This window comes from Microtus oregoni, unplaced genomic scaffold, assembly GCF_018167655.1.
Source record: "Microtus oregoni isolate MIOR12 unplaced genomic scaffold, Mior012 000021F_ref0000039, whole genome shotgun sequence".
Classification (NCBI taxonomy): Eukaryota; Metazoa; Chordata; class Mammalia; order Rodentia; family Cricetidae; genus Microtus; species Microtus oregoni.
Genome location: NW_024543080.1, coordinates 38495228 through 38639406, shown reverse-complemented (window position 1 = coordinate 38639406; position 144179 = coordinate 38495228). Strand labels below are relative to the sequence as shown.

General features: G+C 40.6%; 1 protein-coding gene across 3 annotated transcripts; it reads left to right on the top strand.

Moving 5' to 3' along the window:
- The first annotated feature begins 26962 nt into the window (after positions 1 to 26962).
- Tbc1d19 (TBC1 domain family member 19) lies at positions 26963 to 143895 on the top strand. Of its 3 annotated transcripts, XM_041671521.1 has the most exons (22): positions 26963 to 27164; positions 46194 to 46266; positions 47232 to 47277; positions 48563 to 48607; positions 50445 to 50520; positions 62140 to 62214; positions 63643 to 63706; positions 65516 to 65562; positions 65725 to 65835; positions 69562 to 69634; positions 71605 to 71643; positions 72756 to 72868; positions 82446 to 82520; positions 87088 to 87150; positions 96925 to 97009; positions 99888 to 99932; positions 112952 to 112984; positions 122386 to 122495; positions 124581 to 124672; positions 131439 to 131554; positions 136063 to 136133; positions 137925 to 143895. In XM_041671521.1, exons 1-22 carry the CDS (start codon positions 27066 to 27068, stop codon positions 137997 to 137999), a joined length of 1626 nt encoding a protein of 541 aa, XP_041527455.1. In that variant the 5' UTR covers positions 26963 to 27065; the 3' UTR covers positions 138000 to 143895. The 3 variants fall into 3 exon arrangements, with proteins under 3 accessions (XP_041527455.1, XP_041527456.1, XP_041527457.1); XM_041671522.1 differs by lacking the exon at positions 48563 to 48607; XM_041671523.1 differs by lacking the exon at positions 82446 to 82520.
- Positions 143896 to 144179: the final 284 nt, after the last annotated feature.

Below are 144179 nucleotides of genomic sequence, written 5' to 3'. Positions count from 1 at the left end.
AATCTCCCTTTGCCTCCCAAGTGTTGGGATTAAAGGTGTGTACTACCACACACAACAACTCTCTTTCTTTTTTTTTTTGTTTTTTACTTTAAGAACTTCAACTTTTAGTCTGCATATATTTTTAACACACTGAAAACCATTTAGAAATTTTCTTTGTCTTTGATTCTCTCTTTACTGTATATCTCTCTTTTTCTGACCACATGAGTCTTTCATTTTCCAAGCAATATCAGTAGGATTAAAGGCGTGGCTTTGATGGCTGGATCCAGCCCATTCCTTAGCTTTCCAGCCTCATGGCTGAGGTACTGGCTGTAGCCCTGTTTACTGCCACAACTCTATGGCATTTCAAGGTCCCTGCCAGCAAGCGAGCTTCAGCAGCCTGTGCTTGCAAACTGCACAGACTGCCTGCGTAAAAGAGTCAGAGTTTGCCCTGGCAGGACAGCCCAGAAAGCCAGCATTTTTAAACGGTGCAGCTTTTTTCCTGCTACGGCTGAAAACCGAAAAGCATGCGTTCAGCTTTTCGTCAACACCATTTAAAAGTTTCGTGGCAGGACCTCTTAATGAGCTGCAGGGTTTTGCAGCTAAAGCTGAGTCAGGAAGCTTCTCTTAGATGAGAGCGCTTGCTTGCCTCTAGCAAGCAGAGTGCCACAAATGCTTTAAAGCCAGAATTCATGCTGGCAGCACAGCCCCAAGAAGCTGTGCTTTAAAATAATACAGCGTTTTTTTCTGCTGCTGTTGCCGAATCAGGAAATCTCTCTACAGCATGCCACCAACAAACAGCACAAATCTGTGTTAAACTCTCTCTCCCTTATTTTTAAGCCTTCTCAGGTTTTTTAAGTGGGTTTAGTCCATCACGTCGGGCGCCATTTGTAGTAATAAGAGTGGCGGGGCTGCGTCCCCAGCACCCCGGCTGCCTGGCTAGCTTATGCCCGAAATAACAACACACAAACTGTATTCATTTAATCACTGCTTGACCCATTTCTATCTAGCCTCTTCTAGGCTAATTCTCACATATTAATTTAGCCCATTTCTAATCATCTGTGTAGCGCCCCTAGGTGCGCTTACTGGGAAGATTCTAGCCTATGTCCATCCTGGGTCGGAGCTTCATCGCTTGCGTCTGCCTGGGCGCTGGGAGCATGGCGTCTCTCTGAGGCGTCTGCTCCCGAGAGGAGAGCTGTGGAGTCTGAGCTCACTTCCTCTTCCTCCCAGCATTCTGTTCTGTTTACTCCTCCCACCTATCTTCTAACCAATGAGGGCCAAGCAGTTTCTTTTTTATTTAACCAATGACCTCCCTCCATCAAATAACAAAAGCTTAACTACTTCCTTTCCAATACGAAATCCCTTGATCCCCTTATGTTGTCTTATTGCTATTGCTAGAACTTCAAGTACTATATTGAAGAGGTGGGAATGCAAACTTGTGCAACTACTTTGGAAAGCAGTGTGGCTGTTTCTCAGGCAATTCGGGATCAATCTACCCCTGGATCCAGCAATACCACTCTTGGGAATATACCCAAGAGATGCCCTATCATACAACAAAAGTATATGCTCACCTATGTTCATAGCAGTATTGTTTGTAATAGCCAGAACCTGAAAACAACCTAGATGCCCTTCAATGGAAGAATGGATGAAGAAAGTATGGAATATATACATGTTAGAGTACTACTCAGCAGTAAAAACAATGACTTTTTGAATTTTGCATATAAATGAACGGAAATAGAAAACACTATCCTAAGTGAGGTAAGCCAGACACAAAAAGAGGAACATGGGATGTACTCACTCATATTTGGTTTCTAGCCATAAATAAAGGACATTGAGCCTATAATTCGTGATCCTAGAGAAGCTAAATAAGAAGGTGAACCCAAAGAAAAACATATAGGCATCCTCCTGAATATTAACCTTCTTCAGGCGATGAAAGGAGACAGAGACAGAGACCCACATTGGAGCACCAGACTGAAATCTCAAGGTCCAAATCAGGAGCAGAAGGAGAGAGAACACGAGCAAGGAACTCAGGACCGTGAGGGGTGCACCCACACACTGAGACAATGGGGATGTTCTATCGGGAACTCACCAAGGCCAGCTGGCCTGGGTCTGAAAAAACATGGGATAAAACCGGACTTGCTGAACATAGCGGACAATGAGGACTGCTGAGAACTTAAGAACAATGGCAATGGGTTTTTGATCCTATTGCACGTACTGGCTTTGTGGGAGCCGAGGCAGTTTGGATGCTCACCTTACTAGACCTGGATGGAGGTGGGTGGTCCTTGAACTTCCCACAGGGCAGGAAACCCTGATTGTTCTTTGGGCTGATGAGGGAGGGGGACTTGATCGGGGGAGGGAGAGGGAAATGGGAGGCGGTGGGTGGGAGGAGGCAGAAATCTTTAATAAATAAATAAAAATAAATAAAAATTCAAAAAATGGAAATAATCAGGAAAATGGTTTATTTTCTGCTCACAGCCTTGTAAGTTTCAGGCTATGGCCAGTTGGTTCCATCACTATAGATCCTGCAAAGCCAGGCCTTGTGGCAAGAAGCACATGGTGGAGCCAGCTGGTAAGTTCCTGGTGGCCAAAGAGTGAAAGACAAGAAGAGATCAGCATCCCCAGTACCAGAAGGACACAGCCCCAATCAACAACACCTCTTAATAAACCACATCTCTCAATAATTTCTATAACTGATGTACAGGAGGTTCAGTCTACTGTGGGCAATGCCATCCTCTGGGCAAACGGTCCTGGGTTATATTAGAAAGCTAGCTAGCTGATCTTGAGTATTCGATGAAGCCATCAAGCAGAGTTCTTCTGTGGTTTCTGCCATGCTTCTTTCTCTGTGAGTTAAAGCAGGACTGCCTTCAGATTTCTGTGTTCTGGTTTATGCCTTTAGGTTTCTGCCTTGACTTCCCTCAATGATGAACTATGACCTGGAATTATAAGACAAAATAAGCCCTTTCAACTGCTAGTTGCTTTCCATCAGAGTGGTTTTGCTTTGTTTTGTTTTGTTTTTGTTTTAATCACAGTAACAGAAATGAAAGTGGTCCCCAACAAGCATCTGTCATTCAAGAATCTTAAGCCACACCTGGCTGGTAGCTGGATTTCCTGCCACAATGCAGAAAGTAGCTGGAAGGAAGGATCATTTTGCTTGGTGACAAGAAGAGCAAGGACCAAGGAAGACTTTGGGATTTGTCATTAAGGTTTGTGAGGGAGGCATGAAGTCACACTGTGTGGGTTTTAGGATCAGGGCCTGAGCACACACGTGTGTGCTGGGGATGGTATTGGGAATGAAACCCACACGTGCAGTTCTTCAAGCCATACATCACCCAGCAGTGACTATGTCATCCATAAACCTGGCGACAAAGGGGAGAGAAATGGAATCACAGTGAGAGGCTGCAGGAAAAAGTGTGAACGCTGGTGTGTGCATATGGGTTTCAGGAGGTATCTAGGGGAACCAAAGGTGTTGGAGAGGGAGTAATGGGCATGAGCTTATGAATGTAAGAAAATACACATTTTCAATGCGTGTAAATTTTATGATCATTTTGTTCCTATCAGTAAAATATTTTTAAGAATTCACTCTCCACAGTGTGTTATATGTAAATAATTCACATGCATCATTCTAATACGCAATTTAAGATTGTGCAGAATAGATATTTTGAAAGGAAGATATGAAAAGAAAACCTTTAACATCGTTTTTGTATTTTGAATATCAATTTAACAGTTCACATTGTAGCGATGAGAAGGCAGGCTCTAACTTCAGCCCAGTTGGCATTTGATTTTATGTCACAGCTGTAGAAAATGCTTCTCCAGGATACAAAGGTCCAGCTGGAGGGAAAGCACCATTTGTTTTGCTCACCAAGTAATGATGCTCGTTTTTCATTCCCACCCATCAGTATTGCAAACTTGGGTGAATTCATCTAGGAAATTTCTACCTTCCCAATGTCAATCCCTCATTCCTACAAACAAACCAAAAAGTGTACTCCATTACATCCAACCGGAGGTGTGAGAACCACAGAAATTCTTGGCTAGGGACTTTTTCTTCCTAAGTGATAACTTTCATAACAACATCCACTTATCTCATGATCAATGAAGATTTTCTAAGCCCTACAAAGTTCAACTGCCTAGTTTTACCAGTGTATCAATATGGCCATTTTTCTAAGTAAAAGCATACATTGTTTGGGGAAGCATCATGAAATTGTGGAAAATTTCCAATATCAGTTTTAAAAATGATATCTCTGTAGCATAAATATAACTCAGAGCACAATAAGTGCTTGAAGGGGCTCTGCATGATACCAGAAGAGAAAAGTAACCACCAGTGGTATCAGCCGTGAACCTTGCTATGCATAGCAAAGACAAGCTCAGAAAATATGCAAGCCGGTGCAATGGTGTTACCAATGTAATGGCAGTAACCACTAATACTTAACTGGATTTAAGGCATGCTCCACATGACAGCACCCGTGCCTAGAGCCATCACCAGAACCAGAAGCCTTTGCCTAGACAGGCCATAGCCGTTAGAGGAGAATTAACACTATTTTACTAAATGAGCATGTTAGTAAGCTAACTCCAAATGACTTAGCAGTATCCTCATATGTGATGGTGTGAATGAGAATGACTCCCCTGGGCTCATATGTTTGAACACTTGGTTCCCTTCTGGTAGAACTGTTTGGGAAGGATCAGGAGGTGTAGCGTGGTTGGAGAAGGTTGTCACTGGGTTTGAGCTTTATGGTTTCAAGACTTCACACCGTTTCCAGTTAGTTCTCTCTGCCTAGCTGTTGTGTCTCAAGATTTTAGCTCATAGTTACTGCTTTAGTTTCCATGCCTGTCGCAGGCTGCCATGCTCCCTGTCATTTCCTGTGTATATGTGAGTACCTGCAAGCTTATCTGGTGTGGCTTGTGTCTGGAACCTGTGGAGGCCAGAAGGCATCAGATAACCTGGAAATGGAGTTCCAGATAGTTGTGAGCTCCCATGAAGGTGCTGGGAATTGAACCCAGATCCTCTGGAAGAGTAGCCAGTGCTCTTAACCACTGAGCCATATCTCCAGCCGCCCTCCCCCCATGCTCCCTATCATGATGGTCATCAACTCTTAACCTCTGAAACTGAAACCCTAAGTCAAATGCTTTCTATTATAAGCTGCTTTGGTCATCTCAGCCGTGGCGTCTTATCACAGCAATAGAAAAATAACCAAGACAACACACACACACACACACACACACACACACTAATTCTCAAATCTCATCAGAGAAGCCTCCTCCCAAGTAAATGTTGATTAAAGCAGAGACCCACAATTGGTCAATGTGCAGAAGAAACTGGCATACTTAGCCCTAAATGGAACACACAGACACACACACACACAGAGACACATACACGCATACACAATATTTCTTCTTCCAAAGGCTTTGGGATCATTGCAGAAGAAGGGGTGGGAAGACTGTCAGAGCCAGAGGAGGAAGATGACCCTAAGGAAGCGGAATTTTCAGGACACATCACTGCAGATGCACATATGAACTGGCAGCGATTGTGACAGCAGGCACAAGTCCTCTGAGCCGTGAAGCCAGACAAAATCTCAGCATGGGGTGCGGAGGTGGTGATGAAGTCTCACCTCTTGCTTAGGAGCGCTTGGCAACTGATAACTACTTGGAGAAGGAGGGTCAGTTGGTTTCCTTTTTAAGACTGTGGCCATTAAGTTGAAAATGGACTCCTGAAAGTTGCCCTGTAACCTGCACATCTTGACGCTTTCATCTCTGCCGAACACTTGTGTCATTCAGAAATGGACCGTGACTCAGCTGATTGTCCCAGAATAGTCTGTTGGCTTCCAATCAGCTCTGGCAATGTGAAGTCATTTCCCCCTTCCTGCGCCTAATAGATACCGATTTATGCAAAGATAAAGAATCTTTGCACTTCCAGGAAAGAGGGAAGATCAGGAGACTGAGAAGAGGGACCAGATGGTTTTATGGCTAGCAGGATTTCATGCCACTCAGGAAATAAAGCAACGCAAGCAAGGGAAAAGCAAACTGCGAATGGATTTCTTTGTAATAACATGTCCAAAAGAGTAAGACAAGGAACATTAGGCCCCCTACGGGGAATGAGGACAGATTGGACTTGGTGCCATGGTAGTCTCTGAATCACTGGCAAGTGTGCAAGGTTTCTCTCTGGCTACCCAGCCTCCCTTGTTGTTAGCAGGATAGCTAATATTCTTAGAGCCTTTTGCTCTTTACAGAGAGCTTTCCTTGTTGGTGGCACCTTCCTTCTATGAGTCCCCGGGGCTTTGATCAGATCTCATCTCACGAATGTATTTGCTTAACTCATTCCCAGTAAACAATGTCAAATCCTTCATGGAAGACAGGGTCAAACCGAAAAAGAAATTATTCAAACAAAGGCAAAAATTACTGACAGTGTTGAATGTGTGACCTTTCCAGAGGCATTTGTAATTTTTCTAGAAATAAGGTCCTAAGTTAAATAGATGAATCTCAAATCCTCTGTGTCAGGCAGCAGGAGAGGGTTGCCTGGGTATGGGACTTGAAAATGTCCTTTTGTGATGTTCTCAAAATCACTTTTGTGTACAGGAAGTCCTTTTGCTAGTTGGCAAGGTATTCCTTTCTCTCTCTAGGTTTGTAGCAGACACTTCTTAGGTTGGCTGAAATGAATTCATTAGTCTGCGTTTTGAAATTATCCAAAAATTCAGATTCTCAGGATGTCAGCAGTTGGGGGAATTGCATACATTTATGTGGTTGAGCCCTTTAGAGATAAAGAACTAAGCCACAAGGAATGTTGGACCATTCTAAAGTTAAAGCCACAAGACTCACATGTTTTAGGAATCAAAGAAGTTGACAATACAACAAAGCATCAAGTTGACTGAGAAAGTCTACTTAAAGGTATTATAATTGAGACATATACCAAGGGTCCTGTGTGGCTTTGCGGCAATAATGTAACTGAATCGTATAGGCGCCGTTGTAGACAGTACCGTATCTATCAGTGCCTGTCAAGATGCTTGTCTGCCATAATGTGATCGTTACCCTTTGTTCCTACATCAATCATTAAATCTTGACATTAATTTTTTATATCCAGTATAAATATAGTATATTCATATTCAGTACATCAAGAAATTAGTATATAGCTGAATTCTGGAAAACTCATCAGATTTTATTTTTTACAGATTTTTACTGTATTATAAAATATTTCTCTCCTTCCACCACAGCATTGTAGAGCTATTGGTCCCTGTATTAGTTTGCCATCATAGATTTCTTTCTTTTCTTTCTTTTTTCTTTTCCTTCCTTCATTCCTTTCTTTCTTTCTTTTTGATACAGACCTGCACGTTGCAGTTCAAGCCTCAAACTTGCTATGTAGCTCATGCTAGCTTTGAACTCACCACCTTCCTGCTGGAGCTTCCCAATAATCAGGGTTACAGGTAGTGCCACCAGGCCAGATTCTTGAGATTATCCTTTGAATTCTTTCTGTCTAGCCATAGTGTGCCATCTGATGACACAAACATAATGATGTGTACTAGCAATTTCTCAGCAAGACAATAGTGCGAACCATGTGTTCTGAGTGGTATCTAGGTCTCTGTCAGCAATAGCACAGAGTACCACTTGACAAGTCCAGAAGTCCTTGGTGTTCCAAACCAACACTTGTCCCCTATCCTTCAAACCCAGGGACCATTGGATGGCATGACTTCTTTGGAACAAACCTAATTGCCCAGGAGGAGAGAACTGGTCATTCTTTCAACGCTTTCCCCAGGTCTCATGAGATCACCGGATGTGCTATCAGGTAATGGGTTGGTCTCTAAGAGTTAGATTTTCCACTCAGCTCCACAGTTTCCTTTGCTTGGCCTTACAAGGAAGGAAAATTCCAAGCAAATGATAAAGTCATTGAAATCTTGATTATCTATTTGTTTTATGCTTTCTTCAGTATTTCCATTTTTTTATTTAAAACTCAGGAGTTTGTTTTAAAGGGTAAAGGTTACAACCAAGGTTAAAATCCAAAACCAGATTTAGAAAGAAGGTTCCTACACCTCAGAGAGAATGTTCTTTCTAAGACAGGCAGCACCTGTCTTGATGATGGACATCTGAAGCTAGAACATTTAAAATTCAAACAATTTCTTGCTTTCGTCTATGCTGAGTCATCTGGGAAAAGCTGAAAAAAATGCAACAAAATAAAACAAGAAAGCAATACAAAACAAAACCCAGTCAATTGTTTGGGTAACTTAGACACATCATAACAAATGTAATTGTTTGTAACTGTTTGTAAATAACCTATGATAGTCCAACAGTTTTTTTTTTAAAGCCAGCCATCTTTAGAGTCATCTACTCTGAAATTCAAACTTGTATTATCATCAAGGAACAATTTGTTTCCGCAGGAATCTAATTGGAAATTTCAGCTATGAGCTTTGATGATTGCTATCTTAATGAATGACCTGAGTTTAGTGGGATGTGAGATCGCACAGCTAAAATAAGCAAAAATTAGTTGAAAGAAAAATATCATGTGAAGGAAAGGAGGTAGCAATCCAGATGTGAGTCGCAATCAGAAGCCAGCATCCTGAAAGCATAATGAGGTGCGTTTTACATGGAAATGCTCACCGAGACCATCATTTTAAAGTTTTCAGTATGATGCCAGAGTTTCGGCAATGACAAACCCAGAGTTCTACTGATTACTGACAGGAAGAAATACATTCATGGAACTTACAGTTGCAAGGATTCATATTTTTTTCTGGGTAGGAATCTGCAAAGAAATCTCTAGGGCCCAAGAAACCTAGTGGAGCAGGGGCCACGCCACATGCGATTGGTCTGTTTGCACCACTGCTCTCAGGAATCCTCTCCCATCTGCAACGTGGCCTTCATTTCCTTTGCTTTTTACGTGTTTGCACAAGCATTAACCACGTCTATGAGTTTAGTAATTGTCTGAGTGGTGAATATAATTTGATGCTTGTCTTAGGCTTAATTGTCATCTTGACATTAGCTTAGAGTCGTCTGAGGAGGAAAAGCCGTAATTACGGAGTTGCCTAGATTAGGTTGGTCTGAGGGCGTGTCTGTGAGGAGTTGCCTTGAGTATTGATCGATGTAGGAGGGCCCAGGTCACTGTGGGCAGCATTGTTCCTAGGTTGTCTTAGGCTACACGCAGAGGCTAGCTAAGCACGGGCCAAGGTGTGAGGCAGAGAGCGAGCCACTTATCTCCATGGAGGAAAGCCAGCGGCGTTCCTCCATTACTCTGCTTTCAAACTCTGCCTTGAGTTCCTGCCCTGACTTCCCTTGCCAACAGATTGTCACCATGTGACCTCGGTGACGACATGTTGTATGAAATGCAGCATGAACGCAACCCTTTCTTCTCCTAAGTTATGGTCGGTTATGGCATCTAGCACGGTAACAGAAAGCAAGGAGGTCAATGCTAGTGACTACAGCAGCCTGGGCCAGCCTCATTGAAGTTCATTACTGTCCCTGACCACCCAGTGATCCTACCAGATACCTCCGTCTTGTCTCTATGTTTCCTTTCACCAAAACTACCACGATCATTTAAACCATCCCAGTTTTGAAGAGTTTGTCTGTTTGCAGTTCATTCCTTCGTAGAGGGCAAACACGGTAAGATTTGTGCCTTGACTGCCCAGGTTGCGGCTGCGTCCTTTGTCTAGGACAGTCCAGCGTATGCAAGGCACCTCATAAATGTGTCAGTGAAATATCTGAAACTTGAAGGCACGTAGGCTTAATCAGAGCTCTTTTTTTCTTCTGAACTAGAACTCAGTTTGGAGTCGCCACACAAGGCAGGCCCAGGTAGAAAAATCATAGAGACAAACAGAGAGACTGGATACAAGCAGTCAAAAGCAAAATACAGGACTGAATCAAACCTGCAGAGCCAGAGAGTGGAAAGGAAGAGGAACAAAGCTCAAATGATTTTACAGGTAAATGCTCAAGAGCGAAACAAAAGGTGTTAAAGGCAGAGATAAACTGGAGGGAAGCCGAAAGAGGCAGACGCAGGTTCAATCGCTTTACGCTGTGGGCTCAATAGAGGTCGAGGAGGGCAGAGAACTGGACTTTCTGGCCCCACAAACCAGCCGAGGCACTGGAAACATTTAGCTCAGACTAAAATCCAGGTTTTTCCATTTTCTCCCACGTGACCTCAGTGAGGCACACAGTCCAAGCTTCACTTTCCTCGGTCGATGTCTCAGACCAGGCCACTGTCACCAGATACATTAGACCAGGCTGTTCATAATCAACAGAGACTTGTCACTTCTGGGTCTGGAGACTAGCGAGTACAAGACCAAGGTGCTGGTAGTTCTGTTGTCTGGTGCGAGCCCCGTTCTGCCCCATAGATGGGGCGCTGCAGCTGTACTTTCACATGGGGTATCTCTAAGGCCTCTTTCTGAAGGACACTAATTCCGTTCTTGGCAGCAGAACTCCAGTGATTTGTTCATGGCCCAGAGATCATCTCTTAATAGTATCAAAAAAAAAAAGGGATTACTTTAAACTTAAAAAGAAACTATTGTTTTTGTTTATTTATTCTGTATGTTTGTGTACATGCGTGCCACAGTGTGAGCAAGGAGAGGAGAGCCTATGCTGGTTGGTCCTTTCCTTCTACCCTGCAGTTTTTGGGGATGCAACTCAGACCACCATGCCTAGCACCGCCCACTTTTTCCTGCGTAAGGATTAGATTTCAGCATGCATCTGAGGGGCACGGTCAGGCCACAGGGCTGAAAGTATAGATAATTCTCTTCTAGGGTGTCAAGCTGATTGACATGTAAAGATCCTACACCAGTTCTGATTCTTACTAAGACTTCAAAATAGCTGCTCCTGTTATTACTGCATGTTGAGTTCATAAACAGAGGCCTCGTGAGCAAAGGTAACCTCGTAGGCGATGTGCGGGGATCAGGAGGGAAAGGAACCATTTCCAGATGCTGCCAGTGCTGTTGAAATGAGCAGAGTCAGGGGTCGGGGTGCCTTCAGAACACTGTCGTATCCAGGTCCCAAAGGCTCTGAGCCAGTGGTCAAGATGAACTTCGCTTGATTAAATGGTACCTAAGCATCCTCAGACTCAGCCACTCCTGATGGTGGTCACGCCCCCCTACTTTAGAACTTGCCGAGCTTGTCCAGCTGTTTTGTTTTAAGTGTTTAAACAGCCTTTCCCGGATGCTTTTCTGTTGAAGACAGCTGAGGTGCTCTCTGTTCTTTGCAGATGAACTGTAACAGATCCATCCTTATCTGCACTTGGTACAATATTTGACACAAGCCAAAGGATAACAGATCTTTATTCTTGGTGTTTTCCTATCAATGTGCACTATTATCGGATAGAAAGTTAATAGTGAACACAAAATGTAGGGGCCCCTAATGTAGACTAAAATCCATCCTCCTAGTGATTAAATACCCACCCAAATTTGAAAATTTCAGGTTCAAACCTTCGCTGAGGTCTCCGAAGAATGAGCTATACTAGAAAGTGCTTAAGGCCAGTGTCTCAGAAAATTTTCCTAATAACCCCAAAAGGTTTGAAGTGTTATGTCTCCATTTTATAGATGAGACAACTGAGGCATACAGACCTTAGAAAAATACCCAGGATCACACAGCTAGTGAGCAGGAGATCTTGCTATCTGTCTTTATCTACAGGAACACAAACCACAGGCTCATGACTCATGAACTCTTCTATTTGGGATGGCTTCCCTTTTGTAGTCCCCAAGGGGAATCATATTCAAGTTTAAACTTAATTCCTCTATTTTTCACTTAATAACATCCCAATCTTCCTGGCCAAGTCGTTAATTTACTAAAGGAAGGAAATGCACTCCTAGCTCCTGTCTGTCCAGGGAAGTGATAGCTTCTTGGGTAAACACAGCCATACTCCACCGCCTATGAAGATAGTTTCAAGCCAAGGAACGGACTGAGGACATAATCGCTCTCGCACACGAAATCGCCATGCCGAGTTTTATTATTATCTTTGAAATGGGGAGTGCCAGCAGTGACCCCTAGGTCTATCCATTTATGGGAGAAAGCATTATGAATTTTCAAGAATAGGTAGAAATACTATCACTTAGCTCAGAATCCAACATTCTTTTTTTCGTACTAATCATGCTTCTAACATTTTCAAGATTGAATCTCTAAGTTTAATAAAATCCCATTATCTTCTAATATTTAGAAATGAATAATGTGGAGCTTCACCCCCAGCTCTGCAGCTGGAGACCTGCTGTGGTCTCCCTTTTCTCCCTGACCCCATCCCTAAGGGATCACAAAGACCTTCTTCTCCAACCTTCTATTCCCCGCGTCACACCAGTATCCCAGCCTCCAACACCAGCAGCATTCATTCCCTGGGAACACAGCACCAGAGCAGAACAGGGAAGCAGGTGAGCTAACTGAAGACCATCACCGTCCCCTCCGCTCCGAATTCAATCCTACCGTCTCTTCCCCAGGGCTACAACAGAACACAAGCTGCCGTCTTCCTTCGCCCCTGCCCATCGTCTGTGGGCTCCACAGTCCATCTCCCCTAATGCCCCCCGACTTGTTTGTTTTACCAAAACTGCTTTGCTTTGAGATTCCATCTTACACCTGTCAGTATGGCTAAGATCAATAACACACATGACAATACATGCTAGAGAGGATATGGAGCAAGGGAACACTCCTCCTCTGCTGGAAGGAGTGAAAACTTGTTCAGTCACCTTACAAATCAATGTGGTGGTTACTCAGAAAGTTGGGAATTGATCTACTTAAGATCCAGCTATCCACTTTAGGGTATATACCCAAAGCATCCTACCACAAGGACACTTGCTCAACCATGCAGCTTTGTTCAAAATGGCGAGAACTTGGAAACAACCTAGATGTCCCCCAGTAGAAGAATGGATAAAGAAAATGCGGTACATTTACATAGTGGAATATGTCTAGTTAGGGTTTCTATTGCTGTAAAGAGACACTATGACTATGGTAACTCTTATAAATAAAAAATATTTAATTGGGGTGGATTACTTTTTCAGAGGTTTAGCCCATTATTATCATGGTGCAACAAAGTGGCATGGAGGTAGACCTGGTGCTGAAGAAGTAGCCGAGTGTCCGACATTTTGGCTTGCAGGCAATAGGAAGTGGTCTGTCTCACTGGGAGTAGCATGAACATAGGAGACCCCAAAGCCCACACCCATAGTGACACACTTCCTCCAACAAGGCCACACCTACTTCAGCAAAGTCACACCTAATTGGGTTACTCCCTTTGGAGGCCAGTTTCTTTCAAACCACCATATTCCAATCACTGGCCCCCAAAGGCTTATAGCCATATCATAATGCAAAAATACATTCAGTCAAACTTCAAAAGTCCCCATAGTCTGTCACAGTCTCAACAATGTTTAAAAGTTCAAAGTTAAAACTCTCGTCTGATAATCATGTAATCTCTTAACTGTAATCCCGTATAAAATAAAAATCACAAACATGTGATGGCACAGGATGTACATTACCATTCCAAAATGTAGGGAAGAAAACATAGTGAGGAAATAGTGAACCAAAGCAAAACCTAACACCAGCTGGATGAACTCCAGACTCTGTATCTCCATCTCTGATGTCAAAGCACCCTTCTGATCTCCAACTCCTTTCAACTCTGTTGACTGCAATGCACTTCTTTCCCTTGTACTGGCTCCACTCCCTGTTAGCAACTTTCCTTGGCAGGTACCTCATGACTCAGGCATCTCCAACATCTTGAGGTATCCAAGGCAATCCAATCTTCAACTTTGCAACTTCTTGCAATAGCCTCTTTTGTCCTCCATTCAGGGACACCCCTGATACATGTTTAGCCCCAGCAGCTTTCCTTAGTCATGAGGGCAAATTCTATAACACTTTTCTCCTATCCTTAACTCCAGAAGCACATGACCGAAGCCACCCAGTTCTTCTGCTTGCTGGAACATGACACCGTTTCTCAATTATATCTTCACCAGCTTTTTGTCTTTCACTGTCTGTGCTTGGCATTCTGAAACTTGGTCTGTAGACCAGACTGGCCGCAAACCCAAAGATCTGGCAGTCTTTACCTTCTGAGTGCTGGGATTGAAGGCATACACTACCACACCTGGCTCTGAAATATTCTTCAATTCTTTTTCAGAAGTTGGAAACTTAGCTGGGTGGGATCTTGCAATGGAAGGTTAATGGCAGAACTGACAATAGTAGAGAACATCTTAACATATTTTAAATGAGGGTTGGATTAAATATTAAGTATTTTTGTAAAAGACTTAAAAGTACATACCAGTTTAAAACATGGGACTTATTGTTTTTGTAGTCTGAAATGAGATGCAATGAACAGACAATTATAACATTTTACAGTAAACATAGGTGCATTTAAGTTACATGTCTGAACACACACAGAGTGAACACAAGTTGGGTAAAGTGGATGCTCTTGGTGGGCCCTACTAAAGGCATGCCACTGCACAAAACAGACATGCAACAGAGTTAGCAAGAAAAATTTAGAGACATAAACATAAGTAAATTGGGGAAACAGGCAAGGTATACTTCAGTAAAGATGGCAGGACTTGGTCACCTAACCTGGTTCTCAGTTAAGATGGTGGTCAGATCACCCATGTAACAGAGTTAACACTGGGAACCAGGCAGGGAATACCTCAGTAAAGGTGGAACTTGGTCACCTGACCTGGCTCTCAGCCAAGATGGCGGTAAGGTCACCTGACCTCGGTCAAAATGGCAGCAGTCACATGCTACATGGAACAACCACTCAGTTAAGATGGCGATGAAGTCACCTGACCTCAGTTAAGATGGTGATAAGGTCGCCTGACCTCAGTCAAAATGGCAGTGGTCATATGCTGTATGGAAAAACCACAATTTTTGAGCTGCGTGGATTTTAAGCTTAACAATAAGAGAGATCTAGAGGCATGATCCATCCTGTCGCTGAGCCACCATGCCATAAGCTGCAGTGGGGAGCAAAAGGCTGGATTGAAAACAGCTGCCTCTTGGATCAGAACAGTTTTGTTGGCAGCAGTAGCAGTGGCAGGGACAGTTTGAGGAAACTCCTTCCATTTGCCTGTGCACTGACAGTTAGAAAGCTCCCATAAAAATGGAGCCAGGGGGACACTGGCAGAGTGAGGGCAGGAGCTGAAGAAGTAGGGCATTATGTACATAGAGAGTTTAAATGGGATGTCTCCTTCAAATCCCTCCCCACGGAGCTCATGGATTCCTGAAGAAGAGGAGGCATAAAGATTAAGAGCCAGAGCAGATGAAGGGCACCAGGAGAATAAGCCTCACAGAATCAACTAAGCAAGGTGCATATGTGCTCACAGAGACTGAAACAGCAAGAAGGGGCCTCCCAGGATTTCTATCAGGTCCTCTGCCTATATATTATAACTATTAGCTAAGTATCTCTATGGGACTCCTGACTGTGATAACAAATGGGCCTCTGACTCTTGTGTCTACTCTTGGGACTCTTTGTCTCCTGTTGGGTTGCTGTGTCCAACTTCGATATGATAGTTTTTGCTTCATCTTATTATGTTTTATTGTCATGTTTGGTTATTAACTGTTAGAAGCCCGTTTTGAAGTGTTTGGTTAATTGCTGTCAACTGTTATCCTCTCTGTGTGGCGTTGGAGGCTCCAATCTGAGGACAACACTTCCACACTAACCATCCTCTGTCCATTCCCAGGACAGAAAATTGTTGAGGCAAAAATGATTTGTCAACGGGAAAAATGTGAAGAAGTTGGGTCCTGCTGCCGGCAGGTCTGCCATTTGGAACGTTATTGTACCGTTAGAAAACTTATCTAATTTCAAACACTGGCATCTTAATTCATCAAAATATTAGAGACAATAGCTCTCAACTCGTGAGGGGTGCCAAGGGTTAAATGAAACAGTATTAGATCATTTTCCTTTGCGTTCCTCCCCCCAAAAGCCTGGCAAAGAAATAAGTCAGCATCTAGGCACATGCTGCAAGATGCACATTCCAGAGTAGTGAAAAATTGCTGTACAGATTTTCAGCAAACTTGGTTGTGAACCTGGAACTGCACCTACATCACATGGTGTAGCTTGTATGATTCTGAATTCCATTCTTGGAAAGAATATATTTCACTGTGGTTGAACGAAAATGAAAATTTTAGCCTGCCAAATTTGCTATGACAGCTAACATTTCAGGAATGCAGGACTGAATCTTAACATTGATCAACAATTTTATACCTTTACTCATATCCTGAATGACATGGAAAGTATTTTTGACTGTCCTCATTTCCTGTCCTTGCTTTTTTCATATTGCCCTGTGAAGTGGTTCCAGCAAGTGAATCTTTGAGATGGAATCATTTATTTATATAATGTAGTGTTCTAAGCATGCTGTTTTAAAGTGTTGCCAGCGTACTTGGACATCAAGTAATGTCATCGAACAAATAAAAATGCTTTGACTGAATGACTCCTGGTGAATCATTCCCTCCCTCTTCCTTCCCCTAGGGAATGCCATTTCATTTTTTGACACATTCCATTTCTCTTAACAACTGTTTAGTTCCATGAATTAATTTTGTTTGTGGAAATCTGGAGAGTCTTATATCTTGACTGAGGTACAATGGACCACCAGATGCAGACTTGCATTTTGAATGGATCCTGTACCCAGCTCAAGTGCTTAGGATTGAACTATGGAGTCCTGGTAATCAGAGAAACAACTGATGAAGCAATAGAGCCAGGACCCAAAGAACACCTTCAAACAGAATCAGACTGGAAGTGTTGTAGAGTTATCAGATGAGGTTGAGGGAATTGTGACCAGGACTAAAGGGTCCTATCAAGAGCGTGACAATGTGAGACCTGTGGCAATAGTTACTACTATGTACCTCTGTGTCGTGGCGATGGCACCCAGTTGTTTAAACACCAATTCAGATGTTTGTTGGAGCCCACAAGACTATACAGCGAATGCACAGCTGACAGACCACGATCTACGGATCCACGAGAGTAGGCAGATCCACGAGAAGTGTATGCACACACGTCCACATGGAACAACCCATTTTGCAAAGCTGCGGAAACACTTGTCTTTTGGAAAAGTCACTGTCATATCTGTAAAAACCTTGTGAAGCCAAATTTCCTTCAAAGTGGGATTCATTCCCAGAACAGCTCAGCAGTGTAACCTCTGCAGGGCAGTGGAATGATCTTGCTCCAGTCCCCAACACCAAGAGGTTTTGGAGTATTCACTCTTTGTTCTAGCAGTCAAATTTACATAGAATCAAGCCCACAACATTACCTGCTAACAGACCACATCGAAATTTCTATAGAAGACAGGCACTGAGCAGGAAGGCAGCGTGCCCCACCTTTGTTAACAAACAAATCTGGTCATCCTCAAAGCTGGTTATCACCAAAGAGATTAAATGAGGAGAATGGTGAAACCAGAATTCAGGGATGCTTAGTAACTTTATCTAATGGTTTGTGACATCAGGTACTTCCCTTTGAATGCTGGTTCTTTCCTGGGTCAGGTCACCTGTTCCAGAGTGCTGCTTTGTCAGGTTCTGCCTGCCCCTTTTTGTCATTTTGATGTGCATATTATCATTGTCCTTGCCTGTGGAATTTTCCAACTACATCTGTAAAAACTAGAAACCTTGTGGAGATTAGTCCTTACTCTTCTTCTCCTCGTTACTTCTATTTATTTCCCTTACTCCCCTTTCTTCTCCTTAATTCTTCCCCTTACTCTTCGTCTTACTCCCTCTCCTCCATTCCCACTTCACTTCATTTTCCCCTTGCATGAAAAATAAAGAAGATACAGAAGTAATATATTTGAGTTAATGTTTTTACCCTCGGATCTTCACCTGCCATACACATCCAATTCTGAGCTCTGAGTGGGGTACTGAGGCTAGTACTCAAAGGTCCCTTGATAGATGTTGCTGTGAGATTATCTGGTAGATGTGGTTAGCTCTTGTGATCATCTGTTTCTAGGTGAACCTCATCCATCATGTGAGGGTCTCCACAGAGCAGTAAAGAAGAAAGAGTCTGTGTCAGGACTATAATGCAGAAATTCTTCCTGAGTTCCATGTCTAGCTTGCAGGGGTTGCTGGATAGATTTGAGTTATGCCACTCCCGGCTGTGTGAACCAAATTCTCAACATCTCTGCTTTCTTCTCTCCTCTTTTTATTCTTTCCCCCTTTTTATCCATACTCTTTATTGGCTCTTGATAATATGGACCGATTCGTCTCTCTTAGCACTTTTCCTTCTCCATTGCAGGGTTTGGAAGACCCTTTGAGATGGAAAGTCATAGTTAAATCTCGGAGAACCCACCAACCCTGAAAGAAAATGGAAATGGTTGTGTTTTCTTTTCTTCAACCCACAATCCTTAAGTAGATTCTACCTTGCAGGTACCCTATTAGACTTTTGATGGGATTAGGTTTCTAGGAAGTAAAAAGTGAGGTAAGAACTAACAGTGGAGATGACTCCAGGGAACACTGATAGAGGTGCGTGGATGGGAGAGAAGAAAAGGAAAGATGGCCACCAATTGGCTAATTAGCAGAGTCTAGATGTGGACCACTGAGATAAATGAGACTGGGATGTCTCAGAGACTGTGCAGTGGGTGCATGTATTGACTGGGTGCCAAGGGGCATGCTAAAATCCAACAGTTGCAATAGTGCATTGATCTTAAGGATATCTAATTATTCACAGGCTTTTCACATCAAAGTAATGAACATATACACTAGGGCACATGGTTTTGTGAATCTTTAACAAAAAAACAAGATGACTCATAGAAGGTTTGTACTAAAAAGCATGGTTTTATCACAGTCTTTGTCCTTATATTTCCTCTTTCTCTTTGTAATAAACAATTTGATTTCTTGATCAAATGATTCTCTTTGCTCACAATCATTGTCCCAAGCTTTATGGCCTTGCTCCATACCCCATACCAAAGTTGTCTCAGGGTCAAGTCCTGGTAATAGATGCTTGCCCTTGCTCTGGGGCTCTCCTGCTAAGGAATCTGCAGTGAGTCCATGTCTTCTCACTGGAGTTCTATCCTCTGTCTACACAAGGGTCTTACTCCTGACCTGTTGCTCTGAGGTTTCTAGTTCTAAAAGCTGATCCTAATTTCTCATCTGCAACCATGTGAACAGCTCGTGGACTTCCATGATGGATTTGAAGTACAGCCAACTGTACTCTTCAACTTGCCCTCACAGGCTAGTACTTTAATCACTGTATTCTTTACATATGTACTTGTCTTATACACATTGTTACACATTTAAGAAAACTGGAAATGTATGCACATGCAAAGACAGCAGCTGGTATGTAAGTGTCCAAGGAGACAGTACAGAGAAGCACATCCCCAGACATTTGGGTTTGGGGGGGCACAGTCAAGGAGGAGCCACTGACCCCAGCTGGGCCTGAATCAGCAGTAGACACAGATGACACCCCCTCCACAGGACTTTTGGGTCTGTAGGGGCCACAATCAACCAATCAGGAGCCCACCTGGTGCCTCTGTCACTGGGCGATCACGTAGCATCATACCAAGTACCACCCAAGGTCTCTAGGTCTGGGCACTGGAGAGAGGAAAAGCAACAGCTCCACATCATTCCTTGTGCTTGGGTCAGGCAGTATTCAACCAAGCACCACCTGTGTCCTAATCAAGAGCCCTGGCAGTGAGTGGTCAGGCGCCATTGTGGTGAGAGAGTTCAGGGTGGGGAGGTGGAAGAGAGGAAGAGGCAGATCTGGAGAGGTGGGGGTGATGAGGAACAGGCAGATGTGAATGGCCTGCTAGCCACCTGGGACCAGGGATCTGTCTGGGCCTGGGCTATGTCCAAGGGCCATGTCTTGATCTAGGGCCCTAGTGCACCTGGCAGGACCTGTGTTGATGTCCGTAGATCCTGCTGTCACTGTGGACTGTGCAGGAGCTAATGGTCTGGGCCACCACTTGGGACCACATTGGTGTCTGACAGCCTCACTGCCATGGAGATATACCAATCTGAGTGGCCTGCACAGCCACTTGGGGGCCATGGTGACACCTGGCCCAGGCTGCTGCCAAGGACCATGTCTGGGTCTGTTGTCCTACCACAACTAGGGTCTCTGTTGATGACCCTGGCCCATGTTGCATGGGGATGCATGGGGTCTGGGCTCAACCTGTGATGACTTTGTTGTCTGGGAGCTATGTTACTCCTGGGACCAGACTGATTTGGGTGGCCAGGGCTATCAATGGAGCCATGGTATAATTCCAACCAGGGCTATGACTGAGGGCCATGTCTGGGACTGTGACCCTTCAGCATCCAGGGTCTGTGTTGATTTCTGTGACTCCTGAGACCGTTGAAGACTGTACAGATTCTGGGGCATCTAGGCTGCTACCTGGGGTCATGTTGGTGTCTGAGGGCCACACTGCCATGGGGCTCATGCCGGTCCAGGTGGTCTGCACGACACCTGGGACCGTGATGATATCACGACTCAGGCTACTACCTAGGAGCTTGTCTGGGTCTGTGGTCCTACTACAGCCAGAGTCTGTATCGATACCCATGGCCAGGCCAGCGTCTGAGTTGATATCTGGGCCTCCTATTGTCACTGAGGGCCATGTGACTGGGGTCTTACTGGCCACCTTGGACCATGTCAGTGTCCAAGGACCATGGTGCACTCAGGGCTATGCTGATCTGGGTAGCAGGTGTTGCCACCTTGAGTCCTGGAGATGTCCTGGCAACGGTCGCTGCCTAGGGCCATGTCTGGATCCGTGGTCCTGAAGAAGCTGGGTTCTGGGGTGTTGTCCGTGGTTACAATTACCACCAAGGGCTCTACAGATGCCGGGATTTGGTCAGCGATCAGCGACCATGTTGTCATCTGGGGCCATGCTGCCGCGGGGTGGGGGGTAGGGAAGGCTATACTGATCTGAGTGACTGAGGCTGTGGTAGCCTCCAAGCCTGAGCTGCTGCTGAGCAGCTGAGGGCGCTGTCTTGGTCGGTTGTTCTGCTACACCTGGGGTCTGTAGTGATGTCTATGACCTGCATTAGCGGGGGTGGGGGGGCATTGGAACCATGCTGTGCGGGGCCAGCACCTCCTTTCACTGTCCCTGGGATGGCTGGTCTGCCCCCTCACTAGGTATTGCAGTAGGCAGGCTGGCCCTACTTCTGGGGGGGGGGAGGGGTGTGATCTTGCGTCCCCCGCCCCGCACGCAAGAAAAATGTGGTCAGGACACAGGTGAGCAACTCAGAGGGCGGGAGAGCAGGAGAGCTAGCTGACCCCGCCTCCACTTGTCTGCCATGAGGTGGCAGGGGTGAGGGAAAGATGCCCTCCTCCTCCTCCTCCCCATTACTCCCTGTGGCAGATGAGAGAGCTGGCCCTGGGGTCGCAAGAGTAGGAGAGCTAGCCCTGACCCTCACTGGCTGCAGTGCATTAAAAAGCAGTCCCTGCTTTCTGTCAGAGCAGTACACCAGAACTGACCTTGTTGTTGGGGTTGCTGGGTAAACCAGCAAGCCCTGAGGGCATGAGAGAGAGCAGGATTGCTAATCCCCACTCCCTCTTATACCCACTACAACAATCAGGAGAGAGGGCCCGGCACCTTTCCTGGGCGGACAGCAGGAGAACGGACCCATCTCCTTGCTATAGGCTGCATTTGGTGAGCTAGCTGAGGCAGTGCTGGAGAGCGAGTCCCTGTAGTGATAGTGAAGGCAGGCTGGCCAGCTGACCAACCCATCTATCACCCAGACCCAGAACCAGGGCTATGAGAGGCCAACCCCAGCACTCACAGAATCTATGGACTGTTGGAACATGTGAAGGGGACAAACCTATATATCCAAAACAGCAGCATCTCCATGACACAGGAACACAACAGGAGATCCATGAGGGGCCCCAGGGAGAACCCATTGTAGGTGATTTAACAAAGCCAGATGCCTCAAGCCAGACCAAAGAATGACTCCTGGCAACAAACACTTGCAAGTAAAGATGAACAAACCAAAGGGTGCAGTGTGTGACTAAATGAGCCACACTACAGCCTCCATGACAAAATTCTTCTTCTTTTGTTTTGTTTGGATTTTTTTTTTAAATTTGATTTTGATTTGTGGGGGAGGTTGCAAGGGCAGAGGTCAGGAGATGGGGAGATAAGTGGGATCGGAATGCATGATGTGAAGTCTACAAAGAATCAATAAAAGGAGAGAGAGAGAGAGAGAGAGAGAGAGAGAGAGAGAGAGAGAATATGAATATAAAATAAGAAAAAACACCCTGGAAAGATAAATACCTAGAATGACTGTGAAGTTTGGCAAGCCAAGTAAACAGAGTTGTGCCTAGAGAACTGAGGAGGCGACATGCTAGGGGACTCCTGCTCTGCTATGATCCTACCAGCGAAAGGTTCCTGGAGAAACTGGGGAGTCACCTTCCCTTCCCTTTCTTTTCCTTTTCTTAAAAATTAACCAGTAAACCTCACTTGCTCCAAATAGTGCAAACTGTATTTCCAAAGTCCATCCCCCTTTTGTCCAGCCAGAGGCAATTACTAGAATCCTGGAAGAGTGGCTTCCAAATATAGGGAGGAATTAGATGAAAGTAATTTACAAAGAAGCTACTTCCTTCTCCAGTCATCAGTGTTAAAAATCTATTTTTAAAATACCATTTGCAGACATTCTCTTCTTGACATATACTCTCAGACCATATTTTCAAAGGGCCATGTTAGGAATATTTCTGAGGACTAGCCTCTCCGTCGACGCAAATAATTCCAATTAGACCAAATTAGACCTAATGAAAGAGGCCCATTAAATGGCACTGGGAAAGCATGGCGAGGAGAAGAGAGAGAAGGAGAGACCACGGGAAACCTGGAGATCACGTGTTCATTCTCTGGGCAGCAGCCTAAAGAGTCTGTGGGAGTGGCCCTGACCATCCCTGGGGAGGGGTCACGGCTTGGAGTTCTTTCTTGACCCTCCCTGGGGAGAGGTCACTGCTTGGTGGGCTTTCCCAGAGGTGGGGTCCAGACTAAGGAAATTCCCAGGGGAGGAGGCTTGAAATGGATGCCAGGGGCTGGGGTGAGGCTTCCACCCAAACATCCCAGACTTCTTGTATATAGGGGTGTCAGGGGGCTGGGGTCTTACTTTCAGCCAAACAGGCCACCCTTCTTCCTTCCTTTTGTTTTGCTTTTAAAATATCATCATGATACTGAGAAACATGTCACATAAATAAATAATGTAGATTTTTTAATGTAAATTCTAAGTGAGCTATGTGTAAGCGGGTTTGAACCTGTATAGTATCTACCTCTTAAGTATAGTCTGTATAGGACTGATTAGTACAAGACTCACCCAGGGATGCTTGTTTATGAACATTCCCATCACAAAGCCGCCTTTATCTGACATCATTTGAACCACATATCAAACCTCTGTAGCAGAATCAACCCATTGATAGGTAATGGATATTATTGAAGGGTCCAAGAATAAGAATATAAAAATGTAGATTCCAGAAGTAAGAATGTAGAAATAAATACAAAGTTGTAAGTCTAGGAGAATGCGAACAGACTGTCAGCAGCTTTCTTAGTAGCTTAAGGATTAACTGTTAACAGTGGGTTACTCCACTTTACAACCCCTAACTCTATTTACAAGGTGAAAGCATCTCTTTGAAAACTGAGAGCTAGTGTAGGATATGAGCTGAATCAACTTTTAGGATATATGACCTCTGGGTTACGCATTATCCCTGCTATGTGAAACTGACATTACCAAAGGGGAGAGCAGAGGGCTTCAGCAAACACTATCTGGAAGTACCAAGAAAGACAATGGATTAAGTACAAACACTAGTTTAACTGAAAAACTCTGTTAACAGAGATTGTAAAGTAAGACAGTCTGTATCTGAGTTTTACCTTGAGATTGTAAAAATTCCTTTGTTCAGACCTAATGCTTGGTGCCCCTACTGTAAAAAGGTGGGTTTAGAAACTGGCCTTTGCCATCTCTGGCTGTGGTTTCAGCTAGATGATAAGCTTTTTGTGACCAATGGAGATTTTTTATTATTTTTTCCTGGATTCTGGTTTCTAGAATAACGTTTACTTCTGGTTTATTAGACTTTGGTGGTCTGTACGACCCCCCTGGACCCAACAATTATCATAAACTTATTTGTTCCCAAAGTCAGTGAGGTGTGTGGCATTTGTGATAACATGAAATACCTGTGCTTGGATTTTTTTTTATCTTTTAAGTCAATTCCTGGCAGCCTATAGTTCAATTTATTCTGTAATACAACAAGCTAAAATTAGCATCTTCTTTTAAAGCAAGTGGAAATAATTCCCAGTGTAGACAGTAGAGTGTATGGAAACCACACTCACGTGAATAAAGAAAGGTGCTTCCCAATACCCCTGGGGTGTGTGCCTCAATGACTTCTCAGCAAAGTACAACAAAGCTGAGCATGTCTGAGAGAGATGGGCGGGGCCCAAAGACCCAAATCTGCTGATTCAGGAGCACCATTCCTCAGAGTCCAAGAGCATTTCAGGAGCTGTCTCTGTGACTATTTTATTTCTGACTCTGTTTGGATAGCTGTAGGCACTCAGGTGAGGTTGGACTGTTATTCACTTATTAGACTGAGTCAGGGTCTGGTCTCAACTGTAAAAGCAGAGCATTTTCTCAGTCTCTGCTCATTGTGGGTACAACAAGGATTTTGAGTTCAAATCCTCTACTGAAAACTGGAGATGAGACTTTTCCTCTTAACTGTTGAGCAGGGACCCGAATACAATAAAATGTGCATGCACACAGCGTCTATCTTCATTTGAGCTTTTTGCATTCCGACTACATCATCCCCAGGGACTGAGAATTCCTTGAGAGAAGAGACAGTTTTATTTATCTTTGTATTTCTTGCCATTCCTAGCCCGAAGCAGGTGCTTTGAAAGGTCTTGCCAAATTGAATTGGAAAAAGAGAGCAGAGGGCAGTGTAGAATTGAATCACACTCCAACACACCTGCTTCTGTGTCAGTAAGAAACAATTTTTAGTGTTATGATTAAGGGTTTATTTTCCCTGTGTAGGATTAGAAAATCAAATGTAAACTTCTTGATTGTTGCTTTAAGCCTGAAAATTGTTCTCTCAGAAGCAGCAGAAAGCCGATATCTGCACAAACACTTGCTGGACACGTGCACATTTCTTGTATGTTTAGCTACTTTCAATATTTACCTGTCAATATTATGGGATATTATTTTACCCAATTATTTCATTTCTAATATCTTATTCATTAAAATAGGCGCTCTTTCTCTCAGAATATTCACCAGGGTGGTATTTTCCTTATTTTTCGGGTGAAACCTGACATTCTGATGGGAAAGGAAGTCATGTCGTTCTTAGGGCACACGCTAGGAAGAGAGCGAGAATGTTTTCTGAATGTGAGTCTTGCTTTTTTGCTCCAAGACACTTCCAAACCCAGGCAAGCACAGTTACGCCTTTCATTATCATTCCCTTATTCTTAACATCAAAGCAGATTTTATTATGGATATTTTATTGTTATTCAAAGTCAGGTTGCTGTGAGAGTTCATGAACAGGTAGGGTATCACCTTGGAGGGGCTACAAAGAATTAAGATCGAGTCATCCACAGGTCTGAGACACTCTGAGTTGTGGGAAAATGTTTTGTAAAGAAACAAAGAGCTGGCGGTGGTGATGCATGCCTTCAATCCCAGCACTCAGAAGGCAGAGGCAGGTGGATCTCTGTGAGTTGGAGGTCAGTCTGGTCTACAGAGCAAGTTCCAGGACAGTCACCAAAGCTACACAGGGAGACCCTGTCTCGAATAAACCAAAAACCAAAGCCCCAAAACAAACAAGAAAGAAAGAAAGAAAAGAAATGAAAAGAAAAGCAAAGAAAGTACTCTATCTCTTTCCTGCCTGGCTCTTTCAGAGTTGTTTCCCTAAACTATGTAGAACAGGTGGATTTTTGAGAGTCTGCGCCTATCTTCACAGTATCTCTGTGATGGTGTGACAAATGCCAGGATGTAAACAGACAGCATGTGTGCAATGTCTTTCCTATTTAGAGTTTAGCTTTTGGATCACAAACGTTACAATCTCCAGGGCCTTGTCAGCAATTAAAATTACCAGATCCCACTAGGGGCTCATTGAATCAGAAACCACATTCGATTTAGCAAAATCTCTCATGATTCTTAAGGACATTAAAGTTTGATGTAATTAGATCAGAGCATCCTTTTCAGCAGTCTCACGCTGTTTTCCCTGAAATACTACTTCTGCCTTGCTTAAAAAATATATGTGCACACACACAACTGAAAATAATCTTTAATTACTCTAGTAATATTATTCTAATGTGTAATTATACCTTAGGACTTCTGTTGAGTTATCAATGGCCTTTGGGTTGACATTTGATTAGTTAAATCAGTTACTTCTAATTATAAATGTCTTTCATATATTTCCTTGAGGATAAGAACTGCATTTTATTAAATATTTGTGCTTAAACTGTTCCTCGTATGTAGCTGTTTGATAAACTGAAAGTTGAACCGTGACTAAAGGACTGAATGAACACATGGAAGAGAAGATATCTAGACTGTAAATTTCTTGAAGACCAGTTCAGTATCTTAGTCATCTTTGTTTTAAGAATGTTAAAAAAAAAGTACTAGTTATGTTTGTTGGTTAATTTCTATCTGTAATGAGACTAATCTTAGGATATGACTCTAGAGAATAAGAAACAGTGGAAAAGGAAACAAAAGTGCAATTTCATGCATTGTTTCTTACCTCACCCAACCATCAAAACATCCTGTCAACTGGTGTAAACTTGAATTCTGAAATTTAAGCACCTCGTTGAAGTGCGACAGCTAGTGTCAGAGCCCACAATTCTTGGGTGTGATCAGGAGCAATTGCATTCACCGGCATATTCTGAAGACTGGTGGAAGAGTTATGAACCTATATTATATAGAGTCCAACGAAATTTCAACACACACACACACACACACAGCGCGTTCCCGGGTATTTTTGTGTGCACTTGTAACTTTGTGGCTGCCTATGAACAAGCTTTTGTTCTGGGTTTTTGATCAGACTGAACAGGAACAATGAAATGAAATCCTTCTCCTGGCCCTGGACTCTTTTTGGTCCCGGAACTCAAGTGCTAGGCCTTTCAGATGCGGAGGGGACCAGAAAGGGACGGACACAAGGCCCAGCAGTTGCCTGGCAACGCCCGCTGGAGGAGTCCCAGTGTAAAAAAGGTCCGGGAGAAGTGTCAGCGGCCGGGAGTGGGACCCTGCAGCGCATTCTTTCCCTGCCAGCGGCTGTCCCCGCGGCTGGGCGGGCTAGGGCTGGGGAAATGTTGCAGGAGGAGTCGGACCTGTCTCTCGTCATCGCCCAGATAGTCCAGAAACTCAAGGGCTCCAATTTGTACGCTCAGCTGGAACGGCAGGCCTGGGTAAGCGGGGCTGATGGGAAGCTATGGAGACCGGCGGGCCGCAGGACGTCCTGTCTACCACACCGCCTTCACCCAAACCAGAGCTGACTGCTCTTCCCACCCCTTTTGATGTCTTAAACCCCTCCTTGAGCTCCTCACCTTGGTTTGCTCACACCCCTGAGTGGTGCGATTGGATTTTATTAAAGATGGGTGGGGCACATCACGCCTTTCTTCAGCCCAGGGAATGTAGTCATTTAAGGGACCTATTCTCTTAAGCTGTTGTACTCACTGAGTGGCATGCCTTCCTTCTCTTTTACTGTCTCGTGGGTGGATTTGGGCCCAATGTGCAATTTTTAAAATGTCACTTTGTTGCACTTTACTCTCCCTGCAGTGATTTACGATGCTCCCACCTAGCATTTATTCAAAACATTCAAACAGACTAGACACTGAGAGTACATTGAATGGCCCGGAGATCTTTACTATATGAGAATGTCACCTAAATGGAATCATACAGTGTGTAAACTTTTGTGGGTGCTTCTGTCAGCGTTAGGCTTTAGGGGTTCATCCATACTGTTGATATTTCAGTACTTCTGTTCCTTTTAATTGCTGAATAATATTTGGAAGCTCCAACATTAATTTCTCTATTTAGTACTTACCTGGTGGATATTTAGGTTGTTTAGAGGTTATGGGTAATGTCAATATATATCTTGTGTGACTATCTTTGATCCATGCACTGTTTAGTTTTTAAATTTTCGGAGACTTTTCTAATACCTTTCTTTTGTTGATTTCTAGTTTAACTCCAGGATGGAGAACATTTATATTACGTTACTTATTTAAATTTTGTGGAAAAGAAAGATTGTAAGATCCTTAAGAGATGGCTGATTCTAAGGAAAAGGGTTCTTCCAGACACAACAGGACTGATGCACATATGAACTCACAGAGACCGGTAACATGTACAATACTTGTACACAGTCAAGTCAGATGGAGTCGCTTCACTGAGAGGGGAAAGTGGATACATTTTCCCACCTCTAACCAAGGTGCTATCTGGGACTGGCAAGGAGAAAATCAGTTTTTACAGTAGATTGTCACTAGGTATATCAACCAAGCTCCAGAGCAGTCCCCAGGAGTAGTTAACTAGTACAAAATGAACTCAATGGATTTTTTTGGTAGACTCTCTGTTTCACTTTGACATTTTTGTCTTATTGATTTTTTGCTACTTTATTTTTATTTTTGTGGTCTTTTTGTTTTTGAGTGTGAGAGAAAGAACATAACATTGGGTGGGTAGTTAGGTAGGGTCTGAGGGGCAAGGGGGTGGGAAACATGATCAAAATATATGGTCTGAAATTTTTTAATTAAAATAGAAAAATGCGACAATTAAAAACAAAAGTGGGGAGAAATCAGTCTGTATGTTTAGTAGTTGATTGCCCTTGCCCCATGGGTCACCCTCCATTTCCCCCCTGCTCTGCCAAAGGCCAAATATTTTGAGACTGTTTGACCTTGGATGACCTTGCTTAGAATCTGGTTCATTTTGTTTTCTTAACAGTTTCAGATTTTCTTGTGGGGCGGGGTAGTCAGAGTGGATTCAAAAGTTATGATTTTATTCCAAATGACCTGTTATTGGTAACAATTGGATAATGAAATCATTCACTATTCCTGTGTTGGGGTCAAAACCGTGGTTGTAATCTAACTGTTATTTTCAAGAAATTCTAATAACTTTTAAAAGTCCCGGTTATGGTTTTTGCTACGGTAGAACACCTATAGTGCTGGGTTTGCCACCTCTACCCTTGTTCAGTCTGGAAACTACTTTCCATTTCTGCCTCTATTATTTTCAGTCAAATGAATTCCTATTTGGTCTGTAAAATTTGGTAAAATTTTGCACAAATCTCTTGCCATTTCTTATACCGTACAAAATTCTTTGTAGTCTGATACTTGATATATAAATTTATTGTATACTGTATTTTGTCACATTTATTTATTGATATGTCTCTCTTTGTCACAACCAAATTTTAAAGGCAAAATTGTTATGACTTTATAAACAATATATATTTTTCTCATTGTTGTCTGTGAGTGATGCTGTGTCTCAGTGGCTTTCTAAGACGGAGCTGGTACAATCTCAGATACGAGTGTTAAGGAGTTCAGCTATGTCATGAGAAAAATTGCTGGACCATTGTTTTTCTCATGTGCTTGTCAAGTCTTATATAAAGGTGTTCTAGCCTCATAGAATGAGTAAGAGAGTGTTACCACCTTTTTCCCTTGCTACATTCTGCAAGTGTTAAGAAATTTTATTTTATTTTTTAATCATGGGGGAGAGTTCTGCAATATATAGCCTGTGTTTAGGGTTTTCTGTTTGGGAAGTTAATCTTTTTAATCAACACACTTTGTTTTAGAATAGCTTCTGGTTTGTGTAAAAATTGAGTGGAAAGTAGAGAGTTCCCCATCACTTCTCTTACCTTCCAAGTGGCTCCCTTTATTGGATTATGTCTCACCGGTGAGTGGCGCATCTCTCACCGATAACTAAGACTGATTCCCTATTACTAGATTCTGTAGTTCACACAGGGACCCATTCTTCTTGCTGTACAGCTCCAGAGCTTTCAGAAATATGTAACATGTAAAAATCCATGTGCCTTACCATACTGTGCATTCCTCCCTTGTCCTGAGTGCCCAGACTCCATCTAGCACTACCGTTTTCTGTCTCTAAACTTTCCTTTTGAGAACATCATACCATCACACCTACACAGTGTGGTCTCTTTACTGGCGGCTCTTCCTTACCAATAATGCATCACTTCCTAGTGTCTCTTGTTTTGGCTGCTATGTATGAAGTTTCTATAAATAGTTCATAATTATGCTTCAGGTATAGACATCAATTTTCAAATTTTAACAATACCAAGAGCAGTGATTGGTGGGTTGTGCAATAAGATTATGGTTAATTTGCAAGAAAGTGACAACTGGTCTTCCCAGTGGATGAAAATTCCCATTGTCTCATGTTTTCTCCAGTCTTTTTTGTCTGTCATTTGTTATCTGGTATGCGGTGTGATAACTCATTGTGTTAGTTTTTGGGTTCCTAATGACATAACATTTTTTTGTGTGTGTGATTTTCTAGAGCAAATTGCTAGCTTTTGCATCGGGCCTGAACTGCTAGGGTCTGGGATTGATCCAGAGTCTTTGCTTGCATTCTGCTATGAGTTATTCCCTGAGTTTCTAATTTCTTGGTTTTTATCCTTCTGGTAGTGTTTATTTATCTTCAGTTTAAAGGATACTTCTTGTGCATGTGGCTTTCTAAGATGCAAATGGTTTTCTTGCAGTGTATTTGAGGTGTTACCCGTTGTCTTTTTCTTTTGTGGTTTCTGTTGAGAATTTGTCATCACTAAATCAAATATATGTTGCCTGCCCCTACCTGGGGACTTTTACCATTTTCTTTCTGTTTGGGGGATCTCAGCAGACTTGTTAAGATGTACATTGTTAAAGTATTATTGTTTTTATATTATTATTGATGATCATTTACTCTGTTTGGAGTGTGCTGGGTAGTCTTATGTTAGTTTGGCACAAGCTATAGTCATCTGAGAGGAGGGAGTGTTGGTTAAGAAAATGCCTCCATTAAGCAATTTTTTTTATGAATTAGTGATTGATGGGGAAGGGCCTTGGCCATTGCGGCTAGTGTTACATCTGTGCTGGTGGTCCTGGGTTCTGTGAGAAAGTAGGTTGAGCAAGCCATGGAGAGCCAGCCAGTAAGCAGCACTCCTCCATAGCCTCTGCATTAGTTCCCTGCCTCGAGGATACTGTTTGAGTTCCAGTCCTGAGTTTCTTCACTGATGAACAGCAATGTGGAAATGTAAGCCAAATAAGCTCTTTCCTTCTCAAGTTGATTTTGGTTATGGTGTGCATCACAGCAATGGTAACCCTAAGTAAGACAGGGTCTGGAGGTTGTTTAAGCCCAATACGAGTTTGGAAAATCATCTGGATGGCATCTTTTCAAACACATGTTTTACCCCCTGTTCCTTGGTTCTACAGTAGGCCTCGTGGCTCAGTGTGTCTCTAATACTTTTTTTGTAACTCTCCCCTTTCTTTACGATTTCCTTTGGACCTTCTAATTCATTCATCCTGTTTTGTGCTGTTTCTTTTCTCTGATAAATACCCTTAATGAGTTCTTGTGCATATATTATATTTTTCAGTTCTAAAATTTCCAGGCGATTCTCCTTTAAAGATTTATTTTTAATGTGTGTGTGTGTGTGTGTATGTGTGTGTGTGTGTGTGTGTGTGTGTGTGTTTGCCGTGTGTGTGTGTACAGGTAGAGGTCAGAATAAGAGATGAGGTCCCCTGAAGATGGAGTTAAATTAGGTATTGTGAGTCACTGGGTCTGGGTTTTGGGAACCAAACTTTTGGGAAGATCAGCGAGCGCTCTTAACTGCTGAGTCTTGTTGCCAGCTCTTTCAGGTGACTATTGTTTATAGAAGCAAGTTCTGAGTCTGTTTTCCTGGATTTTTATAATCATTTTCCTATGTATGTGTGATGCTAGGCACTGGGTCCTTCGTAACTGTAATGACCCCTCTCCATTAAAGCTGTTATTTAGATTACTCACGAAGGTTTTTGTAGCCTTTTTATTCCTCTTGCCTTTGTTTGTGTGGTGTCAGTCAGACAGCAGCATGCCTTTACTGAAAGCTTTGCATTCTGTACAAATTAAAATACAGCCTCCAAATGACAGCATCTTTGTCACCTTCCCACATGAGTCAGTCTTGGGACTAGTTACCCATTTTAATACCATTTGAGAATGTGTTGAGTCAAGGCTGAGTTTATTTAAGATCAACCTTCCCTTGGTTCTTTCCTGATTCTCCTAGGTTTTCAACAAAAGATCTGATGTATTCTGTGGGTCTAAAATTTTAATTTTTTACTTGTTAGACTGCCAATATACCTTCTTGGTGACTTTTTGTGTTTAGGTTTATAGCCATCCATACTACAGAGTCCCAGTTGTTGAGGATAAAACTGGCCTAGCATTTAGTACTCACAAAGTCTTACTTATTTCTTTGTGTGTTTTTGGCACTCCTGCATGGCCTTGTGCTGAGCTGGTTGTGATTCTCAAGCTCATGACCTTCCTATTAGGCTTACAGTCCCAGAGGAAGTGTGACTGTTGTGGAGTTGCTTACTCTCTCAGCGTTTTCTAATTCCTGTTTACTCACCAATGCTTCTCTCTCTCTCTCTCTCTCTCTCTCTCTCTCTCTCTCTCTCTCACACACACACACACACACACACACACACACACACACACAGAATCTCCGCTCTTTGTTCTAGACGAGCGTATTAACCAGCTCATAGTTTCTCCATCCACTTTGCACATTTTCATCCCGTTTTTGAGGCCTGAACAAGATAACGTATCTCACACTTATAAGTGAGTGGTTTATAAAAGGAAACCTGTTTTTTTTTTAAAAAAAAAAACCAACACACTATCTTTTTTCATTTTACATATCAATCCCAGTTCCTACTCCCTCCCTTCCTCCTATTCCCTCCACCTTTTCCCCCAATTTCATCCCCAATCCACTCCTCAGAGAGGGTAAGGTACATTGCTTTGGGGGCAGGTCCAAGGCCCTCCCTACTATATCTAGGCTAAGCAAGGAATCCATCTAAAGAGAATGGGCTCCCAAAAAGCCAGTAAATGCAGTAGGGATAAATCCTGGTGTGACTGCCAGTGGCCCTATAGTCTGCCCCAGCCATACATCTGCCACCCTCATTCAGAGGGACTAGTTTGTACCTATACTGGTTTCTTCCCCATCCGGCTGGAGTTGCTGACCTCCCACTAGCTCAGGTAAACTGTTTCATGGTCTTGACTTCTTTGCTCATATTCTCATTCCTCCCACTCTTCAACTGGACTTTGGGAACTCTTCAACAGGACTTTGGGAGCTCAGCCTAGTGCTCCGCTGTGGGTCTCTGCCTGTTTTCCATCAGTTGCTTGATGAAGGTTCTATGGTGACATTTAAGATACTCATCAGTCTGACTACAGGGCAGGGCTAGTTTGGGCCCCCTTTCCTCTTAGAGTCTTAGCTGGCGTCATCTTTGTGGATTCTTGGGAATTTCTCTAGTGCTAGGTTTCTTGCTAGCCCCATAATAGCTCCCTTAATCAAAAAACTCAAAGCGATTCCTCTAAAATTAGGATCAAGACAATGCTGTCCACCTCTCCTTTTCTATTCAACATAGTTCTGGAGGTTCTGGCCAGAGCAATAAGACAACAAAAGGAGATCAAGGGAATTCAATCGGAAAAGAAGAAGTCAAACTTTTGCTATTGCTATCTGCAGATGATATGATAGTATTCATCAGTGACCCCCAAAACTCTACTAGGGAACTCTTACAGCTGATAAACAACACCTTCAATAATGTGGCAGGATACAAGATCAACTAAAAAAAAATCAGTAATCCTTCTAAATACAAATGATAAAGAAGCTGAGAAAGAAATCAGAGAAGCATCATCCTTCACAATAGCCACAAATAACATAAAATATCTTGGGGTAACACTAACCAAGGGAGTAAAAGACTTGTTCAACAAGACCTTTAAGTCTTTGAAGAAAGAAATTAATGAAGATACCAGAAAATGTAAGGAAGGCCCATGCTCTTGAATAGGTAGGATCAATGTAATAAAAATGGCAATCCTATTTTTTTTTTTTTTTGATTTTCCGAGACAGGGTTTCTCCGTAGCTTTTTGGTTCCTGTCCTGGAACTAGCTCTTGTAAAGGTACAAATGAGACAGTGTTTTTTCATCCAGCGCCCTTTGTTGTCTCAGTGTTCAGTATAGTACTTTGCCTTGCACCCTTGTTTATTCCTTCAGTTAGCCTTGCTAGAGTGCTTTTGAACAGCTGACTGAATCTGATGTGTCTTTTACATTTAGTTAGTATACTTTTCTGCTGGTACATCTTCGGATTACCTCAAGTTTTCTGTTTAGGTGTTCACGGAAATTGGTAGATTGCCTTACATAGAAAAATAAATTGCATAGATGTTTAAAAGCTAAATTTTAATAGATTTTTAGATTTTTCTCCTTGAAATCTTTTGCCTTTTGCATATATAATTAGCCAGCAATTGTGTTTTAATATATCCTTTTAACTAGTAAACTGGCTACATTTTTTTTGTTTTCTGAATATTCTTGAAGCTAGTCTAAATCAGAATGGAGATTTCCCCTCCATTCTCTAGATGTCGGGGTGACAGTCTCATCTCAAATGATGTCCAGCACAGCACTAGTATTGTTGCTTTATTTTATTGTGATTAAAATCAATGTTATGTAAAGCCCTGGAATGTTGTTTTTTATTCCAGTAAGCATTTAATATGTCTTGTTCAATTTTTAATTTTAAATTATAGAATTATAACAGGAAGGGGCCTGAAACAAGATAGGCATTGGAGAGAGGAATATGTAATAGGTATTGTCCTGACTAGAACCCTCAAACATCTTAATACCAGTAAATGAGTCTGGGCCATGATTAGAGCAAAATAATTCTATCTTTTAAAAATATTTTAAAATATTTTTTATAATTTTGTGTGTGTGTCTATGAATGCAGCTGCCTGTGTAGTTTAGAGGCATCTAACTCTCTCTGGAGTTTGAGTTACAGGTGGTTGTAACCAACCTGATGTTGGCACTAGGAACTGAATTTGGGTCCTCTGGAATAGCAGTATACATAATGTATCTTTCTTGGCATATTCTTTGGTAATGTTTGGAATATATTTGGGGAAGATATATAATTGGACTGTTATAGTTGATATACAAATTAGCAACTCAGGGTCCCTTATTTATTCTGAATTAGGAAGTGATGTCATCCTTATCCATTTTATGTTGTCCTTTGTTGTATGTTTAGTTCTATAAAGTGGGTATACAGAATTTCAAGAGCTCTTGCCTGTATGGAATTTATATTTAAGATACAAGATATATATTACAATGTGAATTTGGCTTGTTAAAGTGTGTCTTATGTTGTATGTCATCACTGAATTGCTTAGAAAATGTAGACAATTATCATATGTACTTACTCATAAGTGGTTTTAAACATAAAGCAAAGAAAACCAGCCCACAGATCACAATCCCAGAGAACCTAGAAAACAATGAGGACTCTAAGAGAGACTTACATGGGAAGTAGAAAAAGACAAGATCTCCTGAGTAAATTGGGAGTATAGGGACCTTGGGAGAGGGTAGAAGGGAAAGGGAGAAAAAATGGAGGGGAGCAGAGAAAAATGTATAGCTCAACAAAATCAATAAAAAGTAATCTAAAAAAGGAGAAACTGTCCTGTAGGATTCCTAGATTAGTACAAACAGGCTGGAAGGGCGAGAGGAGAAAACTGTCCGAAAGTGAACTGAGGGTGATCTTAGGAAAGGGAGTAAGAGGCAACCGGGAGAATAAAGGTAGAGACGAGCGTGTAGGCAGAAAAATGGGCCAGCTTGGGCGTATCAGCCGAAGGTGGCCAGGGAAGGATCCTGAAACCAGAGTCAGGCTGGAATTATACGGCACATGCAGAGTGTAAGGCACAGACAGTGTTCAGGGTGCCAGACCGTCCAACCTGAAATTAACACTTACTCCTGGCTACAGGGTGACCATTGCGATTTGTAGGATTACAGCAATGCATTTGTGCTACAGTTTTAGATGGGCACAGAAGTATTAGGAAGAAATGGAGAAATCTAATTCACCATGTTTTCATTGAGCTTCTCATTAGTGTTAGTAAGGGGTTCTTGAGAGGAATTAGATGAAGTCCAGAACAATTACGCTAATGACAAGGATGTCTGGGAATTACTGTGGGAAATGCAATATCTTTTTAAATTGTATCTCTCACTTTTATTTTTATGTCTTTAATTATGATGTGATATCTTCAAAAGTAAGGGAAGATATCTTCTTTTTATTTTTAAGCCCAGAAACTGGCATGTAGAAAGGACTCAATTAATTATTGCAAGAGCAATACAGATGAATGGAGCATAAATGCTCTTAGAAGAAATGGTGGGAGTTAGGAAGTTGTGTAGCACTCAGGGTGGGGAGATGAAACCCAGTTTCCAAGTGCAGGAGTTTTCTAGATAAGTAAAGGTGTCTAGGTTGGGTGAGACTGGCATTTTGGAGAGTTGGAAGTTTCTGGATGAGTATTACTACTATTACTATTATTGTTGTTATTGTTATTGTTGGTAGTGACGACACAGAGCACAAGGGCTTGAGGTGTTCTCAGGAGGGGAAGGCACAGGATTGTTTCTAGAGCACACTCATGCCTCTTTAATCAGGAGAGATGGGGTGAGGCTCTTCCTCCTCTTGATTTTACTTCTTACATCCCACGGGATCATCTGTGATTCCACAAGCTGTGCACAAACTGAGCCCTGGAAGCCTCAGCCCTACATAAAGAACTACAGGCAACTGAAGAATGCTGGGAGCAGGTGAGATGGTTTTCCTCAGGGAAGAGCACACCAAATGATCATCCAGTACCAAGTTGTCAGCCCTGGAAACATGCTTACAAGTAACATATAGACTGAGCAGGTTATATTTAGGAATATATATATTTGTATGTATATAGAATATGTGAATATATATTTATGTAGCAGCTATTAATAAAGAAAGAGACCATGAATTTGAAAAACAGCAAGGAGAGGTATATGGGAAGGATTGGAGCAAGGAAGGGAAAGGGGTAATGATGTAATTATAATCTGCAAAGAAAGAAATAATTAAAAAAGCACTTAGGAGTTACAAGCAAATGGAATTGAATTTTCCAAAGTGGAACAGTTCAGAAACTGTCAAAGGTATTATAATTCATGTGTATTCATGTGTGCTGTTATTCACAGAATTCATGTTACCATTCAAAAATATTTGGAAGACACTTTATCAAAAAATAAGTAACATTAACTAACATGTCCCTTCAAAGAAAGCCAGTAAAGCCATTATGTGTAGTGATGAAATTCAGGCTCTGAATAAAAATGTGGCATTGGGAAAGTGTGCCTGCCACTGTGAGTTTAATGACTTCCCAATATCTAAAATATTATTTGTGGGTAATATCCATGGTGGTGTTAAGGAATATTACTTTTTGATGTTCAATGACGTGTCAATCCCTTGACTTCATTACCCAGTATTTGACCATACATGATGTTACAGAATCATATGCAGGGAACAGACTCAAGTTCAAGGTGGACCAATGCATTTTTATGTTAGAGACTGGAGAGTTTATTGATATCACATCCCACATCACAGTCTGGTATTGGTATGTGAACATAGTAAGAAGTGGAGGTGTTGGAGCCCTTTTGGTGCACCCTGCAGTGCGTGCTGGTTTCCCTTCCAGGAGCATGTGGCCTCAGCTCCCCTCCCAGCTGCAGCTGCTGCTTTGCTTCTCCAGTTTCCTTTATTCACCAAGATCAGAAACTTTAGATTGTTCATAGTTAAGACTTTGAGTTTAGGACTACTCTAGTGGGAGAAGACTGTGTGCATGTGTCCATGTGTGTTTGCACATCTGTGCACTGGAAAGAGAAAGATGGTGTTTTTAGACCAGCAGAAGGGTGATGTCACCATCAGCATGAAAGGATGAAGAGTGTACCCAGGGTCAAGCTCTGAGTTTCCCATCCACTGTTTTGCTAGAGGAATATATTCTAGTTCTTTTTGTGAGCCAGAGGCATTGGGTTTCAAAAAAACTAAAGTTCTGGCTGTAGATCTTTAAAAAAAACATCTTTCTCCAAGACTTATATCTTCTTCCATGAAAATCTGTTAAAGATATCCAGTTTATGACCACCTGGGCACACCTTATTTTATAACATACCATTACTTTATATTGAACTACATAGCTTAAGAATTACTTTGATAATTTTTTCCTCGATTGTCATAATAACTTAGTTTTGCTTCCCCCCCTCCCCTGTTAAATAAAGAAACAAATGCAGAGATGTTAAATGGTTTAATCAAATTAATAAGTAAGTCTGGGAGATAATTTCAGCTCTCTGGTGCCAAACCCATTCTTATGCCTCCTAAGTGCTTTTTAAACTGTGTTCTATTATATCCAAGCCTTAAACAGACAATTTAGCAGCTGTGTTAAATAACTCCTCAAGCGCATTGAGCACCAAAAACGTTTAGTGCGTAGTCTGCATTGCTCCTGTAAATGCCTGCCTTTCCGTGTGTTTGTGTCTGATGCATCCCAAAAGTGAGGATGTGGCTGCAGCTGTTGTGCAAGGCAGGGTGTTGGTCAGGGAAAGCACAAGCACACATATCACCAGGCTGCTACTGTAGCCTACCGCTGGGGTGCAGTACACCAAGCAGAAGGAATACCATGACATACACTTGAGCCGTTGGGGGCAAAAGCCCTAGTCTGATTTCTATGTTAGTGATAAGGGAATTTTGGATTTATCCTAACAATTTATAACCACTTATCTGTCAATTTCCTGTAATACTTTAGTTTGGGAATGTGATAGATTGCATGTCATCAAACCGGACTCTCTGAATGTGGCTGATAATGAGGGTGGACTGAGAAGCCAATTATAATGACACTGGATTTTGATTCTACTGCATGTACTGGCTTTTTGGGAGCCTAGTCTATTTGGATGCACACCTTCCTAGACCTGGATGGGGGGGAGCTTGGACTTCCCACAAGGCAAGTTTAAGTTTCTATAACATTTTAAATACCATATTTCGTAGATCATTGAAATGTTGAAGATTACCTATATAACTGAAATATATCTGTATATCTAAAAACCTAACTAACATAATTAAATGTTTGATTATTATAGAGGACTATCTATTAATCTATATTTCTTAATTATACATTACATTTTAAATGAACTACACAAATACAATAACTTAATAAGAGCAGAAATACATAGAAACAGTATAACAAATCAACCTTAAATTTGTACCAATAGACCAAGACCCATACCAATGCAAAGTATTCATCTCTATGTCATATCCCCTTTAAATGACAACAAACACCTACAAACAATCATTGTAGGAATTTGGGTGTTGTTTTCTCCAAACTGCTTCCTACTGTTTGTTGGTTGATTTTTTTAGGGTTCATGGAGACCTTTCAGAGGGGGTCTTGTTCCATCAAACCACATTAGTCTGGAAGGAATCCACAGGTTCTCATCTTCTGGGGAAACAAAAGTAGAACCTCTTTTCCAAGGCAACATATTCTTAGACCTAAATTCTGAAGTCAAGATACCTTTATGTCGGTTTAACTTAGCAGTTCCCAGAATCAAATGTCTCTCTGCAGTCAAAAAATTCAAAGAAAACATAATAATATACGTAATTTTGACTTTCTGTATATTTTCCATCTTTATGTGGCTTATTTTTATTTACTCTTTTAATCTACGACTGTCTGTACTCTTTTATATTACTTTTACTGTCTCTAAAGACTTTGTTGGATTTTACTCTCCTTCTTCTGTCTCCCAAGACTACATACATTTTTAACTACACTGTATCTCGTTTAGAGGTCTTTTATGTCTGATCTGTCCTATTGTGTTAGAAAATCCTTTTCTGACAAGGAACATTTTAAGATGGTAAGCAGTGTGGTTGCAGCAACCCCGGCTGCTATCTCTGCCTCTCTTGACCTTTTGATATGGCGGAGGTACATTTACTGCCAGCTCTTTGAGCCATGTTCACTGCCTCAGCTCCAGAGACACAGTGAGTCTATGTCGCCATTAAGCAACTTGTAACATGCTCACAAACTCCATTAAGTGCTCTATAACAGGACCAACAAGAACCAGGAAGCTGATTCTTAAAGGAGCTGTGTAGTTTTTGCTGCTAATGCTGAGTCAAGAAGCCTTCTCTTAAAGGAATTGTCCCTCTGCTTGCCTCTAGCAAACAGAGCCCACCTCAGAAAATGCTGCTACCAAGAGGCTGTGCTTAACTCTTTCTTTTGTGTCTAGAATTCCTTCCCAAGCTCTCTTAGGTTTTATGTGGATATGATTGGCCCACATTGGCACCATTTGTAAGCTGAGACTGCTCATTCATTTTCATCCAGCCCAGACCCAAATAATCACACAGAAACTATATTAATTACAATACTACTTGGACTATTAGCTCAGGCTTCTTATTAACTAACTCTTACATCTTAAATTAGCCCATTTCTATTAATCTGTATATCACCATGAGGCTGTGAGCTACTGGTAGATTTTAGGTTCTGTCTCCTTTGGCAGTTACATGGCAACTCCCTGCCTACTCTCTCTCTATATCTCTTCTAGCCTGGCTATATTCTTCTAAGCCATTGGCTGAAAAAGCTTTGCTCATTAGCCAATAAAGTAACACATATACAGAAGGACATCCCACATCAAATTTGGTTTGTACCATGTCCAGCGGGGCTCTGGGAAAGGATTTCACTGGGGCAATGAGGAGATGAAGAAAAGACAGACAGGCAGACAAATGGACATAAATCTTTGATCTGGTAAACTGGACTTTCTGCTAGAGAAACCTCAGGCTCTGTCCCTACCCCCACCCTGATCCCAAGATCAGTATGCTTATTATTATAGAGTTGAACAGAGAGATAGGGTTATTGCATATAGATAATCTAGGAGGCAGGGTTTATGGTATATAGCTGAACCAATGAGGCATATTTATCTACTTTTGTAGGGAAGTGGTCACATGCACTCAGGAGTCCCACTCACTTGGGCTTCCTTCGCTCTCTACAAGCTTGCATTTAGTATAAAATCTGTCGAGGAGGTCTAGCAACATTGAAATAGTGAAAATGTTTGGAAAGAATAGCAAGCTTTTCTCTTTAAATTCTTTAAATGGTACTCTATGAATCATTTCCAAATATAAGACAGAGAAGGGAAAGAAAAACAAGAGAAGCTAAATTTCCATTTGCCTTGGTCATTGTGAGTAATGAGCCGGAGGTTTACAGCTTTTAAAATACTCCTGGGAATAATGGACTGGAAATCATTCTACTCAGTTAAAAATAATTTTATGATGTTCCTTATTTATTTTGGGATAAAATTGGCTAAAAAGGTTAAAACATGGTTTGGTTAATATAATTTTGTCAAGCAGTAATTAATGTCAGAGTAATGTGTAGGATACAAAAGTAGAGATTGGCCCTTGTCCTTGAGCTGGTAATTGGTCAGATAAGTGAGATGAGTGCTCTGGTATAGTCTCTGTGCTGCCATGGAGGATGTGGTGCTGTCTGTGCTAGGGGACCTGGGAAGGAGGCTTTGGAAGCTACTATAGATTGTGATGAGGGAGCATTTTTTCCTAAGGAAATGACATAAACAAAGGCTTGAAGCCCTCAAGGTATTTACAGTTGTGGGCTCACTGGATATAATTTACCATGACTAGTGTGTACCATGATGAGAAATTGAGGACATCTTTAGTTTGGTCAAGCAGTACCAGCATTAGATCCATAGGGATAAAGTTGATTTACATTGTAAAGGGATATGTATGCCTGTTGAAAATTTCAGACTCCTTTGTATGTCTGGAGAGCCACAGCCAGGGCATGTAGGCAGAGACTGTTTGTTTGTTTTCCGGCTGCCCAGACCCGAAATAATCACACAGAAACTGTATTATTTTAAGACTGCTTGGCCTATTAGCTCTCACTTCTTATTGGCTAGCTCTTATTTCCTAAATTAGTCCATTTTTATTAATCTCTGTATTGCCATGTGGTTGTGGCCTACCGGTAAGTTCCCATTCAGCGTCTGTCTCCTGCAGTGTCTACATAGCTTCTCTTTGACTCTATATAGTAAGTATTGCAGCTTGTGAGCTGGAGAAATAGTTCCGCAAGTAACAGGTCCTTACAACAGACCTGAGTTCAGTTGCCAGCACCCACATGGTAGCTCACAACTATCCATAACTCCAGTTGGAGGGTTCCAATGCCCTTTGGTCTCCATGAGCACCAGGCATGGAGCACATGCACCTCCAGCTTGAAATTCCTGCCTTTCCCTATTCTGCACTGCAATAGGCTCAAAATAGCTTCTTTATTAACCAGTGATATTTACAGCATACAGAGGGGAATCCCAAATCAAGGGCAGACTTATGTTTTAGGAAGAAAGCACTAGCAAGCAGATTGGAAAAGGAGATGTTGGTTTTCATTCATTCATTCATTCATTCATTCATTCAGTAAGCATGTATTATGTATGTTCTTTGTGAAAATAAGTATTTTAGTTTCAAAGATAGCTGCTCTAGTAGTGCTTGCCATTAAACAATGAGACATATACATTTCCAATAAACATAGGAAATGAATTGATTGACAGTATGCTAGAAGCTAGTAAATGATAACATAGAAGAAAAAGTACAGGACCTTGTGCATGCCAGGTGAGGAGTCCCATCTAAGATAACAACATATCAAGTTCAGAGACTATTGTAATTATTCAAGTAAAAGTTGAGGCCTGGAACCATGACAACAGCTCAGTAGGTAAGAGTACTTATTCTTACAGAGGACCCGAATTTGGTTCCAAGCACCCATGTCCAGTGCCCACCACTGTCTGTAACTCCAGATCTGAGGATCTGACATGTTCTCCTTGTGTAAATTTTAAAAGGGGGAATAAGAGGCCTAGACTAAAGGTGAGACTTTAGAATGGAGAGAAGGGGTGTTTTGAAAGACATTCTTCCAAAAATGAAAGACATCTTTCATTTTTGAAGCTTTTTCATATAAACAAATGACAAGTCTGTATGTAATGCATTGTTTCAAGGTGAATGATTGTGTAACACCTACCATGGAAGTGGCTAGGACTGTCACAGCCAGACCCCTCCATTTGCCTCAGAACTGCAGCCAGGTCCTCCCTGGCCTCCTGATGTCTATGGTAATCAACTTCCTGCATATGTATATTCTTGTATAGCTTAGTCTTGCCAACTTAAAAACATGAATGCCTTCTAGTCTTTTTAATATAGGTTTGTTTACTTATCTGTGTGGTATGTGTGTGTGTGTGTGTGTGTGTGTGTGTGTGTATGTATGTGTATGGTCACATGTGTTTATGCTCATGTGTGTGTGCTTGGGCGCATGTGTGTATATTGTGGATGGCTGATGTTGATGCCTGGTGTTTTCCCAGTCGTTCTTCACTTTATCTACTGAAGCAGGGTCTCTCACGTGAACCAAGCTCTTGCTAATGTGACTATTCTAGTGAGCTAGCTTGCTTTGAGATCCCTTGTCATTGTCTCTTAAGTCCTGGAAGTCCGAGCAGGCCACCATATCCGCCTAGATTTATGTGATGCTGAGGCTGCCATGTCTGGTCCTCACATTCTCACAACAAGCAGCACTCTGTTCGCTGCATCTTCTGCCCAGCCTCTTCCTTTCATTTGTCTCAGCGTTTCTCATAGCCTGGACTCAACTGACTTTAAACTCTTAGTACAGCTCACCACGCTCTGCCCTTTGTATGTTTTCTCAATTGACAGCTGGACCCCAGGCTTCATCAGACTCAGGTGTCATCCCTTTGGCACAGCTATTGGTAGTAGAGTGTTCTTTCATTGAGTAGCACATACTATCTAGGTGTCTCTTCTGCAGAGTACAGCTATGTGGCTGTACAATGTTTAGAGTCGGCAATTCATTGGGGTTGCAAAATGGAACATTTTAACCAGATGTGTTTTAGTTATTAGCTGTAATGCTTTAGTTTTTAGGACTGCGTTTCACTGAAATATATATTCATATACCACATATATGCCTGGTGCCCATGGAGACCAGAGGGCATTGGACCCCTCCAACTGGAGTTATGGACAGTTGTGAGCTACCATGTGGGTGCTGGCAACTGAACTCAGGTTGGTTGTAAGGACCTGTTACTTGGGGAACTATTTCTCCAGCTCACAAGCTGCAATACTTACTGTATAAATGTTTATTGTTTACTGTTTGGTTTCTCAGTTGCACAGTTCTTATTAGAAAGACAGCATGAGTGGGTTTTCTCTTTCTTACCAGCTCTCAAGGTAATGAGTTACTTCCATGTGATCCACAGTTTCATTGCTCTATCTATGTTTTCACGTTAGTGTGCTCTTATTAGAAAAGGGAGCCATGATTGGCTGCACTGCTCTAGTTCCTTTCTATCTCACACTGGAGCAGACCAGCCCCTCCAGGCTTTAGGTCCTGCTTTTCAATTAACTCATTAAATGTTCAGGGTGTATTTGTCAGCTAGTTGGAGGTTCTCTTTCTTCCCACACATGTCAGGTGTTCCTGATCTTGGGCTTTTCTGCACATAGGTGCTAACACTATTTAGGTCTCCTGGTTGCTAAGTGGTCACAGCCAGTTGTATTTTGGGTTTATGGTAGATATCAACTAGTTTTGCTATGTTTCCCCTGGAATTTTGGATTGTTATTAATTTGTCTGTTTTTCATGTGGTAATAAATAAGATTTAAAATAGAAGTTTCAGATAGGAGAGATGACTCAGCAGTTAAGAGTGTACACTGCTCTTGAGAGAACCCAGGTTTGGTCCCAGCATCCATGTGGGGTAGTTCACAATGTCCTATAATTCCAGCTCCAGGGAGAGCTGACGTCTATGCTTTCCACAGGCACCTGCACTTGTGTACACATCCTCCTGCACAGACAAAGACGTATAGCCACACCATTACAAATAATGCAATAAGTCTTACTAACTGTTGACGGCCACCAGCCTCCTCTTTCCAGAAGAGGCTGAGCCATGGAGGAGTTTCAGTGCAGTTGAGAATAACTAAATTGGAAACTTTTGAGCTGTAAGATCAGGTGGGTGAGTTTCTCTGAAGAAGATTTAAAGTTTGAGGAAAGGAGCAGGGGACGTGAGTGAGGGCACGATTTGTTTTGGTGGGTTTGGCATGAGCATAAAATACCAGAAAGTAACAGAAATGTCCTGTTAAGAGCTTTGCTTCTAACCTTTCCCAGACAGAGCTATGTCATAAAACCCCTACACCTTAAGGGCGATCAACTCCATCGCAAGTAGGAAAAGAATACACTATTTATGGCAAAACTGCAGTGTGGAATGAAGCATGATTAGTAAAAACTCAGAGTTAGAAATTAGGGTTCAACCTGAAGATCTGAAAAGCAAACATCCAGCCATTGGCCCTTACCTCCACCTCAGTCTGAGATGGCGATCCTGCCTCCCAAATCTCAGAATGAGACTGTGTATTGAGAGCTGTTTCCTCCCGTTTTATAATTCTCTTTAGGGCTGGGATTAAAGGCATGCACCATTCGATTTCTATAGCAACTAGTGTGGCTACTGGGATTAAAGGTGTATGTAACCATAACCTGGTCTGTAAGACCAGTGGGACTGTTTCACTCTCAGATGTTCAGGCAGTCTTATTTATTAAAATACAATTGAAATGCTACTACAGTGGAATACAAAGCATCCATCTGATGATGGAAGAGACCTTTGTAGTGAGGAGGCGAGCAGGCCTGCTTTTCCTCCAGCCCGGCTCCCGCCTGGCTAGCTTTACATCTGAAATAACAACACCCAAACTGTATTCTTTTAAACACTGCTTGTCCCGTTAGTTCTAGCCTCTTATTGGCTAATTCTCACATCTTGATTAACCCATTTCTAATAATCTGTGTAGCACCACAAGGTGGTGGCTTATCGGAAAAGATCTTAACCTGCGTCCATCTTGGAGAGGAGAGGCATGGCTACTGTCTCACTGCCTTCTTCCTCCCAGCATTCTGTTCTGTCTACTCCACCCACCTATGTTCTGACCCTATCAGGCCAGCAGTTTCTTTATTAAATAACCGATGAAACAACAGATAGATAGAAGACCCTCCCACATCAGACCTTAGTGACAAACACAAATAAAGCAGGAGCTGTATGTATTTTTCATAAACAGGCACAATACTTGTCTGTTGAGCAGCAATCCAGATTGCAGGCATGTACATCAAGAGATCTGGTACTTTGACATCTAGGTGGGGTACCATGGATTTAGGGTATAATGTGAGAATAGATTGCTAAAACCTGAGCGTTTTTCTACTTGGGACTTTAGGTAAACATGCTAAGCATTTGTAAGATGTACATCCTTGTGCTTTGTGTATATTGGTGTGCACTCATGAGAGTAGTGAAACTTTCTTTATGGTGAGGCAGTCCAGGTGCGTCTGCGCTGTGATAACCTCCAAGTGCATTTGAAAACATCAGTGTTTCCTTCTACACATTCGTTGGATTTACACACGAACTCAAATGACTTGTAACTTTCCACTTCTCTTTTCCCTTTGTCTTCTTTTCCAAAAATCTAGGCCTGCCTCCAGAGACCTGAGATCAGACTTGAGTCACTCAAAGAAGATATTAAGGAATTCTTTAAAGTATCAGGTTTGTAAAGTCCCCCTATCTTTAAGCACCTTCAGACTTTGGGCTTCTTCCTCAAAACTGGTATAACTTGTCTGAGGCCTTCTGTTTGGAGAGGAGTGGAATTCGCAATTTTTAATAAAATTATGCAAACACTCAAGGACACTGTAGAAATGGCTGCTTTGCAGTAGTCAGTTGCTTTCTTACTACTCAGAACATGTCACACGTGTGGCGAATATATCCTTACGTAGTAGCTGGTTGTTTTACTTCCTGCTATGATTCTTCTCCTTCATTTCCTTACTTTTCTATGCTTTTAGAAGAAAACAAAACAAAACAAAAAGAAAATCTTAATTTTTTTTTGGACAAGAAGGGATGACCTGGCATCAACACTTGCATGTGGGTGCTGAGCTATTAGACGGCAGCTCCTTGTAATATTCACTCTGCTTTTGCTGCTGACTAGTCAACAGAAACTGGTTCTGGTGCTCTGTCTCTAGTATGGACCAGATGGTTTCCTATCCGTCTCCATAACACATCCATCATAGCATCAGTCCAAAGACGTTGGCATTCATTTGGCATGTTGACAGTGGAAGAAGGCATTACTCTTAACTCGAGAGAATGAGTCAATAGATTTACTTACATAGCAGTTAATGATTGGCAAAATTCTTCCATAAATGACCATGATGCCAACATTTTAGTGAGTTAAGTTTTATTAAGTTGGGGCTAGAGATATAGCTCAACAGTTAAGAGTACTGACTGCTCTTCCAAAGGACTCTGGTTTAGTTCCCAGCCCACAACAACCTGTAATTTTAGATCCAGAGGCTCTGTTGCCCATTTCTGACGCTTGCAGGTTCATGCATAAATTTTGATGGGCATATATGCATTCAGGTGCACACACACACACATAAAATGAATACATTTTGTAAGTTTAAAAAATTTTACTATGTTGTATATTTAAGACACTAATATTTATTTTTTTAACTGAAAAACAGGTTGGGAGAAGAAACTTCAGAATGCTGTTTATAGTGAACTGAATGTGTGAGTTCTTTTCTGTGTATTTTTAGATGCTGTTTCGGTTAAGTAGATTTCTTTTGTAAGTAGTAAAATTAGTGTTTCTGTCTATATGTATATATATGTCTCATTAGTATACTTACAGGGTTTCTAGTAAGTTAACACAAATCACTACAGTCTGGTCTGAATAAATAATGATTAGGTGGTACTATCTATATTACCAAATTTGTTTATAGAGAATGTATCCATCCAGTGTAATTAGGTAATGGGATTGTTCTCATCATACTTATGTTCTTTTTATTGTTAAATTTTGAATATCATACTTCTTTCTGTTATTACAAACTGATCATTCTAAACATATCTTTTTCTTTGCAAGATTACTATTATTACTAAGAACCCTGATTTACCATCAGGGTTTATTAAAGTGTATAGAACTTTTGCTCTAAAAAACATATCTCCAAAGCCTAGTGATGGTAGTGCACACCTTTAATCCCAGAACTCAGTAGGCAGAGTCAGGTAGACCTCTGTGAGTTCAAGGCCAGCCTGGTCTACAGAGCAAGTTCCAGGACAGGCACCAAAACTACACAGAGAAATCCTGTCTTGAAAAACCAACCACAAACAAAAAACCAACCAAACAATATATATATATATATACTTCAGAATGTCAGCTTAGTGGTTCATTCAACACCCCATTATTTGTCCTTTATTCATGGAGTGTTCACTGTGTGCCAGTGGGATGATTAGAACACTCAGCTCACCTCCTGCTCCCACACAGGACTATGGAGTTCCTGTGTCTGCACTTTTGTTTTAGTTTTCCCTGCCTACCTCTATTATACCCTGCACATGCCCAAGATAGTCCTTTAATAACCAACGGTATTCACAGCATACAGAGGGGAACCCCACACATCACACACGCATGGAAACACACATAGAATTGGATTTTTTTAAAAGACTAGATAAAGTCTGTAACTCATAATGAGTACAGGGAGACTTTGACCTGAACTCCAAGATTAGATAGTCTTAAAAATCCAGTCACATAGCTAGATCAGGGTTAGCAAGCTTGGTTGGGTCTTCTCTGATTGAAAGGTTGGATAAGGTGTTAAGAATACTCATAACGAATACTTGTAACTTGAGTAAAGCCTGGGAGAAGCTGAGGCTCTTGTATTAGACAGGCTCTGTGTCCAGGGGATCGCATATTGAGAATAGGGAAAATGTGTCGTCACTGATGTAAGCCAAAAGAAGAAGGTGGACGCAGAGTGTTCTGTTGTATCTGCCTTCACTTCTTTCTTTTTCTTTTTCTATTTTGACACAGGGTCTCTATTCCCTGTACTCAGGAGGCAGAAGCAGGTGGATTTCTGTGAGTTTCTAAGCCAACCTGGTATATATAATGAGTTTTATTATACTTTTCATTAGCATTAACCATTGGATAGATGAATAAAACAGGCAAAATGGGAGCTGCACTTGTTCGTGGACCTCCTCCCCCCACAAATGCTTAATTAAAGGCAAAAATAAATCTTTTTAAAAGCAAAATGTAAGGAATGAATATTTGTTAGGTAATATTAAATAACTGGATCTAAACACACAAGCATGCACACGCACACACGCATGCATGTACGCATGCACACACACGTATACACACGCACACACGTACACACACATATGCCTAATAAAGCTTACCTCATTTTCTTTGTTTTAATAAACACTTTAAAGATTTTAGGTTTGTGTGAACAGAAAGTCTTCCACATTCTGTTACTGACATGAAATTTGCCACTCCAGTTCAGTTTGGTACTTCCCTCTTCAGACTGCACACCTTGTTTCAATTTCCATTCATTTAAAATAATACATGTTTGCTATTGTATTCACAAGTATCCAGGTTATATTGGAGATAATTTGAATTGCTGAAATGCTTACTTTGTTTCAGTGTCTTAAACACTTCATATTCTTTGACTTATTTATGCATCAGGACCTAGATTTAATGCCCAGCACTCTTGCCCTAAAAGAATAAGAGGGGGGAGGAGCACAATCTTTATAGCTACTTTTAGAAATTTAATTCATATTATCAGCATTTTATGGAAGCATAATCTATCTGACATGCCCAATGTTTTGAGATTGAAATGTTCATACTCAACTACTCAATCAAGTTACAAAGAAATTGCAAGGAATCCAAAAATGTTTTAAGTAGTGCGGTGGTTTGAAAGAAAATGACCCCCATAGGCTTGTAGGGAGTGGCAGCACTATTAGGAGGTGTGACCTTGTTGGAGGAAGTGGTCACTGGGAGCAAGCTTTGGGGTCTCAAATGCTCAAGCCATGCTCAGTGTGACATTCACTGTGTGCTGCCTGCCAGGTGCCTGAACACCATGCTTCCCACGATCTGAAACTCTAAGTCAGCCCCAATTAAATGGTTTCCTTTAAAAGAGTTGCTGTGGTCATTATGTCTCCTTATAGAAATAGAGGCCCTAACTAAGACAAGTAGGTTTATAATTTTTTCTTGAGTCATATTCATAGCTATATTTGGGCACCTATGGCTCATGGGATTCAGGTTGGTATGCCTAGACCATGTCTTAGTCTGTTTTGTGTTGCCCTTAGAGGGGACCCAGCAATTGTCTAAGTGGTCTGCTATGATTTAAATGTCCCCTTCAAGTTTATGGGTGAAATGTATTTGCCATAGTAGCAGTGTTACCAGCTGAGACTCTTCAGAACCATCAGGGCACAGGAGCCTTACTCACCCTTCCAAATTATAAAAGGCCAGGCTTTAGCTGTTTGTCCAGTGAGCCTCTTACCTTCTGTCTCCAGATGGCACCTGGATATCTGACTTCCTAGGGACTAGTACTGCAAGCCAGAATGCATCTGTTCTTAACTGATTACATTTTAGCTGGGCATAGTGTTGCACACCCATAATCTCAGCACTTGGGGGCAGAGTTGGGACCAGTTCAAGGTCATCCTGGTCAGTATAGCAAGTTCCAAGCCTGCCAGGGATACTATCTGCTACCCGGTGTGAAATAAAAAGCAAAAACATTACACATTACTAGAACGGTATAATTAAAACTTCTATTAGGTCTGGCATACATACCTGAACTGTTAACAGATATTCTATTTCATTTGTAGCATGGACTTCAGAGGTGAGTAACTTCTTACTAAGAGAATTCATTATTCTGAGCTCAAAATGCTATTTAGCCGTCTCTTTCTGCTCCTAGGTATCCATTGCCCAGTCATCCTTCTGCACCTCCCGAGCATCTCAAAGAGCCTTTGGTCTACATGAGGAAAGCACAGGTTGGCCACGTTCATTTCTGTTTTCTTCTTCCATGCCAAGCAATGCAATGCGGAGTATATTTTTATTGGCACAATATATATTTGTTCATTATATAAAGACTGGGTAAGAATCTCTTAAGTAATGTTAATAATTCTTGCACACTCTGACTTTCTATTTTCAGTAATCAAGGTTTATACTTGTTTAACTTTAGTAATCATGGAAAACAGTACATAGAAATAAAAGGGTCATAAACCATACTGGCTTGAAGTTTGAAATAGGGTAAAACCTTTTATAACCATCTATTCCTCAGGGCCTGCGCATTTAAAAGAATGGAATATAGATGAACTAATGCATTAAAAACAAGCAAAAGGGAAAACTAAAATTAAGCACAAAAACTGCTAGAAAATAACATGTAAAGTCACTGAGCCTGTCACATGTTCCCATCTCTCTAGCTGTCCTTCACTGTGGCCTTCCTTTGAGGGCTAGATGGGGCTGTGGGGCCATTGCAGCCAGAGGCTGGGGTCTTCTCTCCAGTGTGGCCTCAGAAATAGATTAAAATTTTTATTATGAAGCTTTCAAATCATTCCTGCAGAAATCCTTTGCCCTCATCCCTCTGCTCCATTGCTGTTGTAGAAAGTGCTCTGCTATGTCCAGTTGCCAGGTTCACAGTAGTATACATTAGCAAGAGTCTAACTTTTATTTTCATTAAAACTTCCTCCAAATTAGATGTTGATAGAAACAGTGTAACAGAAACCATGGAGATTTTGAAGAAATATGTAATATTTATTCTAGGTGGTATCTCTAAGGTCAGATAGTATTGAAGGCTTTTACGGGGGCGGGGGGGGGCAGTCTTACAAACCTCCTCTCAGGGTTCAAAGGAGACATTACCATAAGCAAAGGAACTAGGATCTGAGGGCTAAGGAAACCAGCTCACCTTTTCTTCTCATTATCTGCCATTTATTGTTCTCTCTGCTGCAGAGTTTCCAGCTTATATACACATGCAGACACAATCAGCAATTCTCTGGCAACAGCAAGGGTACCAGGCATGCATTTCTCAGGGCCATGAAAACAGATAAGGGCTCACAAAGCAGGTGCCTGTATCTTACTTATTGGCTAAGTGGGGGCGTGACTTGTGAAACGCTTGGGCATATCTTACGAGGCAAAACGGGTAAATAGAAGAAGGGACTATGATCTCTAGGGGGGAGAAAGGGATTTTGTTTGTTAAACTACACTTGTGTGGTTAGTTAAGCTAGAAGTTTGTAAACAAATAAGTGTAGAAAAGGTAAGAAAACACAGTAGCGCTGTGCACTTTCTAAGCACTTTCTTCAGCGGTGGCTGGGAGCTCAGCCTTGTGTCCAGGGCAACTGGGGTAATCTGCCAGAGGAAAATGGGTGGTGTTTGATCTGCATTAGCATTTTCACCAAGTGTTAGCTGATTAAAGGGAGTCTCTCAGCTCTAGAGATTACACCTAAATTGGCTAGATCAAAAGGAAAAGCTATGGCTACTTAGTGTAAAATCCAGCTTCGGGTTAAGCAGCAGGTACTTGTTCTCGCTGATGCCCACATGAGAAGGAATTCCTTTCTCCAGGGCTGGATAAGTGAGCCAGAGCTTTTTCCTGTATCTTTAGAAGTAAAGGCACAAACAGTTAATTTCCTAGACTAAGATCTTGTATCAATAAAACTGAGGTGAAGGTAAGTAGGAGAGCAGGGGTAAACTGAGGCTGCTGTCTCCCAAGTCAGTTGTGGGAGAATTCAAGGCACCCAATATATATTCTATATATCACAATTATACAGCCAGATGAGAAGTCATCTTCCAGACTACCCACACATATATGTGCCTAGTAGATGGAATATTTTCATGCGATAAACACACAAAGCTTTTCTTAGGGAAGAGATGAAGTGACTCATGAGAGAAATTACAGATAGGAGCAATCAATTTCCACAGTCAGTAACTCAGTGGCCTTGCCAGGTGAGGCCAAGAACCACTCTGCTGGTAGCTGGGCCTGTTGACCGCTAGTTATCCTGCTGTGCCTCTCATGGCCCTTGACCAGACTACTTCTTACCAGGGGAGGGGCATGGGAATTTTAGAACTATAAGTAAAGACTATGAGGATGCATATAAAATAACAGAATAGAAACCATAGAAAAAGTATCAGGAGGGCATTCCAGTGACTGAAATTCTGAAATCACCACATTAATTTTTTCACAGCTTTTATTCCCAACATAAATGAGGGGGAAAGGTAACAAGTTTTTATTAACATGATACAAAGGATAACACACACAGTCGATTGCTTTATCACTCTGAGACTCATTAGCATTCTGTTTTCTAGGTAGTGAAGCTGCTCTAGGTCACAGATCCTGAAGGTTGCCCTTCCCCAGGTGACCTCAGTTACAAAAGAAGGAGCAGAAGTATGTTTGTATATCCTGATCACCTGTCAGGATTGAATGGAGCTATCTTAATGTCAAAAGAACCAAGCAGTCACATCCTGAGTTGGGATGGGCAACTATGCTTGTTGATCATTTGAGTAATTCAAACTCTCTGACCATCAGACAAGTGGAAATGGGTCCACACTTCTCAGCCTCCACAAAATAGTATTTATTTATTTATTTGTATAAAAGCATGATAGTTAAACATATTCATAAAAGAATTGTGTGGCTTTTGTTATAAAGATTTAAACTAAACAAAAACTAGAAGGTAAGTATAATGGATTATTAAAAATTTCTGCGGATCCCCGAGTAGCTTGCTGCAGAATCCCAGTGGGCAGGCAGTGGGCAGGGGGTCCCGAGGGCAACCAGTCCTAGGCAGGGACTGTGCATGAGACCATGCCGCAGGTCTCCGAAGGTGGCTGGTCCCCAGAGGTGTCCCCTGCAGCATCCTCAGCAACCTAGCCATGTGGTGGTGGTGGGTGAGAGACAGACAGATAGGCACACCATGTAGAGTGAGGTTGGATTTAGAGAGAGAGAGAGAGCTGCCTCTCCAAGAGAAGGATGGAAAGGAGAGAACTTAGGCTGGAAGCTGAAGATCAGCTTGCCTCAGTGGATGGGGGAGGGAGTGGGCGTGGCTTGTCTCTTAAAGAGACAGATTATTACATTCCCATCTCTTTTTTTATAATAAAAAAGGCAGGAGGCTAGGCACCACAGGTTAAAGGAATTGGGGCAGCGGATTCTTAAGACTTCTTCCTGCTTATTTGTGGGCATCTAAATATTTTTAAAAGTATTATTATATATATATATATATATATATATATATATATATATATATTTGATTTTATTGAGCTCTACATTTTTCTCTGTTCCCATCCCTGCCTCTCCCTGTAACATGAGGGCCAGGCTTGTTGGGGTTTCTGTCCTGCCCAGTTCTCACAGCTGGCAAGTCCCAAAGAAATAACACAGAGAGTCTGCATTAGATATAAACTGATTGGCCCATTAGCTCAGGCTTCTTATTAGCTCTAGTAACTTATATTAGCCCATTATTCATATCTATGTTAGCCACATGGCTCAGTACCTTTTTCAGTGGGGTAGGTCACATCCTGCTTCTTCTGTAGTCTGGGAAGGTCTGCCAAAAGAAGTTTCCTTCTTCCCAGAATATTCCTGTTCTCATCACCCTGCCTCTACTTCCTATCTGGTTGACCTGCCTATACTTCCTGCCTGGCCAATCAGCATTTATTTAAAACATGATTGACAGAATACAGACAATTATCCCGCACCACTTCAACTACTTCTCCCCTCTCCTTCAACCCTCTCCCAAGGTCCCCGTGCTTCCAATTTACTTAGGAGATCTTGTCTTTTTCTACTTCCCATGTAGATTAGATCCATGTATGTCTCTCTTAAGGTCCGCATTGTTGTCTAGGTTCTCTGGGATTGTAATTTGTAGGCTGATTTTCTTTGCTTTATGTTTAAAAACCACTTATGAGTGAGCACATATGATAATTGTCTTTCTGGGTCTGGGTTACCTCACTCAATATGATGTTTTCTAGCTCCATCCATTTTCCTGCAAAATTCAAGATGCCGTTATTTTTTTCTGCTGAGTAGTACTCCATTGTGTAAATGTACCACATTTTCCTTATCCATTCTTTGGTCAAGGGGCATTTGGTTGTTTCCAGGTTCTGGCTATGACAAACAATGCTGTTATGAACATAGTTGAGCACATGTCCTTGTAGCACAATTGAGCATCCTTTGGATACCCAAAAGTGGTATTACTGGGTCTTGAGGAAGGTTGAAGTCCAAAGGGGCTGTACCAGCTTGCACTCCCATAGGTTCTTTGGTAATTTCATGTCACAAACCCCAATTCTGCTTACCTCCTAGTGTTTCTATATCCACAGCCCCTCAAAGGAAACTCCTCTAAAAATTAATTAAGAACAAAACAAACAAAAACCCCACCTCCCTCCTCTGTCTTTCCAATACCTCTTCATTCATCTTAGTGACATTGGGTGCTGTGGTGTGTCACGTAGTATACCCTTTTGTTCAATCAGCCTCACCAACAAAATGTTCATTTCAAATATGAGTAATCATTGGTCTGGTTCAAGGCCTCTGGCACACTATCACTAGACCCTCACCAAAACTTCTTTCAGATATTCTTCTGTTGCCCTGAGTCATGGGTATTCTGTGGCTGTCATTCTGCAGGACAAGTCTCTTACCAGCTCCAGCAGGTCATAGATGTTAGGGTAGGCCAACCCAAGGCCTAGAATGTAGACCTGGGTGGTATCTGTGCTTGTCAGTCCAGGGTACTGGAACCATCCCCTCAGGTAAGGGGTAGAGCCAGCTTTCCTAGGCCCATGCCATGGGGCCAGTTCTCCTATGCCTGTGATGAGGAGTGGGGCAATCTCTCCCAAGTTTGGCGGTGGGAGGAGTAAGTATAGGGGGAGGAGGCAGCTCTTTCATGATAGAGGGCTAACTTTCCTGCTACAGCATTTAGCCAGGGGCAGGGCCAGCTATCCCAGGGCCAGTGAGGGGCAGGACTGGTCCAGCATGGCCCTCTACAGCACCTCATGTCCAGAGGTCCTCATGGCCCCAGTTGGCCATGCAGGCCAATCAGATTGTTATGGCCCTGGTGGCAGCATGGCCCTCGGACACCAACATGGCCACAGACCCCAGCACCTGTGTGGCCTTTGGTGGCAACATGGACTGTAAATGGACATAGTCACAGACCCCAGCTGTGGTAGGAGAGTAGACCCAAATTGTTTCTTGGCAGCAACCTGAGCTTGAATATGTTTGTTTTTGTTTTTGAAAAAGAAAACTTTTTTTTTTCTTGAGGTAGGGTCTTACTATGTAGCCCTGGCTAGTTTGAAATTCACTGACCTCAAACTCACAGAGATCCATCTGATTTTGCCTATGTAGTTTGGGGATTAAACATATGCATCACCATGCCTGGCAGAAATTTTTAATTAATTAATATAGACAAATTCTCAGTTTTAGCATGTTAGACCTGAGAAACAAAGTGCAGAGGTTCTAGCATGACTGGAAGAAGAGGTAGACAGGTGTGGTAGTTTGACTGTAATTGGTCCCCATAAGCACATAGGGAGTGCTACTATTAGGAGGTGTGGCCTTGTTGGAGGAAGTGTCACTGTGGGGGCGGGCTTTGAGGTTTCCTATGCTCACCATGCTTCCCAGTGTCTCAGTCAACTTCCTGTTGCCTACAAGATGTAGGACTCTCAGCTACTTCTCCCGCACTATCTGTATGCCACCATGCTCCCCGCCATGATGACAATGGACTAAACCTCTGAACCTGTAAGCCAGCCTAGTTTAACGTTTTCCTTTGTAAGAGTTGCCATGGACACAATGTCTCTTCACAGAAAAACAAAACCAAATAAAACAAAAAAAAACCCCACAAACCTAACTAAGGTAAATAGTAACTTCTTCATCCCTGAAACTGCAGTGCTGACACTGAGTGGTAGCATTATTCTGTCTGTGATGGATTCTGTTTTATTATTTCAGACTCAGGATTTGTCACACAGTAGCCTCCAGGCTCACTGCCACCTGTGGTATAGGACTAACAAAGGCCACTTTTACACATTTGTAACTGACTGCAAAGCAAATTAAGAATCATATTAATAACTGTGTTTTGTACACAAGAAGAATGGCCACAACTGAAGGCTGATAAGATAAACACTGGTGGGGTGGTGGCAGCCTGAATTCAAATGCTGTCACCAGTGGGGTGAAGTCTGACAGTTCCATACAAAGATAAACACGTGTATTGTGACCCACAAACTCCATCCCCTATCTTTTGCCCAAACTATAATAAAAACAAGTGTCCATGAAAAGACTTTTAGAAGGATGTTCACAAAAACCTTATTCCTATGAACTCCAAACTAGAAATAACTTGGCTGTCAGTTAGTAAATAATTAATAAGCTATTTCCTGTGTACAGTTGAATTTTTGCTGTATGGAGGCTGCTTGTTCATTTCCCGGCTGCCCAGACTCCTGAAATAACCACAAAGAAACTATATTAATTAAATAACTGCTTAGCCAATTACTGAAGCTTATTGCTAGCTAGCTCTTACATCTAGAATTAACCCATTTCCACTATTTTATATTTTACCATGAAGCTGGTGGCCTACTGGCAAGGTTTTATCATGTCTGTCTCTGGTAGCAGCTCCATGGCTTCTCTAGACTCTGCCCTTCTTTCTCCCAGCATTCAGTTTAGTTTTCCTGCCTAGTTAAGTTCTGCCCTGCTCTGCTATAGGCTCAAAGCAGTTTATTTATTAGTGGTAATCACAGCATACAGAGGGGAATCCCATATCAGATTGTCATTCAAAAATGAAGAAAAACAAGCTATCAATACATAGTATAGTATAGATAACCCCCAACATATTATATTGAGTCATATTAATCTTCCATAAAGAATGTATGCTAGGGGCTAGAGAGATGGCTTCTTTTCCAAAGGTCCTGAGTTCAGTCTCCAGCAACCACATGGTGGTTCACGACCATCTATACTGTGATCTGATGCTCTATTCTGGCATAAAGTTATACATGAAGATAGAGCACTCATATACATAAAATAAATAAATAAGTCTTTTAAAAAAATTATGCTATATTATTCCATTGATAAGTTTTAGGATGGGAATTAATCTATAAAAGGAAAGTTTCAAAATAAGGAAGTTTGAGGGTAGAGGTTTAAAGGAGGAAGTATGAGGAAATTTGCTGTGGATGACAATCATATTCAGTGTCTTGGCTATGGTTTAGGTTGTACATATATATTTATTGTTTGAGCCCCATGGAATGACATATTTAGATTATGCATTTTCTTTTAAGTAAACTAGCTTCATGCTGAGGTAAGAATTAATGGTGATATATATATATGAATGTCCAGTTGAATTATTTTTCATCTTTCATGTATGAAATTTTGATAATTTGTAAGCAGTGTGGAAAAATAAGTCTACAGCACAGGAAAATGATGGGAATTACTAAAATATATTTTTGGAAATAGTGCTTAGTCATTTATATATTGTCTCTGACCCTTTCTGTACTATAGGAATTAAGTAGCTGCAATAGAAACCCCATGACCTGCAAAACCTGTAGCATCACCTCTCCTTTTGCTCCAAATGTTTACTGCCTTAAGAGCATCTGCCTCCAGCACCCAACATAGTGCCTAGCCTAGAGAACTTCTGAATAGGTGTCTTTTGAATTAATCGATTCCTTAACCATGCCATATGAAATAACTCTATTAGTTAGGCCTTTGTCACTGTGGTAAGTGCCTGAGAGAACCACTTCAGGAGGAGGATAGATTTGTTCTGGTTCTCAGTTTTGAGAGGTCAGTCCATGATCCTCCAGCTCCATTGTTTCTGTGCAGTGTTGGAGCAAAACATTATGATGGAAGGGAGTAGAGGAACAGATCTGTTTATCGCTTGGTCGACAGATACCAGGAAAGGAAGAGGGCCAAGGATGAGATACATCTTTAGAGAATAGGTTGCTAGTGACCCAGTTCCTCCAGCTCATCTGTCTCCTACTTGCACCACTTCCCAATAATACAATAGTATTATGCGTCTTTAAGGGAATAATTCAAGAGTTATCTCTGCGGCCTTATGATCCGTTCACGTTTGAACTCATGGAGTCATCTCATATTTAAATTGTAACATTTCACTCCCTAGCTACTAAAAGTTCTTGTTCTTCTCATAAGGTGACATGGCGTTTAGTTCATCTTCAAGAGTCCCCATAATCTTAACAATTTTATTATTGCCCAAACATCTAATTCCAAATCGTCTTCTAAGACTTAGGAAAAAGTCTTTTCTGTCAACCCTTATAAAATTTAAAAAGCAAGTTACATGCTTACAAAAGGGTAAAGAGTGAACAGTTCTATTCCAAAAGATAGTTACATACTTACACAATGGTACAGAGCAACAATTCTATTCCAAAATATAGATAATAGGGTCATGGAAAGGAAGGATCAAACCAAAGCAAGACTGCAGCCCAGCAGAATATTAATCTGTCATCTGAGACACATGGTGGTTTGATGTGAGCTCCAGATGGTGTGGGCAGCCCCACCACTGCAAGTGTTTCCAGCCGCAGTCCACACAGCATCTCTCCTATGCTGGCTTTTCTCTCACACATTCCACATTACTGGCATCTGATGTGGGAGTCCCAGCTGTATGCTGTGAATACCATTGGTGAATAAAGAAACTGCCTTGGCCTGTTGATAGGGCGGAACTTAGGTTGGTGGGGAAAACTAAACTGAATGCTGGGAGAAAGAAGGCAGAGAAGCCATGGAGCCGCTGCTGGAGACAGACATGCTGAAACTTTGCTGGTAGGCAACAACCTTGTGGTGATGCACAGATTAATGGAAATGGGTTAAATTAAGATGTAAGAGTTAGCCTCTAAGTAGCTAGAGCTAATGAGTCAAGCAGTGATTTAATTAATACAGTTTCTGTGTGATCATTTTGGGGCTAAGCAGCAGGGGACAAACAAGCACCTTCCTCCAACAGGCATATACTTATTTGAAATCTGGCTGTATGCCTCCATGACAATGGATTGCTTACATTTTGCATGCTTGCAAAGCCAGTATCCCATGAATGACAACAAGGATGCCTCAACTTGAGTGATAACTAGGTCTCTCTGGACTGTACCTTCAACAACCTCTGTCTCCCTGGCCAGCTGGGCACAGTGACTCTGTGCCAACAGCACCCTGTCTCATGAGAAAAACCTTTCAAATGAATGTACCTTTTGTAATTTTGAGTTTGCCATAGGTGGGCTTTGGCCAGTTCCTGAGATGCCTTTAAGATGTCTGACTTGTCTCAATTTCAAATATCTGGCTTCTTTTTAATAGTGTGAACTCTTCAGAAAACAAACCTGCCCTAATCCCAATTTTACATAGATTTTTCTGACTAAATGTCAATATTTATAAATCTTTCTGATCTGTTTCTTTTTTTTTCCTGGTTCTTACCATAAACCACATGGTCAGATTTTCTCATAGTAATGACCCTATTCCTGGTACCAGTTTTCTATTAGGTTTTTCATCACTGTGACAAATATCTGGGAGAAAAACTCAAGAGGAGGGGAAAGTTTGTGGCTCACAGCTCCAAAAGCTTCAGAGCATGATCAGTTAGCTCCTGTGCTCTGGGCCAAGGTGTAGCAGAAGGCTGTTGAGGAACAGATTTTCTCACCTTACGTCAGATAGAAACAGATAAGGGGTAGAGGACAAAACACATCTTTATAGGATGTATTCCCAGTGACCTAACTCCTCCCATTAGGACCCACCTCCTTTCTTTCACTATCTTCCAATAATGAAATTTTATTATAAATCCATCAGTTTAATTCATTAGGGCAGAACCCTCAAGATCCAACCACTTTCCCACTATTGACTCCCAGTTAATACATAGCTTGTAGAGGAACATTCAAACCATAAGAATATTCTCCTAATCAATGTCAGTCTTTCTTCCTTTACTTCCTGTCCATAGAAAATCCAGTTCAGTTCCTTGTCTTGTTGAGTACTTTTTTCCAGTTTCCATGGAGCCCACTTAGTCTGGATCTCATGACTACCATTTTATCACCTTCCTTCTGTGCCTCCTAGTCTTTTGCTCCTTTAGACTTCTTTGGCTGTTCAAGTCCTTGGTATAATAGTACTTCTACTGTCTGTTGTCTCCTCTCAAACTGTTGACAACTTAGGGGTCAGGAAGTCACTTAGTTATCTTAATCATTAGTCCAAAATCATTTATTTAACTTTTAATAGATTAATTTTCTGCCAGCTAGTAATTTAATACTTTTTACTTAGTATCTGCCTTCCATTTAGACTGTATCAAAACGTCACCATGCTTTGATGACTTACAATTCTACTAGTGTCTCGCTCATCTTTAGTGTCTATCCCTACCTTTGTTGAGAATGTTGTGATTGTCTCATAAACTAGGCCATTTAGTGCACCTCTGTGATTCCCAGTTGCCTAGGAAGTGGAGCTCCTAACCTAAAGCTTAGCATTTAAGAACTTTCCCTCTCTGTGTTCGGCTTCCCCTTCCATGTTACTATCCTCTACTGCTGAGTGATTGTCCTGTGCACTCATCTAGGTCACTGTGTCCTTTCCTTCTGCATTATGAACGCTGTTGGCATTTTGTTTTTTTCTGTCCTGGCAAGAGCTTTCTGCTTACTTTGTGTTATCAAGATGCCATCTATTTTGTGAGGCTCAATTAAGGTGGCATCTTTTCTCTGTTGTCCAGTACCCCCAGTGAAAGGATCTGCCCCTCCCTTCCCTCACAGCTCTCTGCTTTATAGCCCGTATAGCATAAGCTGCAGCAGCTGTTTCTCTGCACACCTTCCCGACCAGCTGTGTGCCCCTCAAAGAACACTTGAGGCATCTTTGCACCCATTGCGTCTGCTCTCCTGACTGTTATGCAGCAGGAACTTAGTTTATGTTGAACTAAGAATTACAGCTTTTCTGACTTCTAGAATCACATAAGTTTGAACAACATTGGATTAAGTGAAATTTAAACATTTAAAATTTTATCCAGTGTTATTTAAACTTCCATGATTGTGAAACCCCATTTCTGTGTAAGAAGCCTTGGGAACTACTTTGGTATATTTGAAGAAAGCAGTATATGGAGAAACTAGAACAAGTACAGTGCTTGTAAGTGGATCAGTTTTCTTTTAAACTAGTGCTTGTAGCACACAGAGGTCTGTGTGCCAGCTACTTAGGATTTCACATGTGGCCATTTGTCTAGTACTCATGGCAACTGATGAGGTGGTCACTCTGCCTCACTTCACCAGAGCAGTCATGGTAGACTGGACCTTGACCTGGACAGTATGCACTGGAGCCCATGCTTCCTGATGGACTTCACTGAGCTCTTATCTGCTTACGGAAACTCAAAATACACCATGTGAATGTCTATCAGTCCCCCAAATGCCCAACAGGACACTTCCCAATGCCTTAAAGGACTCATCACTAGGCTCTAGTTCTCAAAAAGTTCCCTTTTCTCTCCACTGTGTTTGGCTGGGGTTCAAAACTTTAATATGTGGGCGCAAGAGCACTGACTATCCAAACTACAGCAGAGTTAATGTCATAGTAGTATCGACAGTATCTGATGCAGAGCAAGAAGTCATCAGTGTTGAGTGAACTAATGAGGACAACTATCTTTGCCATGTCTGTGAATCTCATAATAATATCTTTTCTTATTAGAGTAGATATTGCTAATGAAAAACAATGATTGTTTCTTTTGTTTCAGGGAAGTTGGGAAAAAAGAATCTTGAAGAGTTTAAATAGTATGTGCACTGAGCTGAGTATCCCACTGGCACGAAAGGTAAATTGAACATTTTTAACATTTTCTGCTGAAATACTTTTGTGAGTTAAGTACTGAAAAATGTCACAAAGTTGTATAATTGTTAGCCTTGTTAGTTTTCATTTACTGGTGTATCAGGTTTCTTTTTTTAATGAAAATCTGTAAGTACCAAATGTTTGGTTATGTCTTAGACATATTCTTACTTTGTATAATTCTAGTGATTGTTATAATGAACCTATGCTATAGCCCTACTTAGACATTTGTTTGTTGTCTTAGTTACTTTGCTATTTTGTGCTAAAACAGTGTGATCAAGGCAAGTTATAGGAAGAAGGGTTTATTTGGAGCTTACTGGCCCAGAAGGGTAGAGTCCATCACTATCACAGTGAGAAGCATGGCCGCAGGTAGGCGTTGTGATGGGAGCAGCAGCTGAGAACGCAAGCAGGAATCAGAGAGCGAATTGGGAATGGTGTAAACCTTTGGCCCACAAAGTGTGCACCCTCGGTGACATACTTTGTTCCGTAAGGTCATACCCCTTAACCTCCATAAATAGCGCCACCAGTGGGAAGGCCAAGTATTCCAATGCCCGAGACTTTGGGGCCATCTCATTCAAACCACCACAGCTGTAAGGAGTGAGTGTACCTTCAAGATTTTAATGATATCTAGTCTTTGTACATTCTGAGGTGGTGAACACAGGAGCACTATTCCTTGGAGGCCTTGATGACTGCAATCCTGTCACTGGCAATAGGATAAGATTGTCCAGTGTTAGTAGAAGATAATTTGTTGTATCTCTGCAGACATGGGGTTATATTTAGATCTAGTCTTTACTTAATGGTGGGAGAGGTAGGAAATAAGAGAAAAGTCACAGGGAGTCTGTTCTAGATGCTGTGGATGCTGACAAGTAGGAGAGAATGAGTTTCCCTTCAGCTCCTTCTCTGCCTGCCAGTTATCCTCCACTATTGAGTAGATGGGGAGCATAGACTTTTGATGAGAGAGGAGAACTCACCAGGGTAGTATATAGAAAAAAACTTAGATGAAAATCTGTGTGGATACACATACTGTCTTGCACATAGTGGGATACCATACTGTCTTGCACATCAGAAGACCATGCTACTGAATCTGTCTTATTTCCTCAGCCAGTCTTCTTGCCATGCATTTCTGAGCTTGCTGATGTGCTGAGAACCATAGGATGTGATGTGGTGGAGGAGCAGGCAGTTAGTTATTTGTGAGGTTTACTGGCTGGTCTGATCATTTACCTTCTCTTCTTGGACTCATTGGCACCAAGTCCTAACTAAGCCATTGAGACTAGATATGTTTTAATAATTTTAAAAGTTAATTTAAGTGTAATTCCAAAGAAGTTTTCCATGTTTAATTTGTTTCTCATATGCTGTGGTACCTTTTTAAAACTTTTGAATAAGTTACTGATTTTGAAACTAATTAAAAAATTTTTAGAGACCAGTTGGAGAACAGAAAGAACTCCTGAATAAATGGAATGAAATGGGGACTGACGAGCCAGGTATGTGAAGGACTGCCTACAGGATTTGTCTTTTGACTGAAATAAGTACTGCTTCCAGCTCCACTAATTCCCCGCTGTCTGATTTGTTGGTTTCTAGTTTGCAGCTTAAGAATTCTCAACTTTAGGCTGTGTTTTCTGTTGTTTAGCCAACATTAAATCACTTTTTGTTTTTTTCAAATATCATTTTAAAACATTTTTATTAAAAACATATATAATCTTTTTATCTCCTCTTCTATGATGTTCCCTTAGGTGTAGCAGTTTTGTTAGTAGATTTATCAACTGGGGGAAAGATTGTAAAAGACAGAGGGCCAGGAGATCTGCTGTGAGATTATATCTTCTATGTAGGCTAGGGAAGCTGTACCCATGAAATAACAAGAACACGGCAGGGTGGCCTAAATAAGACCTGAACAAGGACAACACTAGTTGCTATGCCAACATGGATGGGGAAAATCTCATGAAGACCCCACTCCTAAAGAAAGGACTGTAGACGGTTATGATCTGCTAAGAGACAGGGAAAACTGGCCTTCCCTAGGGATGCTAAGATGTTAAGATCTGCTAAGGGACAGGGAAAACTGGCCTTCCCTAGGGATGCTAAGATGTTAAGATCTGCTAAGAGACAGGGAAAACTGGCCTTCCGTAGGGATGCTAAGATGTTAAGATCTGCTAAGAGACAGGGAAAACTGGCCTTCCGTAGGGATGCTAAGATGTTAAGATCTGCTAAGAGACAGGGAAAACTGGCCTTCCGTAGGGATGCTAAGATGTTAAGATCTGCTAAGAGACAGGGAAAACTGGCCTTCCCTAGGGATGCTAAGATGTTAAGATCTGCTAAGAGACAGGGAAAACTGGCCTTCCCTAGGGGTGCCCCGAGCAGTTATCTAATATCAAGTATTCTGCCCTAACACGCTTATCAGCAACACTAAATGGACTTGCTTGGTTGTGTTTATAGATTTATATGTATGTATGCATGTAACAATAATAATTAAAGAGAAAAGACAATAGAGATCATACATGAAAGCAGAAGGAGGGCTTGGAGCTAGAGAGATTGGGACAGTGGGGACAGGGATAGTGACAGGGGATTGAAGTAATGAGAATATGCTGTTCCCATGCATGGAACGTCATAACGAAGTCCATCAGTTTGTGCAATTAATAAATGCTGAAATTAAAAACAACAGGCAAATAAAATTCATTCAATAGCTTCCTGAGACTTGTCATTTAGTGAAAGTAGAAATTCTGTAAGGTTAATTTGGTGAGATGCTAAGGAAATTGACCAATGAAAAGTAAATGTCAAGAATTAAAATGGTTTTAAATTGTATTTTGTCTCACTTTAAATTTAATATATAACCAGATTTAGAACTATATAATGAATAACAACTGTGTGTTGTAGATGCCTATAATTACGTGGACAGATGTATACATGACTGCCCACGTCTTGTGGCCCCCTCTGCTCAAGCTAGTCTGTGAGCCAGACAAACATTTCCTATGATAGGAAGTGTTGCACCTGAAATCAGGGAAGTTAGACACAAGCGGATGGATTCACTGCGAATGCATTATTAGTATTCTAAATACTTTGAAAATTCTCATACAGAATCTTTATATGAAACTCTTAAGATTTTCTATAATATGTTGTTTAAGTTGTCAAGGACTGTGTTTTTATTTCTGTGTTCCCAGTGTTTCACACATTGTACAACAAATAATCAATACTTAATACATATGTGCTTCACCTCTATAGAAACACAGTAAAGTGACATTAATATTTATTGTTCATCTCATGTATTAACTGAAATTTTGTTTTACTCTAACTCATCCCAGATTTAAGCCTTTTTCGGCCTGTTTATGCTCCTAAGGACTTTCTTGAGGTATGCTCTGGGGGACAGATATGCAAATATGATGGGTGTAGTTGAAGGCTGTGCATGACCCAAAGTGGCTTTTTACCCTATGGCTTTACAACAAGAATTACCATGTTTGGCAAGGGCAAACCTATACAAAATACTAACCAGGCTTGTTGTTTACTTTTAAAGGTATTAATTAATCTCCGCAACCCAAATTATGAAAATGGTGATTCTCTTAGTTTTAGGACTCATTTGGGTTTAATCCAAGTTCCTCTGAAAGTAAAAGACATCCCTGAATTGGTAAGTATTGACATTGAAGAATAAATTAATGTTCTAATAACCACTAGAAAAATATTTTGATGCGCATATATCTGTTGTAAGAAGTCATGGACATATTAGCCAATTACTAATTTGATAGCTTTTAGCTGGAAACATGCACATAGAAAGAGCAAGTTTGCTGTAAGCCAAAGCAAGCTTACATTGACCTATAAATGCTTTGCCCATTACTTCAATAAAGAGCAAATTTTTATGAGGGAGTTTGCTGGGTCTCAGGTGTCTGATGTGTAACTGTAAATTGGAACAAATATAAGGTTTATCGAAGGATATTTAAGAAAGCACATGCTATTTAATTTAATCAACTTTCCTGGAACCCAGAACATGGTGAGACACTAAGAGAAACTGAATTTGCTCAGAAACCCATCTTTTTGGGGAGGTATTAGTTTTTAAAATTAATTTTGAGATTTCCTGATGGCAGAGCTATGTTGTCATCACTCCTTCTGCCACTCATTCCAAAACAATTAAGGACGCAGCGCTGTCGGCATGTCTGTGGTGACACTCTGAACTTTAAAGATGCAGAGGTCGTGATAAGTAACCTAAAGCCGGAGAAGTCAGACCAGACGGGAAGTGTGGGTGAGAGGTGCGTGCGCACCACTCTGTCCGCGTCAGTGGACTCCATGTCTTCCATTCTGCGATCTGCTGCATCCAGCTAGATCTGGACTATTCTCCGTTTGCCGGCAGGCCTCCTGTTATTTGTCACTAGAAAGATGATTTTGGAGGGACACTTGAAAGGTGTCAGCAGGAGAAAATTGTGTCCCTTCTGGTCCCATGTATAATAATGTTGTCCACGGCCCAGCTCCGGCCTGCTCTTCTTGGCAGTTTTTTTTTTTTCCACCCTGGTCTTGATCATGGCCTTGAGCACTGGAGGACACTTTTCTAATTCTTACTTATGTTTAGTTCATGCTCCTAGAAGCCATGGTTGCTTTCTGCGTTTACCACTCCTGTTTTTTCCTCTTGACATCTGTGGCATGCCTTTTCTTTCTTCAGTAGATATTGACTGACAAAAGAAGCAAATGGTTCTCTTTGTAGAATCTTGGGAAGGCTCAAGGGTCAGAGATACCATGGGTACTTGCCAAGGCAACCCATAGGGTTGAGAGTGGAGGCTCTGTGAAGGACTGTCTCGCAGAGCTCCTGCCCACTCCAGAGTCAAACCTCTGATGTGCAGAAGGAAGAGAGACGCCATTCACACAGGGATCAAGTGAAGTTTCTGGAATAGTGAGACTGCTACTCTTATCCCTGCTGCTATGCTTTTCGGCCCTCCACCTACTCTAGGGCACCAGAAAAGCTGGTGAAGGTTTGGAGAACCCTTATATACAGCACAATTGCCTGGCTAAGGAGTTGTCTAAGAGAGTGGCCCACCACACTCTGGGGACGTCTTTGCTGCATTGCTTCCAATCACGTTTTTCTTGCTTTTTTCCCAGACTGGAGTGATGATTAAAGTTCCCAGATATTTAAACTGCTGCAGTTTGAGAGCATGAGGCAATGAGTTCAGAGACGAGAAAGAGGGGCACAGGGACAGAGAATGAGACTGAATTTACAGGAGGACCACTAGTGGGTGTTATAGAACAGGCCCTGGCTTGGCCCCGTAGTTTGGATTTATACAGTGACACAAGCAGAGAACAGCAAGCATGCCAGTGCTCCAGCCCTGGTGTCCGGTAGTCTCGAGCTCCGGCTCCAGTCTTGGGTTGGTATGTTTCGGGTGTCGGGAGAGTCCTTTCCCTTCTCGTTTTTTCTCTTCATTGACATTTCTAGAAATTCTCCTTTTCTATGGTTAGAATAGTATTTGTTGGGAAAATAACAATTGCAGGTTCTACCCTGTGGCCTCTGATCTCCCAGTCATGGATTCTGACAAGGGTTGTAGCATCAGGCATGACAGTCCCTCTGTGGAACAGGCCCTCAAGTTCCATCAGAGAGTGGTTCGTTACAGCCTAGCAGTCACACTCTATTGCACCAGTGGGGCGCGTCTTGCCTGCCAGGTCCGTGTGGTAGCATTCAGGGTATGGTTACTCCTCATGTGTAGTCATTAGGACGAGTCCCTGCCATCCTTTGACTGGGTCAGGGTGATTCTGACTCCGAATTCCTGGATTATGTACTCTTCCACATTACAAGGAAATTTCTAGAAATGGAGATCTACTATCTCTAAAGAGAGCTGGTGACTAATTTATTGGAGCAGCCAGATGGGACTAGACACTGGTGCTCAGTATTTGCTGGGCCAGGTGCTCTGATAAGTACTGGGGAGCTCAGTACTAAGAGACAGTTCTCATCCTCAAAGTGCTACAGGCTAGTAGAGGGATGGACAGACAGGAAAAGGACAAGCTCTAGTCTAGTCTAGTCTAGATAAAGGCTGAGAAAAGATAATGTTTTGAGAATTCCTTTTGCCAGCCTGGAACAGTAAGGAAGGTTTCTAAGGAAGCACATTCCCTATGGTCAGTTTTGATGGGAATCTGATTATTTGCTAATGTTGAGTGAAAAATAGTCCAGAGCGATGACATGGAAAGTGGACACCCAGATCTCACATGTCCTAAGTAAACGCTTCATCGTGACTACAGAACCCAGTACTCAAGTGTTTATTGCCATAGGTTTGTGCTTTAGTATCCAGATAAATGCTATTTTTAAACTGAGATGCACAATCATTAACAGTAATGATTCAGTGAAGGAAAAGTCAGAGTACATGGAAGACAGTGGTTGAATGGAAGAATCATGAAACTATCAGATAAAATCTGGAAAAATTAAAATTAGCTCAATTTTAAAGGAGACTGAAGTATGGCTTACCAGTCAGAATAGTTATAAAGCACTGAAGCAACTATTAATAGAAATATTTAATTACTTGTAGAATAAAATAATATGATTAACATGGGGTTTTCTATCCTTACAAAATACAGATGTGATTATTGTCCTAGGACATTGCTAGATAAGTGAAAGAAGCTATTATGAATAATTCTAATTCATTCTTATTTTAGCTGAGCACTTAATAGTTGTTTTGCTCAAAAATGAACTTGTTTTGGATATTTGTGGTTTGGCTTCTTATCATCAGAGTAAGATGCCAAATCATAGAAAGCTCAGAAGTTTATGTTGGTAATTTTGGACAATGTTAAATAGAATTGCTAAGTGTGATGAGTGAGTGAGTGGCTCTGTGTGCACACTTGTGCGTGCGTGCTTGGGGGGCTGTGTGCATATGCTTGCTTGCCTTCTTTAGGAAAGGTTGGAGCATCACTATGCCTTCACCCAGAAGGATCAGTATCGTCTCTTACTATGCTGATTTGTGTGTTACCTAATGAGGAAAAATGAAGGAAAAATATTTGAAGAAGACAGTACCAGTATTCATATTACTAAGCGTTCAAAGTAAAAATATTTAGAAAGGAAAAAGTGATAAAGAAAATATTACCAAAGCCCCTGAACTGGAAAAAATACTGTATGTTTAAGTTTCTTTTTTCATTGTGTCTACTGTTTCCCTAAATGCTATGACTCTTGTAGTCATGTTCATTTCCCATGAAAATGATGCAGCACCACCTGTGCAGTGCTCAGCTGGGCTCATTCTGCTCCCACTGCCTAGAGTCTGTTACTGTTCTTTTAGAGTTTAGTATTTGAGTGAAACAGAGATTCATTTTACATGGGAGTTTTTTTACTTGTTAACCTTTTCTCACACACCAGAGTCTGAGATGTGTGCTAATTCTTCATGTTATTTTTCAGAAAGAATGCTTTGTAGAACTTGGCTTAACCACAGGACAACTGGGTATAGATGATTCTACACAAGTGCCTCCTGGTTAGTATTTCCCATGTGACATTTAATTAGTGGCAAGTGATAGCCTCCAAGTACGCAAGTCGTCCGTATGCAGAGCAGTGGTTTACAAAGTGGACACACCGTGCAACCCAATCGAGAAACAGCATATTACAATAGCTTAGGACCCGCCCCCCCAGGCACAGGTCTCTGCCATCCCCAGAGTAACAGCGATCCTGTCACCATAGGGTGACATGTTTGAAATTATTAGCTGCACCCACTTGTATCTGGTTTCTTCAGCTTACTATTATCTATAAAATACATAGTGTTATGGAGAAAAATTATTATTTCTCAAATTTTGTATTATGGTCCACCAGATGTAAATACTGCTGTCTACTGTCTAGCTTGTCTGATGTTGATGGCCATTTGAATTATTCCCACCATCTGGTTTGCAGGCCATTTGATGTTGTACATCTCAGGGCATACCCCTGAGAGTGAATCATGTGCACACGCATGTCAGTAGACACTGCTAGTTTTTCAAAGTCACCATGCCAGCTTACACTCTCATCAACTTTGTAAGAGATGTTCATTTGGTCCATACTTTTCTTCATTTAAAATTTCCAGTCTTAGCCGGGCGGTGGTGGCGCATGCCCTTAATCCCAGCACTCGGGAGGCAGAGGCAGGTGGATCTCTATAAATTTGAGGCCTACCTGGTCTACAAGAGTTAGTTCCAGGACAGGTTCCAAAGCTACAGAGAAACCCTGCTTTGAAAAAAAAACAAAAAACAGTTGGTTTTTTTGTTTGTTTGTTTTTACCACTGCAGTGGCTCCATTTTTTATATTGGTTCTAATTTTTTTTTGATGACTAATGTGGTCAAGCAGCTTTTTTATGTTTCCTCGTTAATTGATTGTTGATAAAGAAGCTTCTCAAACTCTTGGCCTTTTGTGTCTGGCAAGTGCCTTTCTCTGTAAGACTGTCTTTATAAATTCTGGATATAAGCCCTCCGCCACACACACATACACTACAAATACTTTAGAGACTTACCTTGTCAAAACTCCCTTGATGGTATTCTTTCATTTTTCTGTGAACAGAATTTAATATGTCATAGTTAATGAGTCTGTTTGCACTATGATTGACACTTTTTAAAAAGGAGCTGTTCCAGTGGAAGTTCTTAACCAGCATTCACGAGGCAGGGCTTCTACATACAAGAGACAGGCTGTGTTAGACCTTGATGCGCAGCGGGAGTGGAATTGAACTTGATACATGAAGTGCTAACAAGGTTGTTAAAGTTTTTAATTCAAAGAATTTTTCTTTATCAACTATTTTGCATTATTTATGTAGTGTGTGGGTGCACACACTTCTGTATGTATGTGTCTGTATAATTGTGTGACTGTGTGTGTGAGGGTGCCCACAGAACCAGAGGCAGGTGCTAACTCCCTTGGAGCTGGAGTCTGCAGGTGGTTGGGAGCAGCCAACACGGGTTCTGTGAGCAGGTCTCAGGTCCTCTCCGGTGAGCAGCAACAGCTCTGAGCCATCTCTCCAGCCACTGGAATGATGTTAAAAACAATCTTTCTTTGAATTTTTCTAAATGTATAGAAATATTTTTGTATAAGAATATATTCCATTTATCAAAAGAAAACTTACTATGTCCATTTTTGTTCCCCAGTTCAGAGTGTGAACTCTCTTTTAGCTGCCTAGGTGAAGGCTTTCTTCATTTAGGTTGCACATTCCAGTTTTCAGAGCAGAGTGGTAGTGTGTGGTAGTGGTGCCTTTAACTCAGAAGGCTGAGGCCGCAGGGTTGTGAGCTGGAGACCACCCCAGTCTACTTAATGAGATTACGACCAGCCTGAGCAGCAAGATTCAGCCATAAACAAACAAGTTCTTATGTGTTCTATGATAGTTATCCAACTTTAAAAATAACTAAAGTATCAGCACTGGGGAAAAATACTTCTTACTCTAAATGTAGTTGATCATGTGTGTGTGTATAATAATCTTATTTCTTTTAATATTTTTAGAACTTTTTGAAAATGAGCATGTACGTATTGGGCAAAAAGGTAAGTTCAATCAGGTTCATTAAGTTGTATAAAAATGAGACCGCTCTAGGTGACTGTCCCCGTGACAGAGCCTCGGCTGAAATTTATTCTCTGTAAAGTGAAACACGGGAGAGTCATAATATTTACCCGAGCAGGTAATCTAACAGGAATCTTGATTTAGAAGCGAAGGCAGCGTATTAGCTGCCTTAGTCAGTGTAAATTAAGCACACAGCTGGTTCCTGAACAGGAAATGCATGAGAGTGAGCACTCAAGAGCAGAATTTCATCTCACAATCAAGCAGGCAGCTTCCTGTTTAATGCATCCACACACCTCTCATTAGCGCTAATGAGGGCACGCTCCTACATCAGGAGAGGATGGAGCTCTTAAATCCCACTGACAGCTCACAATGATAAGGCTTAATAAGCGTAGCGGGTCTCCATATCCTGGGGAACAATTGCTCATCTTTTGGGCACTCTTTTTCTTGTTTCTATCAATCCTTTACTGTCTTTGAGGTACAAAGAAGGCTGTGTGTCAGACCGAACCATCAGTGACAGTTATTGTCATGTACTTCAGTTTTTCAAAGTCATCTTAATTTCAAAGACCATTTTTGTAGGCTTGGCCTCTTTCATTAAACATTCAGATAAAGAATGTCCTTTTAAAAATTATGCCCTTTTTGTTTCTTTTCATCATGTCTTTTTCATTTAGTAGAAAATTTCCTCTTCCCTTTAAGAGGAAACAAAAAAAAAAAATGATGCTGTTGGATAAAGATTGGGTCCATAGTATGTCTCAGTGCCGCTTTCACATACCAGAAGCTCCGTGACTTGGTAGCATGTTTATGGAAATCATGGGTTCTGAGGATGAGGCTCTGCTTGGTCACAGAAGCCAGACACTAGGCTCAGGAGTCCTTGTAGATGTATGGAGCTGTGGGAAAGCACTGAGGCTCTGGGCAGGCCGAGGAGGAGCTAGGGAGATCTAGACTCCTTCCGGCTGTAGCGGGGCCACCCCAGAACGCAGAGAGTGACGGGAGAAAAAGATAGATGCAGTTGTGTCCCTTCCCGAGGCTGAGGTCATAGCCATCCTGAGATGCTCCTGGCAGTGGGAATCCTAACAGGGGTATCCTGTTCATTTGACAGTTCTGGTGCAGCAGGATAGCGCCGCTGCCCAGCAGTACATCCGACAAGGGAGTCCCACGGCACTGAGAGCTGAGCTCTGGGCGCTCATTTTGAATATTTCCAGTCAGCCTGAGGTAAGAAGCAAACAGGAGGGACCAGATTTGAGTTGTTGGAGTTTGTTTGAGAACTACCAGTTTTTCCAAGCCAGTAACTAGTTTGCTATTCACCCTGCTTTTCATTCCACCCTCATTGTTGTGTTAAGGTAAGGAAGGATGTAACACTGAATTTAATCAGTGTGCTCAGCAAACACCTTTAAGTAGTGTGATCATGTGTATTTGTGGTAGAGCTAGAAGTAAAATCTTAAGAACTCAGATCAGCAAAAATGTGACAGATTGGGATGTTATGATAGCAAGTAACGAAGAAGAGCTACTGCCAATGAGTAAGTGAATTTTTTGTGGATTTTGATTTTTTTTTTTTTTTGAGGTAGGCATTCATGTATCCATGTTACTTTAAAACTCATTTAGGTAGCTGAGGCTGGCCCTGAACTCCTGATGCTCTTGTCTCTACGTCTGAAAGTGGTGGGATTGTAGGCATGCACAGCCCCACTTGGATTTATGATTTCCTTTGAAGTATGTGCTATCCCTGTAGTTCTAAACTTTGACATGATGTGGGAATATTATCCAAATAGATGATCATTTTTTCAGGAAATGCAATGAATACTAAAGGAAGTGCCCAAACCTCTAACAGACAGACCATGTGTTTTTTTGTTTTCTGATGTTGGGGATGGAGCCTAGAGCTTCAGGTATGCAAAGCAAGCACTCTACCAACTGAATTTTATCCCCAGCCTGGGTCATAAATTTAGTAATGAAAACCTGTGTAAGACAGTGGCTTCTCCTGCAATATTCTCACTGTGTGTGCATATGGAGTTATCTAGATGCAGTGACTGTATGTAGTTGTAAATTCACCCATTTAGAGATTTTTAATCGTTGGCACACTAGCAGTGTAACAGGTTCTATGATTAAATAAACCCGGTTTAAACTCAGAGTTGCCTCAACTTACTGAACACATATCACTGAGCAAATTGCTTACATTTCTTCAAGCCTCAGATAACGGTACATAAATATAGGTAATAGTATTTATATCACAGAATTGTGACAAATATACAAAAAGTAACATTATATTATATTATATAGAATATTATATAATAATGGACACAAATGTCTGCCACTAATGGCAGTAGTCATAAAAATTAGTATTATCTATAATTATGTTACAAATCAGTTGTGATTTATAATTCAGATAACAAACTAAAACATTACTGTCTGTTATAAAAACTACATTTCTAACCTTTGCAAGTTATGTGTAGTGTATCTGTTTATATGTGTATGATGTGTGTCTTAAGTCTCCCTCTGAACAGCACTAATGTCATCTTCTATTTGAAAGAATGAAGCTTGTGATTTACAGTAGAACAAATTTTTAGCATGAGAGATATTGCTATCTTTTGGAAACAATTTGGAGATAATTGTTTACAAAGCATATTTTTTTCCTGTTTGTTTGATCTTCTAGAAAACATAATTCTTTGGATTTAAGTTTCCAAGTAACACACTGCCCTCACTGCTATGGAGTTAGACAAATTCTCTTCTGTGTGCAAAGGAATTGCTACCTTTCACACCAAATTTAGAATTTTTCAAAAAATATCACCTTAATAATGACAGACAATGATTGTTTTGGGCAGTATTCCAACATGATTTTTACATTTAAATTTTGAAATTGTAGCCATTTAAAAATGTAAACTTAAATGCAAAATCTATCTAATATTTATAATTAGAAATTAGTATTTTCAGAAAAACAGTGAGTACAGAAGTTTCGAAGTCACTCTTACAGGTGAAGCCTTGAGGGCGGGGTGGGGAAGGAAGGGGAAATCCTTTTTGCTGAATGAATTGTCTGTCATTTAAACTACGTATCTAGTTGCAGTCATAGTTGAAACTTTGGACACATAAGCAGACATTCAAATTTGCTCCTCCAAATCTATTGTTTAAACGTTTGCTGAGGTCATTGTTCTGTCTTTGAATGTTTCCAGGAAATGAAAGCTATTCTAAGATAAAATTTTATTGAGATATTTATTTTTTTCTTTTTACTGCAAAAAACTTTGAACACAATACTTTGCATTCCTGCTGGTTAATATGGTATGTTCAATAGGAAAGTATTTAACTTCGACTTTTCTTTTTAAGAAAATAGGTGATATGTTTCAAAGGGTTGCTTTTATACGCTCATTTTCTACACCTCTCTGTGTGAGCCAAAAATGTATTTAGCAAATGTTATTTATATTTTTAAATATGCTTGATATCAGTTTGCTAACTAAAAACAAAAACTGTTCAATATTTTGTTCACCGATGAAACAACGGATACTTATGTGAGGCTTTCTTTAGTGATGTATATGTTGCGGGTGTTGGGTACCAAACCCAGTATTTCATACTTGCTAGGGAGGGTTCTCCGTCTCTGAACTCCCCTCTCCATGTGGGTTTTAAGTTTTTAGTGTTCTGTCTCTTCTCATTTATACATTTAGTAACCCTCCTTAATTCTTGTGGCTCCAGTTACAGTTACCTCAGAGTGATAGTCTTGTCAGGTCTCTTTCTTGAGGTTCAGATGGGTGCCCAGTGGACTGATGCACATGAATATCTTCTGAGCAATCATGAAGTCGTTGTTTATTTTGTACCACTGTCCATCACAGTGCCCTGGATGCAAGGTTCATCCCATTCTTTTCTGTCTACATGAATCTCATACCGTATTCATCTCTAATTCCATCTTGACTCAGTTCCTCCATTTGTTTGAAATTCATGTATTTCTCTCTGTACATATTTCTGCCATTCCATTTTACAGTATTATCTTCTTGTGCCTGGATTCAGTCTGACTTCCAGCATGCACCCTTGTTCCCTACAAATGCTTTCAAACACCCTTTCTCTAATATTAACATCTGCCCACACAGACTTTGTTTTTTTCAGACAGGGTGTCTGTAGCACTGGCTGCCCTGGAACTCAGTCTGTAGACAAGATTGGACACAAACTCAGAGATCCGCCTGCCTCTGGCTCCCTAGTTTGGGGATTAAAGGTGTGCGCCACCACTGCCCCTTTGCTTAAAACATTTTAAAACTTTTCTTTAAGATTCCTTAACACACCTTGTTTCTCTCCTATCTTTGCATATGTCCCATGTGCCAAACAAACAAACAAATAAACAAGATCTCCCCTTATTACTGATGTACTCCAAGTCTGTTCTGTCCCTTTCTCCAGAAAGCCTGCCTAAACCCGCACTGACATTAGAACTTTCTCACTAGTTATCTGATCAACAAATATTTCCTTAGGACCGTCTGCTCTGAGTGCTGTGGCCAAAGAAAAAATCCTACCTAGCACATAAAAGATGATCAGGAAATATATGCTAAATTACTGGATCCTAATTTAGTTTAAAACTTTTTATTATTTTTAAAAAATTGTGTGTGAATTGGTGTTTTGCCTGAACGTATGTCTGTGCACCACGTGCATGTAGTGCCCTCCAACGGCAAAAGAAAGCACTGGATCCCCTGGCACCAGAGTTTACAGCTGGTGATTGAACCAGAGTGCTCTGGAAGAGTAGTCAGTGCTCCTATGTGCTGAGCCATCATTCTGAACCCCAACTTAATCTTTGAGACGTCTATGGGTAGACATATTCATGGAGAATTAGTATGGCTATTATTTTGGCCATCAAATCTTTCGTAGAGAATGTTGTCCAAGTGAGATAAGCAAACACCATTGTCGAAGGAGTTGTGTCTCAGAGCAGCCATCCCTCGGCATAGCCCTGCAGGTTTGAGCCTAGAGCTCCCAGTTCACATCCTCTTTTTCTAAAAATAAGTTATAGATTCTGTGTCTTTTCTAGCTGCTTCCCTGTTCCTCTTTCCTTTCAAAGCTGCATGTTAAAAGTCTGTGCTATACTGAATTTTATTAATGACTTACATTAACTAATAGGATGCATTGCTTTCTTTAATAAATTACTCAGTCTGCTGTAGTCCAGTCTATGTCCCCACTGCACAGCAGCAAATGCCCTACCCAGGTCACCAAGGAGCAGGGCACATACTTTAATTCTTATTGCTGCTGCACTTACTTAATACAGTTGCCTATTTTGTCCTTGGAATAATCTAGATCTTCATTTTAATTTACCTTTTTCTATTTTTTTTCTATTTTCATGGGAGATTAGGGCTTCTCAGAGATCATGGGAGAGCTCTACCTCTCCTATTGCTCCGAGGCAGCTGACAGCCTTAAAACTGGTTCAGTAGATGTTTTTAATCTTGAGGAACTATATTAGTGTGGAAAATAGCACCTACCTTTAATTTACTACTGAATACTTAATTTTGAATAAATGATGGATTATAATGTTTATGATGGTCTACATGAAAATAATGCACAATGCACAATGGTAATTCTAGAATTGGGTAGCTTACCTCATCTTCCGAGAAATTTCTCTGAACTTGTGCCTAAATCACATGATTTACAAAATAGTTTTGGGTTTGGAGAGATGGCTCAGCAGCCAAAAGCATTGGCTGCTCTCCCAGAGGATCCAAGTTTGATTCCCAGAGCCCACACAGTGGCTCACAAAACCACCCGTGACCCCAGTCCCAAGTGGTCCAATACCTTGTTTGGCCCCCGTGGTACACAGGTTGTACACAGCTAAGTGCAAGGAAAACACTCAGAAGCATGATTTTTAAAAAAATTCTTAACTTACAGTTTTGTGACGTATGATAACTTATCTGTCTAGATTCTTCCCATAGCTCTATATCCAAGAGAGAGAATATTAAATGTCCAAACCACTTTAAATAAAATATAGTAAAGGTTAATTAAACATGTGTTTAGCTGAGTAAGATGACATGTAAAATATAATTAAAAGCAAAGTACAAAAACATTTATCTGTGTAATTATTTCTTGTGTACACAGAAGCTTTGGTGCATACCAGTATTAATAGATTGCTATGACTTATTTTGTGTGCTCGTTGGTACTGAAGTCAATTTGAAGGTGCCACTGCTCTCATTTTATGAAGGCTACAGATACTTCTTAATTTGCTTATTAGAAGAAGCCAGTATATTTTGACTAAATACTGAAAGAATGTGAACTTGTTTTCTGAAGCATTTTTGCTATATTTTGCCTGTAATTTTGAAATTTTATGGACAGATGAGTTTCTGAACCAGCATGACCTTGCTTTCACTTGGCCACCCAGCATTTTCTATTTGTTGCATAATATTTTATTACTTTGTCTGAACTTTAGCCAGCTCTATTAGTTCACGGGATTACTCTGTAATTATATTTATGAGATTGTTGCCTATTTTGAATAATTGGGCCCAGTAAAATTTTGCTTTGTGATTAAAATTTTATTAAACACATTTGATGTATTTCTTTATAAAAATATCTGATCCTAAAATTAGTATTTTAATGATTACTCTTATTAAGATATTTATTACTTTTCTAGCAATAGCCAAGAAAAGCATGTAATTAGTTGATAATAAAAAGCATTACAAAAAAGCATTACAAGTCTGTAGTAATAATGAGCAGTGGGCTACTTCCCGCCATCTGGCTCCTGCACGGCTAGCTTTACCCAAAATAATTACACGGAAACTGTATTCTTTTAAACACTGTCTGGCCCATTAGTTCCAGCCTCTTATTGGCTAATTCTCACATCTTGATTAGCCTATTTCTAGTAATCTGTGTAGCATCACGAGCTGGTGGCTTACCAGGGAGATTCTTAACCTGCATCTGTGTTGGGTGGGAGAATCATGGCGACTGCCTGACTCGGCTTTCTTTTTCCCAAAATTCTGTTCAGTCTACTCTGCCTACCTAATTTTCTGTCCTATTAAAGGGCCAAGGGCAGTTCCTTTATTTAACCAATAAAATCAACACAAAACAGAAGACTCTCCCCCTTCACAAGTACATTTGCAACTAAGTATTGTTGGGCATAGCAATTAAAGTAAAATTCTCTGAGCATTTATAATTCAGAAGTTATAAATACAGGTAAATCTTTTCAGTGTATATTACCCATAGAAATAATTCCCATAATTTATTTGATTTCATTTGTTTATATGTCAGCATACATATGAGCAAAAAGTTTTAAAGAACAAAATAAAAATTAATAGTGTAAACTCACTGAGCCTTTTCTAAAGCACTATTTTCTCAGATGTTACCAGAACTGTGTTTATCTCTGCTTTATATGAGAGATATAAAAGTGCTAGGATAAAATGTAGCTTAATACAATATCTCACTAATAATTTGCAGAACTGTCCCCCTCAGGCTACACATACACTGTAGATGGTCAGGGAAGGGAAAAGACAGCCTGTCCTGTCCAGCTTGGGTCAACTGAATTCACACTGGCAGGGCACTGAGTACCGGGTGGCACAGCTGCAGGGCCTCCCATCACATAATCTGCATGCTAACAGAGGAAAGTCACAGTAGGTGCCATATGGGCCAGATTAAACCCAACAGCCATTTCAAATCAAATCTTGAAAGTAACTCAAACTTAAGACTTTTTCCTACAAGCAATCTGAGTACAAGCTGAACAGTGGTTCTCACATTCTTCTTGCTGGAATCAGCACGAGGCTGCAATAGTACCACTATTTATGGAGCACCATTTCTAAGGATCTAACCAATGTTGTAAGATAGGGATATGAACTGGTTTATGATTGGAGGAAGAAGACACACAGTCATATTCTGGGTGTATATAATAGTCACATGTATTAAGACCATGGTTAAGTACCTAGAAAACAAAAAAGAAAATACTATAATTAAAATGTTTTAGTAGGATATTCTATAAAAATATTTAAAAATCAGTAGCTTTTATCCATATTATCAACTTGAAATACAGAAGTGAGACACACCTGGTTTATTATAGCAGGAACATGAAAAAGTTTAATGTGGAGAGCCTTGGAGCGCACACGAGGAAAACAGTGCACACGAGGAAAACAGTGCACACGAGGAAAACAGTGCACACACAAGACAGCAGTAAAATCTGACCCCCAGGAAACCTGCCAGGCCCCACTCTGAGCTTATGCTATATATCCATTTTCCCTCACAACAAAGTGCTGCTTGCTTTCTCTGGAGCCCACAAAAGATTATAGATTTGTCTTAAACGATAGAGATCTCCATTGTATTCTTGGATGGGATGCCTTAACATCATAAAATAGCACTTTTTCCTTAAAAAAAAAATTGGTAAAATCTCTTTTATTTTTAACCAGATGAGTCACCTTACGGTTTTTATGGAGGTTAAGTGTCTAGGAATAACCAAATCATTATTAAAGAAAGCGGAGTAGCGAATTAGTGAGTAGCCCTTGCTCTGTAACTTTTACTTTAGTGGAAAATGCTGGTGCTGATAATTAGCTGTGACCTTTTGATACAAGGCACAATAATAAGTTCCAGGAAATATACAGATATTTGAGTGAAAAATTAGCAACTTTCAAAAATGATTTGTATGAACATGTGGTGTGAAAGCCTTTCCTAATGCAAGGAAACCCAAAACCATAAAGAACATCTAAGGAATTGTCAGTGTTTACCAAAAAATTCAAAAAAACATGTTATTTTGAAGGAAAGTGCTTACAACACAATGACAGAAGGTTGATTCTCCTTCTTAATGAAGAGACTGACACATTAGAGAGAAAGACCACCGAATGGACAGACAGATGATCCTGTGAAGGGCGAATCCCTGCTATGGAAATCTAAGGCCAGGAAGCAGAGGGGAGGATCTTCAGGTTGTTGATTGAAAAAAGTGCAAATGAACACACCAATGCAATATCATTTCTCATTAATGCAGAGTTTATAGAGGTAGAGGTGTAGATTAAATGTTACCTCATTTTTCTGGGGGACTTTGAATTGGTATTGTTCTTTTTTTTTTTTTACTCACTCATAGGTGGTTTTTTTTATTGAGAAAAGGAAAAAAAGTATCCGCCTCCTCCCAGCCTCCCATTTCCCTCCCCCTCCTCCCACCCTTCTCTCCCTCCCCCAAACTCCTCTCCCCCTCCCTCTCCAGTCCATAGAGCAGTCAGGGTTCCCTGCCCTGTGGAAAGTCCAAGGTCCGCCCCCCTCCGTCCATGTCTAGGAAGGTGAACAACCAAACTGGCTAGGCTCCCACAAAGCCAGAACATGAAGTAGGGTCAAAACCCCGTGCCATTGTCCTTGGCTTCTCATCAGCCCTCATTGTTTGCCATGTTCAGAGAGTCCAGTTTTATCCCATGCTTTTTCAGTCACAGTCCAGCTGGCCTTGGTAAGCTCCCAATAGATCAGCCCCCTTGTCTCAGTGGGTGGGTGCACCCCTCGTGGTCCCGACTTCCTTGCTCATCTTCTCCCTCCTTCCGCTCCTCATTGGGACCTTGGAAGCTCAGTCCAGTGCTCCAGTGTGGGTCTCTGTCTCTATCTCCATCCATCACCAGATGAAGGTTCTATGGTGGTATGCAAGATATTCGTCAGTATTGCTATAGGATAGGGTCATTTCAGGTTGCCTGTCCTCAGCTGCCCAAGGGACTAACTGGGACATCACCATGGGCTCCTGGGAGCCACTCTAAATGGAGGTATTGTTCTTGAAGAGTAGTCGGGCAGTCCGTATGTTGACAGAAGGTGTGTATAGTTTTCACCCTAGAGCTCCACTTTGCCTGTTTATCCAAAGACAGAGCAGCATAGTGCAGGAGGGGGATTTACTGCAGCTTGTGCACAGGGACAAGCTACTTAGAGACAGCCTGAGTCTCCATTGATAGGGAAGTGACTTTGAAGCTGTGGTGTGCAAGTCTTAAAGGAATTGAACCAGGGCTGACCTAGAAGCCTTCTACCAAGGACCAGCTCTGGTGTGGGAAGTCCTTCTGTATATGTGTTGCTTTTATTGGTTAATCAATAAAGAAGCTGTTTTGGCCTGTGATAGGGCAGAATAGAACAAGGTGGGAGAGGTGGTGGGGAGACTAAACTGAATGCTGGTAAGAAGAAGATGGAGTCAGTGAGATGCCATGTAGCTGCACGAGGGGAAAGATGCAAGCTGCCAGCTGGAACTTTGCCAGTAGGCTACCAATGTCATGGTAAAATACAAAATAATGGAAATGGGTTAACACTAGATGTAAAAGCTAGCTAGCAGTATGCTTAAGCTATTGGCCAAACAGTATTGCAAATAATATAGTTTCTATGTGATTATTTTATGGTCTGGGCAGCCAGGAACAAAAAAGCAGCCTCCCCCAACACAGCTCTCCTAGTATTCACATCTAGATGCTTCACAAGCTGTGAAGGGGAAAAGCAAACAGTAGTTGTGCCCAGCTGTAAAGCCTTGAACCCTGACAATGACCAGTCTATGGCTTTGGACAGTGAGTTAGTGCGCTCTCTGGACCTAAGCTCCTCAAATATGGGTGGAGATAGTTCTCAGTGTTCTATTTAACTTTGTTAAAGTAATCATAAGATGTACCTAGTTCATAAATGTTATAGTCATTATTATAGTTAATAAGTTTATCAAATATTGATTGAATACTCAGTAAGTATCTGTGATGAAAATAGGCATATTATTAAACATCTACTGTTACTTAACTATCATTACATAGTAATGAATAGATGGATAATGGATAAAACAGAGTCTCTACCTCTTAATGCCATAATTTTATTATTGACTATTGTTTATTAAGGTTTGAGGATGACATTATAAACATTAAATTTTTATATATTTTACTTTTAAATACAGGACATCCTGTATTATGAGCAACTTAAGACCAATGTGATACAGCATGACCTTTTGGTGGACAGTCTAATTTATAAAGTAAGTCAAAGTATTCATGGTTTTCCATTTCATCAGTGGCATTTACAGTGAAAAGCTTTTTCCCTGCAGGACAAAAGTACATATTAAACTTGGAAATCAGTTTGAGTGACTGTGTGATAGTACATGTCCAGGATGCCTGTACCCTAAATCCAGGAGTTCAGGGTCATGCTTGGATTTTTAGTGAGTTTGAAACTAACCTGGGCTTCATGAGACCTTGTCAGAAAAAAAAAGGAAATGAAAGAAAAGAAGGAAAGAAGGCAAGGGAGGGAGGAAATAACAGATGTGATCATTGCACCTGTGAAGTTGAGGCTGGTTTCCCAAGCTTGAGGTCTGCAGGCAGTGTTGTCTGCTTTCCGAGGGAATTGTTCTTATGTCCTTTTCCTAGACCTTTCATGTTTTTGTGAAGAGAAAAAAATTTGGCCATTTTAAATTCAAGTCTTCCACACAAAGAAAGTGGAAAAACAACTAAAATTAAAACAAGACTATAATATTTTAATCCTATTTATCTCATAATTATTTAGGACTTTTTGTATATTTTTCTTTGTAATAAAGCTATTTTAAATTATGTGTATGTGTCTTCATATGGGAGTGTGCACATGAAACAGATGCCCCAGAGTTACAGGTGGTTGTGAGCTGTCTGAAGTGAGAAAACTTGAATCTTCTGCAAGAGTGGTTCTGTACTTTAAGTGGTTATGTAATAAACACTTCTTTAATCTTGTAAATATGTGGTCAAGTATATCTCAACTTAATAAGTACCTACTAAAAAATGTAGTTGGGATACATTGAGTAGTTGGTGCCAGGAATTATACTGTAAATATAAACATTTCCCCTGGAATGATTATGGTTCAAGAAATGTGTGGGAAAGGATAATAAATCTCTTCCCTGAATTGAACTCTTGGATTCTTTTATCTATACTGGCTTCTCCTCACCTCCCCAACAACTACCTTGTAGCTGTAACCTCTAGTTCTATTGTTTACTCTAGCCTGCCAGTTAGACCAATGTTTCTCATTCTTTTTTATCACATTCCCAAGGAAAAGGCTTAATTAATCTCTAAAAAGAATTAACGACAATCAGTAAGAATCTCTTGGGTGAGGATATGCTTTGGCATTCCACAAGCCTCTCTCTGTAAGACATCATTGTTACCCCTGAGACCATTGGCTCAGAGTCAGTCTCACCTTTGCTGAGAAGGAACTGCTTTACCTTCCCCATGGAACCTCTGATGAGTGATCCATTTCTTTCCCTGTGCTCTGTAGTTTCAGGTTTTTTCCAGAGCTATTCATGACTTATTCCATCCATCCCTTGAGTTCTGTTTGGTTCAGCTGCTTAGCTGATTGTTCTAGACTGTTTCAGCTGTATAGTCATGGATCATTTTAATCCATCATTGTGATTTTTCCATATTTTTATTACATATTTATTCTCTTCATTGATATAGTAGATTTTTTTATGTATATGGATGTTTTGTTTGCATGTACATTTGCACACCAGAAGAGGGCAACAGTTAGCCATAGGGCTAAGTTATAGACAGTTGTAAGCCTCCATGTGGGTACTTGGAATTGAACTTAAGACCTCTGGAAGAGCAACCAGTTCTCTTAACCACTGAACCATCTCTCTGACTGATAGAGTAGACTTCTTGAAGATAAACATTGTCTTTATTTTCTTTGTGTTTTGATTTTGGTGTCCTTCATTCTGATCATCCTTATCTGCTGTCTCATAGTCTGTAAAGATTTGTCACTTGTATTGGTTTAATAAAATGCTGATTGGCCAGAAGCCAGGCAGGAAGTATGGGTGGGGTGACCAGAGCAGGAGAATTCTGGGAAGAGGAAAGGCTCATTCTACAGTCATCACCTAGACACAGAGGAAGCAAGATGAGAATGCCCCACTGATAAAGGAAATGAGAGGCTATGGATTTATTCTGGGTTAAGAAGAAAAATCAGGTTTGATCAAGGAAGATCCCCTGAAAAAATGTCCAGTAGGAACAGATGGCCCAGATGATCTAACATTTCAGAGGACCTCTGTTGGAATTTCCTCTGAGTTCTACATCTAGAACAATCTCAAGACTTCTGGCTGAGATGATCAAGCCTCATAGAATATTCCAGTCTGGACTTGACCATAATCCTAAATTTTCTTTATTCCCCCATAAGCAGGAAGTAGCCTAGAAAACTATGCCCACATTCCCCCCCCCCCAAAAAAAATGGATTATAGAAGTTTGTCAAGTCTTTGTTTAGAGTGTTGGTTACAAGTTGTTATGGATAATGGTCAGTAAAAAAAAGCTAAACAAAGATTAGATTGTTTTGGAAAAAACAAATGGGGGTGTTGTGGGAAAATAGTCTTGTGTCCTGTAAAGATTTGTCACTTGTGTTGGTTTAATAAAACACTGATTGGCCAGTAGCTGTGCAGGAAGTATAGGCAGGGTAACCAGAACAGGAGAATTCTGGGAAGAGGAAAGGCTCAGTCTACAGTTGCCATCCAGACACAGAGGAAGCAAGAGAGAATGCCTCAGTGATAAAAGGTACCAAGCTACATGGCTAACACAGACAAGAATTATGGGTTAATGTAAGATTAAGAGTTAATAAGAAGCCTGAGCTAATAGGCCAACCAGTTTATAATTAATGTAAGTCTCTGTGTGTTTCTTTAGGACTAAATGGCTGTGGGACTGGGTGGGACAGAAACCTCTATCAACAGTGATCAACCAATGAGTACTTGTTGAATTGATTATATAGTGAGTTCAATAGTATCTGCATCTTTTGGGTGTAGAGGACCTTCAAGGTGCAGTGTTATCTACCTAAGTATATACCTGAAGGGATCTTTCATCAACTCTTAGAGTTTGCTGAGCACTGTCTCAGAATCTGATGCTGTTCTTAGCACTTCCCATACCTTTTGACATAAGTAGTAATGCAGCACTTCTTTATTTGGACTGCCTGCTTGCAAAAAAATGACCTGGAGACTTATTATTAATTATAAAAGCTTGGCTATAGCTTAGGTTTGCTCCTAACTAGTTCTTATAACTTAAATTAGCCCATATCTTTTAGTCTACATTTTTCCATGAGGCTCGTTTTCTCATCTTCACACTTCTCATCATGCTTCCTCTGCATCTAGCTGATGACGCCACCTTTCTTCTCCCCAGAGTTCTCTCTCTGCCCAGAAATACCACCTATATTTTCCTGCCTAGCTATTGGCCAGTCAACTTTTTATTACACCAGTCACACAAACACAACTTCACACAGTGTACAAATATCCCATAACATAGTAATGTACAAATATCCCATAACATAGTAATCTACCCATTAACAGACATGGAGACTCAGCTTTCTGTTGTTACAGTGACAGTATATGAGATACTATTGTTGAAGGAGGAAAGGCTTACTTTACTGTATACTTCATACTATGGAGTCCTAGTGCTTTTTGGTCTGGGAAGTCAGTACCTCAGGAAGAGTCAAGGTAGAGCAAAGCTATTTGCCTCATGGCAGCTAAGGTCCAAAAAAAAAAAAAAAGGGACAGAAAGTTACCAGGGTCCATATCTCCTCGAGTCACCTCTCAGTAACTGTACTTCTCTCACTGGGTAACACAGGCTTTTGGGGGTCATTTATCAAAGCACAGTGGCCTGGATTTGGAGCAGTGTAGCCAAAGTTATGCAGCTAGAAGTAATGTAAGTGAATTAAACTCTTACTCAGATCTGGTGGAATGTTTGTGCTTTTCACCCTGAAGTACACAATCAACATCTCAAGTCACCATAAAACCTGTTCAGAGACAATCTGAGGGGGGTGCTGATGTTTTGCTTTTTCTTTGAGCTATTGTTGGTTGCTACTGGATAGGTCACTTATGTAATGATACATTGCATCACATCACAGAGAACTGCAATTGGGCCATTAGTTTCTGTTAATCATCATTGAGCCATCAAGCACATGTTTTGATGGCTTAGGTGTCAGACCCTGTGATGGAGCTAAGTGTATATAAAACAAGGCACTGGAGATGAGAGAGCCAAAAGTCTCTTTGGGAGAGTAGAATTCTTTTAAGTAGTCTCAGAACAGGAAATGCACACAGAAGTATGTAAAGAAAGGACCAACATTCTATCCAGTAGATGACATGAACCATCCCTGAAGAATGAGTTCATGGGGCAGAAAGTCACAGTTAGCCTCCCAAGAGCAGGTGGTGATTTTCCAAGTGACCAATGACAAACACATAGGGGATGTTTTGAGAGAATGGCTAAGTGTGTTAGCTGTGAGTGGTGAGGATGGAGTTTAGTCTGAGGGAGAGTGTTACAATTGTAGCTGAGTGTGTGACCCTCTTGGTTTTTCTTTTCTAGCTTTAAGACATCTAGGAGGAGATTAACTGAAATAAATCTTAAGGAGTTTTAATGAAACTTTAAGAAATTAGAAATCAAATAATGTAGTACATATTTTGCTGAGTAAATATGTAATAGAAATAAAATCTTACCAGAAAATTTCTATAACATCACATAAAATATATAATTCATTGGAATCTTACTTCCAGATGTCGCATTTATTCCTTAGAGTTAGAGGCAGTTTCATTTGAGTGATTCTCAGTGCTTTGTAACTTTTAATTGCAGGATGTGAAGCTGACAGCAAGCAATGATGATTACTATTTTGTATTTGAAGATTATTTATATCAGGTAAGTTTTTAAGTTATCCAGATCTTTGTTTTAGATTCTCCAAGTTATAATACTTTAAAGATATTCTATAGTTAAATAAATCTTCCGAATTCCAAAGTGAGTTTCTGGGCTGCCCCTTTTGGTTAAATATGTTGCAGCCAAAATTTGCTATCAGGTCAGTTTCTATAGTTTTTGTTGGCACAAATTATAAAACTGGATGTCATCTTAATACTTAAGCAATCCCAAGATGTTTAGAGAATGTATTTTACATGATACTTTCTATTGGATATATTAATAAATAGTTAAATGTCCTAAAACCAGTGTGGGGAATCATGATTATTCTGATCATTTTGACAGACGCAAACTTCAAAACATCCATCAGAAATATTCCAGAGTACAGGCTAAATGAGAGATTGAAATTCGGGGTGTATAGACTCAAGATACATTGCATATATATATATATATATATATATATATATATATATATATAAAATTGTCAAAGAATAAATAAATATTTTTTAAAAATAAACATGTCAAAGAACCAAAGAATCCATTCTTGAATGAGTAAAGGAAGGTTGGATGACTTATTAATCAAGTAGATAAGGTCAATAAAGCGATGAAAATAAAATATAAATTCTAGAGTTGAAAAATAAAATAACTGAAATGAAAAGTTCTCTGAGTGGCTAAACAGTATATTTGAAAAATCAGTAAGTAATTAGTGAATTTGGAAGATAGATCAGTAGATAAGTGAACAGAACTTGCTTTCCTTATCCAAAAGTTGAGTATTTTGGGGATTTTAATATTACTCTCTGGCTGAGGTTTCCCCAGTATCATAGAATTCTAGATTTCCTTCTCCTATGGTTTAGTTCCTAATATAATGGATCCTTTCTGAACTGATTCCTAAGGAAAATGTAGTAGTTAATTTTATACAAGTAAAGATATCATTTGAACCAAGAAAACCCTGAAACATCTAAATTTCTCTGCTTATTAAAACATTTAGTCTTTTTTATGCTGTTTTAATCACAAATACAAAACTTTATAACAGGACCAAGGAGTGGCTCTCTGAATAAAGTACCTGGATGCAAGCTTGGGACCTAGAGTTCTTATCCCCAGAACCCATGTACGTCTTGGTGGGCATGTGGTCTGCCAGTCATTCCAGTTTTCAGAAGGCACAGACAGGGAGTAAATTGGCTAGCTAGACTGGCCTGTATTGTAGGTTCAAGGGAGAGACCCTGCCTCAATGACTCAGGTAATGAGCAATTAAAGAGGACTTCTGACATCAATCTTGGATCTTCATACACACGTGTACGTGCACACACATCCAAACACATATGAATGTACACATGCACATGCATCTATACACATACATACATATACACCATACTACATTAAAAGTGTTATAACACCAAACCTATGGACATATCTATTACCATGTATCAACCAAGAGCCAACAATGTCGTGATTTATAGTCTCTGACTGTTGTATTTCAATGTGTGATTACAGAGAGTGTAAATTTGACAAGCTTATCACATTTAGTGAATGAGGAGAGACCATCAGTTTTAAGTTCCAACTGTAAAGTCTTTTGGTGGTGGTAACAGAAGTTTGCTGGGTGACAAATTCACCTGCTGACAGAGTCAGTGAGCAAGGGTAACAATTTCTCCAGTTAATACCAGAATAACCCATAAGAGCATATCCATTCCACCCCCACATAAGTGACTTATATGTAAGAAACTTGAAAGTAAACAAGTCAGACAGGAACATCTTTTTCAAACAGTGCATGTGTTTGCCGAGAAAACCAGGACAATCTTTAGGGAATCCTCACGATCACCACACTGTAAACTACAGTTCCCTCAATGGCCTGCTGTCTAGGTGCTGAGGCAGGGCATTTTTTATCAACATTTTAGTTCAAATTCCATTCTTTTTTGGTTTTCCATAATTTTTCCCAACCACATCTCATGACTGCTGTTGCTGTTGTACTTTATAAATAATACTAAATAAGTGTTATTATTAGCTATATGTGGGGCATAGCCTATCTCACGAATTTATGATAACTTTTCCATAACTGAATCCATTGACTATCGATTCCCTCCTGTGTGCTCTGCAAACTCTGGCAATGGCTGCTCTGATCCCCGCTGATGTGTGTTTGGCCCTTTAAAAGTCTCACTGCCATCTTTGTTTGTGACAGGCTTGTCTCAATAAGCAGGGCCATCTGGTTCATCCATACTGTCTCATGTGGAATGATGCATTCTTTTTAAAGACTAAATTTTAGTCTATTGTGTAACACACTATTTTCTTTATTAGTTTTTCTAAATAAGCGTTGATATAGATCTTTATTCTCATTGCTAATGAAAGGACACTTACAATACAGAGATTTCTCTTTTAAGAAATTACTCAATTAAGGTTTTTTTTTTACATAGTCAGGTATTAATAAATACTTTTTTCACTGGGCAATGGTGGCACAGGCCTTTAATCCCAGCACTCAGGAGGGAGAAGCAAGTGGATCTCTGTGAGTTTGAGGTCAGCCTGGTCTACAGAGTAAGTTTCAGGACAGCCAGGGCTGCACAGAAAAACCCTGTCTCAAAGCAAAAAATACTTTTTCATTATGATATTTTAAAGCTATTTTATTAATAGTCCAATTACTTAAAACTTTATAAATAATTTAATATACTTACAGATGATATGGTTTTATACATAAAAACTCTACCAGGAAACTTATACAGCTGATAACACCTTCAGCAAAGTAACAGGGTACAAAATTAACACACAAAAATCAGTAGCTTTTCTATGTACAAATGACAAAAGGAAATCAGGGAACCATACCTTTCACAGTATCCTAAAATGGCAACAATAAAACCCTTGGGACAACACCAGTCAAGCACATGGAAGACTTGTATAGTAAAAACTTTAAGATACTCAAGAAAGAAATTGAATAAAACACCAGAAGATGGAAAAAACTCCCATGCCCATGGATTGGTAGGATTAATATTGTGAAAACGGCCATACTACCAAAAGCAGTCTACAGATTCAGCACAATCCCCATCAAAATTCCAACACAGTTCAAAGAAACTGAACAATCTTTAACTTTATATGGAAACTCACACACACACACACACACACACGGAAAAAAAGAAAAAAAACAGGATAGCAAAAGAATCCTAAATAATAAAAGAACTTATGCAGATATCACCATTATATATTTCAAGTTATACTACAGAGCTACAACAATATAAACAATATTCTACTTGCATAAAAACAGACATATTGACCAGTGAAATGGAATTGAAGACACGGACATAAGTCCATACACCTATGGACTTCTGAGTTTTGATAAAGAAGTCAAAAATATACACTGGAGAAAATAGAGCATCTTCAACAAATGGCCACATCAGACTGAATGGCTGCATGTAGAAGAAAGAAAATAGATCCATATTTACTATCCTGCACAAAAGTCAACTCCAAATTGATCAAGTACTTCAGCATAAGACCAGATACCCTGACTCTGTCAGAAGAGAAAGGAGAGAATGGACTTGAACTCATTGGCACAGAAAGGACATTCTAACCCCCCATCACTTTTCCCTCTCAACCTCATGTGCTCTTCCTTAGAAAAACAAAATCAATAACAACAAAACATTGAATCCAGTTGTGCAGCTTGTATGTGCATTGGTTGGGGACCATCTCCTGTAGAATGGATAGCCTGTCAGGGGTCACATTCCTGAAGAAAACTGACCTTTCCTTTCTGTCAATCATCAGGTGCCAATAGTTCCTCAGCTGGGCTGGGACTTCATGTCCCCCCCAAAAAAGGGATTTTTGTCTTGCTTGGTCTTATGCAGGTCCCGCACACATTAGTCACAGCCACTGTGAGGTTATGTGCACCGCTGATCATGCCTCTTCAATTTCCTTGTTTTTCTTGGCCTCTAGGCTATGAGATCATGAGCTTCCTTGTGTTTTGCCTACTGGCATTGTCATCGAGCTTGGCTGATTTTTCACTGCTTCCTCCTCTCTAGTGTCTTATTCTGGAATCCCCAAACCATACTATCTTTCCTCCTTTTTTCTTTCTTTCCTTCTTTTGGACTCTGTACAGCACATACAGTAGTCAGTGTGATGCATAGGTTCCAATGTCTGTTCATTTTAGTACTTTCTTTTTTCTATTTCACAAACCCATTATTTCCAATGCTTTTATCTTCAGCTCTGGAGGATATATTCCACCTGTTCCAATCTGCCTTTGATCCTTCCAGTGAGTTTTCATTTCAGTCTTTGTTTCTGTTTTGTGTTGTTTTTCTGAGTTCATTGTCTCTTAGTTGGGGTTTCCATCTTGTTCAAATGTCATTGTTTGTTTTCTCCACATATTTCTTTATGTGATCCTCTTTGAGATCATCATCTTAACCCCTAAACATTTAAATTTGCCATCAGATCTTTGTAGGGACAATTTCGTTTGACTTTTTCATTTGAATGGCCCATATTTTCTCATTTCTTAGTATTTGTTCTTTATGATTTTTGTTGAAAACTGGATATTTGGGTATAATAATGTATCTCTGAAAACCATACTGTCTTCACCTCTTAGCCCATATATTTAGGTATCATTTGGAGGTTTTGTTGCTTTGATTTTTGTAAGTTCTTTCCAAACTCAGCATGAGATACAACATCAAGAACTTTTCTGAGCCTACATTTTTACCTGGGCATGGAAGATTACCTTCTCAGTTTTTCCGTAGTCAGAGGCATTTGTTATAATGTCCTGTCTCCTAACAGGAAGAAAAGAGAATGGATCAGGGGTGGGAGCAGTCTGCTCTTTAAATCCAGGACCTTGACTTCAGCTAGAGCAGTGGAGGTATGTGTGACAGCCGACCCTTTTCCACTTCCACCCTCTGCCTCTGCACCGCTCCAGGCAGACGCAGTAGTCACCGGTCAGGGATCAGGTGTCCAGAGTAGTGTGCAGTTCTACAGCGCAGCAAGGAAGGACCTGTAGCTCCCACTGTGACAGGAAATTCCGAGTCTTATTTCTCTGTCTGTAAGGAACAGCAAGCATGCTGGAATTTTTTGGGACGTACACTATAAGGAAGTAGCAATCATTACTAGAAAATTTAAATTTGGTTACTTACAAAGTAAGTTAAAATCATATTTGTATTGTGTGGCGTTATGCCTGTTAGTTATTTGCTTTATAAAAGTATTAAGAAAATATACATGACTGCTTCTCAAGAGTAGCGAGAGGGTAAATGCTGCTGTGTTGTGAGCTAGCATTGACCATGTTAGCCACAATTTACCACTGGAGGTCCCCCTGAAAATTCCAAGGTATCCACAGACTCCATGCTTCCCAGATAGCTCTGTGAGACATCGCTGCCTGCACGGTAGTTGTCTGGATAGGAAGATAGCGTCATGGCTTCGTGCTACTTCATTATCGTCGTAGAGTCCTCTTGATGGCTAATTCTTAGAACCACATAAAATGTTCCATTCTTTGGGTTTGAGTTTTGAAATTGGGTCTTGCTATATAGCCCATGCTGTCCTAAAACTACTGATCCTCCTGCCTCAGCTGAATCTCAAGACTGCAGGGATGCCTGGCTCTTCAGGGTAACCTTATTCCCTTATTTAGATGAAATGCAGAAGATAAGATCCCAAGCTCGTACAACTACAAGGACCCCAAGCCTGTTCTATGTCCAAAACCCAGTAAGCCACACTGCCCTTTAAATTATGAAAAATTTAAGGCAGGGAAGAGTGCTTTTCAAGCCATTCTTGAAATGTTATCATTTCTTCATTAGTTAGAAAAAATACAAACGGGAAGATTTTAGCACTTACATGTTAACCGTGTTGTCCAGATGGTACCCATCATTTCTTTTGTGGTTTTTATCACACAAATGACTTTTTTCTTAGAAACGTTGAGAAGAAATATACTTTGACATATTAAGAAAGCTTTCAGCCCAGGTAAACTGTTTGCAGACGTTTTTGGTCTAACTCTGTGGTATAAACCTTCAGGTCGTATGAGTGCCTGGTTTCTTACAATTCTTCTAAATAATGGAGAGCCCTGCTGTGAGTAAGCTCACCTACTACATTTCAGTTTGCTTAATTTGTAAGTGACCACTGCCTTCTGAGTGTGCAGCCCAGCAGGTTTACGATGAACCTGGCAGCTCTGCTCATATCCCAGGGTTGCGCCCTGGTACGTACTGTCTATGCACTACCCCTGGCATTCTCACTTTACAGTCCCAGTGTTCCCCTCGGGCATCTCAGATGTCCTGCCTTCTCGGGGCCACAGGCAGCAGCGCCTCTATGGGATATATTTAAGCACAGTGCTTCTTCTAAAGTTACTGTGCTACCCCAGCCTGCTAAACTAAGGGGATGTTGATATAAACATTTCCTTAGGATTTTCCTTGGTTTATTTTTGGGTATTTTTGCCTTTATTTAGAGTTATCTTAGTTAATTATTTGTACTTAGTTTATTATTTGTACTAGCTTACTTGAGGTTCTGAGACAGAAATCTAAGTGGTTTGATTTGCTCACAGTCGTGGTATCCACAGGGTTGCATTATTTCTGGATGTTCTGAAGGAGAGCCCATTCCTTTGTCTTTCCCAGCTTCTAGAATGACGTTCATGCGTTGACTTACAGCTGGTTCCACCATTCTCAGAGGCAGCAGTAGACAGCATCGTCAAGTCTCTCTCACTGCCCTGCTGCCTCTGTCTTCTTTATAAAGATCACTATGATTATGTTATGTCCAGTAATACAATCCTGGGTAATCTTGCCATTTACAGATTGTCAATGTAATGACATCTATAAGATCAATTTTTTAAAATAAATTTCGAGATTATAATTACATCATTTCTGCCTTCCTTTTCCTCCCTCCATGCCCTTCCCACAACTTGCTCTTTTTCAAATTAATGGTCTTTTTCTCTGCAGTTGTTTAACTTTCAAATATACTTATGTACTCTGAAATGCATAAATACAACTCACTCAGTCCATATAATGTTATTTGTATTTGTGTGTTTCAGAGGTGACAATTTGGCAGTAGATAACCAGTCAGTGTGCTTTTCTCAGGGAGGACTGCTTCTCCAGCTCTTAGCATCCTTGTTTTTCTGGAGTTCTTTGTCTAGGGTGGAGGTCTCATGGGTTTTCCCCCTTCCACATTTGCATGGCTCTTGGTCTCTTCCTTGGTCAGGTCATGTTTAGGCAGCTGTGTTGCTAAGATTTCATGGATGTAGCTTCGGATATTTCTAGAAGACACAGCCTCACAGCAAACTTTCAGCTCTTTACTAAACTTTCTGCCACTTTTTCAAAATGCCCCCTGAGCCTTAGGTACAGGCGTTGCTCAGGAGACTCCCAAAGTATTTAGGCTATTGCTGTTGCCCTTGGTTGGCCCAGAAGTGGAAGGTAAGTCTTTATTGCTAAGGACACCATGCACGTAAGATACAAGACAGAGGGCCCTGTGCTGGAACTGACCTGAGTGCCTCCTCCCTGAGTACCATCCTTAGGTGGCTGGTTAGGTTTCCAATACCAGGCTTGATTTCCCTATTGGTGAGCCAGCCTTAAGTCCAATTAGGCTACTAGGCTATGCAGACAAGTATTGCCTCCTTACTTAGGGTTATTGTGAAAGGTGGAGACCATTAAAACTGATCAATTATGGACCCCAGTCCTAACTGACACAACTAGAACAATTCCTGTGAATAAGGCTCAGGGGTCATTGTGAAAGAGGGGACAGAAAGATTGAAAAGACAGAGGAAAGAGAGTTTGCTGTGAGATTGTGTCTCCTGGAAACCTGTCCGAGAGACTCCACTCATGAAGTCTCATCAATATGGCTGACTAAACGCAATGTTAAGTGTTTTCATTGTTAATATTTACAACCTAATATCCATTTTATGCCATTTGTATCCTAGAAAGGAAACGTTATTTCTTAGCATAACAGTGAGCGTATAATACTAGCATGCCTGTCTTAATGGAATTTAGTGTTACTTACTATTTAGTGTAGTGTTACTATTGAGTGTTACTATTGAGTGCTAGGCATATGCCCACTGACACAAAGACAACTGTCCCCAACATCTGACATTGATGCTCCACCTTCACAGCCCCAGAGCTCCCCTCTCCACTGCATTTCAACTGTTCCGTTTCCTTCCCAGGGTACTCTTCTCCAGTCAACCACACACTCAGGTTCTCAACCCTTTTCAAGTGTTTGACCAAAGGGCACCTTCTCAAAAACCACTCCTTATGGACTGACAAGCCCTTCTCTGGGCCTCTTTTATCTTGTTCCTACGGGACTTGCCACCTAGTGTGCTATCTGATTTACTTTGGCACCACTCTTGCTGCTTGTTACCTCCCTTCACCGTAACTGAGAGCAAGGTTTGTTTGCGTGACTTTCTTTTACTTCATCCTGGCATTGTGCTTGGTGGATCATAAGAGCGAAAGAAGACAGTCAGCTGACTTAGAAATCTGTGCAAATTCTCAAAAGTGGAGTTTGACGTGATAGACATAATTGAAAGGGACAGAAGGTTGATGAGGCGGATGTCAGAATTATAGAAGTCCTATAAACATAAATATTGAAAAGTAGGGATCATTCAAAAATATAATGCTTGAGTGTTTCCCAGAAGTGGAGATACAGAGTTTTAAGTTGAAGAAACACGGTAGCTGAGCAATATAAACAAATCCCTAATTAAATATTTCAAGGACAGAGACTAGCAAATATAGAATACTACTAACAGTTTAGCAATAACTGTAGATAACATTTAAATAATGTGACATACCCAGGTACTATTCTAAATACTTCCTGCATACCAATTAATCCCCACAATACACTTAGACCTTAGCATTGTTATTATATGCATTTTAAATATACTTATAAGGACACAAATGTAGATAACATTTAAATAATGTGACATACCCAGGTACTATTCTAAATACTTCCTGCATACCAATTAATCCCCACAATACACTTAGACCTTAGCATTGTTATTATATGCATTTTACATATATTTATAAGGACACAAATACTTAGAAGTCCAGTCACTTGCCCTTGTCATCCAGTTAATAAACTGTAGAGCTACAGTTGAAAGTCCAGCAAAATTAAGTCTAGATGGGTACCTGCCCTGCCACAAAGGGTCCAAAATCATTCCTCATTCTGTGCCCATTTTTCTTATGCAGTCCTCTTTGTGATGAGTCGGGATCCCGGGTCTTCTGAATGTTTTAACCTTCCTGAGGACTGGACTCTTGCCCCCAGTTTCAGGCTGGTGTCAACAGTCCAGCTGACGCTGTTCTATTGGGTTGGTCCTGATTGCACCCTCTCTGTTTTATTTCTTGATAGAGTTGCTGTGTGCCCCTGCTGACCGAGACAGTCAGCTTCTACCTGTATTGGGAAAACCTTTGCTTTGCCGCTGCCATGCTTTCTGGGGATGGAGGCCCTCCCCATTGTAGCACACCTATTAAGTCTGATTCCCAGTTCCTGTACCTCCTCGGTGCTTGTGTGTGATCACCCTCAGGTGCCCCGTGTAGTTCTCATCATCTGTTAAGTTTCTCAAGGTGATTTTAGTCTCCAGATAAAACACAGGAAAATCATCACATAGTTAGCAACTTGCGTTTTCTAGTGTTTAAAGTCTGGGGACAAATTGGGGAAAATCCTCACAAGAATTGACTGCCTTCATGAGGAGTCCCTCCATGAGCACTTAGTGTAAGTCTACCAACAGAGGGCGCTCTTCCCATTACAAAGAGCAGCCCCAAATTTAAGCCATCCCACTCCAGGGCTTCCTCTGTATGAAATTATAATTAATTTAATGGTTACCAGTTGTTTTATAGCAGTGCTCATTGTTTATTTTTCTAATGTTATATCCAGGTATTACTTTGTTTTTCACGGGATACGTCTGTACTGGGTCATTTTGCATACAACAGCGCTTCACCACCGAAATCCTACATCAGAGGTAATGTTTTAATAATACTAAAGAGAAATTACTACAAACTTACATAATCGTTCCAAGAATGTTTGAATGGTTTATAACTTATATTGGTATTTCCAGTTTTTAAGCTGAAAATTACTTCTGATTTCTCTGCACCCAGCAACAAATCCCAGATCGTCCTCCAGATCACAGCTGCCTTTTTAGTCCTTGCCATCTCCTGCCTCCTCTGTCCCATTTGCACCAAATCTGTCGGATTTTCTTCTCTTCCCTACCCATAAACTCATCACAAGGATTCGCCTTTTCAATTTTTCTTAACTTTCTTTTTGTGAATTAATCTTCGAATTTGTCTAGTTCTGCTAGGCTTAAAATTATGGCATAAAGTACGTGCTACTCCCCTCTAATTTCTATTCTAGTGCTCTGTCTAACGCTAGCTGCCTCATCGTGTCTGTGCCGCCGTCTCGGGTCCTGCCATCGCCTGGAGACTGAACTAACTTGAGCCCTTCTCTCTTTTTCCCTCATCACCCAGCACTAAAATCTCATTGCCCCATTGTCTGTTTATGTGTGACCCTTTTGCTGCTTCCATGAAGAAAGAACCCATTTACCCAGGATTTTATCGCTGCCTGGTTGTTCCAACTTTTGCCCTAGGTAGGATAAACTCCATCATCTTGTGTTGGAGTCAGGCTTTCCCAACTTGGAGCTGACATGAATACATAAAAACTTTCTTTTCTTTTTATCCAAAGAGAATGTTGGAGTAGGGAAATGGCTCAGTTGATAAGTTGTCTGTGGTGCAAACACGAGGCTCTGACTTTGGTTCCCAGTAAAGCCAGGCAGAGCAGTGTGCAGAAACCCTAGCACTGGGGTGCAGAGACAAGTGGATCCCATTCATTGGTCAGCTAGCCTAGCTGAAGCTTCAGAAAATAAGTGAAGGTGATTGGAAGATAATTGACTGTGATCTCTGGCCTCTACATGCAAACACACACACACACACACACACACACACACACACACATATACATCTACATCCCATCCTGCACATAGAGTGATGATAAAATTGAATTACCTAGTGGACTAAAATGAGCTGTAATTTAAGACCCTCCACCTGTCATCTTAACCTCATCTTCTTTCCCTCCCTGATTATCTCACACTGTCTATATTCATCCTCGCCCTTCCAGAGCCCCAGTGCCTGAGAAACTTCACATTCCAGGCCCACAAATTATAGGTCCTTGCTGACCTAGCCTGTCTCATGTCTGCCAGCCTATCATCAGTTCCCTCCCCGAGCACTGAAACCCTCAAGTCCATTTAAAAGAAGTCAGCAGTCCTATTCCGTCATTTGTGGTTTGGCCTGGGTTGTAGGCCATGGGGGTGAGGACTGTACCCTATATTTGCCATGTTTGTCTCGATGTCTACTGCTGTGATCACCTGTGTGTCCAGGTCTTCTTATTCCATTGTTTCTTCTCACAAAGATCAGTTTTGTGTGTCCCCACCTTAACCTAAGATGGCCACACTTTTTACTCTTCTCCCTGCCTTATACCCAATAAAAAAAACAAAACACTTAATAAATTTTAATTCAAATCCCAATGTAAAAATCAATGTCTTTTTAGTAAATGCAGAGTTGCTCAGAAAACTGTCAAGCTGAAAGCCCCCTGTCTTCATTAGGGTTAGAATTGCTGCGAGGAGACCATGACAAAGGCAGTGGCTTATGCGTCCATATTTACAGTTCATCATCAAAGGAAGTGAGACCGGAATTCAAACAGGGCAGGAACCTGGAGACAGGAGGTGACACAGAGGCCACTGAGGAGTGCTCCTTATTGGCTTGCTTTTCAGGGCTTGCTCGGTCTGCTTTTATATAGAACCCAGGACCACCAGGCCCAGGGAAGGCTCCACCCACAGAGGACTGGGCCTTCTCCAGTCAGCCACTAATTTAAAAAAAAATAAATGCCCTACAGGCTTGTCTATTTACAGCCTGGTCTTATGGAGGCGTTTCCCCAACTGAGGTTTGATCCTTTCGGATAACTTGGCTTGTGTTAAGTTGACATGAAACTAGCCAGCTCCCCACCTCAAGTTACTCAGTGGATGATGGGAAAGTGAGCAGCTCTTGAACATTACAGAGAACGGACTGTCCCAGAACAATGCTGTTTTCAACCATCCGTCCTTTTTCTCTATCACACAAACTGTGTTGGAAGTCAGGATACATGACTGTTACACAGTTGACGATATTTAGTTTTGGCCAGGTGTGGTGGTGCACACCTTTAATCCCAGCACTCAGGAGGCAGAGGCAGGCAGATCTGTGTTTGGGGCCAACGTGGTCTACAAAGCAAGTTCCAGGACAGCCAAAGATACAAAGAGAAACTCTGTCTTGAAGAAAAAAAGATATTTTGTTTTGAACTCTTAGCACATTTTCTAAAAGTACAAGCTAATGGGATATGGCAAGACATCAGACTTGCTTTACTGAGCAGTGTTTTTAAGTTTAGAAAAACAATTGGATGCTGATAAATTATTTTCAAGTGCGTAAGGAAATTGAAAGCAATGTTTAAGCAATATTATTGATTTTAATTCCTTTTAATTCCTAAAAGGCTTTGTTGGTGTCAGACACATGGCTGACAGATTTTCAACTAATTCCATATCAAGAAAGAAAATAAAGTTAGACTGTGGTTATTCTTAAAATTCCATTCATTATCCATTCTTTATTAGGACATTCACAGAATTTTTTTTTTTTTAACTAGGTGGTGGCGGTGCATGCCTTTAGTCCCCAGCACTTCTGAGGCAGAGACAGAACTCTCTTTGAATTTAAGGTCTAAAATGCAAGTTCCAGGATACCAAGTCTACACAGAGAACTCTGTCTCAGAAAAACAAAAACAAACCCAGCAAACTCTGTTTTACCACCTGTGGCTTTCTCTTACAGGAAAGCTAGGACTGGAAGAATACGCTGTCTTTTATCCACCGAATGGTAAGTGTTGCTGCTGCTTCCCCTGGAAGGAAATGGGGCAATGACTGCTTTTGTTCTGGGCTTGTAACTTTCTCATTCTGTCCTTAAAATGGAACACAAAGTATCACCTAAAATATTCCTTCCTTCTATAAAAGGGATATTTTAGTAACTTTGTCCATGTTTGTGTAGTTTAATGCCAAACTGTGCATGTCCTCTCCAGCTCTTCTCGGAGCCAACAGATTTGTGAGAAGCTGAGTCAGCGCAAACGCCCAAGTCTGAGGTGTGTAGTTTTCCTTGAGCAACACTAACTAGCTCAACCAGGGCTTGCACTTTGTGTTATCACCACAGGGCTGCAGTCAGGAAAACAGACCGCCCTGTCTGCATCAGCAGCCAGTCAGGTATTTATGAAATACAAATTTGTGAAGAAAATCGTTGAACCTGCTGAGACATGATTGCACAGGACCCAGTATTTACTATTTAGACATCCAGTCTACAGGTCTTCTAGAAAGCATAGAAACGTGGCGTAGAGCTGTCCTTATCCTGCTGGTATTAAGCTACACCCTGAAGAACTTTTGCTTTAGAGGAATTAAGAGCTTGGGCATTGTGACCCAGTTGATCTGCGTTCAGATCTGAGCTCTGCCAACTTGCCCTTTGACCTTGGTTAAGTTCTGTGACTTCCCTGACGTGACTCTCATCAGCTTGGCATATGGATAACGATCACTTGATGTGTGCTATGAAAACAGGAGCACAGGGCCTAATGTAGTGGGTGCAGAAGAGGAAGCCATCGCAGCTATGTTTAGCAGTGTTGAGCGCTATCTGAAAGCCAGGCGTGGCTCTCCTGCCTGGTACTGTTGAGCTCTGTGGCTCCTGACAGCCTTGTCTCTTTGCTCTTCTTTTGTTTTCACACATTTCCCCGACTTTCCACCTGCTTTCGTGGATCAACTTGTTAGTTACTAGAACCTCTCCCTCTAGTTCTGCCCTCTTCTGTGGCTGTCCCAAACTTGGGATGACCCAACTTAGTATATTATTTTCCTGTGCCCCTCAGGACAAAAACAAAATTGAAATAACAAGCAACCAACCTGTACCTGTCTGAGTTAACCTCCATTTTCATCTACCCAGTTACTCAAGGCCTGAAACCTGGAAGTCATCCTGGATCCTGTCTTGCCTGCTCCATCTATGTCTCCAGATTCTTTCACTTTCACCTGGGGCTGTCTCCTCCCCACTCTCCTCTCCGCCTGGCCCTCCATCTGACCCTGCTGTCTCCTGGAACTGTAATGGCCATCTATACTGCTGCCTCTTCCTCACCTTTTCTAGTTTTTGGGTTTTGCCTCTGCAATCTCAATTATACCTCCAAAATGAAAGTCTGAGGATTGCTGTTTTTCTTAAAGTTTCCTAAATTTGCTGAAAAGTTTAGCACCCAGGCTTCTCAGTATGACACAGACTGTGGGACCCCTGGAGTCTGGCCCCTGCACATTTGACTCCCTAGCTTCATATATTACCATTTCCCATATTACTTTTTAAAACTTAATACCGATATCCAGCTGTTTATTCTCACACACAGCCACAGTCTCTGCCACGAGCTCCGTGCTGCTTTCTATCCCATGCCCAGCACTGTTTCCCGCTTAGGACAGACCATCAGCCTTTCTTCCCTTGGCCATCGAGGAGGCTCAGTTCAGACATAATCCTGCCGGGGTGCATCATTAAATCCCTCGTAGGGCCCAAGAGAGTGTTAAGGGCCCTTCTCTTGGCTTTCATGTACCAGGGCAGAGAACTTTGGCATCTCTCAACTTCAGCTCCCTCTCAATGGTGCAGACTTCTGAAGGTCCAGGACTGTATTCTTTTTTCATCATTGCCCTTCTAGTATCTCGCAGGTAGTATTGTTGCAGCTTGTTTACTTGAACTAAATTAGATGTGTTTTCATTTTAATATCTCTCTGTAGACATAATTTTTTATCCTTCATCCCAGGGACTTAATTTTCCAATAACTTTTTATATTTAAGAAATAGAAAATCAGAAAAAAATAAAATGTCTCTAAGTAGCTGAAAAAAAGTGTTCATAGACTCAAGTTAACAGGAGGCATTGTTTAGAAGATTAAACACATGCCTGACACATGTCAGAACTAAAATGTAAAGACCTCAGACAATAAAACTTTATACAGGAGCACTCCAGGAAACCATCCTGGGACTGATTCATATAAAAGCCAGGAACTCTCTGATCTTTACAAGGTTGTAACACATTGTAATTTCAGCTCCTTCGTGTATGTGGGTGGTACTGGGTGCTAACCCTGTGTCACGTATACTAGGCACATGTTCTACCACTGGCATTATCTCTAGCCCTACGATAAGATCTTTAAAAATCATTTTGAGACATATGTACATACAGTCACAGCTATAATTTAGGAGCAGCTGTGGCTGCATCAGCTAATATTTTCCGAACCATACTAAGCAAGCCAGAATTATGTTAAGTATATTGTATGTATTATCTCATGAAATCCTAATAATAAGGCTGTAATACAGGTATTACTGTCATTCAATTTACAGAAAAAGAAACTGAGGCACAAAAGGCTAACCTACCCAGCTGGTGAGTGACAAAGCCAGGCTTTGAACCCAATATATCTGGCTTCAGAAACAATATTTTTATCACTTGCTCCTAAGCCTCAGAACATGTAACTGAAGTTATTATAGTATGTTTGGAAAGAAAAGAAAGTGACTACAATATTGACAAAGTAAAAAGTTCCATAAAGGAGTTCTAAAAACTTTTCTACACATACTAAAAATACATAGTTGAAATCAAGCTGAGAAAAACTCATAGCTGTTCATAAATTTAATTTTACAGAATCACTTCTTTTGAGGTGGTCTTAGGACTTACAAAGCCAAGGACACCTTTCTAGAGACCAAGTCCACTTAGTGCACGGACTCCTTTCTCTGCAGAAAGGCAATACTACACAATGCTTCTCATTCTCCGCCCTCTACCAGAATAATACACTTTGAAAACTGAGGGATATCTATAACCCTACCATAGCCAGAACTGGCCTGACTCTGCTGGGCAGAGAGAGACGTTCACTTGCAGCACTCTGGAGTACTGACCCTGACCAGCAGTCGCTCCCATGGACAGAACTTTCCTCACCGCCACCCACATGCCCCCTTCTCCCATCTGTGGCTGCCTTTCCTGGAATATACGTAAGAGCCAAGGTGGCATGAGACATTACCTCACTGAAGAATCGTCAGTGAACAGATCCTCTCTAATAATTAAATTCTTCTTAAACAAGAATTCTGAGCTGAGGGAGACATCTCAGATGTGTCTTAAAAGTTTTTCATAGTTTTTGTTATTATTCAACATGTATAGATTGCCTCTGTTTGTTTGCTGATTGCTCATTTCCTGCTCTGTCTCGATGCTGAGTGACCCACAGTGTGCAAATAAAGGACCTGCTGCTAAGGACCTTTCACGCTAGTAAAGCAGATATGCAAGAAAACATTCGAGAGAGTGATGGACTGAACAGTAAAGTATCAGAAAGGCTAGGGAGTGGGGGAAGCCTGGCTGCTGTAGATAAGGCAGATGAAAAGACACCTCTGGGAAGCAGAAAAGAATAGAGTCCGAGTGAGCAGGGTGAGCTATGGAAAGCAGTGGGAAAAGCACATTTCAGAGGGAGAGCATAGCATAGGCCAAGAGTAGGAGCAAGACAGATGGTCTGAAGAACACCACGATGGGTAGGGTGGCTTCTAATGAGTTGATACAGGGTAAGTAGGAGAGGCAAACCAGGGCCAGACCAGGGTGGGATCTGACTGATGTAAATCCATTAGGATTACTCAATGACAGTTTGTATTAATTTCTTTTTATTTATTTAATTTCTTCCCTTTTATTGATTTTTATTGAGCTCTACATTTTTCTCTGCTCCCCTCCCTGCCTCTTCCTTCCCTTTCAACCTCTTTCAAGGTCCCCATGCTCCCAATTTACTCAGGGGATCTTGTCTTTTTCTACTACCCATGTAGATTAAATTTATGTACATCTCTCTTAGGGTCCTCATTGTTGTCTAGGTTCTCTGGGATTGTGATTTGTGGGCTGGTTTTCTTTGCTTTATGTTTAAAAACCTCTGAGTCATCTCTCCAGCCCTTTGTACTTCATTTTTTACATACCTAGTAGATATTTTTCCCCATTGCTGAAAATTGGCTCTCTCCCTATTAAATGTGATAATTCTGGGATTCAAACTGCCTCCTCTCCAGAACTCACTGCTGTTGCTTGTACTTTAAAATTATTTGTTTAGTGGTTTATGTAAACTCTTTCTAAAATTATTATATTTTTATATTTGTGCCTACTGAAATCTCAGTTCTTTTAGCTTAAGAGTGAGCTAGTGATTTGATAAGAATTTCCTTAAATGTTTAGAACTAATTTTTTAAATTAAAACATCCCTCAGTGTTTGCAAATTGCCTTGGAGTGGGTCACACCAAAGGTTATCTAGGCAATTTACAACTCTATGTGGGTCTTTACTTCTTTTCTAGAGGCTAAAAGTCAGAAGTGAAAGCTGGGTTCTCTGTCCTTCCTCAGTCCCTCTGTATTCTATACATGGGAGATTTCAAAGTCCTTATTTCCTTATATGGTTCCTTTCTGAGTCTCTTCCTTTCCATGCTTTTCAGTCTGTCTATTATTTCCCCCATCTGTTATTCCTTCTTCCTTGGGGCCATAGTTAGTGCATTTATTTGCCTTTAAATGCTCCTGACAAATGCTGCCTGGCAGGCCACTTCAGTCCTACGACATCCCTGAGACTGCAGGTGTAGCACAGCATTTCTGAGCATGGCTTTCAGGTAGCTACTAGACAAGTCACAACACAAAGGAACATTTTTTATATAAAGATCTGTATTGTTCTCTCTCACACCAGCAAGTTACATCAGGAATGTGGGCTGCTGTTTTCACGGCTGCTGCCAAGCTCGAGAGTAGGGGACGGCAGTAGGTGGGCAAATTCAAATGCCACAATTCAGTCTTCCCAAAATTCTCGCTTCATTATACATTCCCCTTGTTGTAAGGGTATTATTTTTATTAGATTTTTTTTTTTTTTTTTGGTTACGCATTGGAGGGACAGTGTTTGGGAGTTGCCGCCTCCATTCTTCCCAATGATGGCTTCTCCCTTTTTTCCGATTAGCACTTTCGAAAATCATCCTGGCTGCTCTGTAGAATGTGACTGTCTTTAAAATGTAAACTTGAAGAGAACAGATTTTAATAGTTTTGATGACCAATATATCCAGCATTTATAATCATATGTAGCATAAAGTCTGTGTTCAATAAACATAATTTGATGGATATTCAAATGAATGAGGAAACTAATGCAAAAGAATTCAGAGGAATAAGAAGAGAGAAGAAGATATTTTCCTATGATAACAGGAAAAATCTGCCTTAGACTTCACTGTGAGTGATTTTAAGGTTATAATGTACTAATCATTAATCACTAATGACATTGAGTAGGGAAGTTTTGGGCTCTAGAACAGTGATTGTCAGCTGGGGCCTCATTTCTATTTAGAGCATAAATGTAAATTTGGATTCACATTTAGATATTATTATATTGTGATGGTTTGGGAAATTCTTAATTACTTAAGTAAAGTATCAAAGTTATACTTTAAAGTTTTAATTCAGAAAGATGATTAAAATAGCTTAAAAAAACAATTTATCCATTGTCTTAATCACTATCTTTACTGACATGTTGGTTATATGTAAGGGGAGAATAAACAGAGGAATTTATTATTTCAACAACTGAATGTACTAAGCAATCCCAAATGAAAGTGTCTACCCCCTTCAACTGGTGTGAGCCGAACTGAATCCAATGTAAGCTATACAGACAGTGAGGAAAGGGGGGAGCAGATTTGCTAAGTGTGAAGCGTGTTGATATTTGTGGGGTTTGTGAGTCATATTTACTATCTATTCTTATTTAGTTCAAGATTTATTTTTGTTGACAGTGTTTTCTGAGCTTTGGCAAGGGTGTATTAAGGCACCTCTTTGTACCGTTAGTCATATCACAAGGGATGGGCAGTTAACATTTGAGATCTTCAGATGCATGAGGGAGACATGATCTTAAAACAGCCTCTCATGGCATACTTGTGGAACGTGGAAGCCAGATTCAAAACATGCTTGGATGGTGGCCAGGTGAATGAAACTTGACTCTTGAAAGGCTAGAGTGTTGAGAGGCAGAGGAAAGGATTGAAGAAACTGGCTAAGAAATAACTCTATGTTAAAGAAATCCTGAAGCGCTCATGCGGTTTTCACTGATCCTCGGGCCTCTTTTTTCCACCATGATTTTTCTGTGTCCTTCTTCAGACCATGGAGACTTTTTGAAGCGCTCTTTAATCTTAGTCAAGCTTTTCTTGGGTTTATACTCATACTTAAATACGATTCTTTGAAGAGCATAAATAGCTATAGATATTGGACATCACTGTTTTACTAAAGATTATACTGGTATGTTTTAAGTACAGCAACTCATTTGTATTTAAAAGGAACCCAGCAAAAGTCCATAACTTAAGGATTCAGAGCAGGGTGGTAACTTGACTAAAGTCACAAAGAATTCAAATCCGTATGACTTCATTGAGTCTTTGTTCTTTACATTGTGTCGTTAGAGCATTCTGTGCTATATCACAATCACACATTTATAAGTAAGTTTTTACTTGACTTTTTTATAAGCCTTTATAGTATTTGTAAACATTAACAGCATTATCTGCACCTCACAGAAGATGTTGTGCTGGATTCTGAAGATGATACATGGTGTTGAATGTGGTCCTTGCTTTATGTAGAGCAGTTGTAGACATCAGATCTTGGGAGGATTTAGTGAAAGTTTTACTGGCCATGGGTGATATTGATGTGCACACCCCTCTGTGCTGCTCCATCCCTGTAATCTTCCTTAATAAAAGTGCCTTGTCCTGATTAAGCTATGACTCACTTAGCAATCCTCAGAATTTGTAGTAGATGATGAAAATAGCAATAGAGTCATTTCAACCCACCAATCAAAATGTTTCAGCAAAGGCTTAACAGGAAAGACTATAGAGATTTTTTAAATATTCTATTTTATTTTTAAATGCAAATGCTGTGGGGAGTGGGGATACATAAGAGTTCAAGTGCAGTGACTATCATGATAAGGTTAAGAATTTAGGGATATTTTTAGGTCATAGCTCCCTCACTCTAATAGAGTTTTGATAGAATTTGTTGTATACAGAATTATCATTAAAAGCTCCTGAAGTATGAAAGTACCTGATGAAGCCTGGTGATGGTGTATCTAGTGTGCTATTCCTCAGAGGCTCTGGACTCAGGGTCATATAGTAAAAAGGAAGCAGAAGTATCTCAGGTTGCCGGGCCAAGTCACAGGTTTGGATTCCACTCTGTAGACATTTAACCAAAAGCAGAATTTGAATTTCAGTAATGAAGGGTCCATATTTCATTTAATTTAACTTCTATAGAGGCTACAGAGTAGTTATCTAAGTATCAGTTAATTAAACAAGTAAGAGTTCAGCAGATGTGTGGTTGATAAATGAATGAACAACAGAAAGCCATGGATACAGAGGTCTTCCTCATAGTCTGAGGTGACCTGTGGTGGATGGATGGATGGGCAGCAGGAAGCCCCAGATGTTAAGGTCTTTATCATGACTTAAAGTGATCTGGATATAGAGGTCTTCCTCATAGTCTGAGCAATATTTCAGAAGAAAGCTTGTGCAATTTCAAAAGTTAGTTAGGAACCTGAGCATTTGGAGAGAGGAGCAGAAATTAGGAGGCTTTTGCAGAACCACAGGTAAGAGCTCATCAGAGTCCAATTACAGACCCTGGATATAGGTAACTAAATAAAAGGTTTAAAAATAGCAGCGGCAGACGCTCTAGGCTTCATAGGTTCTTTCTACAAGCATGTAATAGGCACAATTATATTTTTGGTGCAGTGCTTATTTTAGTGGATAGATAAGTAATAAGCAGTTCCTACGCTCAAAGGACCTATATTTTATAAAAACTAAAAATGAATCCTAGGGCAGTGAGATAAGAGAAGGAACATGTTTGTATTAACCACTGACTTCTGTCAAGTATTGTGTTGTGTTACATTATCTTGTTTGCCTAACCATCCCATTGGCAGCACTCTATAGGTGAAAGCTATAACTCTCACAGGACCCATCTATCATAACTCTAAATATTATAAGTTGTTAATCAAAGCAGTAATCTGGTTAATTTTTCTGCATTTTCTTGTCTGGGCACAGATACGTTTATAACAATCCAGAAGGCCAGGTTTTAGATTTTGTGACTGCTCAGCAGTCCCCAGAGTACAATAAACACAGCTCTTCTCATCCTGTTCATGCTTCCACAAAGAACCTCCCCTGAGTGCAGTACACATCCATCAGGACTAAAAAGAACATGGAAGCCTTGTGAACTGGATTCAGGGAATTTGACCTGAGAGTGTGTGATGGTTACTCAGAAGACACATGAAGTTTGTGTAGTGTTTCTAGTCAGATTAGAGCCTGAGAGAATTCTGGAAGAACAAGTAGGTTAAATAACTTCCCTCCATGTCTGTGGACGGTGATAAGAGCTGGAATTGCATAGTGTTGCCTAGGTACATGGAGAAGGTTTGTGCCTCAGTCAGTCAGGGCAGGTCAGCTGGCACAGGAGTATTCTGGATGAATTGTTTGGGGTGAGAAGTCAAGGACTGTTGGGAGATGATTCTGTTGCTGAATGTGGTCAAAATATTTTGTATATAAGTTCTCAAATAACTTGGTATCTTTTTTAAAATTTAAATTTACTCAGGTACAGGACTGGAGGAAACTGTCATTGCCTAAAGCTAAAGAGGATGCTGTCCACTGGGGAGAGAGAGTCATGTTTATAGGGTAGGCAAAAAGAATGATGTTGCGCTTGTAGCCAAGTGCACAGCTGGCCAGAAGGAGAGATTACCTCTTTTGGTATCAGAACCAAAAGAGAACCAGAAAGCAGTGATAGCCTAAAGGTTTCTTTCCTGCTTGTCGGGGGATATGCTGAGCATCTATAGAAGCAGCATCCAGAAGGAGGTAAGATCATGGGATTTCACAGTTTCAATTAAAGATTAATAATGAGAATTCTGGTAGAGAGAAGGAAAGTAAATATGGCAGAGTCTTGGAAGGAAGCTGAGATTAAGAATGGTCAGAAGAATCACAGGAAACAAAACAAGTAAACTGAAGTTTTGGGAAACAGCCTTATCTGCCTTATCTTCCCAGGTCATCATTGTCATGGTAAGGTCAAGGCTGAGAAGGTGCCTTCAGTTGTTGGAATCTAACTTAGTCACAACAGGCAGAGAGACCCGAGATTTGGTAATCAGAAGTTAGGGCCATATAGGCAGAAAATAAACCTTATCATGTAAGGGTGTCTGGGGAATAAAATGGACTTTTGATGATGATGTGTAAGGAGATATATGGGTTTGTGTGTGTGTGTGTGTGTGTGTGTGTGTGTGTGTGTGCGCGCGCGCACGTGCATGCATGTGTAAAATCTTTGAAAGGTGTGCACAGAAACTAAAGATACAAAAACTTAGAACCCCACCCTTGCCTCTGTGCCTCCACAGTAGAAGTAAAGAGCAGGCCCACCACCATCCACCTCATACTGCGTGCAGTGAGCTTTTCTCCTTCTCTCAGCCATCCGTTGACTACCTTTGGGCTCTTCATCCAGTGTTGGGGGAGGCTGTTGGTTCATTCCTGCCACTTAGACCCAAAATAATCACACAGAAACTATATTATTTGTGATACTGTTTGGCCAATAGCTTAAGCTTATTTCTGGCTAACTCTTATATCTTAAATTAACTCATTTCTATTAATTTGTGTATTGCCATGTGGCTCTGGCTTACCGGCATGGTTCCAGCAAGTCTGTCTCTGGCAGAAGCTACATGGCTTCTCCCTGACTCCGCCTACTCTCTCTATATATATCTTTTCCAACCTGGCTATATTCTCTTAAGCCATTGGCTGAAAGCAGCTCCTGTATTCCTTAACCAATAAAAGGAGCACATATGCAATAGGACCTCCCACACCAATCTGGTGCTTACCTGTTCAGCCTCTGTGGCTTCCTCTGCACCTCTGACCTCCTCATCCCTCTTCACTGTGCTATAGAAACTTACAATTTTTCCCTAAGAAAAGGTCAGTTGCAGTCCTTAAAATAGCATCCAGATGAACTAGAGTTCAGCAAGTGTTTGATGAGTGACATGCACGGAGGGAAAAAGGGATCATTGATGGACAGGATTCCAAAGCAAGGTTGGCAAACTTTTTCTGTAACCAGTCAGATGTCAATATTTTCAGTTTTTCTGGCCACTGTCTCTCTGCTCCATATTATTTGTTTTTGTAAATAATCCTTAACAATACAAAAGCCTTTCTCAGCTCACAAATCAAACATGAACAAGTCGTGGAGTGAAATTAGCTTCCTAACAGCTGGGGACATTAAAGAAACAGGATTTAGTGACCTGAGAGAGGAAAGGGAAATGTCGTCCTGTTGAGAATGCCAGTGAGAAAAAGTGAGGCACAAACAACAGACAGGTCTGAGGCCATGCCAGTGACTTCAGCCTTCTAGTGCAGGGGAAGTAAGGCCTGCTGGGTGTTAAAAGTGAGAATGTTTTCAAAACATAGGGTGGCTAAGAAAATAGAGATAAGGAGAACCCTGCTGAGCAACAGAAACAGCCAAAGTAGACTAAACTTATAAATCAGCCACGTGCTGTGAAGTGAGACACCGGAGACAGAAATGAGACTTAGAGCACGTGACACCTAAGAGCTACATATGCTGCCTAACTTCCGGGTGCACTGGCATACTAGCTCAAAAACAATAACTGTGTTCCCATCTTAATATTTTTATTAAATTCTTTTTAAACAAAGAAGCATGACATTATTTTGTGACTGCTTATATCAACAGTATACATTTATTACAAACCCAAGCATTTTAACTCTCATATGAGGACTGAGCCACAGACTTTTTCTCATTTCCTCATGTAAGTAGGTTCTAGCATGTTCTCTCATTGTGGATAAAGGAATTGAAGCTTTCATAAGTTAAGAAACTTACTGAAAGACACAGAAAACTCCTAAATGACAAAACAAGAGTAACCACACAAGCACACAAGTCTGTTGGTATCTCATTATGTTCTTCACTGACCACAAAGGGCAGCGGTTAAACCTACATGGAAGGTGTTTTCTAGTGACAGTGTTGTCTCACCCTCTCTTCTTCACCATTTTATGTTGTCCTAGAAGAGGGCACAGCTAGTATGTATCAGGGAGAATAGCAAATACATTAGGTAACAATGCAAACCCAGAATTACCTCCAACTGGAGTGGTCACCAAAGAAGACATGGAACCAAGAAGATGAGCACAGCCCCTACCCAGGTCCAGAAACAACTGTCCAAATGCGCCATCTTGGCTGTGTGGGGAGGAGAACACTCCACAGTTTTAGTTCTGAACTTTCAGATGAGAATAAATTAGGGAGCCAGGCCACTTTTTTTGAGGAACAGTTCAAGAACCTCATGGAGCCTCTGTGGGTACCAAATTGTAACAGGGCTAGGGTGAGAATAAATATTTCTGAACATTTCCCTGTACAGTAGAAGGCAAAGTAGACATGTTGCATGTGATCATGGTCAGAATTAGGAATAAGAACTAGATGTTGCAGGTAGCTGGAGTTTGACCCAGATGAGAAACTGTTCCCCAAAAAGATGCCTTGGAAATGGCCCATGTCCTCTATTGCTGGGCATGCTTTGACTGAGAGCCACCTGGGATTTCCTAGAACTTAGTCTAGATGGCCTTGTAGCACTCTTTTTTGCCTCCTCACAAGTTAGAAGAACACAGCATTTCTATACTTTAAAATAAATAAATATAAATTTGATTTTTTTATAGAGTGCATTGATAAACTGATTAATGCTCCATATGATAGTCAGTAATATAAATTACAGGTACTCTGTTTAGAACCAAGGGTGTGCAAATTCCAATTTTCCACAGAACACAGCAAGATGTTTAGTGTACAAAGTTAGGCTTTGAGTCTTTCTTTGCAAACAATGTAGACTTTGTATAAAGTTTTTGTCAGATGATTATACCATATGAATTTATAAAACAGCTCTGTCAATATGTCTCCTGAGTCATTCCAGGATAGAATTATTAGTAAAACTGATTAAATATTTGTAAATAAAGTGATGTAGATTACAAGAAATGCCTTGAAAGTCTCACTGATCCTAGCAAGCGGGGACAGAACTGTTTAAGGAGGAGCGTTATCAGCTGACTCTAAGACACTTGCGGTGGTTATCCAGCTCAGCTCCATGGAGAGAACCCAGCTGAGAGATACAGAGTGGCACAAGTTAATATACAAAGCAATGCAAAATGAAAGTAGAAGCCAGAGAGATTGGAGCAGGCTGACCCAAATCTGTATATGTGGGGTTAGGAGTGCGAGTACGGGGGTGCTGCCTTGTCAATATTTTTAATGCTTTATAAATATTTATAAGGTGTGTGGTATGTTTATTAATGGACATAAGGTAACCTTTTTACCCCTTAGAAATTATGGTGAACCCTATATCCTTTATAGGACATTTCTTCCCATTGAAAAGCCCACAAGAGTCCAAACTAATGCAAATGCTATTATAATTCAAGCTTAAGCCTGGGCTTTTGAGGATGATAGTAACTTGCCCCCTTGTTAGTACAGGAGTCATGGTTAGCAAAGGATAATGCCTTAATTTCTGACTCAGTGGGAACAACCTCACTGCAGTAAAGGAGGTTCATGGCCAATGCTGTATTCTAACCGGAACTGTACACACAGACCAAGACATGGGCAGGTCGCCAGCGCTCTCCAATTCCTGCCCAAGATGAGGCATAGCTGTAGTTTTCCACAGTCACCTCATAGTAAATTCCTTACTTCCTCCATCTTGGATATGTTTGAAAATGTCTAAGAGAGTTAAAATTTTCTGAGAGTGTTAAAACAACTGTTGTTGGCTATAGTCGCTCTTGCTGACCTTTCAAACAAAGTGAAAGAAGAAAGAAACATCTGTATTTGCAGTTTTGATCCTGTGACTCCTGCATGAAGCAGAGGTGTGTGACTGATACTCTCTTTACTTTTCAGGTGTAATCCCCTTCCATGGATTTTCCATGTATGGTAAGTTGGACTTGATATAGCCATCATTTTTGTTATGTTTTGGAAATTCGAACATAATGATAATGCTTTGTATTTCACCATTCATAAAACTTAAAGTACTGTGTACATAATAAATATTAAATTCAATTTTTTATGTGTGTAATTAAGAAAATTAAAAATAAGATTGTAACTGTTCAGGTAATGATTTCTCAGCAGATGAGAATGAGAGCACACTGTGAACTGCTGTGAGCTTTGCCATCTAATCTAATGGAATAAGAACACACTGGTAGTTAGCTCTATTATAGGAATAAAACAGCATGGGACTGGAACAAAACAGACACACTGATTAATGGAATCAAACTGAAGACACAGACTTAAGTTCACATCCTGTGGATACCTGGTATTTGACAATGAGGTAAAAAATGCACAAATGGTGCCCATGAGACTGGATGGCTGCTTGCAGAAGAAAGAACAGATTCATACTCACAACCCTACACGAAACTCAACTCCAAATGGATCAAGGACCTCAGCACAGACCAAATACCCTGAATCTGACACATGGAATGGCCTTGAATTCACTGGCACAGAAGGGACATCTGACCAGAACACAGACAGCTCATCACTAAGACCAACAGGACATCACAAAGCTGAAATGCTTCTGTATGTCAAAGAAGCAGCATACAGAATGGGCAAAGATCCTTACCAATTATATATTTGGTAGAGAGATAGCATCTAAAATATATGAAGAACTAAAAATTCTGAACATCAAGAATTTAGTTATATATGAGATACAGAGCTAAGCAGAGAGTTCTCAAAAGATGAAACACAAATGGCTGAGAAACACTTAAATGTTCGACTCGCTTAGGCATCAGAGAAATGCAAATCAAAACTCCTTTGAGATTTAATCTTCCCAGCCAGAATGGCCAAGATCAATAAAACAAATGATAGCTCATTCTGGTGAAGATGCTGGTGGGAGTGTGAACTGGTACAACCACTATGGAAATTGAAGTATGGTGATTCCTCAAGAAGCTGGTAGAGTTCTATCTATCCAGAATTCAGCCATGCCACTCTTGGGTTTATGCCCAAAGAACTACCCTGCTGCAGAGAGATTCTTGCTCATCCAGGTTCATTGCTACTGCATTCATAATAGCCAGAAACTGGAAACAGCCTTGATGTTCTTTGATGAACTGATAATGAAAATGTGGTATATTTACACCATGGGATATTATTCAGCTGTTAAAACAAATTATGGAATTAATAGGTAATGGCTGTAGGTAGAAGAATCATCCTGCATGAAATAACCTAGACACCAAAAGACAAATATTGTATATTTTCTCTTATATGTGGATATTGGATTTTAAGCCTTCTTTATGTATGTTACAATCTAAATAACCACAGAGGTTAGGGACTAGGGTAAAGAGAATCTCCAGTACAGTGTTATGAAGAGTCAAAGGGAAACTAGAATAGGAAGATTAAATAGGTAGGGGGATGGGAGAGAAGGTTAAAATAGGAGTATGCGGAGGAAAAAACATTAAAGGCCATTTGAAAAGCCATATAGATACCTACTACTATAGAAGATTTCTGAAATGTACAAACATATATATTTATATGTATAAATATATTTATGTTGACTATAATCAATTTATAGTAGATAATAAATATATAAATGTAAATTTAATATATAATTTAATATACTTTAAATTATATAATATACATCCATGGATATGTAAAAGGAATATAAATGGAATCACCAAATAATAGAGAAGACAGTGTACCAACTAGACATCTTGTATCACTAAGTAAATCCTCCAGTGCAGGAATGAATTACATCTTGTTGCTTCATTGGCCAAAGGAGCTCCATGGAACCCCCAAACATCTAGAATATTGCTAAAGCCATTGGTTGCTCTTTATGGTCTGATAAGGCCCTATTGCTGAAGAAGACAGTTAATTAAATCATCAAACATAGAAATGACTACCATTATTGTATTGGAAGGTACCCTTCATACCATCAATGCCACACAGCTACCAGCCCTGTGATCTATAACAGTAACCTGCCTGTAGTGGTGGAATAATGGCACAAATGTCATGGGGGAAACCAATTACTCTTTTTTTTCCTTTTATGAAAATAGATTATTTTCTCACATAATTTATCTTGATTACAGTTTCCCCTCCCTCTTCTTCTCCAAGTTCATCCTCACCCCCTTTTCTATCCAGATCCACTCTCTTTCTGTCTCTCACTAGAAAATAACAGATTTCACAGAGGCAGAGTCCCACAGCAGAACACTGGGCTGAGCTCCCAAAGTCCAGTTGAAGAGTGGGACAAGTGAGAATATGAACAAAGAGATCAAGACCATGATGGGGACAACCACTGAAACAGTTTACCCGAGCTAATGGGAGCTCACCAACTCCAGCCAGACAGGAAAGAAACCAGTATAGGTCCAAACTAGTCCCTCTGAATGTGGATGACAGTTACATGGCTGGGGCAGACTGCAGGGCCACTGGCAATGGCATCAGAATTTATCCCTACTGCTTGTGCTGACTTTTGGGGAACCTGTTCTCTTTAAATGGATATCTTGCTCAGCCTAGATATAGTAGGAAGGGCCTTGGACCTTTCCCAAAGCAAAGTGTCTCACCTTCTCTGAGGAGTGGCTGTGGGGGTGGTGTAGGGAAGTAGGTGGAGGGAATGGGAGGAGGGGATGGAGTGGGAACTGGGATTGGTATGTAAAATGTAAAAAGTTTGTTTTCTTTTTTTGAAAAAATAAAATAGAAAATAGCAGATTTCTAAGAGATAACATTAAAATATAGTAAAATAAAATAAAAAGTATCACATTAAAGTTGGAAGGAAACCAACAGAAAGAAAAGAAACAAGAAGGTACAAGAATCTGAGATGCAGTTGTTCTTGTACTCAGGAATTGAATCCATAAAACACTAAACTGGAAGCCATAATATATACACAGAGTGCCTGGTAAAGACCCATGTATGCCCTGTGCATGCTACTTTGTAGCTCGAATAATAAAAATGCAGAGACAGAAATTGGGGTTCTGCCCGAAAGCCAGAAAAGCAGCCAAGCCACTAGGAGAAGTCTCATGTCTACCAAGGCTGGGCAGCCATAAACTAAGCCACTAGAGAAGTCTCATGTCTACCAAGGCTGGGCAGCCATAAACTAAGCCACTAGAGAAGTCTTTATCTCTACCAAGGCTGGGCAACCGTAAACTAAGCAGCCTAAGCCTCTCTCTCCTCTCATTTTTTATTCCCTCTAGTGCTGGGATTAAAGGTGTAAGCCACTACCACCTGGGTTTATTTCTGCATTGATCTTGCGTAGCCCAGGGTGGCTTTGAATTCACAGAGATCCATCTGCCTCTGTCTCACAAATCCTGGGATTAAAGGTGAATTTCACCATTGTCTGACCTCTAAGTGACTTTAGCATTGCCTCTGGTCTTCAGACAAGATTCATTTATTAAAATACAAATAATATGACACTATACTACTTCAGTATCTATGAGTTCCTCTGAGCTTTTCTCACTCTGATTTAGAGGGCCTTGTTTTCTTGGTGTCCTCCATCCCTCTGACTCTTACACTCTTTCCAGATCCTCTTCCGTAGGGAGAAAACAACCACTTTTTGACTGGATTTAAGACTCACTCCATGAGATGGGACCCTTACTTGATACTTATTAAGTGGTCAAGAACCCGAGATTGCATAGATCATGGGCCTAGAGGAAAATCTATTACCTTATTCTGTTAAAGGAATATAGCAATAAAATAACTCCTAATGACACACTGCTATACTCCATAGATCAGTGCCTTGCTCAGCCCTCATCAGAGAAGGTTCTTCTTGTAGTAGTGTGAATTGACACAGAGACCCACAACTGGACAATGTGCAGAGAGTGCGAGACCTTAGAACACTCAGTCCTAAATAGGATGTCTCCATAAAAGCCCTCACCTCAAGGCTCAGGGGTCCATGCATAAGGCGAGGCAGAGTGATTGTCGGAGCCAGAGGTGATGGATGCCTCCAATAACTGATGCACATATAAACTCACAGAGACTGTGGCAACGTACACAAGGCCTCCACTAGTTCAAACCAGATGGGGTCCCAGCACTGAGAAGGGGAAGTGGACATGGGGTTCTATCCGTAATCAAGAAGTTATCTGCAATTAATACCTACCAAAGGGAAAATCACTTTTCTCCAGTGGAATGTCACTGGCTACCAGCCACACTTCAGGGTATGCCGCATATCTACAAGTAACACCTAAGACCAACTCCTAAGCAATTCAGTAGTATTTTTGTGGGATTTTTGCTTTGCTTTCCTCCTTTTGTCTTTTTTTTTTTTTTTTTTGGTCTTATTGGTCTTTTGCTTATTTGTTTTTGTGATCTTGTGAGGGATTTTTGTTGTTGTTTTATTTAGTTTTTTTCTCAGTGAGAAAATGAGCATAAAAGTTGAGTGGGGAGGGTTGAGAGAATCTGGAAAGAATTGGGGAGGGGAAAACATGATCAAAATATATGAATTGTCTTCATTAAAAATACTTAACTCTAACTAGGTGGTGGTGCATGCCTTTAACCCAACAGAGGCAGAGGCTGGCGGATCTCTTGAGTTCAAGGCCAGTCTAGTCTGCAGAACAAGTTCCAGGACAGCCAGGGATACACAGAGAAACCCTATCTCAAAAATAAAACAAAACCAGATTATTTAAAATCAGGTTCAAAATCAGGTTGCATAAATTTCTGGACAAACCCTTATGTGAGTTTTCTAAAAATTATCATGTAGCTTTAAAAGTTAATGACTAAATTTATTTTATTTTATTTATTTATTTTAAAACAATCTTTTCTCATTTTGCATACCAGTCCCAGTTCCTACTCCTTCCTCTCCTCCTACTCCCCGCATTTTACCCTCAAGTAGGGAAATATGCATGAAATCAAAATTTAGATCATGCTTACTTTTTACATAGTATTTGTAATTGATAGATGCTTTGCTGCTTTGTTGCTCTCTCAGGAAATTCAACAAAATATTGTGGTGCCTTGAATACTGATTCCTTGTAGAAGTTTTTGTATTATTTATGTTTGTGGAAATCAAGTTCATTTTTCATTTCTGCATTAGAATGATGGCTAATCTCAGAGTTCATAAAATCTTCAATTGGAGCTTATAGATTTTTATTAATAAAATAATTTTAAGAATTTCATACATGAATACTAATATTTACATCATTTGTGCCCTCCCTCTCCCTCCAACTCCTTCCATACCCCTCCTTCTCTCTCTTAAATTCATGGCCTCTTCTTTAATCATTGGAAATTGGAAATTCTAATTCTTCATTTAGAAGTTTTATTAATGGCATGCATTTGTATCACATTGCTTTTTCTTAAGTTGATATTACAATTAAAGCATGAATTATAATTTTTAAATATATGGAATGTTTTAATTTGGGCTATTTCAATAAGTAGCAATGTATTTTGATACGTTTCAAATTTTAGTTTTGAAATAGAAGGGCACACTTCTCTGCTTTTCAACTGTATGTCTATATAAAATGTACTGTATATGAAGTTTTCTCTATTTCTAAGTAATTCTGATATTAACTCCCTGAAAGAAATTTGTTCCTCTCATGCCCTACAGAGAAAGTAGAATTTGCCGTATGAAATGCTAGCTTTCCCTGAGTTATTCATCAGTCTCAGTGCAAAGTGTGCTTTAGGCCGCATCCCTGAGGCTTTGTGCACAAGCAATTAAAATATTTGTGCAACTTTTTGGTTCACTTTGTCAAAAAGAAGAATGCTAAATTATTCCACTGGTTTCCCTGTTTACTTAATAGCCGCTGCCCTCAGGGGTTACCAAAATAGTATAGAGCCCAACTCAATTCCTACCATATGTAAACACTACAAATAACCAAGACGTTTTTGTTAAACTTAATATTTAGAGATTCAGTTTTATGTATTTGCATAGTACTATCTCAAATTCCTGGAAAATGTGACCTTGTTTGTCAGCATTGTAGAATCTGTGGTCAGGTTGGTCCCCATGATTAGCATTTTCTGACATCCCACTGTGGATATCTGAATGACTGCCCTACCTGTGCTTAACTAATGGTAACTAAATGCAAAAGAAAATGTCATTTAGCACTTGTTATGGAAGTGAGTCTTTGGCCTGAGGAACATTTTAAGTTAGTGGAAGCTACTTTGATATGTCAGGGACTGAGAGATGTAACTTGGTGGAGAGCTTACCTAGCATGCAGGAGTCTCCAGCACCACAAAAACAATGGCGACAAAACAGACGTGGTGGTGCACAGCTATAATCTCAGCACACAGGGTAGAGGGAGGAGGAGGAGGAGGTCAAGGTCATCTTCTGTCTCATAGTGACTCTGATACCATAAAATATTTAATACAACCCGTAGTAGGAAGACATTATTCAAAATTTGCATTTTCAATATGAATTATTAAAAATACTGAGAAGTTATCTTATGTTTTACTGACTTAACTTCCAAAATTAAAGTTCTTGAGGACTGGCGAGATGGCACAGTCAGTAAAGTGCCTGCCACAAAGTATGGCGGTGGTCAGGGTCTGACCCTCAGCAGCCATGTAGCAGCTGGGCATGATGGCACTCATCTCTAACCTAGCACTGGGCTGGGGGGAGATGAAAGACAGGTAGATCTTTGAAACTTGCTGGCCAGCCAGACTAGCCACTTTGTACACTCTATAGCTGATGTACATCACTTTGTACCCACCAAGTGATGTGGGAAGTGATAAAGGAAGACACGCAACATTGACCTCTGGGCTTCACATGCCTGGACTTGCACACATCTGTATGTATGCACACAAACATGCATACACATTTTTATTTTTTTTAAATTAAAATATAATTCTACCATTTCCTCACTCTTCTCCTTCCTTCAGTCCCTCCTATGACCACCCTCATACACACCTTGCTCTTTCTCAAATTTGTGACCTTCTTTTCTTTTTTTAAATATTTATTTATTTGTTTGTTTATTTATTATGTATACAGTGTTAGTTTCCATGTCTGCCTACAGGCCAGAAGAGGGCACCAGATCTCATTACAGATGGCTGTGAGCTACCATGTGGTTGCTGGGAATAGAACTCAGGACCTCTGGAAGAACAGTCAGTGTTCTTAACCTCTGAGCCATCTCTCCAGCCCTGACCTTATTTTCTTTAATTGTTGTTACATAAGTACAGCCTGCTCAGTCTATAGAATGTTATTTGTATGTATATGATTTTAGGACTGACCACTTGGGATTGGATAACCAACTGGGGCCTCTTCACTCCTGCTCTTTACATGTAACCAGCCAGTTTTCCTGGCATCATTTGTTAAAGATGCTGTGTTTAATCCAATGTATGTGTTTGGCATCTTTGTCAAATATCAGCTGACTGTAGTTACGTGTACTCGTATTTCGGTGTTATGTTTTGTTCAATTGCTTTTCTTCAATCACTTCACAATCAAATGAAGAGGAAGTCAACAGAATGGGAGACAATTTTGCCAAAGTACATCTGACAGAAGATTAATATCCAGACTATATGAAGAACTAAAAAGCATAATCAAAAAACAAACAACCAAAGACATATTTTAAAAAATTGGCTAGGAATCTGAACAGAGAGTTCTTAAACTATGAAATGGAAGAATGAGAAGGATCTCCTCGTTCCAGCTACATGTTTGTTTTTGTGCCAGTAGCATATTGCTCACATTACCGTGGCTCTGTAATGTACCTTGAGGTCTGGAATGCTAATCCTTCCACATTGTTCTTTTTGTTGAAGAGTTCTCTACAAAAGTATGGGCGTGTTACCAGTTGGCTACGTCACTAAAGAAAATGGACTATGTCTCCCACTCTATATTAAACGAATATAAATCCTCAGGAAGGGTCAGGACCTGATGAAATGGTCCCCACTCTACAATCAGATGTTGATCATATGCATCTTATGTAGGCAAGCATAGCCACTCTAAACTGAAGAATGCAATGACCTTGTGATGTGAAGAAGTCAGTGATCGTCTTTACTTTCCCACTGCTTCCTGCTCCTCCGCTTTTACATTCTTTCTACCCGTTCTTCCATGATGTTTCTAGAAACTTGAAGGGGGTAACAGATATCCCATTCATGGCTGGGCAGTCAACTGTCACTCGTTTCCATCCTTCTGAGCAGCCGTGAGCATCTGCGGTTACCACTGTCTAGTGCAGAAAAAAGTCACAAGGGTAACTGGTAGTAAATTTGATAAAAATGCATTATATACATATATGAAAATGCAATGATGGAATTCATTATGAATAATTTATACTAATAAGCAAAATATTTATGATAAGAACTCTTATCTAAATCTAAGAATAGGAGGGAATGCCTTTATTCTGGTCAATAATACCTGAATATATAGCAAATATTATACTTAGCAACATTAAAAGTTTTGTCTCTAAACTGATAAAGATACCCCCTTGGTACAGCTTGTTTAGTATAGTCCTTTGAAGGCCATAGCCAATGAAGCAAAACAAGATAAATAAGGGAATAAATAAGCAAATAATGGAAAGAAAATAAAACTTCCCTTCTTATCAGATATCGTGATTATGTGCATAGAAAATCCAAAGGAATAATCAGATAATCTGTGAGGATTAATAAACGAATTTACTAAGGTTGAGAAACACAGTCAATGCACAGGTAAATTTTCTACCTATGTGCTAACAACAAAGGTGCAGAAAATTACGTTTTTTGTAGAAGCTCTGATTTAGAGAGAAAAGTGTAGGTGTCACATTTAAGATGTGCGATGGGGTGGGCTCTTCATTTCTGAAAATCACCAAGGACACAGGAACAAAAAGCTGGTGTAACATAACTTTTTGATAAAAAACACAGACACTGAAACAAGTCTGTGTTGTAGCCTTGGATAAATATCTCAGCTCTTGTGCCTCAGTTTCTTCATTTGCAAATCTCAGATAACAATTCTTCTAATGAATAAGTTGTTATGATGACTGAAAAGAAGAATGAGGAACTTCTACTCGGGAGGCTGGGGGGCAGAGGGAGCTCGGGGTAAAGGCCAGCACGGGCTATGGCACCCGTCTCAGCAAAGGGGTAAGCAACGGATGGTGCTTCCCTGCTAATTCATCTGTCTGCTTATATAGCTTATCACTTCGGTCTCAGCCAGATGATAGGTTGGGATTCTAACCATTTATAATCTGTACATGTATGACATTTAACAGTTATTTGAACTTGCAACATTAAAACACAATTTGTGCATGACCAGCAGACTCTGCTGTGGTTGTGGACATTATACTCTCTTGTTTTGTGCATGACCAGCAGACTCTGCTGTGGTTGTGGACACTATACTCTCTTGTTTTGTGCATGACCAGCAGACTCTGCTGTGGTTGTGGACATTATACTCTCTTGTTTTGTGCTTTGCATTTCGTGAACTTACCGAACCGCTGTAGCCATGCAGTGTTATCACTTACTTTCTCTTCCAGTCGCGCCGCTGTGTTTTCTGTATCATGAACCGTACAAATTGTACCAGATATTCCGTGAGATGTACATCCGCTTTTTCTTCAGACTCCACTCCATCTCCTCTCATCCTTCTGTAAGTTCATAAGTTGGATCAACTCAGACTCTAAAACTGTTCTTTCCCTGAAGATGTGCCATGGGGTGGTCTCCTGCTCAAATTACACAGCAAAGAAATTTAATTTATGGTTTCAAATAATGTATTTCTAGAATCAATGAGAGAGAAGAAAGTGATGTTTAAATATTTTGCAGAGTAGCGAGGAAAACATCTCTTATTAACTAGATTTTTAGCTTTCTGTGTTTAAAAAGGGGGGGGGGGGGCTGTCTAGATTCTCATCCGTTACAAAGATGCCTCCCTCCTTTGTTGACACCGGGTCTGAGAAGGGAGGTTGATGAGGCCGTCTCTGCTGCTGTGGGAAGTTTACAGGGCAGAGCATGCAGGTGAGAACTGAATGGGCGCTCTGCATATAAATAGCCACTTTCTTGTTTTCATTATTGCTATAGTTATTATCACTTCATCTTTCCAAATGAAAATTGAGCATTATTTGTCTTGTGGCCAATGATCAGTTATTTTGCTACATATTTTCTTTGTATTTATTCAGCTCCTATATTAACAGCAGTTAAGTCTATTTTTTACTTCTTTGTCCTATCTTTTTTTGCCTATGAGCTCTGGCCAAGGCAGCCTTTACTTTGCTTTCAGCTTTCCCCGCTGTGGTCTTGGTCTTCCTGAGGGTAGCTTACTTAGCTCTCTGGAAGAACCTGTCGCTGGAAGGCAGGGCAGGCTGGCCAAACTGCCCAGTGAAGACTGTTCTTTCTACTAAATTGAACAGCTGGGTTTTATCCTTCCATTTCCAACTGTGTGCCCCTGCTCCACTTTCTTTGTCTTCAGTTTGCCCTCCTGCATTGTCAGTGAAAGCTGGCAACTAAGAAAATTCTAGAATGTCACAGATAAGCTAACAAATCATCTTGAGACTCTCTTGAAGAGAATTGGGTTTAGTTGTTATCTTCTATTTCTATTTAACCTAGAATAAACAGAAAAATGATTATTAATAGTTCTCCTTTCTCATATCATTGTCAGGATCATAGTCTTGTAGCCACACACACACATCCACACTCACAGTGTGTATACACATGTATACATACACAAGCATACAAACAAGCACACAGAAACATGCTCATACAGACTCCCATACACATTTTATGCCTCAGAGTTTTGAAAAAACAATCTGGACAATACCCAGCCACACCTTCTAGTCCCACCCCTTTCCTTCTTTCTCTGGGGAATTGACTGACACTCATCTCATGTTCGGGATTATAGCCAGACTGCAACTATTTAAAACCATGATAGTTTAGAAACTCAAAAAGAGGGTGAAAACTTCCTTACAAAGAGCAACCTGAGGATTGCTGAGTCCCAGAAAAACTTAGTTAGAGTTGCTAAGGAATAAAAACACTTAAACACAAAACAAAATAACTTGCTTAAATTGGTTACTTCTACTTTACAAATAATGCCCCTTTTTAAAAAGTAAATTTACAAAACAAGCAAAGCTTTTATTCTTAGTAACCAGATATTTTTGTTTGATAATGATTATATTTTTTATTTGATAATCATTGGATTTTTATTTGATGATGATTAGATTTTTTATTTGATAATAATTATATTTTTTGTTTGATAATGATTAGATAGTTTTTGTTTGATAACTTGGTGTGATTCAAAGAAGTGAGAAAAGCAGGCAGTGTTTTCCAAAAGGGGGAGCTGGATGCACAAACACACATGGGGAAAGAGGGACGGGGAGAGCAAAAGCACCAGGAGATGCCTGGGAACTGGAGCACATACACAGAAAACTACTTTTGCTAGACCTCAGTGATGCTGTGTGGCTCACAAGTGGCAGGCTTTCTGTAAAGAATGCTTATGTTTGCCTTGAGTGGTCCAGCCATGGCGGGGTGGGGCTGTTGTGTTTAAAAAGAGACTGCTTAGCAGGTCAACAACGCATATTTATGACAACATAAAAATTTACTGTTAAATCTGGTGTCAAAGATCCATTGGTGTGTTCTTGTTTTGATTCACAAAGCATATTAATATGCATTGTCTTTTTGAATGATGTTTTACCATAGTTCGTATTTAAAAGACTAAACGATTTCTCTTTTGATTCATTGTTGGATGCAGGGTATTGTGTCGCTCTGTCTGCTGTTTGAAACTCTTCTTCAAACCTATCTTCCCCAACTCTTTTACCACCTGAGAGAAATCGGAGCTCAGCCGTGAGTATTTTTATTGCTTCACTGCCTCTTCACAATGCTTTCCCACGGTGAAGCTGGAAACAGCACTCTTGCTCTTTGCCTGCACACACAGCCACAGTACAGACTGTACGGCGACAATTCCCCCCCCCCCCAAAAGTACCAGTCATTAAGTGCATCTGTATTGCGAAAGAAGAAACAATTGGGTTCTTGGTAGAGGGCTGGGTACGCAGCTCGGTGGGAAAGTACTTGTCCAGCATGTACGAGCCTCTGGGTTTAGGTCCAGCACTGGAAAAAACAATGTGCTGAGAAGAATGACTGGGATCCTATTGAGTTCTGTGTCTTGTAGAAGGACCACCAAATTTACCTAACTTCAGTTCACAATGAAAACATTTATGGAAACAAATAGAGCCTGGGAAGTGTGGACTAGAGTTATCAGAGCCCAACTGTGCGCTTTATAAGGTTAAAGTTTGCTGGCTTCACTAAAGGGACAGACCAAACCCCTCCCAGCAGTTGTCCTGTGTTTTCTCTTATAGAACTTCGCATTTGCTTCACTGATCTCAGTTTGAGTAGTAGGTGAATATTGGTGAATATGTGGATTAGCTCTGACCTCAGTAAATGGCTCTGTCTCCTTTTAAATACTTTCATCTAGATGAGAGCTTTGTTCTGTCCTCTCTAAGCAGCCTCACACACTGTTAAGGTTGGTTTGTGTGAAGAAAAGACACTAACTCTTTAAGGCCTCAGGACTTAATGGCAACAAAGTGTGGTTTTTGTCTTCTTCATACATAAATCTACAGCCAGTGCCTGCCTTAGTAGATAATACAACCCAGCTGCAAATTCTGTTTCTGTTAAGCTGTGCATCCAGGTAAAGTTATGTGAGCTATAAATTCATAATTATATTTAAATCAAGATATCTCGATTTCTTTATCTTAAAAGTGAAGAGAAGTATGACCTTATGGAATTGTTTCCAGGTTCTGTGAGAATAGACAAGATACAGACATAGAAGGCATTTCTCCGATACCGATTGGATGTGAAAAAGGTTTCAAGTGTTATTTAAGAAACAATATTTCTTATTGTCCTTTGATAATTCAGAATTGATACTCTTTTGTGGCCTCTTTTGAAAAGTATTGTATTCTTAAATGAGACTGTAAAACAGGAATGTGGCAAAAATAGTTTGTATTGAGCTCTTTAAAGGGTCACTCACTGACCTCTGTTCACTGTTGGGAGATTAAAAGTTGGATATAACTGGGCTTTTTCTTTATTGGGTTGAAGGTGTTTAGTTCATTGCTAGAAAATAAAGTGTGGGTAGTTGTTTTCTAATAAAGTGTGGGTAGTTGTTTCTAGTCTTCGTACACATTTTAAATCACTACAAGAATTCTACATTTAGATTTTAGTTTCTTAAAATTCTTCAACAGGAGGAAGTATGAAAAGTCCAGCAGATAGGTAGAAAACAATGTATATTCTCTCTCTCTCTCTCTCTCTCTCTCTCTCACACACACACACACACACACACACACACACACACACACACGCTTGTGGAGATCAGAGGACAATTTGCATCAGTCAGTTCTCTTGTTGGAGTTGGTCCTGGGGATAGGGCTCAGTGCATCCCTGCTCTGCCTCCTTTTGTTGATTATTCTGCCTGGGGATTTATTAACTTTAGCCATCTTTGAAAGAATGAATTTTATGTCCTGATGTCCTGTTAAGTTTTCTCTTGTTTTACAGTTTCAGTGACTCTCATTTCTACTCTTTCATTCTTTTTACCTTTATACTTTCTTTGGGTTTATTTTACTCTTATTTATGGTACCTCTCCTTCTCGATACAAGCATTATTGTTAAAGATTTCTCTCAGAGTCAATTTTACCTCATCCCAGTAAACTTTTATATGTTATCATCTCATTCAATTAGAAAGGTTTGATTTTCCTTTGTGATTTCCTATTTGAACATCAAGTATATTAAAAACAGTAATGTTTAAGGAGAAATCATTCACGCTCCTATTAGACCCTTACTGACCAGCTTTCATATTGCTAGAAAGTACTATACACAAATAATCATCAGTCTCACCCAGCTATGAACTCTGAGAGATATACCCACTGGTACAATAGTGGCACAAATGTTATAGGAGTAACCAACCCATTCTTATTGAACTTAAGGCCTACTCCATGAGATATAGTCCATACCTGAAACTGCTAGCAGCTCCAAGAACCAGAGATAGACCTAACTAACTGTTAACAAGTCTAGGAACTAGATAGATAATAGTCCCTAGAGAAAACTTACTACTATTATTCTACTAAATGAATGTAGCAATTAAATGATTCCTAATGATATATTGATATCCCCATAAATCAGTGCATCCCTCATCTCTCATCAGAGAAGCTTCTTACAGGAAATGGCAGTTAACACAGAGACCCACAATTGAACAATGTTCTAAGAATGAGATGCTCTGGAGCACTCAGCCATTACTGGGATGTCTTCATCAAGGTTCAGGGAGCTATGTGAAAAGGAGGTGGAAATATTATAATAGCCAAGGAAACAGTGTCTTCCAGATACTACATGGCTGATACACATATGAACTCACAGTGACTGTTGACAGCATGTACAAGAGAAGGGGAAGAGGGCCCAAAGTCCTACCTCTAACCAAGAAGCTATTTACAGTTGATACCTGCTGAAAGGGAAAATCGGTCTTCTTCAGTGTAATGGCACTTCAAGATGGGCTTCATGCCCGGAAGTAGTTGACCAACCCAAAACAGACCCTATGGGTTTTATTGTTGTTTTGTGAGTTTTGTAGTTGTTTTGTCTTTTTTTGTGTGTGTCTGTATAAAGTTTTTATGGCCCGACAAACCGCCCAACCGATGCAATAATCCAAATCAGACCATGTTAATGGATGCCCTCTCTGGTGGCCCTCCAGGAAAACATGGGGTGTGGGGGGGGACCGGAAGGACCACATACTTTTTCTCTGGGGGCAGTTTAAATAGCCTGTGGGAGTGATCTTGACCTTCCCTGGGGAGAGATCACCGTTTGGTAGGCTTTTTCAGAGGTGGAGTGTGGAGTGTGGCAACGCCCAGGGGAGGGGCCTTGGAATAGAAAGTTCCGCTCAAACATTTTAGAATGGATGCCGGGGGCTGGAGTGAAGCCCCACCTAAACATTTTGGTTTGGGGTTTGATGGGGTTTTTAAGACAGCAAAAGAACAGGAGTTATGTGGATAGGGAGGGAGAAGGATATGAAAAACATTTTATTAAATAATTCAAAACTGAGCTGGGTATGGTGGCATATTCCTTTAATTCCAGTACTTGGGAGGCAGAGGTAGAAAGATTTCTATGAGTTTGAGGCCAACCTGATCTACATAGTGAGTTCCAGGACAGCCAGGACAATGAGACACCCTGCCTTAATTCCTATCCCATAATTTTTTAATGTGATATTATTTAATGTGATATTACTTTCCAAATATTGGAAATGTTGGAGTTTTTTTCCACTATTGCAATCTATTTATAGTCTGTTGTTAGTCAGCACATTTCATATTACTTCAGAGCTTTGAATTTTTTTAGATTTATTTTTGACTTAAATATTATCAATCAAGACAAATGTTGCATATCCACTGAAAAGAATTTATGTTCTTGGAGCAAGGAAATGGTCCTGTGTTAAAAATATTTGATATACAAGCCTGACAACCCAACCTCCCAGCCCCAGGACCTACATAAAAAGCTGAATGTGATAGCTTACATCTGCAATCCCAGCACTGCTGTGGCAGCATGGGAGGCAGAAACAGAAGGCTGTACCAGACATCTTCAGACAAGCCACTCAGCTGAAGTATACAGCACAGCATTGAGAAACAGCCTGAGACCCTGCCTCAGAATGAAAGACAAGAGCTAGCTCCTAAAACTTGTTATGTAACCATCACACACATACAGACACACACACACACACACACACACACACACACACACAGGATTTGTGTCCCATAAATACTTGGCATAAGTCTATAAATGTCAATAAATTTAACACATGTTGGAATGCCTTCTTTCTACTTTTATTCAGCTCTTTGTCAGTTTTCTTTTGTTCTTAATTATTGAGCAATATTAGTCTCTATACGATTGTAGATGTCTTTTTCCTTCATTATTATATATCATTTAAATATATGTTTTAAGGAGATTTGGCCCAATTATTGTCCTTAATTATTGACCATAAATCTATTATACTAGATACCAGTATAGCCATGGTAGCTTTCTTTTCATTGCATGGTGTTTTCTATTTTTAACTTAATATATCAATTACCAATGCTTTTAATTTTCAAGTGCATTTCTTATCAAAGTATAGTTGATTCTTCCCATATAGTAATCTGTCTTCTAACTGGTATGTTTATTCCACTTATTACTTAACATAATTGATATTATTTTATTGAAATCTATCTTTCTAGAATTTTCTGTTTCCGATGCTCTTTCTTTTCATTTACTTCTGGCTACTTTAAAAAAAACTGACCTGTTTTTATTCCAGTTTATTCACACCATTCATTTTTAAGTTACCCTGTTGATGAATGATCTTTGTTAGGTGTTGGTGACCAGCTTCAACGAAAATACTACTTACCAGGGTAGGGGTATGGGAATCAGAAAAATAGTAAAGAGAGTAAAGATGCAAGTGAAAATAATATAACAGAGATGTAGGACAGTGTCCAGAGGGAGATTCAGTGAATACTGAAATCCCTGCATTTAATTTTCCATACACTTTTATACCCCAATACAAAAGGGGGAAGAAGGCAACAAACGACTTCTTTAATACAATACAAAGGACAACTTGAACAGTTCTTCGCTTCAATACCTTGAGATATCAAGTCATTAACATTCTGTTGTTTAGGCAGTGAACCCACCCTAGACCAAATATCCTAAATACAGCCACTCCCAAGGTCAAACCTCCTGTTTCAAAGGAAGGAGCAGAAGTATTCTTGCACGTCCTGGCCATTAGTCAGGGTGGAGTGGATCTCCCCGTGTGGGCCATCTCAAAGTCAAAAGAACCAAGTAACCACATCCTGGGTCAGGATCTGTAGCCCTGGTTGTTGTCAACAATTTTGTGCATCCTCAGACTCTCTGACCTTCAGACAAGGTGGAAACAGGCTCACATTTTTGGGCCTCCACAGGTAGGTGCCTCCTGTTCCATAGCATTTTATTAGTAAATGTTTATATTCCACTTTTAAAAAAATTCTAAGCTTGGGTGTCTGAACAGCTTGAAATTCTACTGAACATTTCAAGAAGGATTATTTTAATCCTTCTTTCTTTGGTTGCTATCAAAACTCAAATCTTTACCTTTCAGCAACTTGATTGCAATATATCTAGACTTGGATTTTTCTGAGTTTATGCTGTTGGAGTCTGTTGATCATCGTATGAATTTATATCTGTTGTCATACTGTGGGACTTTTTGGTTAGCTGCCATCTCCCAGTGTGTTTGTGCATCACACTTACTCTGCTCCTCTTCTGGGTTGCAGTGATATCATGTCCATGCTTCCAATTTTGCTCTCCCACCCCACCGAGGTGCTTGAAACTTTTTATTTATGTGTCTCTTTTAATTTTTGTTGCTTGATTTTCCAATGATTTTTTTTCTGTGGTTGAGACTAGAGACTAGATCATATTTCTATGGATATATGCTCATCCGAGTTTTTCCTTGCTCATTTAAGTCTATCAGACTTATTCAGTAACTTGGAGGTTGTATTATTATGTTTCATCTTTTTCAAATAATTATTATACTATTCAATTCTACAATTTTCATCTTGTCATTCTTCATATAAAACTCATGGAACTGTATACCTGCAAGGGTAGATTCTGCTATGCTAAATTACCCCCAACGAGTTTGTGCTTTTAAAGTCATTGTTGTGTTATCTATATGAAGAGAAATACTGTTTCTTCCCCAAAAAACTGAGAGTTTGAGTAAAATGAAAATGATTTAATATAATTATTTAGATGTATTTCTCAATATTAAAATATTTATGGACAAAGTTTTTGTTTGATTTTAAACCAATCAAAAGGCTTAATTTATAAATACCACTGACCAATACTTAATCATATTAAACTCTAGAATAATTCCACAAAGAATTTGACTGTGACCTCTCAGGTACAGTCAAGTGACTTTTAGATGCTCATAGACAATACAGAAATGTGAGAGGTTTGTTTATCTTTTATGACGGTAAAACCAAAGGGCTCATTTTGTGATTCTGGGGAAAAACTGTTATTGTAATATAAATAAATGATTTATAAAAGTGGGATCTCTTATATCTTTGAACTTTTTGTAGCAAAATAAATTCAATTGAATTTGTTTTTATGACTTCCTCATTTAAATGAAGGGTTTGAAATAAGAATCCTAAGGTATTTATTGCTTTAAACCACTTTTCTTCCATGTTTCCTACTTGTTGCTTTTCTTTATTTTATTCACCTCGTGTAGCAGTTTGGCTGAGATGTGCAGGTAGAACTTACTGAGCTGAAAAATATAAAAGCAGCGAATATCTTTTTAAAAGTATTCAGAACAACCATCTAAAATGTCATGGCTTGCCAAAAATTAAGATACAACTGTTGATCAGTGTAAGATGTTTATAAACATGAACTCCATCGTACACAGTCCCTCCTCTTAGTAGTTCAGGGACCTCAGATTGAAGACCCATCTGCTTGCCAGTGACCTTTTTCAGCTTTTAGGAAATAAAGAGTCTTGAAATATTTATAATAAAAACAGAATTGGTTTGATTCTTCTAATATTGCCTTTTCTGAGGAGAGGATCTAACGGCACAATTAATTCTTAATTTTCTTGCCCACAGACTTCGTATATCATTTAAGTGGATGGTTCGAGCTTTTTCTGGATACTTAGCTACAGATCAACTCTTGCTTTTGTGGGATAGAATCCTAGGATACAACTCTCTGGAAATTCTTGCTGGTAAGAGTGAATGCTTGTTTGTGCAACCCATGCTGTTTCTACATGAAGCCCCTTTCCTACCGTCATTAGGGAAGGGTCTGCGTTCATCACTGAACATTTAATAGCTTGAGCAGGCCTAGAAGACAGGTTCTGCAGTTCTGCGCTCTGATGCACCCACCTAACTTCCCTACTCCATTTGAGTCCTGGTCTCTGTGGGGTTTGTGCAGCAGATATACTTGCCTTATGCTCTAATCCCCAGCTTCAGAACATTCTGTCCCGTGCCCCTTCTCAGAGGCTGAGCCCCCTGCATATCTCAAGGCATGCCTCTTCTGGACTGCAGTTTATTCTACATTCCAAACCTTTTCATTTTTGCTCGTAGTCTCTGGCTTCTACCCTGGTGCCAAAATTTCTTCTCTTAGGTATTCTCTCTTTAAAAAGTGGGGAGAGGCACTTCTTCTTTTGCTCAAGGAAGCCATAGATTCATCCATTGCTAATGATTAAGCAGTTTATACAACAGATGTAAACCAATCAGACTGCGACGTTCCACATACAGATTCCTTATGTGGTCTGCACCCTAGTGCACAGCTGACTCAGTACAGATTCCTTATGTGGTCTGCACCCTAGTGCACAGCTGACTCAGTTCTTTGTTACTAGGATTACTAGAAAATTCAAGTAACAACTAGGATATTTTTGCAACAATATATGGGGTACTGAAAACCTGGCCATGTTTTGTTTGCTTCCTGCCTTTACTATTAAAATCACCTCTCTGAGATATTGTAGCAATAAGAAAAATAATGTGTCAAGAATATTCTCTGGGCACCATATTAACATTTTCTGGAATGCCAGAGTCTCTTAGTATTTGGGTGACATTTGGAAAGGTGAAATTAGAATAACTATAAAGTACATGAAGATAAATGTCACCTCAGGTGCAGTCAGCCTGACATTGATTGATGCTTTAACAACTCCCAGCATCCTTCTGTCATTTTTCTTAACTCTCATATAAACTTGTTAGGGAAGAACGGTCTACCCTCATCATTTTAGCTAAAGGACAGTGGCAGATCATCTAGGAATGCAGGAATGTCAGAGAGCATCCTATAGCTTTTCAGACATTTCTGACCAAGCACCCTTATCCTCTGTTCTATGCTTAAGTGCTAGGTAATCCTGCCCTTTCAGAGGACCCATTTGTTTACGGTTATGGCTAACATGTGCCCCTTATAGGGCCTTTGAGATGGCTCAGTGGGTAAAGGTACCTACTGCCAAGTCTGACAACCTAAGTTAAATCCCCCAGACCTACATGGTAGAAGGAGAGAACCACTAGCTGTCTTCTGACCTTTACACACATAGCACGGCTTCCATATATACACTGTGGCACTCACACCCACACACATACATATGTGAACACACACACAAAATGAATAACATAACTTAAAATTTAAAGTGTCCCTTTTTTTTCTTTTTGAAGACATTATTTGTGTGTGTGGGGGGGTACCCACAGACACCAGAAGAGGGCATCTAATCTCACAAAGCTAGAATTGCAGGCAGTTGTGAGCCACTCTGCTTGGGTGTTCGGGACTGATCTCAGGTTATATTAAAGAGCAGCAAGTGCTCTTAACCATTGAGTCATCTCTACAGCTCCAAATATGCCCCTTTTCAACCAAGATGCTCTCATGTTTTTTCTGCTTTCAATCCCCCATCTTTCCTGGAGTCTTCTATTTTCCAGACTAAGCAGTCTGGTTTTCTGCTACCATTTCACAAATGTCTGGATTTTAGACTTCACCAGGCTACTCTCTTTGGGTATGCCCGAACTTTAAAGAGCATACTCCTCATTTTCTGGTCATTCCAGAGAAGATAGTGGGTGAGCACAGTATGAGAAATGCTTTCTCGGAGAGTAACTGAGTAGCATGAGCTTTGCCACCTGGAAAGTGGAAATGTTTTCCCGTGAAGAAAGCTTTGATTTAGAAAACTTTCAAGGACTCTTCAGATTCCAGGTCTCCGGTTTTGTCCCTCATCACTGCCTTAGCTTAGAGAAAGGGAGAGAGAAGAGAGAAGTATGTGGAATACTGGGTTTGCTTTTTACCAGGTACTCTGTTAGTTCATGCATGAATTAGTTCAGTGCATGAATTAAAACCGGACTGGCAAAGAGATAGAAACTGATCCATATATTGCATCCACGCACTTGCCTGAATGCTCTCAAAGCTTACAAGATTTTTAGAACATCTACAGATAAAACTGGAGCGTTGGAGCTCCCAACCTTGGAATTCATGGAAAAGTCTATAATAATAGATCACTTCATGAAGATTTACACAGATTTCTATCAATTATGTCATATAGTTTTGATACAGGTATTTAAGAGCCACCTTTTAACATCAAATATGTTATTATAGAGTCTTAAGAAATCTTTTCATAAATATATCTGTCCTTAATTATGACTGGCAGACCACTAAAGAAGAGCTGAAGACGGAGGCATCTTGATGTCATGATGGAGTTTATTAAGATTAAAGTAGTGAGAATAGTTGTGAAAACCCACAGTGAAACACAGCCGTTTCCACATTTAATATGCAGCATGGCTTCAGTTAAGGATGCCCCAAAGTATAGCTCCTCTCTCCATGGCAAACTGTTCCGTACAGAGGGGCTGGACAAGCTCAACATGAAGCAAACAGAAAGGCACTTGTGTGATGTGACACCAAGATAAATAAAGGCTTTGTGCTCCCATTTGGATGCTGAGTTCAATCAGTGGACTTCTCTACCTTCGGACACACAGCTGGCCACCATCTAGAACTCTTTCCTGCTGCAGCAAATATTTGGACATCCTGTCAAACTTTCACAGCTGCTCAACTATATACAGAAATGAAAGTGGGAGTCATATTTCTTAGCCTCTAAAGTGTTTCCACTGTCCAAAAATGATTCTAGATAGTGGGAAGCAGTAAACAATTGTTAGCCTACAGAAATGGATTTAATACTCTTGTAAACATCATGTTCCATGACTTTACATTCCTTTTTAACTCTTTTCAGCTAAAGAGAAAGAACGCCCTTTGATCCAGATCTCTTAATCCCTTTTTCATGTTTAATAGTTCCCGCTGATTCATTTTAATTTATCTTCAGATTATCCCCGAGTTTTCTGCAGGGTTTTCTTTTCTGTCTCATTATAATGCTCTTGCCAGACATCCCAAAAGTCTCTCATCTGCACTCAAAATGCCTGAGCTCCCCTGCTTGCTCTGCTCCTTTCATGGGGTGAGTTGGAGACCTGGACAGCAAGAGCCTGATTCCACTCCTCAAGCACAGCCTTCCTGTCAGGGCCCTGGACCACCACAGGCCATGTCTGGAGTCTTCTGAGGCACAGCAATGCTGACCCTCCCTAAGAGAGCACAGTCTCTGATGTCAGGGCCGAGTCCTACTCCTTGCCTTTGAACTCAATAGGGAAATCATGCAAGGGTCACATGCACAGAACTTAGAACCAGGCTTAAGTATCAGCTCTGTTTCTCCCTGTGACCAGAAAGGACAGCCAGCTCACCACGCCTCAGTTCCTACACTAGCAAAATGAACCAGATAATAGTACTTAATTCTCAGTGGATGGCATGAAAATTAACTGCCATGGTTTTTCTCATAGTAAAATCGTATAAAAAGGTTTGTATTGGCTATGCAATGAACCCGAGAACCAGCCTTCCAAATCATGTTTACCTCCCGCTTCAGTGCTTGAAGGGTAGGGAGTGCACTACCAGCTAAGGCCATGGGGAAAAATGGTAGAGTCAGGGGCAATTCTATTTTCTCACCAGGGTTGCCTGTCTGGTAAATGGGTCCTCACTGGCTGGGAGTTTCGTGGTCACTCCTATATTGATAGAGTGCGTGCTTGTTAACAGAAACAGATGGTCCCAATGTTTCTACTTAATGTCTGTTACTAAATTCAAATTGTCTATATGCTTTTGAATTTTCAACTTATTTTTCTTGTAGCTAACAAAGTAAATACTAAGATTAGCCTTACAACAGCCCTCTGTGTAGAACTAGCCATTTAGATAGCGTTATGAAAGTCAATAATGAGTACATAAAGATATAAATATAATAAGATATTATAAGTCACTTTTAAACAGTTTTACACCCATGTTTATATTGGGACACCTCCCTCAAACACACGAGTTTTTAAATTTTAACTTCATGTGACTTTCTGAGGCTTCTCAATTTCATATACTAGAAATATCTGTCGAAATGAACTGACTTGAAAGACCACCCTTAGAGCGCCATTCACTTCAACAGTTACGGTGCTAGTTGCTGATGTGAAGGAAATCGTTTGTTTATAAATTACTTTTTGAGACCACCCAATTTTCCTTCCCCCAAACTATGGGACTCACTCCATGAAGTGGCTTGGCGCTGTTCTCTAGAATAGATGTCCCACTTACGACGGCTCCTTAGGGCAGAGGGCAGGGGAACAGCTGCACTGCACGCTCCTTCTGCTTTGTGTGGTGGCTGTGGGCAGAGCATGTGTGTCCGGGCTGCTGAGGAGGCCAGCAGTTGAAATAGTGTGCATTCTTTTCCAGTGCTGGCAGCTGCCGTGTTTGCTTTCCGAGCAGTGAACCTGATGGAGGTGACATCACTGGCTGCAGCTGAAGTAAGGATAAGTTTCACTGCCATGGGATGGAAATAGCTCCCGAGAGGCCGCCAGGCCATCGCTCTAGTGTCTGGTGCACAGGACATGCACTTCTTGTAGCTGAATTTTGTAACTCGGGTAAAACCTATAAATTCTGAGTTAAGTATTATTAAGTGCTCAAATTTCCCTAATCACTTGAAAACAACCTTCTTATGAGGGGTCATAAACAAGATTCTTTCAGGAAACCATTATAACCGTTATGGAAAACCAAAGACCTAGTGGTTTTAATGGGAACCTATAGTACACTTTCTTTGCCCATGTGTTACAAACAAGAACACTAACTGAAAGAATTAAATAGTATGTGTTTGAAGGAAGTTCTCACCATCCAAACTTTGGGTTCTTTTCAGTGGTGAATTAACGATTTAAAGCTGGTTTTCTTCTCTCCTTCCTTTCTTTCCTGTCATCTGTGTATTTTTGTCCATTTCAGAAGTCAGTCATGATTCTTACTGATACTCCACCATATTTTCTGTTTGTGCCTTTTTTTCCCCTTGACAATCACTTTCATATAAGTATGTAGTGAATTGAGGTCAATTTCAACCACTATTGTTACCTTGTCTCATCCCTCTCTGTCTCTTGATAAAACCCTCTTTCCCATTAATCAATACCCATGCTTCTTACTCCCCTCCCCCACCGTGTATGTGTGATCTTTGGGGTTTAATTAGGGTTGCTTTCGTGAGCTTGGGTATAAGATTATTTACTGAAGCATGGTCAACTTATCAGCTACTACACCACTGAGAAAATGAGCCCCTTCTCCATCAGCCATCAACTATCGGGAACTCCTCCAGACTGTGAGGACCTGGTGAACCTCTCCTCCATGCAGAGTGGAATTGTGACAGGCTTAAACTTGTGTTGGCCTCGTGGAGATAACCACAACTGTGTGAGTTCATAGGGGCAGTGGCCCTGTCTTGTCCAGAAGACACAGGCTCACAGCCTCCCACCCAGTCCTCTGCCTCTTGCATTTTTTCTGCCCTTCTTCCACTATGTTCCTGAGCTTTAGTGGAGAACTGAGTACTTGACAATCACCTGTTCTCAGCACTTTGACCAGTTATGAGTTTCTGCATTAATTGCAGCCTGCTGCAGAAAGAAACTTCTCAGATGGGAGGCTCAGACTAGCACCAGTCTATGGGGCAAGAGCCCATGGGATGGGCTATTTGCAGTCCACTCTTATTGGGGGGTGGCTGTCAGTCTTCTCTGTGGTGTAACCACTGATAAACTTTAAAGTTGATTTCTTTCAGTGGTAGAATTTATACCTAAGATATGGTTCAGCCAGATAGTGCCTGCCATGGATGTATGTGTTATTTCTCAGAGAGCTGTGAGTCTTGTCCTTCAAATAGGCACCTACATGTTGTGCCTAAAGGGATGAGGATGTTTCTGTGTCGTGCAACTGAGTAAATATTAGCCGCATCTTAACACGATTCCCTTCACTCAGTCACTCTACACTAGAGTAACGGGTCTAGGGTTCATAATGGAGGTTTATTAATAGACCCAGGCTGAAACGCTAGACCTTCTATAAACTCCCGTTGCCTGTGATGTGAGGAAGGTGCAAGGCTGAGCTCAGTTCTCTTCTTATGTGCATTTTAGATTGTGCACATGTTCAGAGACTCCAGGAAGGAAGTGTAGCCCCGTGAGAGACTGAAGCCAGCTGAAGAACTGAGAGGGGCTCGCCGCCAGCTAACCCCAAACAGGGGTTTATGTGGTGCTTGATTTGACAGACTTTGGTGTTAATAACTTCTTTTTGGTTTTTTGTTCCAGGCAGTTCTGGCTGACCTTTCTACTTTAAAAGTTATGCCTCTTCTTCAAATTTTTCTGTTTGCCACTGTTACCTGATCGTCGAGGTCACTGACAGCACATCTAGTTTTTCATTAGAAACTAATCATGAACTATGCAAACTCTGCATACAACCAAAATTAAACGTTGCATATAAGCCAATAAAGATCATGTTCCCTCCTCAGTTAAAGCTAAGAAGTTTTTCACTTTTTGAAACAGTAACCCTACACACCAAATACTGTGCTTGCATGCTGATGACTGTCAACAGAGAAGCAATAGACATCTCTTCTACTGAACCAAGCATCCTACATGCACAGATTCCTTACTTGTAACGGGCACGTACCATATATGCAATAAGAACTAAAGGCACTATAATAAACGTCAAGAGGTAGCACAGCTTCTTGTTGATTTGTAAACTTCTCCCTAGATATAGTTCTATTTATCAATTGCTCCCCACTAAAGCCAATGATGGGATAGGACATGAAAAGGCTTGGAAACAATCATGCATTTGAGTGGGAATTCAATTGTGCTTTGGTACTGTTAATTAGCTTTTAATTTATGCTGGATTTTCAGATCCTTCCACTTTATTTCTCCATTAAATATCTCCATTTGAAAATTCATACAGATATCTCCATCCCATACTTTTTGGGACAGTTTTATATAGCCCAGGCTATCCTCAAACTCACTGTGCAGCAGAGGATGACCGAATTCCACATCCTCCTGCCTCCATCTGCCAAGTGCTGGGATTGCGGGTGTTTTGCACCACTGCCTCCATCTTATAATATCTTACTCTTCACGCTGGAAGTCGGAAATGTATAGAGGGCTCCCTTTGCACTCCCTAACCTTACGTCTTTCACATAGAAGCCTGGACACTGCTGAGGCATGGTGTCAGAGTCTGTTTCCTTGGAAGAATCTAAGAAGGAAGGATGAAAATCACATTGGCTATGCTGAAGCTCAGTCCTTCCAGATTGACTTCTGGAGCAGAACAGCTCAGACACACCACAAGTGTTCGTTCATTCTAGAACTGAAGCCAGTATTCAAGGGATTGGGTCTTACTTAGTGTTCATTATGAGCAAAAGTTTTGTTTTATATTTCTTTAAAGATATACCATTTCAGTATATGGAATAATAGGATGTGAAAAAATATTGTCTTCTAATTTTAGATGAAAATTGAAGATGCTGGTCACTTTAATAAAACTCAAATAAACTAATAGATTGATACTCTCATCTGAAATTTTATTAAATCTCATCAAATGTATCTTAGGAATCTGTTATTTTCACAGCATATCTTATTAAATTCAACGTAGTAATTCAAGTGCAGTGAAATTAAATTAGATATGAAGAATTTACTGAAAAATATAAATTCTCTTATTCATCAGTGTTTCCTGACTTACTGAAGACTAAATAATTTGTTCTGTGATTGATTCTTTTTTTTTTAAATTTATTTATTATGTATACAATATTCTGTCTGTCTGTATGCCTGAAGGCCAGAAGAGGGCGCCAGACCTCTTTACAGATGGTTGTGAGCCACCATGTGGTTGCTGGGAATTGAACTCAGGACCTTTGGAAGAGCAGGCAATGCTCTTAACCACTGAGCCATCTCTCCAGCCCTCTGTGATTGATTCTTAACAAACCCACATGTTATTGTTTTTGAAAGTGGCACATTCATGTCATATGCCTTGCTGTTGTGCATGTCCAGATGCACCTCCATGGAGGGACAAACATGACTCCAGGCCTAGTGCCCCTCCCTTTGTCACAGTGGCAACAATATTAGGAAGAAGTTGCGTTTTAAATGATTAGTAGATGTTTATAGACATGGCCATCTTTAAACGTTTTAAAGATGATGTGAACTCACTAGTTAGAGACATTGCAGTTGTCTGAGACACTAGATTAGGGACCTTTGCTCATACTATATGTTCCTAAATAATTAGATCTCTGTTATTGGCAATTGAGAGGGAGACCAGACAAATGATTAAAAAATATTGTTCCTGCTGTGTTTGCCTTAAAAAATTGTAAAGGACCCATGAGAAAATATACCTGAAAGTGATTTTTAATGTAAAACATCGATTCCATATGTATTAATTTTTATGTGACAGTTTGATGTCAACAGCTGGAAGGTAACATATGAAGAATGCCCGCTTCATTGGCATGTGTGTTGTATTTCCTGACAGCTTGAGATTATGTCTATTGAGAAACCAATCATTACCTGATAGATACTTTCATTCAGTGCACTTGGCTCTGACTCTTAGTCCCAGACCAAAGCTGCTAGGCAACTTCTCATTTTGCCCCTCTGGCAAACCCCATCCAGCTGCCCTTAGCTGCTGGAAGCACTACCAAGAGAGCAGTCAGGTCATCCTCCTACTCCAAGCAGGGCCTCTTCAGACCGCCTCACTTGGCCTTCTTCCACCAGCATTCCTCTGTGTCATCTCCGATCAATCACCAACGCCCCCTTCCCTTCTGCTCGGCCAGTGACCACAGGGCTCTGGGAGACTAGGGGTGCAGGGCTAATGGTCATAGACACAGTGAAGTAGCTTCTCAGGCAGGTTGTTTTGGTTCTTTTGAACTCAGTCCACTACCATGCACCACAGTTTCGTGTCTGGAAGAGCCTGTCCGACGACCATCTTTGGATCAGGATGCTCTGCTACTGCAGCTTCCTGGCTAGGAATGCCCAGTTTGACTTAACTGTCTAGTGCTTCCTGCTCAGCCTGGGCTCTCCTCCCACTCTACAGGGAGAAGAGAGACCAATAAGCTTGTACCTTCTCTGCCCTCTAATCCAAAGTTTAGCTCGGTCCTCATACTTCATTTCTTCCTTGTCTCAAGAAGTCTCTCTACAGCTCTCTAAATGCTGATCCATTTGAGTTATTCCTGTGCTTACAAAGTTTGACTCCTTGTTGCTTAAAAGATGAAGTCCCCACTCATAAGCATAGAATAATTCCTGATAGTCTGGACTTTCCATTTCCTTGTCCCATGATGAGCCATTCCCATACACCTCAACTTCAGCAAAAGCATGATCTTCAGCCCCTTCTGGCTGTTTTGTTCATTTTACCTCTGCATAAGGAACTCTCATACTCCAGGCCCCACTCAGAAAAACTCCTCTGTTGCTAACATATGCTGCATCCTGCACATTAGAATTATTTCTGTGTCTTTGCTCATCCATTTATGTACTTGTAACAGTGGGCATTCTTCAGGCAACTGGCATTAACTTCCTGGCTGCCCAAGTCATAAGAAGAGATTGTCTACATGTTTTTGCATTTCTTGAATTGTTCCAAAATTGGAATACATTTTTGCTAAACACAAATATCTAGTCTCTCTTCTTCCACTAAGGCTTCTCCTTGCAGTTTGTCTCTTCTCTGTGTGCTTCAGGCCTCACAGAGTCCTCCCTCCAAGTTCTCTGGGCTGGCCAAGCAGTCACATGTGCTGTCCCACCGGCCATTGAATGGCTTTGAGATCAACTCAGAGTCTATGACCGGTGAGAGCTAGGGACACTTGGTTAGAGAACTCTGGTGTAAACTTTCAGGGAAACTGACTGTGAGAAACAATGTGATCACATGGAAAGAAGAAAAGCTGCTCTCGGTCTTTGTGGATCCCCAGAACACACCCCCGTGGGCTCCATGGACCCTTTTGTACATAAGCCAAAGGATTTTTATTTGCAATAGAAAGGATCCTGACTTCTATGATTACTTTCCTTTGAGGGTTGAGATCCAGTAGGTGTAGAAACCCCATCTATCCACTGTTCAAACTGGTGTAGAACTTCTAAACTTCTTCAGTCAGGGCGAAACTGTGGCCTTATGAGGATAAAGCCTATGTTCCGTGCCTACCTGATGTACCTTACAAGGGTCTTTGACCTTTGGCCTTTTGTCATATAGCTCCATGGCTCTGAATGCTTTCTCTTCTCTTCTCACCTAACTCTAACTTGTACCTCAGAACCTAACTCAGGTGCTGCATCATCAGGAAGAATGCTCCTCATACCCTCAATCAGCCCAAGGTGTGCTAGCCAGTCTTCGCTTGTCTTTCTTTTCTGCTCCATGGTAACTCCTTGAGGGCAGTGATGGTCTCCTTTCAGCTTTTCATCTCTAGCACCCAGCATAGTCCTTGCCCCACTAACAGTATAATGAATGTTTGCAGGTGAATGCGTAAGGTCTTCTAATTTGACGAGGAACGTTGTTCAAAGTGATAACTTGCCCAGCCGCATGTAGCCATTTTACCTCTAGTTTCCTACTGAGGAAGTTTCAAAGGGAATAATATCTTTAGAGAAGAAAAATTACTGCCTCTTTTTTTTATTTAAGTGAATATGTATACAATAAAGCTGTACATATGTAAGGTAGAACTCGCTTTAAGTGTACAGTTCTGTACAAATGTGCGTACCTACGTCACCACTTTTGACAATTGTGTGCAGAATGTTTGCATTTCCCTTTGTCCCCTCCTGTTGAGACCCCTGCACACTCACGCACACTCACTTCAGTCACAGAACTGTGGCTAGTCCTAAAGAGCAGGGTCTGTCCTCTAGACGTCCCCTCAGCCCTCTTGTGTTGGGCTTGCTGCACTTGCTCTAGCGTGCTGACAGTGCTGAGGGACAGGTATGGTCAAGTGCACATCTTCATAGGGACAGGCGGCTCCCTTCCCCCAAGGCAATTGCTGGCAGTTCATTTCCGAGCCATGTGTAAGCACTTGTTTACTTTTCTAAGAAGTCACTGAGTTCCTTTGTGCGGTGATTCCACCATCTTCCATTCGCACCCACAACACCTTAGTTGTGGTGGCTCCAGGTCCTGGTTGTCACTGTTAGCTAAGCTATCAGGAGGCCATTCTCTTCCTGTTAGTTCCCCAGTTAGGTAGAACAACATCTTATTCTGCTCAGTCTTTTGTCCGTGTGAAATTAATTACCTTCTCCTAACACTGTAGGACTTCTTTATTGTGGGTGTAGCTTAGAAATCCCATTCTGTGGGTTATCCCATATATTTTTTAAAATCATTCCTTTTTTTCTTTTAAATTTTTAAATAAAAGTTTGCTTTCATTCATATTTACATGCAATTCTTTATTTTCCCACACAGAGTACTGATTAAACTATCTTTTTCAAGAGCAAAAACTTTAATTTTATTGAAATCAAATTTAGCTGTTTTTTTCTTTTTTGCATACTATCTATAAAATCTTTGTTTAACTCAAAGTTACACATACTTTATCCATGTTTTCCTCTATAAACTTTATAATTTTTCTCATTCATTTTGGTCTATTGTTTTTAAGATTTTTTTAGTGTGTGGTAAGTTAGGGCTGAGGTTCATGTTTTCACGCTGGACACCCACCATTTGCTTAGCAGACCGCTTTCTCTTCTACATCAGACCTCTACAGAGGCAGGAGGAGGTAGCTGGTGTCAGGACTTGATTTTGTTTCCTATGGATCTGTGTCTGTCTTTCTGTAACAGCATAACATCTTAATTTTTGTGGATCTAGAGCAAGTCTTGGGATTGACAGTGTAACTGTTCACTTATGTCAAAATTATTTAAGATGTTTCAGTATTATTGCTTTTCTAAATAACTTTTTCCACAAAAGAGTTTGTTAGGATTTTTTTTAATAACATTTGCTCTATAAATAGCTTTGGAAACAATTGATATCATAATACTGAGTTGTCCAATCCTTGAGCACAGTATATTTCCCCATTTACTTAGGGTTTTTTTAATTTTCACTCAATAATATATTGTAGTTTTGAGTGAGAAATTCTTGCACGTATTTTGTTAAAATTATCCCTAGTTATTTCTTGTTTATTTTTACTGTAAATTATATTTTTAACTTTCAATTTCCGGTGGTTTGTTGTTAATATACAGAAGTACAACTGAATTTTCATATTGACCCTGTATCCTAAGACCTTCAAAAAATACTTCTGTTATCCTTTTTTGTAGCTTCCCTAGGATTTCCTACATATATAGTATATCAACTGCAAATAAAGATAATATTGCTTCTTTCAAATCTTTGTGCCTTTGGTCTTTCTCTCTCTCTTTCTCACTCTCCCTCTCTCTCAGCCATGGACTAGAACCTGCAGTAAGTTACAGGACAAGTTCTTCCTGAACATTTCAAATAATCTCTCTCCATGTCATGAACAAATAGAAATAATGAGCAGAAGGAAATCAAAAGAGGAAGAAGAGAACCACGTTCACCAGATGAGTGGAAATAACCAAGTCACCCACCTAGTGCCATACCAGAGCAGAGGAACCCGTCCATAGTTCTGGCTATGTCAAGAAGCAGCCAGCCAT

What these genes read in the sequence shown, in the direction of transcription:
- Tbc1d19 (XM_041671521.1), top strand. Translation starts at nt 27,066, where the DNA reads ATGTTGCAGGAGGAGTCGGACCTGTCTCTCGTCATCGCCCAGATAGTC. An exon ending in TTCTACACAAGTGCCTCCTG is followed by an intron (nt 69,635 to 71,604) that starts GTTAGTATTTCC and finishes TAATATTTTTAG; the next exon opens with AACTTTTTGAAAATGAGCAT. An exon ending in TGTCTTTTATCCACCGAATG is followed by an intron (nt 99,933 to 112,951) that starts GTAAGTGTTGCT and finishes TTTACTTTTCAG; the next exon opens with GTGTAATCCCCTTCCATGGA.